The sequence below is a fragment of the Mixophyes fleayi genome, chromosome 7 (assembly GCF_038048845.1).
Source record: "Mixophyes fleayi isolate aMixFle1 chromosome 7, aMixFle1.hap1, whole genome shotgun sequence".
NCBI classification, from domain to species: domain Eukaryota; kingdom Metazoa; phylum Chordata; class Amphibia; order Anura; family Limnodynastidae; genus Mixophyes; species Mixophyes fleayi.
In genome coordinates, this window is record NC_134408.1 from 12,209,710 (window position 1) to 12,353,888 (window position 144,179).

Consider the following 144,179-nt stretch of genomic DNA (forward strand, 5'->3'; position numbering starts at 1 on the left):
CCAGTGCTGTGAATGTACCCTGGATAGGTTGACCTCGCGGACCTCCTCGCATGTAGCCTAAAAGATGAGTGGCCAATTAGACCATTAAGAAGCTATTGGTCTACACCAGACATGGACAACCTGTTGCCCCAGCATGCTTTGCCAGTAGATAGCCAGCTGATAGCTGGCAGACCATGCTGGGACTTGTAGTTTCACCACACCTGGAGAGCCACAGGTTGGCCTGATATACATAGTCACTTGCCCCCATCCATAACATGATTAAAGCGTGGATAGGCAGATGGGATGGGTAGAGGAGACACATCTGCCCACACCTTATTAGCCACCGCTTGACCCTCAAAGGAGGAGAGGTATAGGTTTGGCCAATGTTAGGGATGTGCGACATGTTATAACATTAGACATGTTATAACATTAGATCCCCTTTGTTTCAAATCTTGCAAGGTATTACAGTGTAGGCTATATCATCACTTTACAACACACCACTGGCCTCATACCATTTTACAGTCAAAATAACTACTTGTTAAGCCCCATATGGGCAGTTAATAACTGTGGTGTAAAGTATTTAAACTGGATCCTGTGTGTTAGAGCCCAGAAACTCAATCTGGACCTTACGCCAGTCCACGTCTTGAGGATAGTCACTATCGACCTCTACAACATCACCATTAACAGCTCCGTTAATCAGGTTAGTCTCCATGTCACTCCAGCATCCCGTCTCTCTCATTCACTCTTACAGGCTGCAGGTACACAGATTCTATCTTTACACTCTGGACTTCAGCCTTACTCACTAACAGTGTTGACTCAATAGTCTTGACCTTGGAACAGCGTATCCCAGTATGCCTAGAAATGTACTCAATGTCTCTGCAGCTCCGTATGGCTCTCACTAGTCTACTGCATGAAACTCTGTGAGAGTCACCCTTGACTGTAACTCTCTCACTATCTCCGGTGTGAGCGCTTAGGTCAACCCACTGTAGTCAACCACTAGGCAAACTCAAGTCTATGTTTATTGGCTTGATCCTGAGCTCAGGACAGTAGTCTGAAACAGACTCCCACCTCAGTCAGGGGAAAGTTCTCAGACTCCGTGAATCCTTCTCGAAATTAATTGAGCACCACGCAGGTTTTTGGGAAGGCATTTAAATCCTCCAATGCCATCACTAATTCTCAACCCACCATGGGGAGGCGGTTATTCTTAATTCTTCTATGTACAGTGTTCAGTTCACTAAATAGCTTAGAAAAAATGAGTGTTACAGATGTTTTCACAGGCATTGCGTGTATGAAATTGTCAAATATCATGTCTAAAATGACTTCATTAGCAAACATAGTAACATTTAAAAAACAAATGCCAATCTTTGTTTAATAAGAGTGGGTCTCCCTTACAATCCACTGGCAATTCAAGGATGGTTAGTCGGTGCTGTTCAAAAGTAACCTTTTTTATTTTTGAGTACATATCTAGATGAGCAAAACTTTAAAAACTGTTTGATGGATGACGTATTCCCATCATTACAAATGTGACTGGGAATCTCACCCCTTAGAATTTGGCACTCAGCGGGTAAATGTATCAAACGGAGAGTTTTCTGGCGGGTTTGAAAAGTGGAGATGTTGCCTATAGCAACCAATCAGATTCTAGCTATCATTTTGTAGAATGTACTAAATAAATGATAGCTAGAATGTGATTGGTTTTTTCAAACTCGCCGGAAAACTCTCAGCTTGATACATTTACCTGCTGAAGGTGTTTCTTTATTGTTAGATGGCAATTTAAAAGATTTTATATTGGCGCATATCACAGAGGTAGAAAATCTTCCTGGCGATGTCTACCAGTAATCTTCCCTACGGCAGCTGAGTGATGCGATCGCACCACAGTGATACTGGCTGGTAGCGCTGAGGCCGAACTGACTGCTTTGTCAGGTCACTGAGGGGCCCTATGGAATCAGAGGACCGGACTAGGACTTCCATTGTCACTTTCTATAAAAATAAGAGAAAAAATGTAAAAAATAAATAAAAAAAAACAAATCCCTATAAAGTGAAATTAAGAAAAAATGCTTTAGTTAAATAATAAAGCATTTTATCTTGCTCTGATCCTTGGCCATCACTCTTCTGAGATGGCAATAGCGATGAGAGGACAGTGTCTGTACCTATATCGCCACTGTCCATGGTAAATAGGCTTCACTGAAGGCTCCCCGGCGAAGGCTTAACCTGGTGATACCCGATGATACCAGTAGCTTTGTTAAATAGGGAGATGTCCTACTCACGTTTTTCCCTGGATCTAGGGCTTTTCACCTTATAATATATAGACCACTTAGCATTACCAGTCCTACTCCAGCAACACCACACAGCAGAATGAAACTACCGCCAACGATCTGGGCAAAACTCACTTTGAGCTAGTGTGCCCCGGGCGCCCTGCGATAACGCCATGTAGCGTTCGGCTGTAAGAGAAGGGGCACCCAGACACTGGTGCGATTGCCCCTTTGGCTGCTCTGTCTGTTATTAAGTTTACGCTGTGACACGGCAGTGATTTATACAGTAGAATGTGGTTCGATGGATGCAGCATGAACGGGAGGAGATATTGTGAGAGTGTTCCATGTCATCGGAAGCCAAATCCTTGTGTACGGTGTAAACATTGTTTTTATGAGCGGTGTATGTTGTAAATATTGTTTTTACGAGCGGAGGGCTGAGGGTGTAATTTGGGGAGGTGCACGGGTGGACTCTGATCCTAACTATTGCTCAGCAAACCAGACAGCTGGATCTATGTCCCAGGAACTGAGAAAAAACAGAAGACACACAGAGAGGACGTAGCAAGGAGAAGGGGCCTTGGGGAGGGGGCTTTACTTACTCACTGACCCTCCTTAAAAGGCAAAGGGGTCTTAGACACAGCCCCTTCCCGATTTCTGATGTGTGACAGCTCAGCACTTGTGTCTGAACCCAAAGCTGCCATGCCTTTCCAAATAATGTGACCCCCCTGACCCGTCCCAGAAATCTTCCTTGCTTTAGAACTTTGCCCTCCTTCCATTTCACTAATTTGTCTTGTCTTGGCACCAAGCAGCATTGCATGTAGTGCCTGAACTGTGGAAATCCTGTGTGTGATGAGACGACAGGTGGGTGCATGGTCTTTACTTGTCTCATCCTGTGGTCAGCATTACTGCATCACAACGCTGGGGTCACGAGGTTGATTCCAACCAGGGCCCTATCTGTGTGGAGTTTGTATGTTTGTGTGAGCTGGTAGGGTAAGTAGCTTCTGACAGGATGCACACTGAGGGCATGTGGTTGGGATTTAGAATGTAAGCTTTACTGGGGCAGGGACTGATGTGACTAATCTAATATATTCTCTGTACAGTGATGGGTAAAATAATTGGCGCTATATAAATAAATGATAATAATAATAATAATCCCAGCAGGGGTCTGCAGCAGGAGCCACAAAGGTCATCATAACTAAATGCAAATGTACCTTGATTTTCAATTCATCTCTAATACAATGGAGACTTTTAAAGATGTTTGGTTGTCAGAGGATCATCATCATAATCATCATTTATTTATATAGCGCCACTGATTCCGCAGCGCTGTACAGAAAACTCACTCACATCAGTCCCTGCCCCATTGGAGCTTACAGTCTAAATTCCCTAACAAATACATACACACACAGACACACACACACACAGACAGACAGACACACTAGGGTCAATTTGTTAGCAGCCAATTAACCTACCAGTATGTTTTTGGAGTGTGGCAGGAAACCGGAGCACCCGGAGGAAACCCACGCAACCACAGGGCGAACATACAAACTCCTCACAGGTAAGGCCATGGTTGGGAATTGAACTCGTGACCCCAGTGCTGTAAGGCAGAAGTGCTAACCACTGAGCCACCGTGCTGCCCAGCACGAACACACTTACATAGTACAAGCTGTCATTGGAGAGTATTGAATTGAGTTTATTTCTACTTTACAAGTAGAAATTAATGAAACTAAAGCAAAATCAGGTTGGAGACATGGAAAGTTCCGGTAATACAATCTGCAATACTTGTGATTGTCCATTCTGTGTAACGCCCTTATACACTGTATTTGTAACTCACATCCCACTGAATTTACAGTTCCTGAATAGAGACAAGATAAGGACATTGGTTACGATAGGACCGGTAACAATTCAGACCAAATTCCACCATGGAATCTTGTGCTCAATGACAGAAAATAACTCCTGTTCCTGGAAGAATGTCACTGAGTGTGAATCAATGGGGGATTGTTGTCACTATTGATTCAATAAACAAACACAACAATGACACGTGCCACCATGACAATAAAAGGGTTGAAAAAACACAAACCAAAGGGTTTTCTCAAGGATTGAATAAGTCCACAGTTTCCTATTTCACATGGGTATGTGCTATCACAAGTTCACAACACATGCCAGGAAAAGTCAATTTGTGCGACAGCAACTTAAATTTCACTATAATCAAAGAGGACACCCGTCAAAATACTAGTACTGGTGGGTAGCTAAAAAAACAAAAACAAACCTGTGAAAACCAGAGTCTGCACAAGTCGACTGCAATGAGGTTGGTTGTTTTTGCTGACTGTGAACCTCAATAGTAATGATTACTGAATGATCAATTATTACTAATAATTAATAATTGGTTTATTGGTTAGATTTCCAGTGTAGGGGTCCCATTCATCATCTGCTATTTATAAAGCTCCACTAATTCCACTAATTTAATAGTAGCCAATTAACCCACTAATATGTTTTTGGAATGTGGGAGGAAACCGGAGTACCCGGAGAAAATCCATGCAAACACGGGGAGAACATAAAACTCTACACAGATAAGGCCATGATTGGGAATTGAACTCACCTGTGAGGTAGAAGTGCTAACCACTAGACTGCCCATTTATTAATTAACAGAGTACAGTCATGGCCAAAAGTTTTGAGAATGACACAAAGTTTGCTGCCTCAGTTTTTATGATGGCACTTTACATGTACTCCAGAATGTCATGAAGAGTAATCAGATGAAGTGCAATTAATTGCAAAGTCCCTCTTTGCCGAGACAATGAACTTTATCCCAAAAACAATATTTCCACTGCATTTCAGCCCTGGCACAAAAAAGACCAGCTGCCATCAGGTCAGAGATTCTCATGTTAACACAGATGACAATGTTGATGAGGACCAGGCTGGAGATCACTCTGTCATGCTGATTGAGTTAGAATAACAGACTGGAAGCTTTCAAAGGAGGGTGTTGCTTGAAATCATTGTTCTTCCTCTGTTAACCATGGTTACCTGCACGGAAACACATGCAGTCTTCATTGATTTGCACAGGGGCTTCACAGGCAAGGATATTGCTGCTGGTAAGATTGCATCTAAATCAACCATTTATCGGATCATCAAGAATTTCAAGGAGAGAGGTTCAATAGTTGTTACGAAGGCTTCAGAGCACCCAAGAACATCCGGCAAGTGCCAGGACCTTCTTCTAAAGTTGATTCAGCTGCTGTATCGGGGCACCACCAGTGCAGAGCGTGCTCAGGAATGGCAGCAGGCAGGTGTGAGTGCATCTGCACGCACAGTGAGGTGAAGACTTTTGGAGGATGGCCTGGTGTCAAGAAGGCCAGCAAAGCAGCTCTCTCTCAGTTTTTTTTTGTTTTTTTTTGGGTCGGCGGGTGGAAACCCACCCCCCCCCCCCCCCCCCGACAATCCTCCGTGCGCCGCTGGTATACCATAGCAACATCTGACAAAAGGTCTAAAAACACTGAACCAGCAAGCAGGAGACATTTGTAACTCAGACTGGTCGCACATTAGACTGCCTTGGGCGTGGCCAACCGATGCCACATAGTCTGTGGCCTGGCCTGAGCTGTCCTGAAAGGCAGGCATCCCAGCACCAGTCATAGCCCCACCTGACAGCCAAGGTGTGCTATGAGGCATGGAGAAAAGGCTCTCCAGCCGCAGTGGTTCCTAACAAACACATTTGGAATGGGCGAGGAGCCTTTTCTATCTTACCCATTAGATGACTCTGAGCATGCTGATTCGTGGATAGTGCAGGCCAATAACCAATAAGAGTACTGTAAGGTCCCCACACACTGATTGGTGAATGGCTGGGACTATCCACAAAGTACAATCAGAGAGCTGGTAACTCCAGTGTGTGCAGGAGATATTAATTGTAAGCTGATGTGCCTTATTATATATTCTCTGTACAGAGCTGCTGAATATGTAGGTGCTATGTAATAAATAATAAATAAAGGCAGCGCTAGGGTCCCTTTTCTGTCAGCAGTCAAAATATGAAAACTGAGGGCCTGATTCATCTTCGAATGTAACCTGAACGCAAATTGTGTTTAAAAGCAGGCATGGAGCAGGTTTCCGACCGTATACAAATACAAGCGGATCTCAAAATAAAAATCTGTGTTTTAGAAAAAACTATCTTTCTAATTTTTTATTTACATAAATCAAGTTCAGACTGCGTACTGTACATACATATTTTTATGGTTTCTCTCACTTGCACACACATGTTCTGTGTTATGTAGTGGCATGCATACGTGCAGTTTTTAATACAAAGACGATGCCGTGAGCTGCCTTGCAGCTGGTGCAAATGATACGGCTATAAAAACCACGTACTTACGAGAAAGCCAAAATTTGTCGCCCTTACTGTACATTGACTGTGTTAATCCACCCCTTCCCTCCCCCATTCTGTCCTTCAAGTCTTAGGCAGTGTCATTTACACGTGGACACGAATTGCATGCAATTGCGTTCATTAGCGTAAGTCCCATTCTGGCGCATGTGCAGAGCTATTTCACTCAAGATGCGCCACACAAATGGACTTACTGGTGAATCAGGCTCTGAATGTTTAATGAATGGGGAGAGGGAGGCCAATAATTGGTCTGTGCATTGTGGTGGTGTTTACACCACTGCCAGACATATACGTTGGCCGCACACCTTCAAATAAGTCGGTTTTATTTGTGTAATAAGTGCATTAACTGCTCATAAGCATCCGTTTGTATCCAGGTCTTTGTGCATCTTACACTTTCAACTCCTTATGTTTGGAAGAGGTGGAACATCGAACGTCGGTCAAGTATAGGGCAAGCACGATAATGGCGTCTTGACGTGATTGCAGCTCAGCTATGATGATGATGCATAACAGCAGCACAGTCCAGCCACTTCTGCTCAGCTGATTGCTCCCTCCAGCTGACAATACTTAAATCATTAGCGTGGTGACTATATTATATGACGTCACGGTCGTCTATTTGCATTATTAAACATTTCTATTCGGGCTACTGCCGGAAAAAAGATTCCTTTTGATTTTTAAAGGCGAAAAACAAAAGATTTTTGTATATATAATTTACTTTTACTTTGCGTTGCTCTTTTGTATTTGTGTTTGTACGTAGTTAGTTACATATCACATTGAAACTGCAAATGTCACATTAATTAATAAATGGCAGTATTCTCTCTTGTACAAATGAAACTTCATTATGTTATTATATTGTGTGCAAATAGGACAATGTGACTTTAGCATTTATTACTAACACCGTCAAGTCGGATACTACGTTAACTGCGATATCGGGAGCAAGTATATACATGTGACGTAGATGCTACTATTCTATGATATGTGTTTCCGAATGAACAAATGCATCTTTTCGGATCCAAACGTACATGTGTCTATTGTGTTGTATAGTGTACACATAGGAGCAGTAACTGCTTAATGCGAGCACGCAATTGTGTATGTGAGGACTCGTAAAAGTAGGATAAACTGCACAGATGCACCTAGCTCATCATCAATCACCCTCATTACTTATAGGGGATATTCAGAGACAATGAATATTGATACAGTATGCACAAAAATTCTCTGTCCAGATTAAGTAGGATCCAGGTAAAATTCAGTGTTAAAATTAATTTTCAGCAAGGCAGTATGTGAATATCAATTTTCAATGATTTTCTCAATATATTTGGCCTTTTAAGCAGCAAAACAAACTTTATATTCCTCTAAGGGGGAGATTCAATTATGCGGGAAGTGTCTCCAGGACATCCATGGAAACACCACTCGATGGAGAAAAATGAGCAGAGATTCCTACCGCACTGGGCATCAATGTGCACAGCGGACAACGTGGTGATGTCCGGACACCACACCGACGGCAATTGAATTTCACCCTAAAGGGGAGATTCAGTTTAGCGCGAGGTGTCTCCGGAAGTCCCTGGAGACACCTCGCGTCTGAGGTTTTAAAGGAAACTCCACTAATTTTTTCTCACACCCCATAGTGGTGCGCAGAAAATGAGCAGAGTCCTAGCGTGATGGCCTGCAACATGCACAGCGGACATCGCGGTAATATCCACGTGCCACATCGCCAACAATTGAATTTCCCTCAGAGTGGTGTTTTATTTCTCAAAGGTCTCAAAACCTACCGGTTGGACTTCCGGTAAGACAGCTCAAGTGCTGGAGGATGTAACAAGGTTCGTCTAATTGGTCACTGCACACATACTTGAATTTTCCGCACATCCCATTTTGCAATGGCCCCATTATGTGTATTTATGGGCACGCTGGGACCGATGTGCGCCTAGTCTGAAACTGTCAAACTAGTAGAGTCATGACCACAACGGTGGTAGTCAGCATATCAATGCTGACTACCGGGACAAGACTTACCCTGACGCCTTCACACCGAAGGGCTCCTTCCCGACAAGGCTCCAGGACGACTTATGTGGCAACGGACTGGAAGCAATCGCTATGAATGAAGAAGCTGGCGGGACTTGATGATGTCACTGGCAACCTCAACGCTGTTATCAGTGCTGTTAAGGGGTAATGTAAGTAGGTGGGCATGGACAATGTACAACGCTTTGTAAAGTACATTGTCCATGCCGGTGTGAAGACATTGGGGTAAGTCTTGTCGGAATAGTCACCATCATTATTCCGTACCCCACCCGACCACAGGACCCATTTTCATGGACAGAGTGTGGGACCCATAACACGTGTGTAACATGTATTCAGTAAGGGACAGGGGATAATAAAGTGAAGAATAAGCGATCTGATAGTGGGGAAAACCGAGAGAGAGGAAGTGTTGCCACAGAGGACAATACACGGATTGTCTATCCCCAAGGCATGAAGTGTCAGCTCTTGGCTAACAATATTGACGTACTGTCGAAGTTTATCACAACTGTTTGTGAGGGAGATGTACAAAAAAGTGGATTCTATCAAGAGATAGTCTGACACCGGTGATTATACCAACTAATGTGTACACTTTATTTTAGTACTTATAGGGGGATGCATCAATAAGGAGTGATATGTAGTGTTCACACATTATTTTGCAATTGTTCCCAATTTTGCTACTGATCACGTGATAAAATATGATTAGATATGCAAATGAAGCATAATTTATCATGCAGTCAGTATAAATAGCGAGCAAAGGCAACAATGGACACCTCGCTCCTAATTGAATCGCTCCCACGATGTCCCACTGCCCACTCATACTGTAAAATACCGCAAGAATGCATGTTAAAACTTGCATCTAAAATATAAAATAAACTATTATAAAAACACAATAAAATGCCTTTCTGCCATTAAATTCTATTATTTATTAGGTTCTTTTCTGCCATTAAATTCAATTATCCAATAGTACAGCCATTGTGGGAGTACTGTACAGTACTCATTGTGTTCTCGTCGTACATACAGTATGCGCTATAAGCAGTAACACTGTTTAAGCAGATTATTTGCCAAAAGTCAACCGGCCAATAAAGTGTCACAAAGAGATAACACTAAGAAATGAATCTACACGTACAGTGTCCTTAGTAACCAGTAGGTAAATACACATTGGGTTTCCCAGTATTATCATTCAATTAACACAAAGCTTGTTCCTGAACACTGCAAGCACAGCACAGGGATGTTGTCACAAATGATTCTCTGTACATAACAAGATTACATAGATACAAGATGGCAGCTGATGGCTGTTGTAACTTTAATTTTAAAAAGGTACAAATGTGAAATGCATGCGTTGTGAAACACGTGTGTAGCAGAGATGGGATACATTTTCAAACCTGTTCCTAAATTTGACCTTAACAGTTTATACCACCCCTGCTACACCGGGCAGTGGCTTGCATTGACCAAAGTCGTCGTCAAAATGCGACTTTACGAATTCAAAAGAGGAACTCGAAGTTTGTATTACTGAGACGTCACACTTCTATAAACCGAGCTGTTCTGACATCGACAGTTTATGCACGTGATAATTTGCAAATTTTCTAGTTTATAATAGATGTCATATAATCTTTGGCGATGAGTGATAAAACGTGAAGGCAGAAACAAACGGGCTAAAGCCACATCACTGTTCAATGACCAGAAGTCACACACTATTTACTAATAATGGCGCTAGAGTTCTTCCTAATTTCTCAATGGACAAAGTCATAGCTGGAATTGGTCGTTTGACATGCACAGGGCCTGGTTATCCAAGAGGCTGACTAGGCTGTAGCCTAGGGCGGAAGGCTTTAGGGGGGGAGCAAACATTTTTCGGATGTGAAATTGTGACAGGGAGAGATATAAACTGAAATTAACTTTAAAATATAAGAGAGTATTTGTTCTCCAAAGTACAGAGAAAACATGAAAGATAAATGTAGTAAAATTTTAGTCTTGACGTATTCCCATGGTGAAGACTGAATAAAAATGAGTCATCCGTGGGCGGGCGCTGGAGAATAAGTGTATAGGAGAGACAAAGATGGCGGCAGACGCAGTCGTGACAGCCCCTCCACCCTCTCATCTTCACCTCAATAGTGCTCATTAGGGACTCTGTCCTGCTATACAGTTCTGAATTTAATGAAAACTAAATGAGGGACAAAGATTGTTGTAACCGTTTTAGAAAGCCAAGTGGAGAAGAGTTTCAAAAACACTGGAGCATAAACATTGGTGGGGGGTGAAGGAAGCCATATTTTAAATTTAAGGACAAGTTCATTTTTACCTACCACATATTAGGCTGGCGTGAAAGATGAGGGGGCATTTCGAGTGTATTATCCAAGAGCGGCCTAAACCCTTAATCAGGCCCTGCACATTCATCTCGGGGTTCCAATCTGAAAGTATTGGGAGTAGAGACGTTTGTTCAAAATTGCACACAAACCAAATTTTGCAACAAATTATTTTGTTAAGGTGGAATTTCCATCAATATAATCTTTGAGTTCCGCTCTTTGAAACCCTGCTGATTAGGACTACATATTGCATTTGTATAATCTGTGTTTGCATTTTTTGCAATTTATAGTCTGTAAATAGACGAGAATAGGCATGACGAATGGATATAACAAAGTACAGGAGGGAAACATTCTACAAAGGAAGAGAAGTACTAGAACACGAGGACATGTACTGACACTGGGGGGAAGTAGGTTCAGAGGAAATTTGATGAGGAAAAACTACTTTCCAGAAAGGTTAGTGGATAAGTGGAATAGCCTCCCATCAGAGGTGGTAGAGGCTAATACAGTAGAGCAGTTTAAACATGTTTGGGATAGACATAAGGATATCCTTATAAAGATTAAAGGACCAAATAGGGTTTGAGATTACCATAGGTTAATAAAAAAAAATGGGCAGATTTGATGGACCAAGTGCTTCTTATCTGCCGTCAAATTGTATGTTTCTGTGTTTCTATGACTGCACCAATACATTCTGCTCTGTGTTGTTTTAGGATATAATACATACTTGCCAACTCTACCGGAATATCTGGGAGACTCCCGGAATCTGGGTCAGTCTCCCGGGCTCCAGGGAGAGAGGGCAATTCTCCCGATTCCCGGGCAGCGCTGGTAAGTGATTGGAGGAGGCGTCGCTTAACGGCATCACGGCCGCGTCATTGTGGCCCCGCCTCCTTGGTTTATTGGACAAAAAGGTGGTGACAGCTTTGGGGGCGGGGCTAACAGCGCGATTCTTCGAGCCCCGCCCCCACACACCCACCTGACCCCCGGACCTCCCGGAACTTAACCTGCCAATGTTGGCAACTATGATATAATAAGGAAGAAAATTAAAACATGACGGGTAATTCCACACCGAACACTTAAGCTCATATTGCGCTGGTGAAACATGCATAATGAGACAAATATTCTATAAACCACCCAGGAGTAATTATTAGTACGTTAAAGTTTGGTCCGTAACCATTCAGCAATCATTAAAAACGCTGGAGAAACAGCTTAATCAGGAATAAATAATTTAATCACTCCGCTAAACATTCTATGACTTCTGTCTATTTACATTTATTTAGGAATCAAGTCATGTTTATTCTTCGGACAGGGGTGTCATAACCACGATATAAAGTGGCTTACTGCTATTTGTGTATTTAATTAAAAATTAAGCATATAAACATGTGAAAATAAAATATATATTTCATTTTTCAATGGCTGCAAACCTCCAGTTTTTTTTTTTTATCGTACGTTGTAATGTATTGATATGATGCCTAACCCTAGGTCAGCTTAATAGCACCAGGGTGACGAAAAATATGTTTTTCAAAACTTTTACAAACCGTGACATCAACAAGCGAACGTTTCCAACTGCAGTTATTGCAATGGAAGGAATTTCGTAGATTCTGGCTTCAAACGTGGGAGTGAAATGAGATGTAAACAAAGAGAAGTGAATGATAAAAGTGTAACAGAAATAGTTTTTAAGGAATGGAATCCTGCTGGAACAATCGGTATGTACAAGCGTGATAAAAGAAAGATAAAAGGGGAGACAATTATGTAAGTGATAGACAGCAAGCGTGCAGCTGTGCTGCAGAGTGGACTCTGTCGGAGTACATATATATGTATATATAAATATATATATAAATATATAATATATGATACATAACAATTATGGACAGGTGACAGAAATAACTTGAATGGATTTAGAGGAGGGGGATAGACGAGAGCCTGCCAGGATGGGATATGAGGGAGGAACATCGAAGGGTCTTCTTACAAGCTTGTCCTGGGATTTGAGTGACAGGCTAGTGTGTGTGTGTGTATGTGTGTGTGTGCGCGCGTGTGTGTCTGTGTAACACGCCTACAGAGCTCATATCAAGTCAGCAAAAACCAAAAACCAAAGAGGGTCTCCTTTCTGCAAAGGACTGGACAGGGTGTTAATGCATGGGCTGATATCAAACCTCCCCTTGACCAATCAGAGAACAGGGCGTGGGCGTGGCCTTCCTAACTCCCTTATAAGCACCCCTCCAGCAAAGCTACTCTCTGACAGCTTCTGTGTGGGGTCCAGGGTAAAGGTGATCCAGTCTCCTGCTGAGGACAGAGCGCAGGAGATGAGCTGTTAAGCCACGGGTCGGCTCTTAAGGGAGAAACCACTGCCATACACAGCTGCAGAAAGAGGGGAGACCTTCCCATCAAAGACTCTGTCGACCACAAGAGGTGGAGGGGGAGAAGAGACTTCTTTATCTTAAGGACGAGGCGAGCCCATTGCGGCGGGGCTGAAATACAAGGATGGAGAACGCACACATGAAAACCACAGAGGAATCCCTCGCCTATTTTGGGGTCAACGAAACAACGGGTCTGTCTCCAGATCAAGTCAAGAAGAACTTTGACAAGTATGGACCCAATGGTATGTTGCAATCACATGTTATCACCTTACTGTATGCTCTTTGTGTCAATGGGAATCAGTTTCAAACTGCATCTCTGCAGTGCAACAAAATACACTGATGGCTTCAGAGTTTGGAAAGGGTCTACTTGCCCTCCCTTCCCCCTTCTGTATTGCCATAATTACAATAATGATTAGCAAATTGTCATCAATCTATAGTTTCTGAAGCATCACTTGTCCAGCTAGAGATGATGATATTGATTTACATCATAGTGTGATCTTCCCCAGACCATCCTGATGACAAAAGCCACTGACTTCAAAGTTTGGGTATTGTTTCTGTATTGTTTTGTATTGAATGCAATACTATATATATCTATAGTAGGCTAAGAGTGTATTAGAGATATTGGGGAAATGAGATGTAGAATAATCTGTTGCTGGAAGGTAGATCTTCATCCTTATTTTCCCACTCTGGGTGCAACCTTGAAATGATCAAGGCGATAATACTTAAATACGGTTGCTGCAAGTAGCAAGTACCGCAGTGGTTTGGTACAATGTGATTCGTTTTAATGCTCTGCAGGTTTCTCAATGAAAACGTGAAAGCTTGGGGGGATAGGGATGTGAGAGGTATAGGGTTAAAGTGAGATGTAGTACGATAAACACAGGATAGGTCGCATGAGTGAGTAGGAGAGGACGGAGAAGATGGCATCTAGTGTGGAGGTAAAAGAAAAAGGGGTAAGAAGAAGTAGAGAAAGTAAAAGAACGGCAGAGAACAGTGGTTTTTCCAACCTTAGACGTTAGGCCATATCTAAAGATCTTACATGTTTGACAGTATAAGTGATGTACTTTGCATTGAAAGACTTGTGGAGTGCAGGACATCTGTTCTGCGCCTCTTATCGCCCCGCTGTGAGTGTCTGCAGCAGCAGAGCACTGACAGAGGAGAGGTAGATATCTCTACCTCCTGCCTTGCATGCGTGTGACACACAGTCTGTATATATAGAACACCGTATACTGAACACCAGTCCGGTCACACTCTGCAGAGGGTTAGAGAGTTAATCTGTACACAGACAGGATGGGTCTTTTCCTCACACACACATTACACTGGGTTCCCCGGCTCTGTTATTAGTGGGTTGCTATGATTATCTTTTACTAGTCCCAGGGGGAGAGGAGGGGATCTTTGTAAATGTCACATTCCTGCAGCAAAAGCCATGGGCTGGTAGAACAGCCAGCTGTAGTCTGTGCAGAGTTTGACTCAATAACTGTTGTATGTATCGCAGTACATTATTATATATATATATATATATATATATATATATATATATATATATTAGCTGGGTAGTGATATCTGTAGAAACAAGTGGTGGTTTGTAGATGCTGCCATTGGTGTATATTGATACATAGCGTGCCAGACAGGTGTTAGTAGATATATAGGAGTACTACAGTGATCACATAGTCTTCATACCACGGGTTATGTATAGATCTGCTCCCTGTACATGTTGTACATATTAGGTGACATGTATCGTACAGTGTCACACTAAGCACATACTGTGCAAACCTGGTGGCATCTATGCCTAGTTAAAGAGGACCTACAGGTGCTGAAATACACCTACCTCTATACATTGGAGCCTAGCTGGCTCCTGACATGGCAGCGAGAGATATTTTAGTGCCGGGGTGGGGGGGGGTGGGGGGGGTATTAGATCCAGCCCATGATGTCACTCTCCTTATACAGCCATCTCAGCTGTGTCCTTCAAGAGAGTCCCAGGCTACAATCTGCTGAGAGATGAGATCCTTCCCATAGTCTTCCCAATCTCAATGTCAGCCAGTGTTCCCCAAAATACATTCACAATAAGTCATGCATCTCTATATATAGACATATTGATACCCAGCAAGGCATACTGTAGTTGGAGGTCTAAATTTAGAGTCAGACTTACATTTTGCATTAACAGGTTGCATTTGACGGCACAGTCGCTATCCGGCTATGGTTATTTACCAAATAAATGATCTTTACTAAGGAACTAATGATATATTTTTTTTATTAACAATTGACAATTTGGATGAGAGGGCGCCCTGCGATCATGCAGGGTTGATAAGGCATAACACCGTGGCGAACACAGTCCCTTCCCCTTTAGCAGGGGGGATATCATAGCACGGATCGGCCCACCGTCAACCCCTAACCCCCCCAGTAACAAGTCTGATGATTTTCGCTGTCTTCTGACTATGCATTAGAACTTCCTCTGATAAAATTTGCTCCAGAGACCTTGAAAATCTTCTTTTGCTCGCTGCATCAATCTTCTTTCTGACATGACACTCTGGAGCCGAGGGGGTTAAAGGCCACCCGAGGGCTTGTACATATCAGTCTGTTGGCCGGTATTACACAGTGTGGTGCAAGATCCATGTCCGGGAGCATTCTGTTCCCTCCGCATCGGGATCATACATAGTATCTGCGTGACACAAACTGACAGCAGGATTTATATAACTGTCACATAACCCCCAGGATGCCCTCTTACACACACATCATCAACATTTTCATTTGGCCATGCATTTGCTTCAACGCTAACCCAACCAGCTTCTTACGCGCGTCTCACACTGCAATTTGGTTTGTAACAATTATTCTATAAAAATCGGCATTCCGGCCGCACAAATAATTAGGTGTTCCCTCTTTTACAGTGGAAGTGACCATGTGATTCCACAACAGCCAATTTAGATTGACCTCTAGCTTCTGCTTGCATAGATAACATCTTAATCCAATATTATCAAGGTGTCAGTTTCCTTCTAATATGGAGACAGTGATGGGTTTCAAGACATCCTCCAATGTTTATATGTGAAACCAAGGGATTAGTTCTGAATTGGCTCCACTAAATAGGCGGCACTCTCCCTTCACTGCTCTGGAAAATTGTCCCAAATATCCAGTTTCTGATCTAATTATCCACTAAAGTGTTATGTTCATTAAACTACAACGAAGAGAGGTACAACAGTTTACTCTGCCGGTCCACAACTTGCTCCTGTTTGTGTGGGGTACAAGGATCATTCTCTGGGTTAAACAGGAGTTTTGATTTTGCAGACAATAATATATAGTTAGGAATCTGCTACAAAGAGAGCTCTTTTTCTGCCCATTTGAGAAATATCACAAAAAGGGTCATTAACAAGGTTACGTGGACTTGTGTCATCTCAGGATTACCGTAAGTGGTGACGTCTCTAGATACTGCTCAGGTTTAGTACTGGTGGGAACTGTCATTTCAAAGCACAAGTTAAAATTTAGTCATATTCTAAAGAATACAATGTACAGTCTTTGAATTTGTTATTGATAAAGGTGTCCTGCTACATAAAATTGTTCTATGATTTTGGACATGGTGATAAACCTCTTCTACAAATTAGAGCTGCACTCTCACCCCAGTAGTCAGCTCGGTCTAACATGCGAAATTGAGTGCTTATTAACATATTATTATGCATACATTAAGTGATAGAGCCTTTGATATGAATAAAGACTAATTATCTTTTTTCTGATTTTTTTTCTCTCCCTCTTTCGTGGACCAGAGCTCCCAGCAGAGGAGGGTAAGTTACTTTATATGTGATACTTTAGATGTGATGATAGTAAGTGCTATGGGTCATGCTTGGAGAAAACACCTGTAAGGTGTCCTCCACAGCAGTGACCGATAGGCTATTCTATAGGTGAATCTGTACCTGACAGCCACTGTCCTCTTATCTCACTACAGGTAAATCCCTTTGGGAGTTAGTTGCAGAACAGTTTGAAGATCTGCTGGTCCGAATTCTGCTGCTGGCTGCCGTCATTTCATTCGTAAGTACACAAAAAAAATAAAGAGAGTAATCAGCACACAAAAAGCAAAAGGACTGATTTACTGACTTGGTATAAAAATAACGTAATCCAAGCTTGCTAGCTTATTGTTGGTACTTGTAAGGCTTCCATGCTGCATCTAAAAGACACGTGGGGAAGTTTAATAGTAAATGATAAACATAACGTAGAAGAATTTCAAGTTATGACATACAATGAGTATCCTATGATGAATGTGCCAACTCTAGGAGAAGGTCCTGCTGTGATTAATCATTATGACCAGTGTATTGCCCCTTTTGGAGGGGAACGGAGGGGAAACCATTGATCTCTACGGAGCAACAGAGGGAAAGATGGCAAAGTAGGGACAGCGGAATTTAGAACTTGTTCAGATATCCGCTTCTGTAAGGGTCCGTGTGCGTAGATGGTGGTTTACCCCATAGAGATTAATGATCTCTGTGAGTACGGGTTTGTGGCCCAATACACAAAACAAGTCAAGAGGAAGTAAAATATCAATGATACACTGCATAATCTCACAGAAAACAGTGAGTGGGCAGCTAGGTAAGCCTGGCAACAGGGTTTAAGGCATCGGGAAATGATACTCTCAGCAATGCAAGTACCAGCATTTGTTTACCTATCAAATCATTTTGACTCACTTCATGATGAGAATTCTATAGAGCAGAGTCCTAGTGCACACTATACAAGTGGGCCTCTACTTATAGTAATTGACATTACACAGACAGACTGTATGCTCGATCACCGTGACATATTAAATGTTTACGCGCTGTCTCTTCACAGACATACAACGTGCATTCATGTCATTATTTCTTCCTATTTGCTTGTAAAGTTTAAATTGCAACTACCATCATCATCAACATTTATTAATATAGCGCCAGCAGATTCCGTAGCGCTTTACAATTGGGGACAAACAGTCATAAACAAAACAAAGCAATTATGGTCCCACACTGCAATTGTTTGGATGATACCTTGTGTGTCTTTATTACATATAGTAATACTTTCTTAACACAACAGCATATTGACAAACCAGCAGACTGACTCCAGACAGTCACTGGGATTCAGGGGATATTTGGAGAAATCCACTGTTCGGACACTAATTGACTGTTCTCAGACATTATCCAGGCAGTTCGGAGATTGTGACCCTGTTTCCAGCGATACTGATATTTAAGATACTTTAATCTGTCTGAATGAAGGTGTCCCTGGAATGAGTCATCAGTCAATGTTAGGACGGTGGACAGTGTCAGCTAACACTGCTCCCTATCAGCGGCCCCATTCTTGATCATACACAGGACTATACACATACATATCCTCCTGCGTGTGCAGCCTACAACATGTGAACAGTCAAGGATGACTAGTACACATTAACGTGCATAAGTCATACCAGACAGATCTAGGGGGTATATTTACTAAACTGCGGTTTGAAAAAGTGGAGATGTTGCTTATAGCACCAATCAGATTCTAGCTGTCATTTTGTAGAGTGCACTACATAAATGACAGCTAGAATTTGATTGGTTGCTATAGGCAACATATCTACTTTTTCAAACCCACAGTTTAGTAAATATACCCCCTAGAATGCATCGAACACACAACGATAGGTAATATGGGAACTGCTTTTCCAAGACCATTGTCTTATCCATCCACAAGCCGGTATTACATCAGTTGTACATAGGCAGCACACGTATTTTTCTAGTCAAGTCATGATACCGGCATGCAGGTTATAATAAATATATATATATATATATATATATATATAACTTTTATCTGCAGTAGCAACAATTCATGTAAGGTACCATATAGAAACTAAGTTGGGCACAGACTTGTCTATATATTACAAACCTAAAAGTATCCTCTGGAATAATCCTATATCAAACATAATGCAAACTAACTAACCGCTAATATATGTAACATTAGCCTACGACAGTATCGTTAGGCACAGAGCACCCAATTTTGCAATTTACAGATTTCGTTTTTTTGGCTGTCTCAACTTTTTCTAAAACGTACTTTATGGTACATATTTAAACAGAGCCCTTTGCCAGTTCTAGCTTATATATTGGTAGTAGAATGGGGCTATTAGGATTAGACTTGTTTGGTTCAGGGGATCCATGATGTTCCATTCTATGGCAGAGGCCTCTGCTGAGTTTTTCTCGAATACCTACTATGTGCACACAGCCTGGCGTGTGCACACATGATATTAGCTGTGTGAAAGGGTTAACGGGTCTCCAACCCTGACCTTTTCTTTTCCCAATGAGAGGCACATTCTGCAGGTTAAATTTGTCTTGAAGATAACTCGATCCGACCAGTGGCCAGCTCAAGTGTCAGACAGCTGCTGGGAGACTGCAGGACGAGACTCAGAGCGGGAGAGAGAGAGAGGAGGTCAGGGGAGACAGAGGGTGTTCCTTGTCGCCTCTGAGTGACAGCCCCGGATGGTTGTGTGTTTTGTGAGCGCAACAGCTGCGTGAAGCATGAGAGGGCCCCATAAAATAGCTGTAAATCTACTCCAGTGTAACCCAAGAGGCTGTTTATAATGACAGGGGTCCTGCCGTGACACAGCTCTGTGCAGAACCCCTGGGTAAAGGCCTAGGCAGCTAACACTGTCTAAAAGGACAATAAGTAACAGCAATAAAGCAAATTAAACATTATGATTCAGATTTTAGTATGAAACAATTTACTGGGAACTTCAGTAAAGACAATCTGGCAAAAATGTTTCTGAAGAGATTCCGCAGTAGGTGTAGTGCAGACAGATTCATACTGAGCTGTCTAAAAGCATTTTGTCCATTAACATTTCTGCATTAGTTATATTGAGAGGTTTAGGGTTCCACGCCTGTTTTAGCTATAGCTTAGATAGATACAAACCTGAATATAGTAAGTAGTGCTACTGTGCACCTTAAACAGAGAAATGTGGTGTGTCGCGTAGAACCAAACTAGCACACTGTATGTACTTATTGTACATAGTAAAATGTTACGCTACAAACAAATATCAGAGCTCATTGACCTATAAGTTGATCCGTGACTAAGCAGATCAATTTACTGCAAAATTGCAATTGTTTTCAGATATTTTATCAGTTTCTCTCCCACTTTACCACTACTACACATGTTTCTTTTAAGTTAAGCTGTATATATACAAAATTATAGTATACTGTATTCCTCTCAATTTGCAAAAGTGCTATAACAAGACATAGATTTCTACCTAAGGGTGCTCTCTGCTTTGCAGGTGCTCGCCTGGTTTGAGGAAGGTGAAGAGACAATCACAGCCTTTGTGGAACCATTTGTCATCCTCCTGATTCTCATCGCTAATGCAGTTGTGGGAGTCTGGCAAGTAAGTACACCTTTATCACCAAGTAATAATGACTTCACTCCCTGGTTCTTAGGAGACTTAGTTGTTATTGTTATAGTTACACTAGAATTAATAAACACAAAAATGATTATAATGGATATAAAACATAGTAGCAATAATATCATACAGACTATATTTCTCTGTAAAAAATCAATCAGTTTAAAGATCAGTTTAAAAAGTGTGCTAATGTTTGTTAGCAATCAATCCCTAAATAAGTTCTATTTGTGACCTAGGAAAGAAATGCGGAAGATGCCATTGAGGCTCTTAAGGAATATGAGCCCGAAATGGGAAAAGTTTACCGTAGCGACAGAAAATCGGTACAAAGAATCAAGGCCAGAGAGATTGTTCCAGGAGACATTGTGGAGGTAGCAGGTGAGTTGGGACACCAGACCGCCCACAGCCTATATATTTACAAAGCCCTGGGTCGAATATGATGAAATGTCTCGTTATCCTTCGATTCCTCCCCGTATGTTCGTGATGCGGAGCCAACCACCTTTGTTTTGTACACAAATACTTAAATTGCTTTTAAATGTTGAAGGAAATGGAACTCAGTGCTATCCGTTCACAGCAGCAGATTGTATATTGTCAGTCACCCCCGGTGGCCGTGTCCAGAACTGCATGAGCACAGAAATGTTATATATTCATCTAGAAAGCTGGAAAGGGCTTTTAGGGCTTCAAATAAAAGCTTTGTTGAAGGGAATCTCAGCTTGTTTTAACTCCATGTATAGTACATTATTTAGCTAAAAGATCCCTATTATTTGTGCATATTCTATTTATTAGGAGGCTTTTATTCACATGGCAATGTTACTTGTTTTGCTTATGTACATTGAAATATCTTCCATAGAGGGAGATATGGAGCAGTGTTAAATACAGGCTAAAATAGTAGGGACATAAGTCAGAAGAGGTCAAGACTTCAAATAATAAAGTTGCCGTAAAACTAAGGCCGAGTTTCTTGTACATGGATGTCTGGTGTCCACCTTCAATTTGTCTTTCTTTTCTAGTTGGTGACAAAGTCCCAGCTGATATCAGGCTCATCAGCATTAAATCCACCACTCTGCGTATTGACCAGTCCATCCTGACAGGTACATCGAAAATTGTTCCAGAGGAACGCCTTGTCTACTGTAAGCACTGTGTTTTGTTCCATGGAAGTCTCACCTAAACCTTCTGTCTCCCACAGGAGAGTCTGTCTCTGTCATCAAACACACAGAAACTGTCCCCGACCCCAGAGCTGTCAACCAGGACAAGAAGAACATGCTGTTCTCCGTGAGTACTTGGTGTTTTATCTTCATCGAGGCTTATGTTTGTCCACTTCACTTTGTTTATTTCTCTTATGCCACAATTTTTATCTCCTTCCTTACGCTTCTCAGGGTACCAACGTAGGAGCTGGCAAGGCCATTGGTGTTGCCATTGCCACTGGAGCCAGCACTGAGATTGGTAAGATTCGTGATGAGATGGCAGCCACTGAACAGGAAAAGACCCCTCTGCAGCAGAAGCTTGATGAGTTTGGTGAACAGCTGTCCAAGGTCATTTCTCTCATCTGTGTTGCCGTATGGTTGATCAATATCGGACATTTCAATGACCCCATCCATGGTGGCTCTTGGATCAAAGGAGCTATTTACTACTTCAAGATTGCCGTAGCTCTGGCTGTAGCCGCTATTCCTGAAGGCACGTTCACTTTGTTTACTAGTGCTACTACTTATTAACATTTCATAATAGTATACCTAAATGACACCATATTACACCAAATATCGTACATTATTTCACTACTTGCTTCTTCTCACAAACAGGTCTCCCAGCTGTAATCACCACTTGTCTGGCCCTGGGTACAAGACGTATGGCCAAGAAGAACGCCATTGTGAGGAGCTTGCCCTCCGTAGAAACACTTGGTTGCACATCAGTCATCTGCTCTGACAAGACCGGTACTCTGACCACCAACCAGATGTCTGTCTGCAGGGTACGTTTTCACTAACATGGTGTGGGTTTAATATAAATCAGACATGGTCCGTCACTAGTCCATACTATGTCTAAAATAAACCGTACGAACCATTTTTCTTCCACACAGATGTTTGTCCTTGATAAAGCTGAAGGTGATGTCTGCACCCTGAACGATTTCACCATTACCGGATCCACCTATGCCCCCGAAGGAGATGTGTAAGTCAACATATTGTCAATTGCTAGTTACACTTCTCAGTACTGCCAAATGCACCCCACACCTCCAACAGAATAGGGACACCTGGAGATTCTACACTGTGATTAATCTACTGGCAAACGTGGGATCTACACACACGCTCATATGTTAAGATCCTGAACTCACTGACCCTCCATTTCCACAAGTCATTATTCCTTACAGCATTGCTACTTGTTGCATCCCACTCAATGATTCATTATGCTATATCACTATGTTCTCTTCTACCGATGCCCTCCTTTTGGATCCATCTCAGCTCCTGTTTCCGATTTAATTTTCTTCCCTGTACAATGGCATCTACTGCCTCTCTAAACTCCCATCTCTCGATCCCTAATGTTACCCTCATTTCCGCATGTCAGCATACCTTTCTTTGACATTCCCTTAAACATCTCTACCTCCTATCTCACATACATCTCTTCCTTTCCTGGCTTCCCCTGTCTCTCTGTGGTGCCCTCTCAGTCAGAAGAATGATAAGACTGTGAAGGCCGGCCAGTATGATGGGCTGGTGGAATTAGCCACAATCTGTGCACTTTGCAATGACTCCTCTCTCGACTTTAATGAGGTAAAAACAGAGATCATTAACACCCCCATTTTCACCCCCAACCCCGTTTGGACTGTTCATCTAACACTGACGCATGCACTAATATTTTTTGAGATTTTGATTTAAAATACTAACAAAAAAAATTATTCAGCATTTACTACAATAAATGCAGTATAGCACATGTGTTAAAACAAATAATAAAAGCAAAATAGTTTGTTTGCAGATCAGGTGAGAAACATACAAACTCTGCCGTGGTCCAGACATGACCCCATCGCAGTCCACCACCACACAACACAATATAATGGCGTGAAAGTACATTGAACGGCAGTGCTACTTTGGTATTGCCTGGATATGTCATAAATTTTCTGGGTTTGAGGTTTCCTTGCTTGTATCCGTGACACTTGATGTTGTATGTCAGGGATTTCAGTACAGAGCTGTGCGACTGAAGTAAGCAATCTATGGCCCTCCAGTTGTTGAGGGAAGGATTCACTGCCAGGCAGATGCAGCTAGATCATGCTGGAACTTGTAGTTGATAACAACTGGAGACTGCGAGCTGTGGTTGGACTATAACCATTACACTCAGCGCCATTAGCATTGAACGATCACTGCCATTGCCATCTGACTTCTTTGGCCAGGTATCAGAACCTCTCTATTTACTCATCCAGAAACAGATGATTGGGGTGTTTCCCTAATGATCTAAGTTATTGTCTTGGATGAATAAATATACATCACTCTTAGCAGCAATGTGTCATATCTATAATATAAATGTCTAGTGGCATGTGTTAGTCTGTCTGTGTGTGTGTGTGTAAAAAATAAAACCAAGCTGCAGCGCCACCTGCTGGGCGGAGTTATACACTGACCTACTAAATTCTTAGTGTGTGTGGGAAAAAAAATTCAGAAAGGGCTGAAATTTGGTATACTAAGATGTTTTCAATTTGTTAATTTAATTTAATTGTTAAAAGTGTTTATAAAGATTTTTAAAAAATATATATATATTTCTTGAAGGAGAAGTGACAGTTGGGAGTGGTTGGTGGTTGCCGGGGGTGACAGTGGGGAGTGGTTGGTGGTTGCCGGGGGTGACAGTGGGGAGTGGTTGGTGGTTGAGGCCTGGGCTATGGCCCAAATGCATGACAAGAACCTTGTTAATACCTTAAGTAGCTTGATTTGACTAGAATGCACGGGTTAACTTGTTAGTTATATGTTCCCATCAAATATTTTTTTTAAAAAATAGACAACGATAGCAGACAAGCAAAGGCAGAACTGTAGAGTTACATATGTCAGTATAGCATGCCAATTATCACCTTTAATGATAACAACATGCCTCTAGCATGGGGTTTACATTACAACATATGCAAATGTTTTACAAAGCTCATATTTACAAAATATGCGTCTTTATGCATGTAAGTAGCAATAGATGAGATAAAAGTGAATGCTAGAAAACAGAAATCACCATAGGAATGTATCGTAGAAAGCATGAATATAACACTTTCCCATAGTCATTAACCTAGAGACCCCATAATCAGGGGATCAGATACAATCGTACTAATCGCTTTTGTGTGTCTGCTGTGGAGAGGGTATAAAACTGCGGCTCCGTATCCGATCGCTGGATGTTTCTTTTTGTCCTGCAGTCTAAGGGAGTGTTTGAGAAGGTCGGAGAAGCCACTGAGACTGCATTGACCACCCTTGTTGAGAAGATGAACGTCTTTAACACAGAAGTGAGGAGCCTGACTAAAGTGGAGCGTGCCAACGCCTGCAACTCTGTAAGTTCTAGGAAACACACTCTCCCGGTCGCTGGTATAGAATGGATTATAAATATTAGTAACTCGGAATGCATTACCCTGTTTCCCCAACACTTGAGTAGAAGTAACCTTCTAATTCCCAGAACTACTGCCTATCTTGTGACATACAGTCCCAGCTGCCTGCCTACAATCATTATAGAAAGCTAATTAAGTAACATGCAGCAAGCTGGCTGTTCTGTACCAAGAACTTTGCTATACCAGACACCTGCCCTGCACTTGTCATGTACAAGAAACTTAACTCCCTTCAAGCAATCTATCCCTTAATGATCCCATGTAACAAACTATCCCAAACACCTGCCATTGTGGTATTATGTACAACTTCTCCCGGAACCTTGAGAAACCTTCTCTGCCAATCTGGTTCTATCTCAGAACTTTCTCTGAGTTCTATGACTATTAATAATGACATGGTACTATATTAAGAATTAGACCACGTGGTCTACAATAAAGTCAAATTATGGTTTGTGGTGACCAAATTAATTGTCTTGGATCTTTGGCACCACTTCTATTGGCCACCTTTGATTTAGCTGATCTACTTGTCAGCAACAACTAAATTGTGTTTTTTAAAAAAAAAAACATTTTTTGATGATTACATGCGCCTCACAACAAACCAACGCAAATCTTCCATTCTCACAGGTTATCAAGCAGCTGATGAAGAAAGAGTTCACCCTGGAGTTCTCACGTGACAGAAAGTCCATGTCTGTCTATTGCACACCTGCAAAGGCCTCCCGCGCCGCTGTTGGCAACAAGATGTTCGTGAAGGTGAGATCAGAGCCTGAGTCTTGGCGCATAGTGACGATGAAGAATGTAGCAGTTACATCGAGTTCTAAAATATTCCAACCGTACATTGACAAAAACCTTTAATATGAAGTACAGCCCTAACAGCCCTTACTTTGTTCATCGAGGAGAAGGTGAAAAAGCTTCAAATCATATTCAACTTGCCTCATGTAAGAGGAAAATGATAAACCATTTTCGAAATGTCCATAGTATTCTACTTTTTGATGAACACTCAAATCTACAAATTACATCTTCTCTGGCTGGCATTGGACAGCTTTACTTCTCTTACCGTAAAGAACCCTTTGCTTACTGATCTATGATGACATTCTCCACATTTCCTAGTTCTTCCCTTGCTTAGCTAAACTTTGTATCAGTTTAAACGGTGTATTGATAACTGTTAAATGGCATCTGCAGATCCAGGGTGTAGTTTTTTTCGTGTAATAACCTTTACAGTTTGAGATTACAAAAATGCAAATCCTGGTCTATTGACTAATAACACATAATGCAAATTATTGAATTATTTCAAAGTAGACAAATGTGCAGAAATGTTTCTGTATAAAGTATAATTAACGTTGCAAATGAAGTATTATATCAGCTATGTTCATTTTTAAAGTCTTCAGCTACATTTTTTTTTATACTCTACTCAATATAACAGGGTGCCCCAGAGGGTGTCATTGACCGTTGTAACTACGTACGTGTGGGCACAACCCGTGTACCCTTTACTGCTCCCATCAAGGAAAAGATTTTGTCTGTAATCAAGGAATGGGGAACAGGCAGAGATACACTCCGTTGCCTTGCACTTGCCACAAGGGACACTCCACCCAAGAGAGAAGACATGGTTCTTGAAGATTCCACCAAGTTTGTCGAATATGAGGTAATGTAGAAGACATAACATTATATTGCTAAGAGAGACTGCATCTAGTACTTTACCATATTAGCATTAGCCAAAGACACCACGATTATGAATGAGACCATCACAAACCAATATTAGTGGATGCGTGCTTTATGCAAACCCTCAAGTTTTTATTTGTTAATGTATCCATTTTTTATGTGCCTCTAATTAGTCTATTCCTCCACAGGTTGACCTGACCTTTGTTGGGGTTGTGGGTATGCTGGACCCCCCTCGTAAAGAGGTCATGGGCTCAATCCAGCTCTGCCGTGAAGCCGGAATCCGTGTCATCATGATCACTGGTGATAACAAGGGCACAGCTATTGCCATCTGCCGCCGTATTGGAATCTTTAAAGAGGATGAAGATGTGTCACATCGTGCCTACACCGGTCGGGAGTTTGATGATCTGCCCCCTGCGGAACAGAGAGAGGCCTGCAAAAAAGCTTCCTGCTTCGCCAGAGTTGAGCCATCTCACAAGTCCAAGATTGTAGAGTTCCTGCAGTCCTTCGATGAGATCACAGCTATGGTGCGTAAAAATAATTACATGGGAGACTTTTTTTACCTGCACTACACTGTGTATGTTTTACAATATATGCCAATCTACGATCTTCACAAGCTGATCACTGTCATCCTTCTTTCACATCAGTTCCATTGAATGTATAAACATATGTGCTAAGTTGCTTTGCGGTATAGCAATCTGTTGACCATGTGTAGTCTACTTGTGACCGCATGTTTCACTCTCCTCTGTCAGACTGGTGATGGTGTGAATGACGCCCCTGCTCTGAAGAAGGCTGAGATTGGTATTGCCATGGGCTCTGGTACCGCTGTGGCTAAGACAGCCTCAGAGATGGTGTTGGCTGATGATAACTTCTCCACCATTGTGTCTGCAGTAGAAGAGGGTCGTGCCATTTACAACAACATGAAGCAATTTATCCGCTACCTCATTTCCTCCAACGTAGGAGAGGTTGTCTGGTGAGTTTAATGAATGTATTCATAAGTCTTGCTTTAGTATTAGGTGAAAAAGAAACATAATGTGTACTGGTTATGAGGTTAGACATTGCCTTCATTAATTTATTTCTACCTTCATATGGTCTTCCACTCTAGTCATCTGATCAACCACCGTATCACTAAAGTTCACTCTGTTGTTTCACACAGTATCTTCCTGACTGCTGCTCTGGGTCTTCCCGAGGCTTTGATCCCTGTACAACTGCTCTGGGTTAACCTGGTCACAGATGGTCTGCCCGCCACAGCCCTGGGATTCAACCCCCCTGACTTGGACATCATGGACAGACCACCCCGTAGCCCCAAGGAACCCCTCATCAGTGGATGGCTCTTCTTCCGTTACATGGCTATTGGAGGTGAGTACACTTTATATCAAGGTCCCAGGCTGGTTTGCTTTACCTGGATTCTGTTACCTTACAAGCCGTTAAGCCCACGGTCACATTATTTTCCTTCCTTACAGGCTATGTGGGTGCAGCCACTGTAGGAGCTGCCGCCTGGTGGTTCATGTACGCTGAGGATGGACCAGGTGTTACTTTCTACCAGCTGGTGAGGAAGCTTTTCCTTCTTTGCTCCAATTTCTGTCATTTCCACCGGGCCTGCTGTAGGGATATTTTTCTATGGCCTGTCCGTAATGACAAATATGACAGATAATGCGCACTGTATACTGTTTTGTTTAAAAGGATCATGGCTGCTGGTATTTGTGCGCGATGACTAAGCTTGGCCATTTGCCTTGCAGTAAATCTTCTCTTTGTCTCTTCCTTCTCCCCCAGAGCCATTTCATGCAGTGCACAGAAGATAATCCTGACTTTGAAGGACATGAATGTGAAATCTTTGAGTCTCCAGTCCCTATGACCATGGCTCTGTCAGTGTTGGTCACTATTGAGATGTGCAACGCACTCAACAGGTACGAAGATGTCGAGCCTACTCTACCAGTCACGTCTTTTTCTTGCAACTCTTTGCCTTCATGACTTATTGTCGTCTGAATTTCCGTACTGACATCTATCATTGTCTTCACTTCTTCATACAGTCTTTCAGAGAACCAGTCTCTGATCAGGATGCCCCCATGGGTGAACATTTGGCTTCTGGGCTCCATCTGCCTCTCCATGTCCCTCCACTTCCTTATCCTCTATGTTGACCCCCTGCCTGTGAGTAAAAGTCTCTAACTAGCACTTTATACAGCAGGGTCTGATTTTCTAATAAACAATTCAACAAATTGTTTTTAGTCCTTTAAAGCAAGACTTGGCTATGATGGACTTGTGTAAGAAAGCATGCAAAAAGTTAATAATATAATTAATTCTTCTAGAACAACCACATTAAATGCAATACATGAAGTAAACATAAAAATGTTAGTATTTATGCCTACGGACCTATATCATGTTTTACAATGATACTTCGCTAAGCACTGCTTTCTGTTCATCAGATGATCTTCAAGTTGACACCTCTGGACTTTACTAAGTGGTTTGTTGTCCTGAAGATCTCCTTCCCCGTCATCCTATTGGACGAACTTTTGAAATTCTTTGCCCGTCACTACATTGATGGTAAGCTCAATCCCTCTCTTTAGCGGTGGAAATAGTTTACAAGAGACAAGCATACGTCATTCGTTCAGGTGGAGGTCTACAAATATATGCCTCACAAATAATATAGAAAAATACAAGTCAACTGGAGGGAATACTGGTTGTCAGACACATTCTCCTTTTCATCCACCCTCCTTATCATGATCTTATATTAATATTATAACAATCATTGTCTCGGACACCTTATCCAGACTTGTTCAAAAACAAACGGTGGTCAATATTAATTGTGTTACTATCATAGTGCAATCTGTCTCTGAATACTGTAAGCATTTCTTCATAACACACTGAATAATTTTCTGACCGACGTGTTAACTCAAACAATTGTACCTACGACTGAAGGTCCAATCAGTCTGGCGATTCATGCGTACACACTGACACGATTTACTTTTAGATCTGTGTTCATCTAGTCCTCTTGTCTTCAGAGAATGACAGCACAATATTTATTCATTCGTTCTTGTCACATCGTCACACTGATTAAAACCGCCTTGTTATAGCTATCCACATGTCCTAGCTAATTTCATTACCTTCTGCGACTCTGAAACGAAACGTTGTCTCAGAACGAACAAATGAATTATTCCTTCTACAGCGCTCTTTACATTTATTCACTGGGACATTCATTGCTAGCATCAGCTGAAAAGACCACGGCTCTGTAAACTCTATGGAGATCGTGAGCATGAGGGCATACACACTATATGATCGTTAGGTGATTGGTTTTTCAAAATATTAAACAGTACGACCAACCGTACCTAGTCTAATACTCAACATGACCAGTATCTTAATTGGTATCTAAAACTAATTAAGATACATTTGCGAAAAAAGCAAATAGGAAAAATGAATCACTGTTTGTTACCCAAATCTGGTTAAGCTATATTACTGACTAATTATATTTTTCAATTTGTAATGACTTATTAAACCCATATTTTTTCATCCTTTCCCATAGTATAATCCTTTCCTCACCACTTCCCTGTTCCTGTTTAACAGGTATCCCATCATGTTGCATGCGTTGACGCGTTTCATATCTCCATTGTCTGCATGCAATTCCCCCTCCTTTAAGCCTTTTCCAGAACATTGACAGAGTATTATGTGCAGGACAGATAATTGCTTTATACTGCCACAATGACAATCTGTAACTACTAATCACCAAATACTGTATGTAATACTTTCATCATCAACTACATCATCGCACTAGCAGTTCACTATCCCCTGCATCATTATATATTTCTTGTTCATAATGAACAATAAAGTAAAACACTCAGTATATATATATATATATATGCCCCAGTCCGAAAAAACTGTACAGTGACACACTTCCTGTTCACTGAAAACGTTAATATAGCACACAGGCATTTCCTCGTTTCTCCGTTTCTTGTCGCCTCTGCCATACTGAAGCTCCCTCCAGTGATCTGTCCATGGCTGTTGTCATAGTAACCAAAAAGAATGCTGTGATTGTTTAACAGTGTAGGTTGTTTCCTGTTGGTTACTATAACAGCAACCACACGCTGATCAGTAGAGGAAGCTTCAGTAAGCCAGAGGAGGGGACATTACATCATTTTGCCATGATTGCAATGAAACATTATACAAATATCTTTGACTTCATACTTTATAATTAACAAAGACCTTAAAAAATTAACACGTATCATTAACACGTTCTCCCTATCATCATTATGACTCATTAATTCCTGGATTCCATTTGTTACCTCTCCTGGTTATCCCTATCATGCCATCACTTAACATACACAGCAGGGGGCAGCACTGTATCTACAGTATTTGACAGCTGTGTGTGTGTTTCAAACGCTCACGCAGTGCAGAAAATGCATCTTATGCATTTTTGGTTGGCTTGGTTTTGTGCATCAACAGGCGATTTCTTCATCGCAGGAAGCAAATATCTAAAAGATTGCAGACTTCTCAAAGCAGAAGGCTCAGCAGATCATTTGGATTTTGCTAAATGGTTTATTTCTAGTGATTCAATTGTTTTAGCTTCTGTTGATATGATTGCAGATCTGCATGGTCTAGGCTGGCAATACACAAAGTTGCGCTATTTTAAAATCTGCTGCTGCTTAAAATATTATTAGAACTAGGCTGCTGCTTAAAATGGTGCCTACTGAGAAGCAATGCATGATGGGACAATAAAGTACAGGTAAGGGGAGCACCCTAGTTAATGGATTTATTCATTGTCACTTTGCAGGTAAGTTATCTGATAGGTGGTGATGGAGTTTAAGGCAACCAATCACATTGCACAAAAGATTTATGCACCCTTAAGTTTTCTTAATCGAATTACTATGGGCCCTGATTCATTAAGGATCTTAACTTGAGAAACTTCTTATTTCGGTCTCTTGGACAAAACCATGTTACAATGCAAGGGGTGCAAATTAGTTTTCTGTTTTGCACATAAGTTAAATACTGACTGTTTTTTCATGTAGCACACAAATACTTGACAGCTTATTTATACACTGAAATTTAAAGTTGATATTTGTGTGCTACATGAAAAAACAGTCAGTATAACTTATGTGCAAAACAGAAAACTACTTTGCACCCCTTGCATTGTAACATGGTTTTGTCCAGGAGACTGAAATAAGAAGTTTCTCAAGTTAAGATCCTTAATGAATCAGGCCCTATGTGTTTAAAAATAAATCATCGTATTTTTAATATTATTGCAGTATAGCCTCTGTGCTTTAAACTGATCACCATTACTGTCTGTCTCGTACATTTATAAAGTATATTGTGGTTATTTGTGTGCATCTGCGCTCAGAAGTATATACACAACGGATGTTTGTCTGCAAGTGGTCGTCTATGAAAAGATAGTTAAAAAAATGGCTGTTAGTGTATATGTGTGTGCGTTTTAGAAATAGTGTTCCATTGTCCCATATGTTGATCACCACAAAGGTGCGACAGAAATTCAGACAGTTGGTTTAACAGTGCACATCTCTAATTATTTTTTCTCTCGTTACCTTGACAGAAAAAGAAAAAATACAGTAAAAGGAATTCAGCTTTTTACTGAAATAAATCAGATTTCAGCCCAAATTTCCATTGAGACTTTCTCTTTAACTGTCCCCCTTCCTAACATCTCATCTTGACTCCCCCGCAACACATCACTGCCAAAACTCAACCTGTGTTCCCAAAGCCCTGACTCCTGGTGTATACAAGGTCAGATTGAAAAGGGCTGCGTTAGTGATGGGCTGTTTTTCTGTCTCCAAGTGCCTTCAAAGTTGTGCTTCCAACATTAACCCTTTTTATAGCGCTCCCCTCCCTGTTGCGTCCTGAATTATCCAGCGTACGAACGAAGGAGAGATGTCACGCAGCTGGAGCAATACCAGGATTCAGAATGCGTTTCCCCACAGTGTCTCCAACCATCATCGAACGTTACCAAGTCGGCGTTTTTGTAAAATCGCAGCATCCCGTTATCCTGTTCCCAGCCTTACGAGGGAGTTTGCAGCTTGTAGCAAAGAAACAAACGAAAAATAAAAAAATGGAAGCGAGAAAACAAAATGAAAACTGTTCTAGCTATTTATTAAAGTTAAATAATAAGTTAAACTAACAGTTGCTTTATGTGTGATTTGTTGACATTCCCTGTTAGGGGAATGGAGTATCTGGTTGATAATAACTTTTCTTAACATTTTCATAAAAAATTATTTTTTTGCACATAAAAAGGTGAAAAATAATGCACAAAGTACAAAGGTAATTGAAAAATCAAAATACAAAATACATATGCAGGTGAATGTAAAAAGATATACAACTAAGAAGTACAGTGGTATTTAACACACATCCACCTCCAATAACAAATATAAAGGACTTCACTATTATAAAGGATTTTGGGGCTCAAGATGGGGTCTACCATACTTTGGTAGTTTATTATCCTACAATGGGGTTGTGCCTATAGATAGTACATGAAAGTACATTAATTAGAGCTATGAAAAGGACAGTCTTAGGAGAAAACAAGCTAACCTCATATTGGGTAGATGGAGGCCCAGGAAGTATCGATAAGGTTGGCATCACTTTTAAATGCAACAATTTTCCAATCAATAAGCTCTCTAAAGCTTGGATGGAATCTTGATCTACACCGTCCTCTGTGTCTGATTTGCAGTCTCAGTGTGATCAGAAAGCTGCTGAAAACTCTTGGTTCTCCATTGGCTTCAGTTTAGCCACTATTGATCTCTATGCTAATCAGTTAGGCCAATTACCACTGCATTTGCCAAAGGGTGAATAGAGCTTTATTCAACATACTAGTGTGCTTCAGACTTAAGTTGGTGTCAAATGGCTAAGGAGCAAGACCAGCTCTCAGATTCGCAATATTAAACATGAAACAGATTTAAACTGCTGCCTCAAATATTTCAAGGCTATCTTTATTATTTTTTATTATTGCTATTTTGTCATTTTGACTATCTTTATTTTCTTTTTTATCCTACTTATCTCAATTTACATTATCTATTTTATCTTTATTGTATAATCATCACGATTACTGTTGTAATTGAAAATAAGGCAGCAATTTAAGTCTGTTTAATGTTTAGCATTGCAAATCCGAGCGCTGGTCTTGCTCCTCTAGTGTATTTCCCCAATCTATGCCAAATGCAAGGATCTATTTTACCCATTCACAGCTTAACACCTATACTCCATCGCTTTAACTCCAAGGGGTATATTTACCAAACTGCGGGTTTGAAAAAGCGTTGCCTATAGCAACCAATCAGATTCTAGCTGTCATTTTGTAGAATGTGCTAAATAAATGTTAACTAGAAATTGATTGGTTGCTATAGGCAACATCTCCACTTTTTCAAACCGGCAGTTTAGTAAATATTGCCCCAAATCACTATTGAAATTACATTTCACCTTAATAATTACATCATCACTATTCTCCACCAAGAATAGGATAAGTCAAAGAAGTCTTTTGTGATAACTTATCAGCACCAGATTCCAGTGGTTATACTTTATCCACCTTATTTCTTAGTTGAAAAACTAAATAGGTAAAATACTGGTGGGACACAACAAAATTGGAGAGTTATCTCAAAGAGGACAAAATCACATGAGGATTACATTTATTTTAACCTCTCATACCTAAAACAAAAAACCTTTCATTTCATGACACTTTGGGATGGAGCCCTTGACCAACTTCCGTTTAACCTGATGTAACTATTGGTCACACACCGTAATAAAGAACTAAAAATATTGTATATTGAAATCAGAAATTATCTCAAAAGTAAAAGAAAATAAAGGAATGACCTGATACACAGACCTAAAAACAATCATTGAAAACAGACTAGAAAATGAGATCTTCAAAAGCAAAGATAAATGCACAGACACTAACAAGACAACTCCCTAAACTGTCAACGAACCCGTCCATCAAACACAACAACGTTGACTCAATTTAACATGACCTATCAGGAACACATGACCGTACTACGTGAGGGCACAATGTCCAACCCTGAAACAAACAGAACATTTTCCAATGGCAATACTCACAACCACACAACTCCACTACCTGACACTCAACATTATTAGGAGGAGTTAAAAAGTACACTAGGAATTTTAACAAAAATCTAAAACCATATAAATATACAGCCACATATAGCCACAGAATCCAGAACCCAAATGCCACAGAAGAGGGAGGTTCTCTATGGAAATACATCAAATACAGATGCAAACAAAGCAGAAATACACACACACCCTACCACAATAAGATTTACTAACAAATGTCAGACTCTATAGAAATATTGCCCCCGATTCATGTTGTAGGGGAGGAAAATGAACATGTATTACACCAGACGAGCCAACCGCACCAACAGAGAACATTGTGGGACCCGCAGGCAGGAAAACGGAAGACCCGTCAGATGAGAACAAGGGGGGGGAGACAACCGTGAACTATCCATACACCATCTTACACACATCTATCCCTTCTAATCAAAGGCCTAAAACTTGCACCAACAACAAACTTTAGGAATTAGTTACTAGATCTCCTTAGATCTTACCTTAGATCACCTGACTCTGAAGAAATATTACATTAAATCGGACCTTCCAACACAAGTACAATTATCGCACTCTCAATACAAACACTCTACACTGAAGACCAAATCTACATCCTAACCTAGCTTTGTTAAAGGTAACTTTATCAACCTACTCCAGAGCACGGTAGATGACGATGACAAAATCAATATACATACAATCTTGTTTCTATAATCTTACAAATCCGGAAATGGAAACCCTATGAAAATTAATAGACTGAAAGGAAAACAGTCAGGACCTGGATACAAATAGACTGTAAAAGTATACTGTCTCTTATCTGAAAATCCATTAATCATAGAGGTCCAAGGACCAGGAAGTAGAATCAACAGGAAAAAAAATGCCGCTTGTCATTGATAATGTCATACACTGGTCACTGTACAGCCACTGTCGGGAACACTACTAAAAATATAAAAATGGGAGACCGCCAAGAGAAGTATAGGGAAAGAGTGGTAATTTTTAAATGTGATTTAGCATATTTTTAGCATGATACTTTCTACTATGGAAAGACCCTACCTGGAAATCCCAGAAAATCCCAAGCATAGCAAATACCCATTCCAAACTGCTCACATGTAAACCAATTTTTAACCTCTTACCCTCTTAACAAGTAACTTAGAAAATTTGACACCAGATGTAATTGAGGAAAAATAAAGGAGGTACCAAAAAACTGTATGGTGGAGGAGGAAACATCAGGCAACGCGGCAAGGCCCAAAACCGAATATCCGAACGCGGGTCTACTACCGTTTGGATATCAAACAACGTAGGTAATGTTTTCCCCCGGGCGCACATATCATCCTTCACCGGGGGATCAATTATCCCAGGCCATCCAGAACCTGCAACCTCTCTGGGCTGAAGGACCGCCCTTGTGAATGGGCTTGTGCAACCACAAGCCCACCCACAAGGGCGGTACTTGCACCGAAACTATAGCCAACTCTTTGAAGGGAAACGGGTTCAGAATGCTCAACCAAATTAATGTGAGCCCACCAATCATTGCCCGCCATTGTCAATGTCCCCAATCACGCTATGGACATTGTTAATCTGTTAGCACAATGAAAGTCGGAATTAGGTACCCCATCCATTGCAAGTGCACAACATTTTAGTACACAGAAATATTTTGTTACCTGAATTCTCATACCACCCAACATTTACAGCAGCAAAATCGAGACCCCCCCCAAACCACTGCGGATACACCCACTTGGTATGAAACTTCGCCCACTTTTGTAAAGTACTTACAGTACTTTCAAAGCCAATTTGTGACCCCCATTGCCAGACTGCATGTACCATTGTAATAACATGTATGCCAATCTCCTTTTAAAAAATGTAAAGAGTTACTCTAGAGTTATATCTCATGTCCCTATTTTCGATGTCAGTGTCTCTTTAAGTAACCTAGGTGGTTTTTGCTTATGATGGTGACTCATTAAGGAAGTTCTCTTACTTATCACTTCTCAACAGACAGAATAAACACTCTCCAGCATACAGCCAGCAAGTAGGTCCACTTGTACTCAGCAACCTGTAAGTATTGTGATTAATATATATATATATAATATATATATATATATATATATATATATATAATGTGCAAAGATGTCAGACTGTATAGGGTCAGGGGACAAACTGCAGAGGTCATGTACAGATCTTCTCAAAGGCTGTTTCATTGAAACTGCACTGTTTTGTCAACGTATAACAATAACTAGGAGGATTTAGATGCATGCGGTACATAGGATAGGAGGGAAGAAAGTAGGGATGAGATAAGCCAGTCAAGAAGATACTTCCATGAAACTGGACAATTGGTGATAAAAGCACATATCGTACAGAGTAGTGAAAGTGAAATCAGACCATGTGACACAATGACAGCAGGACGTGTGAGATCACAAGTTTCTTTCGGTTTCTTTTATGATACAGTATTGTCGTTGATCTTCATAGTAACAAAGAGACATAACTGGAGGTAGGTACAGAACAGAGCCCCTGTGGGGACAGCTATCAGAACAGGGTATGGAGGGGACAAGGCAGATTGAGCTTGAAACACTTTTGTTTGAATACTTGACGTTATTTGTTTTTTTTGGGTTGAAAAACAATTAGGCAGATGTATTATGGGAATGTCGCATTTTCCATATATACTGTAAGCATGATCACTGACAAGCCATCATAGTCACATACTGTACATTATAATAACAGGATATAGTGTCACAAGTCCCATAGGGAGGGATATTTGTAATTATTATTATTATTATTATTATTATTAATAATATAGCACTACTGATTTCGCAGCGCTGTACAGAGAACTCACTCACATCAGTCCCTGCCCCATTGGAGCTTACAGTCTAATTTCCCTAACATACACACACACAGACAGAGAGAGGGACTAGGGTAAATTTTTGATAACAGCCAATTAATCTACTAGTATGGTTTTTGGAGTGTGGGAGGAAACCGGAGCACCCAGAGGAAACCCACGCAAACACGGGAAGAACATCCAAACTCCACACAGATAAGGCCATGGTTGGTAATTGAACTCATGATCCCAGTGCTGTGAGGCAGAAGTGCTAACCACTGAGCCACCGTGCTGCCCCAAGATATGTTTAGTCCTCTTATTTTATGTAATTTCAGCTAATGCTGTAAAGCAATCAGCATGAGATGTATTTTATATCCATGTTCCCTTAGTCACCTAAAGTTATTGCATTGCTGTTTTTTTTATTTTAAACCATTTTCTTTTTAATATGCAGCCTCTGTTCCTGCAAGAAGCGATGGATTCCTCATCGTGCAGATTGCTGTATGAGCAGCTGGTCATCCTGTTCCATGATCATCACTGTGAAGAGTGCGATGGAACGGACAATGTGATGAAACACTTTGCTCTGCCCCCGTGCCGCAGCGCGGACACACTGATCAGTCACATGAAGCACTGCCGAGCTGGGATGAGCTGCCGAAGTAAGATCATAGAGCTAAGTTACACTAAACACAGTGCCATATATGTATACAGAGGCAAACGCAGGATTTCTGGAGGGGGGTTTCCGAATGTTTGCACGGGTATGCCTAATTAACAAGTATCACAGCGGTACTCATACCGCCGTAATACCTGCTCTGTTATTGCCATTTACTTATTTAACCCTTTATTTATTTCCACATTAGCGGAACTGAAAGCCCAAATCTAGACTTTCAGTTCCACATCTGCAAAAATGAGTGCTGGCAAACAAAGAAAATCAGTGTGTGCCAAGCACGAGTATTTTAAATTAAACTGTGCACTGCTACAAATTAATCTACTGGTCTTTTACATGTCACAATATCTGAACCCAGAACCCAGACACCACATTCCAAATTGTTCTGGCTGCACAGTCAATTTTATTCATTTACAGCATCCACATTCCACCTACAACTTACTAAGTGGCAGCATAACACTTAGTGCAATTACTCTACAGACAATTAGATTAATGTCAGTACACAACAGTTTGCACTACCCTGGTGCATAGGGCTCTGGTCTGATATTTATGGCTCTTATTTGTATTGTTTATAGTTCTGATGCTGTTTATATGCTCTTGTGTAGTAGGTCTCACACTCTTGCTTTGTTGTATTATTATTGGACCATTTGAAAACTAACTCTTTATTGAGACTCTTTGTTATTTTGGTGTGTGGTAAAGTTTGTTTGTATTCTGTATGCGTGTGTGTGGTGTTAATAGGGTGTTGCGGTACTTTATTTCTGTGTAATTAGTGTGGGTGAATGGAAAAGGTTTGTTGTGCGCTGATAAGAGCAGTTTTCTTACCTGTTTTGCTTCGTTGTTGGGCGCGAAGACGTCTTGTAGACTTTATCCGGTCTTCCTTGTTGTTTGGAACGCACTGTGCGTTGGTATAATATCCACAGTACTGTCAGAGACTCGGACCCCTTTATACTTAGCTGGTGATTACCTGGCACTTGGCGGCCCTCTCACCCACACACCCACACTCTGCACATTCTCGTGCCCACAGCCACACACACTGTACCGGCTAAGAGAATAGAAGCAAAATGACACTTGTGCACATTGCAAACCGACTATACACTAATGAGCCCTGTATAATGGCCGCCATATACAGTATATATCAAGCTTGACACAAACTGCAATAACCTGTTAATCCCCAAAGATAAGCAGTTTAGCAAAGAAAAAATCTCCACTCATATAAATTACTCACTGCAGACACATTTCCTCTAAATGACATCACTTTCATTTTTGTTTTCTGGGAGTTTCCCAGGATGCCCTGTGACCTACAAACTGCTTGATATAGTCATGGATTTATTTGCTCAGGAAAGTCAACAGTACCAACATTCTATGAATGTTTTTCGTTTGTTTTTGCATAGAATGGCATGTAGTGTATTTTTATTAAATGTCCTCATTGTCATTAATAATAGTTCCCAGCTGCCGATCTGCTCGTCTAATCGTCTCTCATTGGAAGGTCTGCCGGAGGGGGGATTGTCCTGTACTTCAGAGCTTGAGGAAAAACCGCTTGGAATGGCCTAAGGTAATGAAATCTTTAGAAATAAGTCGCTTGGTCTTGAGGCCATCACAGTAGGTGTGAGATATTTGGATAGACCTGCTAGGTATAGCCAGTGGCGGATCCAAAGAGGAGTGATCGAGGTGTCTGATTGTCCGACGAGTGTATTGCAAGGTATAAACCAACTTCCCGAGCCTTGAACACATCACCTCAAAACCCTATTACCACTTTAGGATCCCAGAAGCCCCAGAATGCTTTGCTAGCTGGTAGTTGGTAGGGCATGCTGGGTCATGTAGTTTCACAACACCTGGAGAGCCACAGGTTGTCCAGACCTGGTATACAGTCTTATCCATATTTGCCAACTCTTGGCATTAGCTTTCTGGGAGGTCCGAGGGGCAGGTGGGCATGTGGGGGCGGGGCCCGGAGAATCACGTATTTGACCCCGCCCTCTAAATGGTCATAGCCATTTTTAAACTATAACAACAAGTGGCTGGACCATGATGAAGCCCCACCCCTCATTCTATCTTATCGAGTACTCCCAGAAATCCGGGAGTCTCCCGGACATTCCGGGAGAGTAGGCAACTCTAGTCTTATCTGAATTCTGCGTTGATCCAGAAGAAGGCAAAACAAAGCTCCAATGAGACAGCAACCAGAGTAACCTCACAGGGGGGAAATTCCTTTCTTACCCTACTAGTGGAAATGAAATAAAGTCCCTGGATCATTCACCCACATTGTATTATTTGTAGACTTGATATTTATTTACATTTCCCATGGCGGCTTTTTATGGCATTAAATAATCAGTTATCACTGCAGTATTACCAAAATAATATTGCCGGAGCAGCTGAGGAAGATTCAGGTTCATGTGAAATAACATGTGATAAACATATATTTGTTATATTTGAATATGTGATGTCATATTACATGGTTGTATACAAATGTACAGAAACAAGTACAGAATTAACGCTAATTCATAAACAAAGTGATAGAATTGTCAATAAACCGTTAATCTCCAAAATGATCTCTCAAGGGAGGGGGGGGGGGGGGTATTTTGCTTCTTGCTTCAAGCAGAAAAAATAGAGGGGGGGATTGGTATGATCTGTTATAACAAGAGGCAGAAGACAAACCTATGTGTATAAAACTTGTTACTTGTGTCTTTTCAACAGGCTAATATCACATGTGTTTCATGCACCTCTGTATTCTCCTTCTGAAGTCTCTGGTTGCAGACATATAACAGTCACTGAGGGCTAGATTTACTAAACTGCGGGTTTGAAAAAGTGAAGATGTTGCCTATAGCAACCAATCAGATTCTAGTTATCATTTATTTAGTGCATTCTACAAAATGACAGCTAGAATCTGATTGGTTGCTATAGGCAACATCTCCACTTTTTCAAACCCGCAGTTTAGTAAATATACCCCTGAGTTATTGTCCCACCATCGCTGATTTGTGTATGAAAGCTGCCCGTATTGATACTTACAGGGGTATATTTACTAAACGGCGGGTTTGAAAATGTGAAGATGTTGCCTATAGCAACCAATCAGATTCTAGTTGTCATTATTTAGAACATTCTACAAAATGACAGCTAGAATCTGATTGGTTGCTATAAGCAACATCCCCACTTTTTCAAGCCGGCAGTTTAGTAAATATACCCCTATGTGTATTAATCAGAGCCGTAACTAGAAATTGGAACTCATGGAGCGAGAAGCAAAATGGACACCCCCTTGCCCTCATGTTTAACCAAAATTAACCTAAAATATTAATTCATACTTGCCAGCTCTCCGGGAAAGTCCGGGAGACTCCCGGGCGAGCTGGCATTTCTCCCAGATCCTGGATATCACAGAGAATCGCGTCATTTGGGAGGGCGGAAGGAGGCGGGTCGAGGCCAATCGCGTCATTTTGGCCACGTTCTCGGGATGCAAATTACAATTTTGCAGGGGGTGGGACCAAAATGACGCGATCGGCCTCGCCCCTCCCGCCCTCCAGTCACGCCCCTTCTCCCAGAAACTTGTTTCCGGGAGTTGGCAAGTATGTATTAATTTAGACTGCTGTCCCTTCAGCTTTGCACTCTCACGCAGATTTAGATACGGCCCTCACGTTAGTGCTCGTGTGACACATGCTCAAAACTTACACTGCCTGTTATGTGCAGGGTAAACAGAGCGGAAAAGGGTTAATGACGCACAAAAATAAAGACCTATGTGATACTAGTCATATAGTAACAACCTTCTAGGCAGGGCCGTCTTAACAGAATTTTAGGCCCCCGGGCAAAGCAGTGTACTGGGGCTCTACCTAACCAACCACTCACAGGAATAAAAATGAAAATTATCAATAAAATTAAGCTTATACTTGTTTAAACATTAAAATAGAGGCTGTACAGCAAATCCACACAAACATTTGGACAATGAAGTCCAAGGGTTATATCTGTGGGTTTGAAAAAGTGGGGATGTTCCCTATAGCAACCAATCAGATTCTCGCTGTCATTTATTTAATACATTCGGCGGAATGACAGCTAGGATCTGATTGGTTGCTCCACTTATTCAAACCCACAGTTTAGTAAATATATCCCCCAAATGTATTTAAAGTTGAAAAAAAAGAAATTCAACCTAAAAACAGGCCCATGCAGATGTGTATGATTCTGCCACTTACACTACCCTGCTCCGAGGCAGGATGGGGGTGCCCTAACAAAGGTCGAGTGCAGAAAGGATGTGTACGTGCAATTGAGGTTGGGCAAAGAACGCATTTACACCTGGGAAAGCTGTATTATTTCCACTGGATCCGTTACATGTGCGTGGGGTGCATTTTTGCTACTGGTACAGACCCTCACAGATCTTAAGATGCGTCTGACTTTTTTTTTACATAATTTACACCTATTTTGCAGGCAAATCTGCATCAAGCTCAACATGCTCACACATATCTCCCAATTGTCCTGATTTCAATGGCACAGTCTTGAATTTAGGGCTCTATCCCCCTGCCCACTGTTAGTTACCCAATTGGCCAGAGATCTGCTAAGCCTTGGTCCAGTTATAAATGCTTCCTGTATACAGTATATATTGAGCATGTGACAACACCCCTATTATTTGGAATTTATTTATTTATTTATTTATTATTCTGAAACATAAGCAGCTCAATAAAACGTTTGCTCATACAAATTCTTTATTACAGACACATTCCCCCTAAATGACATCACTGGTATAATTATGACATCATCGGTACAATTAGATTCCGGGAGATTCCCAGGGTGATCTAGGAGATTCCTGGTATATTCGTACATGTAATTGTGGACTAGAGTCAACAGTACCATTGATATGAGAATGTTTTTGCTTCTCTCTTACACAGAACGTCACGTAGTGTTTTACTATTAAACGTTCTCAATGTTATTAATAATAGTTCCCAGCTGCCGATCTGCTCGAATAATCGTCTCACATTGGAAGGTCTGCCGGAAGGAAGATTGTCCCTTACTCGGGAGCCTGAGCGATCAGCGCAAAGAATGGACTCAGGTAAAACAGTTTTCCACATTTATTCATAAAATAATTTGCCCCCCCGTAAGATAATTTATAATAATTTTTGCCCCTCCAAACAAGAAATCCTGATTACCCTCATGATTAAAACTTGTATTGTGCCTCCTGTTATGTTAACATCGGCCAAGCTGATGTGTTTACCAATCTCGCCTATTCAAATAAGAGTGTTGATTCTGGTGATTTTCACTGCGATCTCGAGCGAGTTTGACTAAATCGGCGCCAGGATCGGAGTTTTAAAAATTGACACAAATCGCCATAGATTGGATTGGATTGATTGCAGGTTAATACACATGGCGACTTTGCACATAAAATTGCCGGCGATCTTGAGCGATTTGCAGCGATTTGAAATCACTGAAATAAAATTTCACTTTGATACATTTACTTTGATAAATCATCCTCGGCATCATTTTAAAACATTATAGAGTGAGTTCATTTATTTTATAAAAAAATTGTACTATAATACATGTTCTATGTTTGATTTTTGTGTCTGTCATTTCTTGCAGAAGCTGGCAGAGCAGTTCAGCAAGTGCTCATCTATCTCTGAAACTAATAGACAGGCGGTTAAGATCGTTCATCAGAATCTATTTGTGGCGCTTCACGTGCGAACGTGCGCGCGGATGCAGACCGCCAGAGCCGCTGAGTGGGATTGTGCGCTGCCTCAGTGTCAATCAATGCGGAGCTTACTCAAACACTTCCGCACCTGCACAGCTAGAAGGAAATGCCCCTGTAAGATGGTGACAATAACTTCAAAGAAATAAATATAATAAAAATATAATAAAAATAATAATATAAACACAAAGAAAAATATGTTTAGTCCACATTTAACCGGAGAGTCCCGGTGTCCCCTCTGTCCCATGTATTATTTAAGACATAAATGAGATTACAATGAACACTATTTCAGTAGAAAAATTTATGAATCTGTCCCAAAGTGAATAAGGCGGGACTTGGAAGTGGCATTTCTACTTTCTCCACCATATGTGTCCCCATTTCGACCGCAAATAGTTACACAGACTTTGGCACAGGGGCACTGCCCAAAGAGAGTGGGCTTTTTGCTGTATGTTAAGCTTCCAAATAAATGCAGACATGACCATTTTTTGCAACTTTTTACAGATTGGCGCCCCCTAATGGCGAGCTTCTAGAGACACATATTTGTAAACAGTCCAGTTCCTATCCTTCAACCATATGGGCTGTTATAAGACTGAACTTTTATGCTGGTAATATCAGTAACTAGACTAGAAACTAAACTTCCCTGTTACGCTTGAGGCTTCAGCTCAGAAGACATTGTTCATAGCATCATGACACATTATCTATAGACAGCAATAACAACAACATCACAATGCGTGATGAGTTAAAATAAAATTTCCCTGGTGAGAATTAGGGATGTGCACCGGCGACTTTTGAGGTCTCGTGTTTTGTGTTTTGGATCCGGATTTTCGTTATTTTTGAGGTTCGGATTTGTCTCGCAAAACACTTGACGAAAGGTCTCGGTTCGGATTTAAGGTATTGGATTCGGATTTTTTTTGAAAAAAACATAAAAAGTTTAAAAATCAAGTTTTTGGGCTTATTTTCACTCCTAGGCTATTATTAACCTCAATAACATTCAATAACAAGCATTTCCACTAATTTACAGTGTATTCTGAACACCTCACAATATAGTTATTAGTCCAAAACGTTGCAACAAGGTATCTTTCTGGACTGCGTAGAGGAGTGGGTCACCACAATATATATTAAAAACCCTGAACTTTTATGATTCGCACCAATAATTGTACCTGGACTGCGTAGAGGAGTGGGTCACCACAATATATTAAAAACCCTGAACTTTTATGAATCGCACCAATAAATGTACCTGGACTGCGTAGAGGAGTGGGTCACCACAATATATATAATAAGAAAACCATCAACTGGTTTGATTCGCACCAATAAATGTACCTGGACTGCGTAGAGGAGTGGGTCACCACAATATATTAAAAACCCTGAACTTTTATGAATCGCACCAATAAATGTACCTGGACTGCGTAGAGGAGTGGGTCACCACAATATATATAATAAGAAAACCATCAACTTGTTTGATTCGCACCAATAAATGTACCTGGACTGCGTAGAGGAGTGGGTCACCACAATATATATAATAAGAAAACCATCAACTTGTTTGATTCGCACCAATAAATGTACCTGGACTGCGTAGAGGAGTGGGTCACCACAATATATTAAAAACCCTGAACTTTTATGAATCGCACCAATAAATGTACCTGGACTGCGTAGAGGAGTGGGTCACCACAATATCTTAAAAACCCTGAACTTTTATGAATCGCACCAATAAATGTACCTGGACTGCGTAGAGGAGTGGGTCACCACAATATATATAATAAGAAAACCATCAACTTGTTTGATTCGCACCAATAAATGTACCTGGACTGCGTAGAGGAGTGGGTCACCACAATATATATAATAAGAAAACCATCAACTTGTTTGATTCGCACCAATAAATGTACCTGGACTGCGTAGAGGAGTGGGCACTGGGCACCACAATAAAATATATAAAAAACCTTCAACAGGTCTGCATTACACTACACATACGGCTGCTCCTCCATCCTCTCCATCATATACATGTTGGAGTTTTAGCGTGTGACAACCTCTTGTTTTTGATAATGTCAGTGCATTTTGAATATTTTTCAATTTGCCCCACACCACTGAATGTACTTTATCTATGATACGCATCTATCTATCTTGACTGCGTAGTGTGGTGGCCCCGGTACCCAATTTGATACCGGGGCCACAATACCTCCTCAAAACATGCTCCAGACAATTCGTCATTGACAGACCCCAGACAGACAGGGTCGTAGTGTTACTGTTTGACTTTGTAAACCCAAAAAAATGTCCCTGTTGCACTTGCACATAGTCGTGCAATCAAGACTGACTTTTTCATTTAAAGGCACGATCTTTCAAGTGTCAGAAAGAGAGAGAAGACACAGGAGAGGAGAGTTGTAGCTGGGGACCTGGGGTGGAAGCTCCCAGGCTCCCCCAGCATTGCCTGGAAGTCTGAGCGTGGTGACTGAGCCAGGGCAAGGAATGTGTGCCCTGGATGAGGGGGAGAACTCCATGCCACTATAGTGAACCCAAGAGAGAGGGGGACACTGCACATGGAAGAGGCCCTGGAGTGAGGGCTGCTACAAGAGGCATGGTAGCTGTAGTGTCAGATCCTGAGGCTGAGAGTACACAGAGTGACGTGTCAGAGCACAGGAGACATTATCCCCGCAGAGGAGGGATGAGCTGCAGTTGAGAGGTCTGCTGTTGAAATAGGACATGCACACTTTAACAAACCAATCATTTCAGCGACAGGGCCTACCAAACAACTTTGACTGAAATGATTGGTTTGTTTGGGCCCCCACACCAAAAAAGCTATTCATCTCTCCCTGTACAGACTAAACAGGCTTTACTGAGGCAAGATGTCGTCCTCATCCTCAACCTCTGATTCCTCTCCCCCTACAGTGTCTACTTCCTCCTCATCACACATTATCAATTCGTCCCCGCTGGACTCCACAACCACAGGTCCCTCTGTAGTATCTGGAGGGCAGTGCTGTACTTCATTGAGGAATTGATTATTCATTTTTATAAACATCATTTTTTCAACGTTGTGAGGAAGCAACCTCCTTCGCCGCTCACTGACCAGGTTCCCCGCTGCACTAAAAACTCTTTCCGAGTACACACTGGAGGGGGGACAACTCAGTTAAAAAATAGAGCCAGTTTGTACAGGGGCTTCCAAACTGCCTTTTGGAGTTCTACCACGTCACTACCTCTAGTTAATTTAGATTGCAAGGCTTGTAAATATAAATACTTTGAAGATAAAAAAAAGCAGGCTGCACAGACTGTGGAGCTAGAAAGTGAAATTAAATGGACCACGTTACTTTGGTGGCTATCTATGCCCCCCCCCCCCGCCCTACACTTGTAGTTGAATATAAATAAAGCAGCCTGCATAGACTGTAGAACTAGCAATTCAAATATACAAAGAAATGGACAAAGGCAGTTTGGTATCTGTCTGCATCAGATCCCCTCTCCACTAGGAGTAAAACAGAAAACTTTTCAGCCGTTATATAATCTAGAATATAAATAGAAATTGAGAAATGCAATTTGGTATCTGTCTGCATCATAATCATCAACATCCTCCTCAGCGCCAGCTACATCAATATCCTCCTCCCAGTGCACAACATTCACACCTTCATTAGCCAAATCTGTAACTGGACTGTGGGTGATCCTTCCAGCATATGCAGAGGGCGTGCTGCAAATGCTGGATGGAGTCACCTCTTCCCGTACAGTGATGGGAAGGTCAGGGTTCACAACCAACAACACCCTTGGACTCGCCTTGGGGATTTGTGATGTCATCTGTTTAGAAGGCAGAGTTCTTTGCTGTTTTGTTGTTGTTGCTGACAGCATAACTCTCTTAAATTTTTTGTAGGGGGGGGGAGGAGGGCTTTGATCCTTGGGTGAAGTTGGACCACTAGTCATGAACACGGGACAGGGCCTAAGCCGTTCCTTGCCACTACTTGTCGTAATTGGCATATTGCCAACTTTACGTTTCTCCTCAGATGATTTTAAGTTTCTTTTTTTGCTGTTTTTTGAGAACTTGGGCTTTTTGGATTTTACATGCCCTGTACTAGGAGATTGGGCATCGTGCTTGCCAGACGACGTTGATGGCATTTCATCGTCTATGTCATGACTAGTGGCAGCAGCTTCAGCATTAGGAGGAAGTGGGTCTTGATCTTTCCCTACTTTATCCTCCAAATTTTTGCTCTCCATTATATGTAGCACAAGATACTGCAGAATGTGTGAACTTGGTAATATTGCAGTACCAATGGACTTATAATGCTGGATTGGTTTTGCAAATTTGGTTATAATTATTATATATTTTTTTTTTTTTTTAATTTTTTATTTTTTTTTACTTTTTTTTTATTTTTTACAAACTTGGGAATAATGGGGAAATAACTATGCCCTTAGAAGCACAGAGCACAGGACACAGCACCACTGGACTGAACAGGACACGGCACAGGACCCAGCAGCACTACGGAACTCAGCAGGACAGAGCACAGGACACAGCACCACTGGACTGATACTGCAGAATGTGTAAACTTTGTAATATTGCAGTACCACTGGACTTTTACTGCTGAATGTGTGAACTTGGTAATATTGCAGTACCAATGGACTTATAATGCTGGATTGGTTTTGCAAATTTGGTTATAATTATTATATTTTTTTTTTTTTTTTTAATTTTTTATTTTTTTTTACTTTTTTTTTATTTTTTACAAACTTGGGAATAATGGGGAAATAACTATGCCCTTAGAAGCACAGAGCACAGGACACAGCACCACTGGACTGAACAGGACACGGCACAGGACCCAGCAGCACTACGGAACTCAGCAGGACAGAGCACAGGACACAGCACCACTGGACTGATACTGCAGAATGTGTAAACTTTGTAATATTGCAGTACCACTGGACTTTTACTGCTGAATGTGTGAACTTGGTAATATTGCAGTACCAATGGGCTTATACTGCAGGATTGGTTGTGAAAATTTTGTGGTAATTAAAAAATATTAAAGTAGTTTTTGGTATTTTATAAAAAAAAAAATTTTTTATTTTTTTAAACACAGGGGAATATTGGGGAAATAACTATGCCCTTAGAAGCACAGAGCACAGGACACAGCACCACTGGACTGAACAGGACACAGCACAGGACCCAGCAGCACCACTGACCTCAGAAGGACAGAGCACAGCACACAGCACCACTGGACTGATACTGCAGAACACAGCACAGCACAGCACAGCACAGCACAGCACAGCACAGCACAGCACAGAACTAAACAGCACAGAACTAAACAGCACAGAACTAAACAGCACAGAACTAAACAGCACAGAGGACCACCTAACACACCCTCCCTCTACCCTGATCAATGCCCGAGTGAAGATGGCGGCGACTAGCGGGGAATTTATAGGATCCGAGTATCGCGAGATCCGACAACGGGATTATGAGTCAGAGCCTCAGTTTCACTTTTGAATTTGGCGCCAATACCCGGATCTGTCTCTGATCCGACTCGGATCCGCAACGTTCGGGTGGGCTCGGATTTCAGAAATCCGAGCGCGCTCATCCCTAGTGAGAATAACTGGTAATGTATAATAAAGGTTATTATGTAGAACCGATTTCAGTATAAATTATTTGTTCATCACTTATTCACATTTATATAGATATCCATTCCATTGAGTTTTTTGTACTATCAGTTATTTTATTTTGGGGGGGGGGGGGGGGCTTAATTTCTCTTTAATGCATTAACAATAGCCACCATGTGAATTTAATATTAAATCTGCAGGAGAATGACCTATATGTACATTACAGATCCCATGTGTACGTCTACCAGACTCATCTTCCTGCACAGCATTTCCTGCATGCAGTACAACTGTATCCTATGTACACCTTTCAGAACCGTAGTGAAACAGCTCGGTAAGTTGCTCAATGTTAAGCGGACTGTAATCTTGTACATTGTTCGATATCTATATTCCCAAATATTTGAATTTATGTGTCCATCACAAGGGGGTTTGCATATTATTATTTTTGGATATCCATTGGCGGATTGGGAATATAGTAGATTTGGGCCAGTTGATTCTGAGTCCAGAGAACTTGCCAAAGTCAACAACAAGATGCAGCAGGTAAGTGAGAGAATCATGAGGATCCCTCCGTATCCCATGATGAGCTCTAACCAAGAATACCAGTAGTTCGGTGGTAATGGCAAAGAGAGACGGTGAGAGAGAGGACAGCCCTTTCTTTTTCCTCTACCCAAGGCAAAGGGGGCAGTGATTTGCCTGTTTACACATACCCTAGCTGCAGGGGAAGAATATAACAATTGCACTCATTCTATAAATTTGGCCCCAATACCAAATCACGACCTCCCATAGAAAGAACATTGCCTCATTCCCAGGAGCCAACGGCATCTGTAGGTGAGTAACCAAACACCACAGGTCTGGTCCAGATGAATTTATTTGGGATATTACACTATCCAATCTTGTAGCCAACACTTTAGCAAGAATTTTAACATATTTGCTAAGTGAAGAACTGGGTCGATAGGCTTCAGGAAGCAATGGATTCTTGCTTGTTTTGGAATGAGGCCTCAGACATAGAGGGCAGGAGAGAGGCTACGGTGAATAAATGATTAAAACTTTCAATGAGCGTTGGGAGAAAGAAGTCCCCAAATTTTTTGTATGACTCCATGGGCTACCCATACACACTGGGGGGCCTTATTATTGGAGAATGACTAAATCATTGCATCTGTTTCCTCCATTGTACTGGGAGTATCGAGATATTGAAGTAAATCGAAATCTAATTTTGGATGTTGCACATGATCGAGATAATCTGTCAATTGTTGATGAGACTAGTGAGCCTGTAAGTAGTTTCAGGACTATGTAACTGTCCAGGAGGTGTCTCCACTCTTACCGCAGTATGAAACTGCAAATTGATGTTCAGGAAAATTTGCACCATGAAGAAGGCACCAAGTACATACATACATAATATAGCAGGTAACCAGAGGATTGCTTTCTTCCCAAATCGAGACCACAAGCCAACCGATAGGTTGTAGATGTAGCTGATCGGAAAGATGTGAGTCTAATGTTACGGAGAAGGGCCCTCCCTACAGCACTGTTTGCTGGTGTATTGTGTTATAATTTGCATTATTCCTGCCACAAGTGGCAGCCTATGTTACAGATGGTCCAACAAGTTCACATTTCATAAAGTCTAATTGTGTTGATCCAGAAAAAGGCCAAGCACAAACCCCTGTGTCACAGTTGCCGATTTAGCCTCACACAGGGAAAAATTACTTATTGACCACAACATTGGCAAACAACCGAACTACCACCCCCCATAATGTCTTATCGGGCGATAAGAATATCATAGTTTAACCACTATACAGCCCTTGTTTGTACTTATAGACCAACATGCAGACTGGGACAATGGATGGGGTACGGAATACTGGCTGCCATTATTCCGACAATACTTACCGCAACGTGGCGACCCCGAACGGCTACTTCACGACCTGGTTCCAGGACGACTGCTGTGACCGGCGACTGCCAGGGATCGCGACCAATGAACAATCCGGCCACTCTGCATGACGTCACTGCGACCGCGACGCTCTTCTCCTTGCTGTAAAGGTGAAAATGTAAGTATGTGGCCATAGACAATGTACAACGCTAAGCAAAGTACATTGAGCCAGGTCGTGAAGTAGCCGTTCGGGGTCGCCGCGTTGGGGTAAGTATTATCGTGGTAGTCAGCATCCCGTTGAAGCCAGCTTCATGATACCTACCGTGTTATACTAATAAACATTGCATCTTTCATCACTAGAAATGATCAGGACTTGGCAAAGTGCTTTAACCAATCACCAACAATGAAAGAACAAGGCTCCACCACAGTGAGATAAAGAGTCTAATAGTCATTTCAGCCACCATGGAAATAAAATCAATCAAAAATATCTCCTAAAGCTCATGATAATCCCATCGCAGTTACTAACTGAAATAACATGATTAGTGGGAACAACATTCAAAAAGTTGCTTAAATTAAAAACAAAACAAAAAACAAACATATTAAAAAAAATGGATGCTGGTCGGCCAAAATGAAGATTTAAGTGACTTACTACCCCAACTGGGGGAGATGTATAAAAACTCCACGGACAGCTTATCCCGCAACAGATCTGCCGGGATTCTGGATAATAGATCTAATACTTGTAATATTCAAATATTTATCTTTATTTTGAGTATTTCTTCTCTGACATCACTTTCCTATCATATAGATAAAGAACCGTCTATGTTTGATTTTTCAGGTGGAAAACAGGTTAATAATGTGTCTGCCAGACTGAAAGAAAACGAGGTCTCTGAATCACCTGTTTCCTTCGTCCCAATCTTTACTGGGTAAGATAAAGAGATTGCTGGGATTCCAGTAGTTTCAGAATATCAACTGGGTAGAATCTGGGTGACAAACCAAAGAATTGTAAATCCTTTAAATTCCAAAGTTTACAGCTGCTATAGAAAAGCATCATACCTTGTCCAAATCATTCCCTTATGGCACATTACACCATGGAAATAGAAATTCACACACACACAGGTCCATGTTAGTTAGCGGCCACTTAACTTACACGTATGTCTTTGGAGTGTGGGAGGAAATCAGAGTATATATATATATACTGTTTTAGTCCATACAAAAGTTTACTATAAGATTCATTGGTGGGCGGGCTGCACAAGACGATAATGTAACATATTAATTTGTTTTCTGTCTCAGCCCATTGCCTGATGACATGAACACCCAGGCCACCATACCTGCAGTACCCCAGGATTCCTCCAGGGGTTTAAGGTAAATGTAAGGCACATCTGGATTTCACCTTTGCATTTGGTAAAAATGATATAACGTCAGTCATTTCTCTATATAATATATTGCATAGCATGTGGCCACGTGATGTTAGACTTGTGTGACATTTTAAAGAAACCATTTTAAGTTTCTACTGCAGAACTTCAAAGAACCTTGATGCCTCTTATGCTACAACTCCAGATTCTACCCCACTGAAATGTATGGGTTAAAGTCGGAGGAGGGAGGTTGCCAATAATAGGATTAGGTCTTCTAATTTTCAACTGGAACACAGTTAAAGTATGTGTCAGCCTCCCCCCTTGATATATCCTGCTCCACCCTGTTTAGATAATTGCAGCAAATAAGTGGATTCTCACGTGAAACCCATATTACTTGAAGCCAGATTGCACCACAGTTCATGGCATTGAAGGACTCTGACCATCGTTCGTCCAGTTCTCTTTAATAGAGCTCTACTCAAGAAGACTGGACAACCAGTAATACTGTGTTGTGACCTGCAGAGTCGCTGGGAAGACAGTGGTCTGACGTGTGATCTATTTCATGGCTTTGGGTATATACAGTATGGCCTATGCAAGTGGACAGGCTATATTAATAGGACAACCCCTTTAGGTTTTATAAGTCCATCCTTCCCTGTACTTCCTTCCAGGAACCATGGGCCTGATTCATTAAGGATCTTAACTTAAGAAACTTCTTATTTAAGTCTCCTGGACAAAACCATGTTACAATGCAAGGGGTGCAAATTAGTATTCTGTTGTGCACATAAGTTAAATACTGACGGTTTTTTCATGTAGCACACAAATATCAACTTTAAATTTCAGTGTACAAATAAGCTGTCAAGTATCTGTGTGCTACATAAGAAAACAGGCAGTATTTAAATTATGTGCAAAACAGAATACTAATTTGCACCCCTTGCATTGTAACATGGTTTTGTCCAGGAGACTTAAATAAGAAGTTTTTCAAGTTAAGATCCTTAATGAATCAGGCCCCAGATGAGGTTCCACAGATATATCATCATGTTACCTCTAATTCTGCTGAAGGGAAAGCGTCTAGCAAAATAATTTTCAGAATAGCAGATATCTGTAGTATTTAAACATGGAATTGCTAGAAACTTCAAGCGCTCTTAGTGTTGTAACATGGGTTGAAATAAAAAATATAAAAAACTTATATATAGGAAAAGTATAATTATATTCATTGGAGATCAGATTCTTCTTAAATAAAATTCATTCTCCATGTAGAAATCATTTCATCTATATTTGTTATATTCCTCATATCAAACAGTATTACGCTATGTTGTCTCTTTCATTTGTTTTCTATATGATTCCAACATGGATAATTCATTTTATTTAAGAAGAATCTGATCTCCAATGAATATAATTATACTTTTCCTATATATATGTTTTTTATATTTTTTATTTCAACCCATGTCAGAACACTATGGGCTAGATTTACTAAACTGCGGGTTTGAAAAAGTGGAGATGTTGCCTATAGCAACCAATCAGATTCTAGCTGTCATTTATTTAGTGCACTCTACAAAATGACAGCTAGAATCTGATTGGTTGCTATAGGCAACATCTCCACTTTTTCAAACCCACAGTTTAGTAAATATACCCCTAAGAGCCGCTTGAAGTTTCTAGCAATTGTATGTTTAAATATTCTCTATAGGAAGTGTATATCCTGTTTTAGAATAGTAAAGCTGCACTTAGAGGGAGAGCAGTTATATCTCAGCCTTTTTTTTATAGATATCTGTAGTGACTGGTTCAGTACTGAGAAAACCTGTTGTGTCAGATCATAGCTGGGACCTTTTCACTTGTAGACTGTAGTTCACGATTCAATTTTGTGCCCTAATGCAGAAGACTTGTGTCTGAACAATGGATGAGAAAAAGTTGGAAGAGCTGGAAGAGATGTGAGGGTTTCTGGATTAGAAGACATCCATACAGGCACTTGGGATGTAAATCCCTCCCTGCCCGTCTGCAGCACCAGAGAAGAGGTATCAACCCCACCGAGGTCCCATCCACCCTATAGTAGATGTACATCTTATATGCCAGCACACAACATTGCCCAGTCTCATCAAAACTACAGAAGAAGTCACAGACCAACATAAGGGAATGGAATCATATTTGTCCTTCATCATAAAGATGGTCAATAACACTTCACTTTGAACATGTAGCAAATTCTTAATTATAGCAAGGAGACAATGCTCGATGTGCACTTTACTTGTCCTTTTTAAATTAAGTTGTGCTCAGTAAGTAAATTAATTAGGTTTCATACATTAATAGTGTTTACCCAGGTAAATTTCATAACATTTGGCCTCCTTGACTAAACTTCCCTTTGACCACTGCTCCAGGTCCACCGATGTGAGCTATTTTATATACTGCGATATTGTTTCCTGATTTATATCTTGTTAGGGTCCTGTTTTGACTTAGATTGGAAGAGCGCTGTTGGCGTCTATGGTGTTAATGTCCTTTTTTTTTTAAATTGTTTTATTGCATTTCCCAGTCTGTTCTGAAATATATGAACAAATATAATAAATAATCTCAACGGCTGGTACCTCTATGGGGGGGAGCCACTAAAACAGCATGCCCACCCACTCTGATAAGATAGCAATGCAATATTGAATATCATTGGGGCTGTTCACAAACTCTCTGGGCTGAGAGAGTAATTAACAAGGTTGGTAGCACAGAAGTGCAAAGTTGCCATCTCATTGGTCCCAGTATAATGTGCAGGGGTCCTTAAAACACCTGCACAAAAAAAACAAAAAGAATTTAAAAAACAAACAAAACATATTACACATAATTTTCAAATATACTTAATTTAATAAAAGGCTTGTTTCCTCAAACCCTCATTCCCCACTTCATTGAACATTGGAAAAAGCTCTTTTATCTTCATTCTTAATTGGAAACAGTCCAAACTAAAAAAAATATCCCTTAGGATATGAACCAGTCACTGGCTGGCACTAAATGACTAAAGTCTATTGTCCCTAGGCTTCACCTTTCATTGGCCAACCAATCCTAAGCAGCCCCCATGGGCATAGGCATGTGATTGGCTAGCTAGTCAAGTGTAGTCCAGGAGACGTATGGTTTTGAGCATTTTATGGTGGTCAACGATAGTATCCAGGTCTGTTTCTTTGGATGACATGTCCAACATCGGCTGAGGTGGAGGTGCATGCAGACTCACAGCAGAGAAGTTAATATACGTTAATTCAGTGTGAAGACATGGAAGGTAAAGTGCAATTTAACTGTGTGCATGATATGTATTTTTTTTTTACCTTAAACTGTGCACTCTGCATGGGGTCTTAGTGACAGATGACGACTTTGTGTGTGAAGTTTGGTATAATACTACGGAGCACAGTTGGTCCAAAGATGTATTTACGCTGCAGAGCCACGATTTTTGCTCAAGACCAGTGTAGGTAATTTCACAAACAGTCCGCTGCGCAGTGCAAAATACAGACTCAGACCTGCTGTGCATCTTGACTGGCAAAAGTGAGCCTAAATTTCTGAGTCCAAAGAGATCCGCTCACCATAAAGATGAATAGCTCTGCATGGAATATATAAAGTGGGTTTTCATTGAAATCACATTTGGCTGTTGTTATGTAGGCTGTATGTGTCCACATCTTAGATTTGAGAACTTTAGAGAATAATAAACTGCAACCTGTTAGTCATATATCGTGGGCAGCATGGTGACTTAGATACAGAGGATACATGTTTAGAATTCCTTATAACATTGCCCACAGCCAGATCACGTGGAATGAAAAAACGGCAGCCATCTTGTAATGACATCATGTGACATGTCTGTATGCAAATTAACCTGATGTATTTTCTCTTCTGGAGCAGCACGGTGGCTTAGTGGTTAGCACTTCTGCCTCACAGCACTGGGGTCATAAGTTAAATTCCCGACCATGGCCTTATCTGTGTGGAGTTTGTATGTTCTCCTCGTGTTTGCGTGGGTTTCCTCCGGGTGCTCTGGTTTCCTCCCACACTCCAAAAACATACTGGTAGGTTAATTGGCTGCTATCAAATTGACCCTAGTCTGTGTGTGTGTGTGTGTGTGTGTGTGTGTGTGTGTGTGTTAGGGAATTTAGACTGTAAGCCCCAATGGGGCAGGGACTGATGTGAATGAGTTCTCTGTACACTGCTGCGGAATTAGTGGCGCTATATAAATAAATGGTAATAATAATATAGGCATTACAGTGCTTCAACATAAATTATACAGCTAGTAAGTTGGGCACTCAAATTTTATGATATTGTGTATATTTCTTACAATAGAAATATGTAAATTGGTGTCATTTAACTCAAATGAATCATTTAGGACGGCCCATATCAGCCAGGAACACTTTTATGCCTCTCTCACTTATCATTTCATAAAAGACATTTATGTTTGGGAGGATCAGAAGTAGAGATCATTAAAATAAAATGTGTTATTTAAGAATTGATTTGTTTTTCTTTATGCTTTTCATGCTATTAAATTGTTCTCTAAGTATATTGAGATTATTAAATTAACCAATCAACACAGCGCGTACCTAATTAATTAACCAACACGTGACTTGAAAAAAGTGTATGAACGATACAATTGCGGATGGAAATTCCACATATTAGCACCTTGGTAAAAGTCACCTCTATGTGACAAAATGCGTTAGCTGGAAAGAACTATAAGGAGAGACCTTTTGTCTTATCTTATTGGAAGCTGAAACTGCTGATTGAGAAGCACTTAAACTTGTGGTACTAGCTGAAACTTATAACTGTATGCTGACCAAGTAAGATGCCCACTTATTAATAATTACCACCAAGGATCCTTACAGACTTGCACAGTTACCCTGGCACTTGATACCCAGCTATAGACCATTGCCAGCGATAGGCAACCTGATATAATTCAGGGGCCCATTGGTGGCCCTCTAAACTTCTAAGGGGCCCTACCTTATCCTAAATCTCAGTAATAAGTTAAACAAACACATATATAACGAAAGAAGGAGACACATATCTGCAATAACATATCAGAAGGCGTTTTAAACAAATGTTACGAGCTGGGGGCATCAGGTGACGGCTCGGAGGTCTGGCTGTTGCCCGTTAGTCACGCAGTTTGCTTTAGTATCGTCGACCCATCGTACTTAAATAAAACTCTGCCTCTACTTAATTGGTTGGAACTTTTCTCTAAGGAGGGCTGCTTTGGATAAAGCAGTGTGTGTTACTAACATAGAGACTGCCTAATCCTCTTAGTACGGTCAGCTCTACTTTACTATAAAAGGGTCCTTTACCATTCGAGTCTCTCAATTTAAACTAAATTATTATTGTTTTGCATATGGGTTACTATGTATGATGATTGAATTGTGCTTTTATTTATTAAAGCAATAATTTGTGAAGATTATAGCGCTGATGTGCCAGCGTTAATTTTTATCTAACATTACGGCGGTATCTGATTCTAATCAATAAACAGCAATAATTAAAAATAAAAAAACATCCTTATCACCGCGATCTGGGCTCTATGGAGATCCCTTACTCTCACTTTAACTACATCATTCCTCACTCAGTCGCTTGCTGCAGAAGGCCGACAACCTTTGTAAGTAGTACTGCCAATATCTCTCGTAGCCAGCTCTTGTCCCTTGGGAGAGTCAAACCGAAAAATTCTCCTGCATCGAGAGGATAAAAGGGTGTAACACAAGTGTGTGTGGACCCAACACCCGCATATTAAAATTGCTCCCTGGATTTGTGGAAATGAGACATAGGACTGGGCCACAATGCACAGCGTTGTTTTTATTAGTGCATCAATAATACTTTATTTGCATGTATTTCTTTCACACACATAGCATGCAGTGAGGGGAGGCACAGAATAAGCACTTTACCAAGCTATTAGTTAATTGAACAGAAAGCCAAGAAGTCAAGAAATAAAAAAAAGTTAAACTGATAGATGACTCAACCGGTCCGATAGAAAAGAATACAATATAATTGAACCAACATCTATAGTTTCTATTTATATACCTGAAAGGCCCTACTATGTAATTTTCAGAAGCAGATACAGAGGATACATGTTTAGAATTCCTTATAACATTGCCCACAGCCAGATCACGTGGAATAAAAAAAAAACGGCAGCTATCTTGTAATGACATCATGTGACATGTCTGTATGCAAATTAACCTGATATATTTTCTCTGCTGGAGCAGCACGGTGGCTTAGTGGTTAGCACTTCTGCCTCACAGCGCTGGAGTCATGACTTCAATTCCCGACCATGGCCTTATCTGTGTGGAGTTTGTATGTAATCCCCGTGTATGTGTGGGTTTCCTCCGGGTGCTCCGGTTTCCTCCCACACTCCAAAAACATACTGGTAGGTTAATTGGCTGCTATCAAATTGACCCTAGTGTCTGTGTGTGTGTGTGTGTGTGTCTGTGTTAGGAAATTTAGCCTGTAAGCTCCAATGGGGCAGGGACTGATGTGAGTGAGTTCTCTGTACAGCGCTGTGGAATTAGTGGCGCTATATAAATAAATGGTGATGATGATGATGAGTAACCCTGACAGCCCTATCAATTCCCCTCTTCTTGAGCGGCAACTGGTCCCACCAATTCACTAGGAATCAGTGATATCCCTGTGGCATAAGGCACATCACCGCAAAAAAGTGCCTCTTGCCTCAAAATGAATATTGGATCGGTCTCCACCGCATGAAGCTATCTGGTACAGGCTGTGGGGTGCGGGTTATTTACAGTTTGCTAAAAGGGATGTGATTGCATCATACTGATGTAGAGCAAGAGAAAAAAAAAAGAGAGGAAAGAATGAATTTTACATCACATGTTCTCACATGTTTCTATATGCCCTTCTTAGTTATCTAAACTACCTATAATAAGACATCTTTAGTTTGCGGTCAAGGTCTTCCAGATCACTATTCAAACGTGAAATCTGTCTTTTCTTGGCTTCTAGATCCTGTTCTTTCTCAATGAGCTCGTTGTCTTTCTTCCTGATCACATCCATTTTCTCGTTAATGCTGCGACTCAGTGCCTCCTCCTTCATCTCTTTCTGTCTCAACATCTCCGCTTTAATCTGATTTACAGACTTCTTTATAAACTCCAGCTGTGGGTCCAGGTTCTGCTTCTTTTGGATGCCCCTGTCCGCCTCTTGCAGGCAGACGTTCAGCAATCTCAGCACTTTACTGTCGGTGTCCAGATTCCGGGCAGAATTAGTGGTGGTGTAATTATCTAGATCAATGATGTGCTGGGCTCCGAGCTCTTCGAACAGCTGGCATGTATCAGTAATATTTTGGTCTTTATGGTTAGTGAGGACCACAATGGGAACAATTCCTAGAAGAAGAAGATAGAGATAGGAAATGCATTTATTTAGTTTTTTTGTTTTTTTTATTAATACTAGAGATGGTCACTGACCCCCGTGTTTTGGTTTTGGATTCGGTTTTGGATCTGGATTACCGTCGTGTTTTGGTTTTGGTTTTGGTTTTGCAAAACCTCCAATGCGTGTTTTGGTTTTGGTTTTGGTTTTGTTTGGTTTTGTTTTGCTATTTTTTGGGAAAATCCATGTTTTTGGGCCTAAATTAACCCAATTTAGTGCTCCAACTGTTTTAGAGACAAGTAATCTAATTGTTGAGGTAATAAATCATCCCAAAAAACAGTTTAATTCTTCGTTGGTAGGCCTATTCTACACACAAAACAGATTGTCTTCCTCTCCATCTATGCATATTGGCAATGCAGCCATCGTCTTTGAATGTATATTACACCCTACACTTATAGTTAAATATGTAAAGAAATGGAAAAAGCCAGTTTGGTTTCTGTCTCTCAAGGCCCCCCTCCACTTGTATAAAATACCAAAAAATTCAGCCATTATAGACTGTACAATATTAATTGACATGGAGAAAGCCAGTTTGGTTTCTGTCTCTCAAGGCCCCCCTCCACTTGTATAAAATACCCAAAAATTCAGCCATTATAGACTGTACAATATTAATTGACATGGAGAAAGCCAGTTTGGTTTCTGTCTCTCTAGGCCCCCCTCCACTTGTATAAAATACTAAAAAATTCAGCCATTATAGACTGTACAATATTAATTGACATGGAGAAAGCCAGTTTGGTTTCTGTCTCTCTAGGCCCCCCTCCACTTGTATAAAATACTAAAAAATTCAGCCATTATAGACTGTACAATATTAATTGACATGGAGAAAGCCAGTTTGGTTTCTGTCTCTCTAGGCCCCCCTCCACTTGTATAAAATACTAAAAAATTCAGCCATTATAGACTGTACAATATTATGAAAAATGGACAAAGCCAGTTTAGGGTCACTCTGTCTATGACACCCTACCCTTAAGGATAAATTGCCCTAACAGCAGCCTTTCAAGATGGTATGTGATATGGAAATGCCACAAGTCCCTTTCCTCTTTGGGGTAGATTGCACCCTACACTTACATAGAAAGTTTTAAAAAGATGTTATCGGCATCATCTTCAGCTTCATCCTCACCCTCATCAGTGTTATCGTCATCATCACAGACTATCAATTCATCGCCGCTTGAATCCGCCATTAGAGAACAGTCAGTGCTTGCATGTCTTGGATGGTGAAGGCCTTCCTCGTGGAAGATGTAGTTCATTTTTATAAACATCATTTTCTCCACATTTTTGGGAAGTAACCTTCTACGGCGATCACTGACTAAGTTCCCTGCTGTGCTGAACACTCGTTCAGAGTACACACTGGAGGGTGGGCAGCTTAGGTATTGCAAAGCAAGTTTGTACATGGGTTTCCAAATAGCTTGCTTTTCTTCCCAGTAAGGAAAGGGACTGTCTGACATTTCCATATCAACTACCTCTTGAAAGTAATCCTCCACCATCCTTTGCATGTTTATACTCATATTGGATGGACTTATGGGCAAAGTGACACTTTTTTTTGAAAAATCCTTCAAACCAGCCCAGATGTTAAATTGTTCTCGTCTGCCCCCTGTGTCTTCCCTGCTTCTTTTTTGGAAATTTAATTTTTTACGAGCAACAGCTTGAGAAAGTGAAGGAGGACACGTCGTCAAGCCGAGGCCCAGTTCAGCGGCCAACTTGCTGAGCAATAGCTCCTTGCAAAAGTTCACATCTCGCTCATTTACAAGTAAAGACTCAATGTAGGTTTTAAACCTTGGATCAAGCACAGTGGCCAAAACGTACTGATCCGAGTTCAAGATCTTAATAACTCGAGGATCATTGTGAAGCGAATTAAGTACTTGATCGACAAGGCCAACATACTTTGCTGAATTGCTTGCTTTCAGCTCCTCCTTCATTTTCTCAAGCTGCTTTTCCAATAGTCTAATTAAAGGAATGACTTGGCTCAAACTAGCAGAGTCTGCACTGACCTCACATGTCACAACTTCAAATGGTTTCAGCACCTTGCACAGCACTGAAAGGATTCCCCACTGTGCAAGAGTGAAATACATCCCCCCTCCTTTCCCAATGTCATGACTTGTGCAATATGCTTGGATGGCTTTGCGCTGTTCCTCCATCCTCTGAAGCATGTACAGGGTGGAATTCCACCGAGTTACCACCTCTTGCTTAAGTTGGTGGCAGGGCAAGTTAAACTGCTCTTGGAGCTGCTGTAATCTCCTACATGCTGTGGCTGAATGCCTGAAATGGCCTGAAATTTTACGGGCCACCGAAAGCATCTCCTGCACCTCACGGTTATTTCGTAGGAAGCTCTGCACCACCAAGTTGATGGTGTGAGCAAAACAGGGAATATGTTGGAAATCACCCAGCTGTAATGCTCGCACTATATTGTTGGCGTTATCTGAAATGACATACCCTGGGGAGAGTCCGAGTGGTATAAGCCATGCATCAATCACATCTCTCAGTTTGCGTAACAAATTGTCAGCCGTATGCCTGTTAGTGAAGCCGGTGATACAAAGAGTGGCCTGCCTGTGACAAATGTTACGTAGTGGTGTACATGCTGCTGCTGTTCCTGCTGGTGAAGGTGAATGACCAACCCAGTGGGCTGTCACAGTCATATAGTCTTTGGTTTGGCCACTTCCACTTGTCCACATATCTGTGGTTAAGTGAACAGTGGGCAGAATGGCATTTTTCAGCGCAATCTCTACATTTTTACACACTTTTTGGTATAGTTGTGGAATAGCTTTACGGGAGAAATGGTGTCGCGATGGAATTCTGTAACGCGGACACAAAACCTCAATTAACTGTGAAAAACCAGCTGCGTTTATGGTGGAGATTGGACGCAGATCTAACACTAACATTGCAGCCATGGCGTCTGTGATTCGCTTGGCGACTGGGTGACTGCTGTCATATTTGCTTCCCCTCGCAAAGGATTGTTTCACAGTTAATTGCTGAAATGTAGGACTGCTCATTTTATTCACCTGCCTCTGGGATGACGATTCACCCCCAGCAGCAGCAACAGCAGCAGCAGGACTAACGCTTTCTTCAGAGGAATCAATAATAGTGCCGGAGTCATCCAGCCTTAAGTGGGATGCCGGGCTAACTCCGAGCGCTACTGAGGATATTGATGAGGATGGTGTGGTGGGTGTATTTTGTGGCCGTCGGTATGTCGGTGAGCGGAGGGTCTTAGCTGATGAGGGAGTGCTTGTATTCTTTTGGGAAGAACTTTCAGCTTTTCCCAACACTTTGCCATGAACTCTCGTTAAATGGCGTAACATAGACGAGGTTCCAAGATGGTTAAGGTCCCTCCCTCGACTGACTGTGGCTTCACATACACTACAAATGGCTATACAATTGTTGTCTGGATTTGGGTAGAAATAATTCCACACATAAGAAGTGGATTTTTTTGTTTTATGCCCAGGCATGACAATGGCCTTTTTCTTGTCACGTGCCAGAACTGCTGCCACTGGTGCAGGACTTACACAAACAACCTCATCCTCATCAACATCCTCATTAGCGCCCTCGTCGCCTACACAAATCTCCCCCTCATCCTCTTCTAATTCCAAAGTGGCATCCTCAATTTGGGTATCACCGGCTACACTCGGGCTATTAAGGCACACATCAGCAGAATGCTCACGATTAGACATCCCACTGTTGGATGGACTCTCCACAGGGATTGTTGTCATTTGTGAATCAGAGCAAATATTCTCCTGTAATGCCTCACTGGTATCTTGCAGCTCAGCTTTGACGCGTAACAGTAGTTGTGCACCAATTGTAGGCTGGGTAACTTTTTGGGATCTGCCACTAATAGCCAAAGGTGAAGGCCTCATTCTCTCTTTGCCACTGCGTGTGTAGAATGGCATGCTTGCAATTTTTTTTTTATCGTCACTTAACTTTTGCTCAGTTACACTTCTTTTTCGCTTCAATACAGTAAATTTTTTTTTGGTTTTTGTTTTTTGCACTAATTTGAAAACACTCTGTTGTTTGACATCGCCTTGGCCAGATGACGTACTGGGAACACTAACATCAGGACTGGTGACAGAACCTGGTTGCTCATTTAGATCATATGTGGACTGCTTTGAATCCATTGCGTAGATACTGCTGACAGATATGACTTTTGACAGCCAGAAATATTAATGCACAATTAGGGAGGACACCCCAAAAACACTGAGGAGTGCTAAAATTTATTGAGTAGATACTGCTGACAGATATGACTTTTGACAGCCAGAAATATTAATGCACAATTAGAGAGGACACCCCAAAAACACTGAGGAGTGCTTAAAATTATTGAGTAGATACTGCTGACAGATATGACTTTTGACAGCCAGAAATATTAATGCACAATTAGAGAGGACACCCCAAAAACACTGAGGAGTGCTAACATTTATTGAGTAGATACTGCTGACAGATATGACTTTTGACAGCCAGAAATATTAATGCACAATTAGGGAGGACACCCCAAAAACACTGAGGAGTGCTAAAATTTATTGAGTAGATACTGCTGACAGATATGACTTTTGACAGCCAGAAATATTAATGCACAATTAGAGAGGACACCCCAAAAACACTGAGGAGTGCTAACATTTATTGAGTAGATACTGCTGACAGATATGACTTTTGACAGCCAGAAATATTAATGCACAATTAGAGAGGACACCCCAAAAACACTGAGGAGTGCTAACATTTATTGAGTAGATACTGCTGACAGATATGACTTTTGACAGCCAGAAATATTAATGCACAATTAGGGAGGACACCCCAAAAACACAGAGGAGTGCTAAAATTTATTGAGTAGATACTGCTGACAGATATGACTTTTGACAGCCAGAAATATTAATGCACAATTAGAGAGGACACCCCAAAAACACTGAGGAGTGCTTAAAATTATTGAGTAGATACTGCTGACAGATATGACTTTTGACAGCCAGAAATATTAATGCACAATTAGAGAGGACACCCCAAAAACACTGAGGAGTGCTTAAAATTATTGAGTAGATACTGCTGACAGATATGACTTTTGACAGCCAGAAATATTAATGCACAATTAGAGAGGACACCCCAAAAACACTGAGGAGTGCTAACATTTATTGAGTAGATACTGCTGACAGATATGACTTTTGACAGCCAGAAATATTAATGCACAATTAGGGAGGACACCCCAAAAACACAGAGGAGTGCTAAAATTTATTGAGTAGATACTGCTGACAGATATGACTTTTGACAGCCAGAAATATTAATGCACAATTAGAGAGGACACCCCAAAAACACTGAGGAGTGCTTAAAATTATTGAGTAGATACTGCTGACAGATATGACTTTTGACAGCCAGAAATATTAATGCACAATTAGAGAGGACACCCCAAAAACACTGAGGAGTGCTTAAAATTATTGAGTAGATACTGCTGACAGATATGACTTTTGACAGCCAGAAATATTAATGCACAATTAGAGAGGACACCCCAAAAACACTGAGGAGTGCTAACATTTATTGAGTAGATACTGCTGACAGATATGACTTTTGACAGCCAGAAATATTAATGCACAATTATGGGGGACAACCCAAAAGCGCTGGGGAGTGCCAAATATGAAGAAAAAATAATAAACCTCTATCCTCCTCTCTGCACTAGCGATTTTGGTTAGAGCAATTGCAAGAACAATATTGTATTCTTTCTCTGTCCCTGCTCTAATTAGCCTATGACTACACCCTGCTCTCTCCCTCTGTCAAATGGCGATGGATTGCTGTGGAGGCGTGTATTTATAAAGTTGAAGTATCGCGAGAACCGAGTCCCGAGATCCGACGACGTCACAATGACGTTCGGCCTCGATTTGGATTCGGAATTGGCGGGAGAGTACCGAGCTGCTCAGCTCGGTACTCGGATACCCAAAGTTCGGGTGGGTTCGGTTCTCGGAGAACCGGACCCGCCCATCTCTAATTAATACACAATTTATTTTTTGAAAAAGGAATAAAGTTAAAAACAGACTTCCCGATAAAATCCAATATAAAAAGCATACAGTCATACAATTCCTTTTAAAGTGCTAAAATGAATAGGAACTTACACCAGGGGGTAAATGTATGAACATGCGTGTTCTTCAACACCCGCGTGTTCGGCGATTAAATTTCAATCGGCGCTGCATTGTAAAGGGAAACTTCCCTTTACAATGCAGCGCCGCTTGAAATTTAATCGCCGAACACGCTGAACACGCGGGTGTTGAAGAACCCGCATGTTCATACATTTACCCCCAGGTATATAGAAGTACACATAAGAGGATGGCATTTTACAGTAACTGATATCTTATCATTGACCTGGATGATGTTTGAGCCATGGGCACATACGCCCAATATTTAGTTTGTCTCACCAAATGAAGCACTCGTAATTGCATAATACTCACTTCAAACCCTTTTTGAGTTTAAATATTTTTAAAAACACACCTCTCACCCAAAGTGTATTAATACAGTGTATAAGGCAAGCCTCAAAAGACCTAGGGCCTGAGTCATTAAGGAAAGTAAGGCAAAAAAAAAATATGAGTAAGTTTTCTCCTGGACAAAACCATGTTGCATGGCAAGGGGTACAAATTAGTTTATTATTTTGCACATAAGATATATACTGGCTGTTTTTTCACCTAGCACACAAATACTTGATAGCTTTATTTGTACACTGAAATTTAAAGTTGATCTAGGACATGCCCTACCCCAACTATAAATCTGCCATCACAATTTACATTTGTCTCCCCCCTCCAATGCAACATGGTTTTGCTCAGGTGCAAAGTTACTCCTTTTTTTATGCTTTGCTCTCCTTAATGACTCAGGCCCCTAGGATCTGGTGCAGAGTGGAATGAAAGCGTAACTTGTAATTGAAAAACAATTGCACGCACCCCCCTCGGACACTAGCGTCCAACTTGCTGAACATGTACCTTTTATTTTATAGGTTAGAAACGCGACGGCTATTTAGTGTCATTTAGACTTGAATAAGTTAGCTAATACAACTTGAACAACTCTCCGATATGCAAATAAAAAATATAAAAAGATCTATGCTACAACACGCTCATCTAATTCTAATCTATAGCCATGCAGGAGCAAACGCAGGATTTGTAGAGGGGGGTTTCCACACCACGCCACCAGTGGGCGTGACCAGCATGCATGGGGGCGTGGCTATAATTTTAGACAGTGCTTGGCTGCTCTCCAACTCTTCCTATCCCCATAATATACATGGGCAATGCTGCATGCACTACTGTTAGGTGCACGCAGCTCTCCCTTTTCAAGCAGAGCTGTGTGAATCGGGAGCAGGGTCCAGCCACCTCAATTATACAGTGCCCCAGACTTGAAAGGGGTTTCCAGGCACTAGGAATCCCCCCTCGTTTTGTCTAGGCCAAGCAAATACTAAAGTCCCGATAAGTGCCTGCAAATCATTTGCAAACACCTAATTGCAAGCGAATCACTAGTTCGGGTATTTGTCATCATCATCGATCATCCGCTATTTACACCTGCCCCTGACCACCCGTAAATAAATGTGCTTATCCAGACGTATCTGCCACTACATTCCAGTCTGGACTCGTACACCATTGCTCAAACACGCCCTAACTGTACATTTCTATGTTAGAACACACCCTTCCCTCCCCCGCCACGACTCGAAGGTCTGAATAGCCGCATTTATGTAAGTTCATTTTCTGAACATGCACAGGTGCCCAGGTACAGTAGAATATAGGACAGAGCAAGCCGCTTTACCCCAATGCTACTTTATTGCTTGTCAAAGACATACTTGCAGCAGTGACGTTGGCTGGGGAAAATTTTGGCAAACTTACAGCACTAGGAAGTGAACTACCGCTCCACATGCCCATATTATAACCTGCTGCTGTTTATTATAGTTAGATAGTTATAATGTAAAATATCAGGTCCAACCTAAATTGTGTGTTGATCAAGAGAAAGTCAATTCAAAACCTCTATCATTAAACCCATGGCAGAATAGGTTAATTCCCCAAGTTCCCTGGACTCTGATGACAGATTGGCTGCCTGAGGCATCATTACATGGTTTCAGTATTGCAGTAATCTGCTACCCCAGGTGCTGTGAAGAAACCGTTTTATCATCAGTCTGCAGCATCTATGATTTCATTGGCTGTGGTTTCCTTAGCTGAAATTCCTGCAACTTTTTTTGGTTTCTGCAATTACAACAGCCCATGAAATCCTGAAGGTTCCAACCAATGAAGAATCAAGCTTTTTAATTTGCGTCTTTGATTTCAGAGACCTTACCCAAAGGAAGCCCTGAGATTTCAGCAGCCGATGAAATTGCAGAGACTGCAGACTAAGGATGAATCGGCTTCTCATTGTGAAATGGATTCCTGGGCAAGCAGACCGATAACGACTTCAATACTGGTGTCCCAGTCAGACCACCGGCGTTAGGTGTTACGGTCACCAATTTGTTCTTGTTTGTTTGTTTTTTATGTGACTACCTCTGTTACAAGGTCTTCCCATGAGGTCATTCTGGAAACTTGCATTTGCTAACTGTATACAGCGACCCGTTTTGATATGTCCTGATTGGAGGTTCGTACTGGAATATATATATATAAATATAAAAAATGTGCGAATTTTGTCTGTATGCAGATATAACTCCCTTACCTGTTATCTCAAATGCATCTATGAGAAAGGCACCGATATTATTAGAGACGTTTGAAAACGTGTGTTTAACGCTGCAACAGACAAAAGATAATATTGTGATGAAAAAAAACATTTAAAGTTTATTTTAAAAAAAAAACGTTCCTTTTTGCTACTTATTGTAGCAATAATAATAATAATAATAATGCTACAATAATTTATACAATATCTGAGCCCCAATAAATTTACATTTTTCTCATTCCTTTGCATGTGTTCTTAATCCCTTTTCTTTTATGACCAAATCTCCCTCTTCTGTGACCTCACTGAAAGCGGTGTGCTGGCAGGCTGCTCTTTATTATGGCCCGTTCTGTCTCAGAATATTTCTATTCATTGCCCCAAAATTTACCGTACATCCTATCTGGACCATAACAGAAATACGTAAATGGTATTGATGTAATGGTTATCGGTTTAAACAGATAAGTTATTTGGATAGCCAATAAACTCCTGCTGCTATATGTGGCTGCCTTTGATAGATCATACTTGCCAACTTTTCCTCGTTGGCTTCAGTTATATCCCGTGGAGGTGGGCGTGCTGGGGTGGGGCTTGACGAATCGCATCATTTTGGCCTCGCCCCTAAATGATTGTCTCAATTTTGGCCAATTACAACAGGGGGCGGAGCTAAGATGAGGCAATATGTGCGTCATTAAGCACCGCCAATTATTTATTGAGAGGACGAGAATCAGGAAGTTGCCCTGCTCGCCCAGGAGGTCTCCCAGAAATGCAGAAGTCTCTCGGACATTCCGGGAGAGTAGGCAACTATGTGTTAAAGAAAAGCAGCTAATGCATCTCTAGAGACTGAAGTGTCTTTTACATTTCTGTCTCCATTACTGAAGTCATGTTGTCTTACCTGTCAGTCTTTGATTAAATCTTGGTCTCCTTGAAAATGGCCACCTCCATAGGCATCAATACATGGACATAGGACCAAATTTCTGAACTGTGACATCATGCCACAGATGGAGAAGCCAACCACGTCTTGTACTGGCTCAGCATCAGGGAGAATGCCAGACTCTTCAGGGAGTGAGGGAGATCACCCCTATTTCAGGGAGTCTCCCTGACATTCAGGGAGAGTTGGCAAGTATGTGATAGATGTCATGAAGCACGATTATCTGACTATAAATATACACAGTGTCTTCCCAAACACGTATGTATAGGGTTATTTTTTCAGTTATGTTTCTCATAAGGAGTGCAGGCTGAACTTTGATTGACTCAAAGTCTTGAGTGGTCTAAGAGGTCTGACACTAAGGGTGAATCCTCTTCCACCTGATCACATGACTTTGGAGAGATCAGCAACGAGACATTTTGGACTTCCACACAAATAAATATCCAAGTTCAGTGGCTTTCTAAGTATTTGCATATACTGGTCATTAAAGTACTTTATCAGCAAGATTCAGCGTCAAAGCTGCTGCACAAAAATGTTCAGCTACAAAATGCACAATAAAAAGGATTTGTCCTAATCACATTTTTTCCCCCCAAATCTTGTGCCCTTTTTAAAACCTGGTTGTTATTCACGCAGTATTATGTATCTTATTAAGTCATGATTGTAAAATAAAAATGTTTCAATTAACAAGTGATGCTTTAATTTAAAGTTGCAAACATAAGCCCCTTAAGTAATAGTATTTGAATCCAGAAAGCGTTAAAAAAAACTCCCAAAATATAATTATAAATATATGACACAGTGACGGTGTTTATCTGCGCTCTGTTAGAAGTGTCTCTGGCTGTGAACAGCATGCATTACAATGGACAGCAGAAAGGTAAATACCTGTACACAAGCACTGGTACTATGAAATCCATACACTGATTTTTATATCTGTCTTCAAGTTGATTGACAGTTCTTTCCAGTTCAAACTCCCATTCCACCTCACCCATCGTCCGCAGCTTCCCTTTGAATTAAAAAAAAAAAGTGCTTATTTATTTTATCAACCTCAAACTGTGACCCTGTCTAACTGTCAATCACTCACCTATGCTATTAAATTACTTATACAAGACCTGTCACTGAGTTGCTTCCTTAGATAATAATGCTACAAATTCCTAAGTAACAAATATATCTGGCCTTAAACATAACTTGTAAACACTCTGGGCCTGATTCATTAAGGAACTTCAATTAAGAAGTTTCTTATTTAAGTCTACTGGACAAAACCATATTACAATGCAAGGGGTGCAAATTAGTATTCTGTTTTGCACATAAGTTAAATACTGACAGTTTTTTCATGTAGCACACAAATATCAACTTTAAATTTCAGTGTACAAATAAGCTATCAAGTATTTGTGTGCTACATGAAAAAACTGTCAGTATTTAACTTATGTGCAAAACAGAAAAGTAATTTTCACCCCTTGCATTGTACCATGGTTTTGTCCAGGAGACTGAAATAAGAAACTTCTTAATTTAAGATCCTTAATGAATCAGGGCCTCTGTAATCTTTAAATGGGGCGATCCATCGTGATCTCTGCTACAAGTCACCAATTTGAATGTGCAATTGCTGAGTGGGCACTAACAATTCTGTGAGTATGTATCATACAGGAGGAAGCAGTACTCAGTCTCACAAATGATGCTGTTCCCTCTGTAGAACAGCAGTAAATACTAAACCCAATCCAGCAGTGTCAGTCACTATGACACTGCTGGACTGGGTCCAAAACAAAAGCTGTCTCTGTTATTGGTGATTATTGATTACATTTCTAACAATGGAGGGGGAGGAAGTACATGGGTATGTTTAGTCAACAACACTAAAATAAAGGGATTATTTATACACACACACATACACAAAAATAAGTAAGGTGAGAATGTTTTATCCCTGCAAAAATTAGAAACCCGTTTGGTTGATAATATCGGATTAAATTATTTTTCAGTCTACTGGCAAACGGTGATGGTTTCCACTAGCGGTGGTAGAACAGTAGTTTCCGTAAGAAATGCAGTACGATGAATTTATAACTAGGATATATGGGATTAAACAGTTTCCTAAGAACGGAATGACAAGCATGTAAATTTTTCATGACCAAAAAAATGGACAGAGAAGTGCTCTGCGGATGCCCAGAGAGGTTAGCGATGGCTAACAGGAGTCTGAGGCCACATCTGAGGCCGGGGCAAGGGTCCCAGAGACACTCAAACCACGGCCACTGTATGCATCCATGGTGACCAGGTACCAAATCCACCCAAACTCCCTCTTCACTGCCCATACCTCCTCGGACTACCCACAAAATGCCTTTGGCTCCATCTGACCGTTGTCTGTGTGAATTTCAAGTGATGGCCTCACATAGATCAACTAATAATAGAACATAGGAGCACATGCATGTGGCTTTTGATCAAGACACCAAATTAAGGGGTGACTTCTAGTATCCTTACACTACAGCGTGTGGTAAGCCTTCCCTAATACAACAGAGCCTCACTTACTGAACTGAGCTGCCACCTCCAATTTCTCATCTTTTGTCATTTGGTTTAGTCCGCGGTTATCAATGATATACACCGAGTCGGTCAGCTTGTACTCCTTTCTTGCCATGGTAAAGGGCTTCCCGGTTCGTCCTGAGCCAGCTTCATTGCTAAAGTGACAGTCCTGGACCACACACAGACACGAGTTAATGAGCGATGATTTTCCATGACCGACCAGACCAAAGAGTTGAAGACACACTCTCCTAAAGTTGTGGTCCCGGAGATCTCTGGTGGACCCTGGTTTGTACTGGGACAAAGTGTGCCGTATTAGACAAACATCCTCATTATCGACAGCTGGGGACTGCATGGTTCAACGTCGGTGGGGATTATCAAAACCTCTGTAAAAATACAGAAATAAATTATATTAGTTATATCCACATAATAATGAAATACAGAACAGGATTGTGAAACATGAATCCTACCAATTATAGACAGAGCTGAGATTATGAGTGTTATGGCAAACATACTAAAAACTATAAACAGATTACATGAAAAGCAAGTTTTTGTTTATTAAATTAAATAAATATATATGTGGACATAACATTTTATAAACACATAATGTTGTTATATTATACATCACAGGGAAAAAGATAAGGGTAATAAGCACAATTAGTTAAGGTGGAAGGGGTCAGAGACAGAGCAGGAGGTGAGCAGATGGGTGGAAGGGGTCAGAGACAGAGCAGGAGGTGAGCAGATGGGTGGAAGGGGTCAGAGACAGAGCAGGAGGTGAGCAGATGGGTGGAAGGGGTCAGAGACAGAGCAGGAGGTGAGCCGCTGGGTGGAAGGGGTCAGAGACAGAGCAGGAGCTGAGCCGCTGGGCGGAAGGGGTCAGAGACAGAGCAGGAGGGGAGCCGCTGGGCGGAAAGGGTCAGAGACAGAGCAGGAGGGGAGCCGCTGGGTGGAAGGGGTCAGAGACAGAGCAGGAGGTGAGCCGCTGAGTGGAAGGGGTCAAAGACATAGCAGGAGGGGAGCCGCTGGGTGGAAGGGGTCAGAGACAGAGCAGGAGGTGAGCCGCTGGATGGAAGGGGTCAGAGACAGAGCAGGAGGTGAGTCGCTGGGTGGAAGGGGTCAAAGACAGAGCAGGAGGTGAGCCGCTAGGTGGAAGGGGTCAAAGACATAGCAGGAGGTGAGCCGCTGGGTGGAAGGGGTCAGAGACAGAGCAGGAGGTGAGCCGCTGGATGGAAGGGGTCAGAGACAGAGCAGGAGGTGAGTCGCTGGGTGGAAGGGGTCAAAGACAGAGCAGGAGGTGAGCCGCTAGGTGGAAGGGGTCAGAGACAGAGCAGGAGCTGAGCCGATGGGTGGAAGGGGTCAGAGACAGAGCAGGGGGTGAGCAGATGGGTGGAAGGGGTCAGAGACAGAGCAGGAGGGGAGCCGCTGAGTGGAAGGGGTCAGAAACAGAGCAGGAGTGGAGCCGCTGGGTGGAAGGGGTCAGAGACAGAGCAGGAGGTGAGCCGCTGGGTGGAAGGGGTCAGAGACAGAGCAGGAGGTGAGCCACTGGGTGGAAGGGGTCAGAGACCGAGCAGGAGGTGAGTCGCTGGGTGGAAGGGGTCAGAGACAGAGCAGGAGGTGAGCCGCTGGGTGGAAGGGGTCAGAGACAGAGACAGGAGGTGAGCCGCTGGGTGGAAGGGGTCAGAGACAGAGCAGGAGGTGAGCCGCTGGGTGGAAGGGGTCAGAGACAGAGCAGGAGGTGAGCCGCTGGGTGGAAGGGGTCAGAGACAGAGCAGGAGATGAGCCGATGGGTGGAAGGGGTCAGAGACAGAGCAGGAGGTGAGCAGATGGGTGGAAGGGGTCAGAGACAGAGCAGGAGGTGAGCCGCTGGGTAGAAGGGGTCAGAGACAGAGCAGGAGGTGAGTCGCTGGGTGGAAGGGGTCAGAGACAGAGCAGGAGCTGAGCCGATGGGTGGAAAGGGTCAGAGACAGAGCAGGAGGTGAGCAGATGGGTGGAAGGGGTCAGAGACAGAGCAGGAGGTGAGCAGATGGGTGGAAGGGGTCAGAGACAGAGCAGGAGGTGAGCAGATGGGTAGAAGGGGTCAGAGACAGAGCAGGAGGTGAGCAGATGGGTAGAAGGGGTCAGAGACAGAGCAGGGAAATAAAAATCTGCTTTAGATCACAAGAAATGTTTTGTATCCCATAAATACTGAATGTTCCAATAAACTCTGCACTGATCGCCCCACCCTAATCCATCTTCACAGCAATGTAGATATTCCTCATATTTCCTATTATGTTATCGGCTAACAGCACATCCCTGAACACAATACAATCATGTACTATTCTAACATTAAACAGAGAGGAGATAAGTATCACTTTATGTGGATCAGACCTTAAATCACCATCCAGAGTGAGAGCTGCTTCTCTCTTCCTGGAATAGGATATGGGTGGAGCTTTCTGTATCAGTACATTAACTATGTGTGGGTCTTATCGTAGGGGAAGCTATACAAGGGAAATTAATAATAATAATATGTTTTGGGAGAGTCGGAGTAAAGCAGAGCACCCGGAGGTAACCTATGCCAACACGGGAAGAACATACAAACTTCACATAGAAAGGGCCCTGGTTGGGAATCATACTCACGACGCAGTTTGTCACCGATAAATATACACATAATTTTAATAAAACGGTACAAAAAGAACATTAATATGTGTTTAAGTTACAACATCTACTATAAGAGATGATGCACCAGCTGGTCTCACTTCTTCACATACTAAGTATATCGGGCAGATTTAGCTCCTGCTCTTTAAGTAGATCAATACACAAGTTGCTATCCAGAATCTTAACAAGGCAAGAAAGGGTGATTCAAGCTCTTCTGTTGACTATGGCTACATACGGACTGTCATCCTCCATCCGCCAACTTTTAACACTACAAAAAACTTGCAGGTTGTTAAACGTCCCATGATTAATCTGAGGGAGTGTTGAGGAATTAGAGTGCTGTACCATACCTACCGACTTTCTTCAGCTCTCTTCCGGGAGCCAGCCAGTGGAGGTGGGCGTGAGGGGGCGAGGCAGCCAAAAATTGCGTAATTTAGGCCCCGCCCCCTGTGACGTCATGAAGCAAACGGGTCATTTGACAGCGGGGCCAAACGCCGAGATTCACCGGGAATCACTGCGTTTGGGATCTAATTCTGCCCACTTCACTAGGAAGTGGGGCACTTTCTAGTGAAGTGGGCAGAATTCGGGAGATTGCCACAGTCGCCCGGGAGTCCGGGAGAGTCTCGCAAAAAGCGGGAGTCTCCCGGACATTCCGGGAGAGTTGACAAGTATGTGCTATACTGCAGGACTTTTCGGAGCTCTTCAGTGACTAATGACAGTCAGTGGTGACACTACCAGTACTGCAAGGAGTGTGACCGCTGGAGGACCCAGCAATATAGATTGGGGGCTTCTTCTGAGCACTGGTCTCAACTAGGGCTTCACTGCAAATGCATGGTCAGAAGAGCCTCCCCCACTATCCGATGACAGCCACATGGTTATTTCTGGGTATTTAGTGTGTAACTGTAATTCTGCACTGCAGGACCCCATCAGCCTATATCTGTAGTCCAAGCAAGGACCCACATTATGAGTAAACATTTACTTGCACACAAACATTTTATTTTTTTAGGAGCGAGTTGGTTAAATTTGCTGGCAGCTGAAGTGTTTTCCACTCTTCCCCACTGGGTGGCAGACTAAGACCACAAGTCAGCTGAGAGCAATGTACAGCAGGAATGTGGAAGACACATAGCTTCTTGGTTCTTACAGTGATCCCATGACCAGGCTTTCTAGAAGCACTTATCACACACATTGTACGTCACTGTAATTTACCCTGAATCTCCAAGGTCAACTCTAAAGAACCACTCAGACTATTGTTATATTATTATTTTTTATTAGCAAGGCATTATGCATTATATAAACTTAATGCCAATCAAGAGCATGGGAATTTTGTAAAGAAGATGGTCGTATAGGAAACACCTTTCTAATTTACCATTGTTTTCATAAAATATCATTGTAATAACACCATGAAAGATCCTTTTGTTTCTTGTCCATCACAATGTAAACCAATCCCCATATGATCTTACGCCACACCTCATAGTAAAGGGTTTGGGTATCTTTCAAAATGCCCCTGTTGATTGGGCAGTATTTATATGTATTGACACAATTGGCCTGATGCACAGTTAGGAACAAAGCAAAACAAAGAAGCACATTTGCACCTCGGCAAAACCATGATTCACCGGAAGGGGGGGGGGGGCAAATTTATAATGGGAGGGCAGATTTAGAGTTAGGAGGGGACCTGTTTTGGCAAATGCTAAATCACAGTGTTAAAATAAAGTGGTCCAGTAATTGTGTGCAAAAGCAGGCAGTATTTTCCCTGTATGCATAAAAAGAAAAATTATTATTTTGCACCCCTTGCATTGCAACATGATTCGTTTGCTTTGCTCCAACTCAGCATCTTGCCCTATGTATCCCAATGATGTTGGCACATACTGAAGGAGGTGAGACTACCATCCTGTTGAGGGAAACAAAAAGACAGTTGTCAGCACTTATCCTTCACACTGCATATCTGTGTGTGTCTAGCAAAATGAAAACATGAGTTATTAGTTCATATTTTGATCAAAACATTTAAGCCTGCATCCCAGCGTCAAGAAGCACCTCATTATATGCAGGTACCTACACTGACCTATATGCTTTAAACACCATTAAAATGCAGTTAAAATCAGATGCACTCACCTCCCAGGTAAAGGGGTTTACATCTAGCAAGGTCTGGCTTGTGAGCCACACCCAAATGTGCCTTAAATAGGCTTGATGGACAGCTGCTAGGACAATAAGGCAATATTTTGAAACAAAACCAGAGAAAAAACAAGCCCGCGCTCCGTATATTCCACATTATCTATTGTACCAGCTGCTTGGCAATAAGCCCACGCTTGGTATATCCCATATTGTATATGGTACCAGCTGCGTGGCAATATAAATGCCCATATATGTATACAAAGCAAAAAAAAAAAGACAGTTGTCAGCGCTTTCCTTTAAACTGCATATCTGTGTGTGTCTAGCAAAATGAAAACATGAGGTATTAGTTCATATTTTGATCAAAACATTTAAGACGATTTACTCAGAAGGGAAGCATTTTGGATAGATAGATTAGACATATTACATCCAAAGGGATTTAGTAAAGAATTTAATCTCAAGTGATTTTATATATAAGTTTCCTGTGTAGTCATTGACTTTTATGCCAAGCCATTTTACTTTTGTCGGCACATTGTATCTAAAGGGACTGAATGATGTATCTAATCTTATAATTTTGTACTCATGCAATTAGTTATTTACCACAATAAAGCATTTTGCATTCATCTATATCTTAGCACTGTATCAGTGGAATGTATTATTTTGTAAACGTCTCCGTAATTTTGTGCCACTTGAATATCGAATCACATGTCAGTACACTCTGGTAAAATTAGTGACTAATGTTTGTGTATGTTAGATAGCCAAAATAATGGCTCATATGGAATATTATTCTATTGCGCATTAAATAGAATATAGTTTGGTTAGGAAATAGTTAACTGAGTGTATGATCAAGGACACAGTGATGTAATGATCATGCGGTAACCAGTAATCTTTGTGATTGGGTAAGCCATATGCAAATATGTCCATTATGATGTCGTTCAAAATTTGTATCTGACGAAGAGATTTGTGACCTTGAAGAGTAAATTTAGTCTGTAACCTCAATAGAAATGGATCTCAAGAAACTTGCATAAAAATTGAATTGTGCTATTGTATCCTGTTTGATTACAAATGAACAAACACACAAAATTTTCCAAAAGCACACTGCTATAGCCAGCAGATGACCTGCCATTAATGCTGTAGATAAAAATGCAAAAGTCATAGTTGCACACATTTGCAAATGTATGTTAAAGCCACCCGCCACTCCAAGGCGCTTTTGCTAATAGGGTGGTTCTAATTTTAAATAGTGAGAGTCCCATATATTTGGGCCATACATATGTGTTTTTAAATTGAGAGCTAACTTACCAAAGAGGTACCCCAGAATGAGCAGCTTCCACTTCTGTATTTGATTACAAATGAACAAGAAGATGGAGATAGAATCTTTAGAATACATAGGATTCTACAGGGCTTATGCAGCTGTGTCCTCAGGTGACTTTTATCGTCTCATGATCATCATCATTTATTTATATAGCGCCACTAATACCACAGCGCTGTACAGAGAACTCATTCACATCAGGCCCTGCCCCATTGGAGCTTACAATCTAACTCCTCTAACTTACACACACACAAACCAAGAGAGACTAGAGGCAATTTTAATAGCATCCAATTAATCTACCAGTATGTTTTTGGAGTGTGGGAGGAAACCGGAGCACCTGGAGGAAACCCAGACACGGGAGAACATACAAACTCCTCACAGATAAAGCCATGGTCGGGAATCGAACTCATGACCCCAGAGCTGTGAGGCAGAAGTGCTAACCTCTAAGCCACTATTCTTAGTGGCTTAGTGGGCATCATATGCTTATCCTCTGCTTATCCTCTGCTCCCACCAACAACATTGAATCATTTAGAACCTACATTGATACTAATATGTGGGTGTGTAAATTAACGTTCACAAATATTAATGTAATGATGAATCAGTCCTTCGGAACTATGGAGATAAAAATTCTAATAAATACCTCTAAAAATATTTCTCAAGATACCAATCAAATTCAACACACAGATCTTAAGAGGTAGATTTACTAAGGGTTCTAAACAGGAAAGGTAGAGGTGTTACTCATAGCAACAAGTAAGCTTTAACAATCATTTTATAGAATGCACAAGATAAATCTTATCTTGAATCGGATTGGTTGACTTGGGAAACACCACTAATTTTCCTTTTTAGAAGCTTTAGACAATATAGCCATAATTAATTTTTAATCCCACTTTTACCAAAAGAAATTTTATTGAAACTTGTCTAAGATAATATTTTATATAATTCAATCGTATGATACTACTGGCGATGCAAGCTAAAAGTTAACCGTAAGCTTATTATGTAGTTGTTTTTAAATGGATGGGGCATAATTGCACAATATATTATTGTACTAAACAATATTCAGATGATCAAGATACATATTATTCTCCTATTTATGTTGTGAGTACCAAAATGATAAATTTAAGGAACAGTGTTCAGACACCCCAGGTGAGAAGGAATAAGGGATAAGAACAAGGGGCCTGATTCATTAAGTATCTTAACTTGAGAAACTTCTTATTTCAGTCTCCTGGACAAAACCATGTTACAATGCAAGGGGTGCAAATTAGTATTCTGTTTTGCACATAAATTAAAAACTGACTGTTTTTTCATGTAGCACACAAATACTTGATAGCTTATTTGTACACTGAAATTTAAAGTTGATATTTGTGTCATGTTGTCAACAGAAATAGAAATGTCAGGTATGCTCTTGTTGGTGGGTGGGAATATTATTAACTCTGTTTTTGAAAGATTGAGTTTGAGTTGACAAGAGGACATCCAAGACGAAATGACAGAAAGACAGTCAGTTACACGGGATAACACAGATGCCGAGAGATCAGGAGAGGATAGATAAATTTGAGTATTATCTGCATAGAGATTATATTGAAATCCAAAGGAGCTTATTAGTTTTCCAAGAGAAGTGGTGTAGATAGAGAATAGCAGAGGACCTAGGACTGAGCCTTGTGGTACTCCAACTGATAAAGGAAGCGGAGCAGAGGTGGATCCAGGGAAATTAACAATTTAAAAGCGATTAGATGGGTAGGATGAGAACCAGGATAGAACAGTGTACTGAAGACCTAGGGATTGTAACGTTTGTATGAGGAGAGAGTGGTCAACAGTGTAAATGTAGCAGAGAGATCCAGGAGAATTAGAAGAGAGTAATGCCCTTTAGTTTGAGCTGTGATCAGATCATTGACAACCTTGGTCAACGCAGTCTCTGGGGAGTGTTAAGAGCGAAAGCCTGATTGAAAAGGATCCAATAGGTTGTTTGCAGTAAGAAAGTGTGTGAGGCGAGTGTAGGCAATTCTCTCGAGAAGCTTGGAGGGGCACCGGAGCTTGGAGATGGGGCGGTAATTTGAGCTAGAGCGTGGGTCAGAATTTTGTGACTTGTGAGTTGAACATTGGACTGACTATATAATTACTAGTGGGGCAAGTGATCCCCACAGCAGAGATATGATCTCCATTCTGACAGTAGGTGGAAGAAAAAAAAATTATATCTGGTGTCAAAATGCAGTTTATTTACCAGGTTACATGTTAGTGAGATAAGGAAATATTCTGCCACAATTTTCTCAGGACATTAAACATTTCTTTTTTTCTTCCTTTTCACTCTCTGGCTCTTCACATTTATTTTTTCCTTTTAGGAGTTCAACAGTCTCTTGTTGAATCTATTTAGGAATCTGGGTAACAAATCTTGCCTGAGGGTCCTCGCCCTGCTTTGTCTTAATTCCCCTTTCAGCCTCCTCAATGCAGACGTTGAGAAAATCCAAAATCATTCTGTCTTGTTCTATAGAGCGATCGTGGTCGTTCTCAGTGTAATTTTCCACGCAGACTCTTTTCATCACACCAAGGTCTCCAAACTTCCTCTTTATTTCATTGCTGTCCTCAGCGGTACAGTTGGTGATCACAACGATGGGATGGATTCCTGTACAATCAGTACGAAAAACCATTAATACATGAAGGTAGAACATGGTCTGAACTTTAAATGGTTTCTAGACTTTGCTCACACTGAGAGCAGATCCCTGTTTTGCACAGTGGCAGGCACAGAGAAGGTGGGGTGCTAAAGGGGGAGGGGGGGGGCGAGAATGCACAGAGCTAGTGCTTTATTTTTTGGGCCCATCATTGTCAATAGCAGCAGATGACATTTAATGCAGACGGGTATGTATCACCCTTTAAGATATTAAATGGCATTTCAATGCGAAGTTGAAAACAGTTTGGAAAGTGGACAAACAAATTCACAAATTGTAAAATTGTAAAAAAAAATAATCTTAGCTTAATATCTCACTAATATAGAATGATTTTTGAATTATGCATGAATAAAATGAATGACCTCACCCATTGTTGCAAATCATCTCTTTTTTACTTATTGATTTTGAGAGAGAGAGAGACTCTGGGCTAGATTTACTAACTGCAGGCTTGTAAAAGTGGAAATGTTGCCTATATCAACCAATCAGATTCTGGCTTTCATTTAGTTAGTGCATTCTACAAAATGACAGCTAGAATCTGGTTGCTATAGGCAACATCTCCACTTTTGCAAACTCGCAGTTTAGTAAAAATAACCTTCTGTCCCCTTAGGAAAAGGGAAAATGATTGTATCTTGGATCCCAATTAATCCATCAAGTGTCAAGCCCTATGTTGGACTGGACAAAGAGCCAGTAACTTCCACCCTTATTGAAAGTACTGGTCCATCCAGGTGTCCTACGTCGCCCCTTTTCCAACCACCACAAGAGTGAGTGGAGGGACATAGTTGTACAGATTAGGCCTAGTGACAGCACCCGGCTGTGCATCCTCATCACCAACACCCCTTCAAATTATACTGTAAGTTTTACGTGAGTGGGAAACGGAATACAGTGCAAAATCATTGGGCCTATTTTTTCTTTGCATGTACAGTATCTGAAATGTATCCATACTATAGGCAAATTCTGCCTTTGTAGGTGACAAACCTGTTATTTGGAAGGCATTTGTGATCAGTGGTTGTATAGCTTTACCATCTTCTGCGCTCCAGGATTGTGTGGCACTGAAACAAAAATGGCAAAACTTGCATTACACTGACCGATAACAAGAATATTGTTTGTATAAATAGTTCCCACATGGTTTTGTACATTTTGTCATTATTTAATATCACAAATGAAAAATCTACAAATCAGTCTGTGCTCAAAACACACAGGATACCAGTCCAGAATTCTAACAAGACAGCTGGTGGTTTAGAAAAATAGAAAAACTGATATAGTATATATATATATATATATATATATATATATATATATATATATAATATTGCAACCTCCTGCCATCTTAAATTCCCCTCCCCAAATGCTGTACTGCTCTCTCTTTCTCACCGCTCCACATCTGCAGCACCACTTTGCAAATTCCTACACTGGCTCCTTCACCCTTACCTACAACTCTACCACTTCATACATCTCAAAACTCGATCAAAATACTCTCCCTCCCGCCCCCTTACATCTACCTCTGACCTGCGATTTGTCTCGTCTCTGGTAACCACCTCTCTGTCCTGCCTACAAGACTTCTCCCGTGCTGCTCCCCACTTATGGAATTCTCTACTACGCCCATACAGAATGTCTGTCCCACAGCCATCAAATCTTTAGACGCTCTCTGAAAACCCATCTCCTATTTAAAGCTTACTTTATCCATGATAATACTATTCCCACTAATGCACCCTCACAACTGTCCCAATCTCCACTCTGAGTCACATTTGCTCCTCTTGTTCCAGCTGTGCCCTCTTCCACTTAGGCTCTCTAATGAGCAGGGTCCTCCATACCCTTTGTTTTCATGTCTGCCTTTATATTGTCTGCCTTGTATGTCCCTGTTTCATGTATGCCTGATTTTGCCTACTGTACAGCACCGCAGAGAACTGTGGCACCTTACACATCTATGATAACAATCATAATAACAAGAGGTCCGTGACATGTGTACACGTTAATACTTTTTGTACCTGTACACCAACACGGGCACAAAGAAATCATCTGGACGTTTTGAGAACTTGTCTGGAATCTGTTTCAATGTCTCCGCCAAATTATCTTTTTCCCAGGTCACGTCCCCAATGCCCCGCAAGGATCCTATGAGAAAAAAGACACAGGAAGTGAGGTGTTATCTTCATATGGAAGAACTCTGCACAGATGAATGATAGAACTTGCAGTGTACAAATAACATCTATGCCCTTTTCTAGAGCATTATTTACTATGTGGTTATTATGTCTATCAGTAAAGACATTTAGTGATGTCAAAGTAGAAAAACATTTCAGTTTAACTACTAGTTTTTTCATTCCAAATATAAAGGAGTTTGATACTAACATAGAAAGAAGTGTGTACAGTGCAATAACCTAAAGCAACTGGAAATTAACTTCACTGGGGAAAAGCAAGGTAGATGAAAGTGTTTTATGGTTATTTTCGGGGCAGCACGGTGACTTAGTGTTTAGCACTTCTGCCTCACAGCACTGGGGTGTATAAGTTATTTTCTTTCCGTCTCTTTAAATAATAAATGAGATGAGCAGGTTTCCAAAATATAATATTTCTAGAATTTATTAAAAAGATACAATACATAGATACAGCCATACTGGACGAAGCAGACATACGCCCAGGGTCTCAAATGCCAATTGACACCCTATATTTAATTAACTTATTCTTTTATAGAATATGAAACTCGTTCTTACTTCAAAACACACCTTCCCAACTTACATCACTGCTGGCACTCTATCATTAAAATAACATGTTCTGTTGGATGGTCAGCATGACCTTTAACGGTGCCAATATTTCTTTTGGATATATCCGGTGATATTGCTACATACAATCATATGACCATGATCTAATCTGTTTTTCTCATGAATTGTGCAGTAATGAAAAATTACTAACATGTCTCTTGTTATGCAATATGTGTTTTTCTCCGTTCTCTTAAAAACACAGAAACAAATTCAAGTTTATTGGTTCATTCTATTGAAATAATTAATAATATAGGGTTTTTGTTAATTATTGACACTTGTCATGAGTTCAATTCCCGACCATGGCCTTATCTGTGTGGAGTTTGTATGTTCTCCCCGTGTTTGCGTGGGTTTCTTCTGGGTGCTCCGGTCTCCTCCCACACTCCAAAAACATACTGGTAGGTTAATTGGCTGATATTAAATTGACCCTAGTCTGTGTGTGTGTGTGTGTGTGTGTGTGTGTGTGTGTGTGTGTATGTTAGGGGAATTAGATTGTAAGCTCCAATGGGGCAGGGACTGATGTAAGTGAGTTCTCTGTACAGCGCTGTGGAATTAGTGGTGCTATATAAATAAATGGTGATGATGATGATTATAATAGGAACTTTGTTTACTCTCATTCTGCAGCTTCCAAATAACATGGCTGCTGCGTACTAAAATATCTATGAAATGTAGGTAAATTCTACCTAATATGTTGTTTTACCCCAAAAAGGGAGGTTCTGCTTAGATGTCCAGTATTATACATAGCTGTTTTTCATGCTCAGTACCACATTTACCATAATATTATTTTACTTCTTTCCATTACTTCTATTGTTCCCACAGTTTGACTTGGTAGATAAGATAAATCACAAATCACCTCTCCCTTCTTATTCCTAACACTTAGGTTTGATGCCACCAATCTCCTCCTGAGTCTCATGATACTTACTGAGTTGGGCACAGGCCTCCAGGATCTCCTGAGAGTTCAGATTTTTAAATCCTCTGTTGTCGATCATGACTAGTCTGTTTGTCAGCTCATATTCCTGTCTACTTGTTGTCAAGCCTCCATCAGTTTGCCCAGCCCCAGCCAGGTTCAGATAGTCCTCATCCTTCACGACGCACACACAGGAGTTAATGAGCGAGGACTTCCCATGTCCCGTCATCCCGAACAGCTGCAGAGATACTCTCTGATATCTGTGTGTAGAGTTCAGCAGGGTACCACCAGGGATGTAGCGATTAATTCTCTCTCGCGGGTCTTCATCCTCAGTCATTGTGCAACAGAGACACAATAACAAAGCTTCTGATAGGTTTATAGAATACAGAGGATACAGAGAAATGTACCACGAAGGTAGCCAACCCCATGAGAGACTCGAAAGGAGTCTGAACGAGAGCAAATAATTTATAGAGAAAATGAATGTAAACTAGACAGGGCGTATCACTGAAGTAAGACAAGGGGGAAATCCACAGCTGGTTCAGCAGATTCTGGTCCTTATTCCTGTATTGACAAATGCATAGTTTCACTTCTCTCTATGCTGGGATATGTTATAATTTTATGTAATTTAAACTATAAACATTTTAATTTGTTATAATACCAGCCTCACTCTTATATAAACCACACCCACTATTTAGCAGAACAACATGCAATATATTACTTCATTGCTCGGGTGGCACAGTGGTCCCTCATTATGCCATAAAGAGGGTATTTGCTGATCTGGGGAACTCAGCACCTAGACTGTGAGCAGAGGTGAGCAAAAGTTTAAAAATTTCCTCTAAATATCCACCTCGTTCTGCATTCAGATACAAAACTTTGCACGTTTGGCCAGTGGAGCTTGGACTATCCAGGGCGTATCACGAAAATAAGATACAGGGTAAACCCACAATTTGTGAATCGGGTGCTGGTTCTTATTCTAGTATTGATTAATGCATAGTTTCACTTGTCTTGTTCTGTATGCTGGGGTATGTTATAATTCTGCTAGTTAAACTGTGAACATTTTGCACATGTTCTTTATAATACCAGCCCCACTCTCAGATAAACCACACCTACTAATTAGCATAACCAAATACACTATTTTACATCATTACATGGGTAGTATGGTGCCACAATGGTTAGCGCTGGGGTCATTGGTTTGATTCCAACCAGGGCCCAAGCTGTGTGGAGTTTGTATGTTCTCCCCCCTGTATGCCTACATTTCCTCTTGGTGCTCTCCACCAATCTACTCTTACTGGTAGATTAATTATCTTCTGACAAAATGGTGTGTATGGTCTGGATGATGGTCTGAGGATAATACGAAGATGAATACTCCACAATCATGAAAAAGAAGAACGTAAAGAGGGTCTTGTGCATTAACTTTAATAAATGGTAAAAAATGCAATACTCAATCCACTCACAATAGCAGGTTTAAAAATGCAATTAAATCACTCATCACACTATATGTTTTTTTTTTGCTTTGTGAGTTCTGTTACAGAATTAAGACGTTCCACACAGCTGCACATGCACAGAGTGCTGGGTTGTTGGATCCTTTCCTCAGTTACCTGTGCCACAGAATAAACGCCTGATGTACGTCTAAATTTACACAGTGTATAAGTTGGTTGGAATAACAGATACCCAGCAGGTTAATCTTTATTATGTGCCTGATGTACCCTGCGTTCCTCACAATCAGTAGAAGAGAGGTTTGTGAATAAAAGGCTTATGTCTGATATCTTAACCCCTTTACCTTCTTCTTCGTCATAATCAACTATCACCTTAAAGTAACGACACGAGACATTGATTGTGACAAAATTAAATTAATTTGTTAACTATGGTGGAGGAGAATAAAGCAGTCAGTCCGACGTGTGCCAGGCCAAACCCAACTGTCCTAGCCTCTCCTTAGGACTACCATCCGGGGCGCCAACACCCCCTGGGTTCACATGGGGGACAACCAATCAACCCCAGGCGCACATATCTACCTGGACGGGGCACTACGTCCGGATTCTACCAAATCCGCCCATCCTCTAGGCTATACGAAAAGCAACCACAGGGCAACCCACAGGGGCGGTACCTGAACCGAGACTAATAGCTGATTCACTCGAAGAGAGGCGGGTTCAACGTGCCCTAATACCATAAATGTGCGACCACACAACCACTGGCTGTCAACTGAACTGCGTTTTCCGGCAAACTCCATCCATCTTCGCGGATCACTATGACCGCCACCAGCACTGACATCCATCTTGCAAATAACCTTCGATTCTCCAAGTTCTTATGAACTACCGAAACCAGGGAGGGTGGGTGGGCAACATCCAGATCTGCAAGACTGACTCCAACTACGCCCATCCAACTTATAACCTCTGAACCCCTTCCCTATGACCCCGGATGGGCATACCCAAATAGTTAACCATTAACACTCCAGAGAATAGTTCAGTTAAAGATACAGCAAAGCTTTTATTATCCTTCGTTCCTATGCAGATCTCAGTTCTTATTCTCAAACCCCGAGGAATACAGATATTTATATATTGTAGAAAGACTAAACATTATCATTTACATTATATAACACATTCCTCTCTACATGGTCATTTACAGGAAATTGAATCAATGCAAAAGTGAAAGTAATGTGTCCAGTGACGTAATGTGTGCACAGTGTGATAGATAGTTAATAGTTTTCCTACAGCCAATTTCAGTTACTTATCTTCCACATGTGAACTTTACATTCGGTCTGTTGAGTTATATAGTGTGTGCTCAGGGCAGAAATGAGGCAAATTATGCACCAACACAAAATCTAAATAAACCAAACACCTTATTTTACTAATCATTTCATTAAAAATACAAAACCCCAGTAACATTTATGTTTTTCCTTGGTTCCAGCATAGCCAGTATTATTTTAGAGACTATTTCCTTTCATCCAGCCACACCCGGATTGTGTTTTTTATTACCTGTACTACATGTTGTTTATTTTATGCATTCTTGAGTTATAGATTGTTTTGCTATTAGTGTTTGTCCTGCAATAAATTACATTCTTCGCCGGCTACTGACTCATTGTGCTATCTTTGCAAACACCGAGGTAATCATAACAGTTAGCTGCAATAATTTTTTGTCTATACTGTGCAGTTTCAAAGGGGAACCAAAAATCTACAATGCATAAGTAAAAAAAAATTAGGTGCAGAACCAAACCCCCCCCCCCCCCACTGTACATGTTCATCAACAAAATTAAATGAAAACAAAAGCAAATTAAAAAATATCTGAAGTTAATTTTAAAAACTATTTAGAATTTTATTTTTATTACTTTTATTATTGTTTTTACTTGACTGATAGAAAAAGTTTGTTGTTTATATAACCTTTAATGTTTTATTTTAGCTTAGCAAATCTAGAATAATAAGACATATTTGTTAGTAAAGTATGTCATGAAGGGGTTATTGTTATCATGGAATTGTGCAGGTTGCTGAGATAATGCAGTGAACGGGTTAATATGCTTTCAATTGTGAATTAGGAGTAGATACGCATGTAGTATAAAAAGATGCAATTGCACCAAGGTCACTTAGAAGAACAAAAACCCTGCAGATACTCTTACGTGCAATTTACGTCACATGGGTTACTACCATACTCACATCAGAATGTATACCTCAGAAACGCATTGATTTCAATACAGGTATACATATGCACAAGATATATGCTTTTTTATAACATGGAAGTTGCGTGCAAAGATGAACCAGGCCCTTTGTATCCAAGGTTTGTGATATTGCAGTAATATAATAATATATAAAAAAGTATTTGTATCTAACTGTTTCCGATATATTTTAGTGCAGATCTTCGTATCAGATGTGAAAGAAAGGATGATATCCTAGAAATGTATTTAGCATTAATTATAATAATAAATAAATTCATGTTATTAAGATATTTCAAAAGAGAATCAGTGTCTCTCAAATAAACAAAGAATAATTAATGTAATAGCCATAGAAAATAAAATTCACCACAGTATGCCATTCCACACAAAGATCTTCTCAATGTGATCCATGTAATGGTTGGCAAAACTAGGGACAAACCTGGTCCCCATGGTAGTACCATCTGTTTGTAAATAGAAACAGTGATTAAATTAATTAATTGTGTTTCTATATATATTCTATAAAATCTGTAATAGAGTCACAGTGCCTCTCTGAGTTTCCACAGTCCCATAGTAAATAATACTTAATTTCTTCAATACTTAAATTATGAGGGATGTTTGTGTACAAGATCTTAATGTCACAAGGGAGCCAGTAATAATGTTCTTTCCATTCTATTTAAAACACTGATCACAATAATTTAGTTGTATGTTTGATGTGATATTTTAGAGAGGTAGTGTTACTCTGAAGGTGATAATCTACCTACTGAATTAAGATTAGAAGAATGTATACTTATTCCCTATATCATAGGTCCCACTGCTGGTTTGGATATGCATTTGTGCATTTTTATAACTGATAAAAGGTAGTTGTGATGGGAAATGGGATAGATAAAACATAGTCTAGCCTTTTTACACATCACCCTCCCAAGTACAGCTTTATCACAATATTTGTTGATATTTAATTGTATGATCTTTTTCAATGTATTGTAAAATTAGCATCCCCCAGCAATCTATTTGCTTTTTTCGAGGTAATCTTCAAAGCTCTGTATAACTATACTGCCTACTTTATCATTTCCCTTTATAATAATTTCGTTATCTTCCATTGGTTCTTTAAGTGCTTTTCATTCATCTTTAGTTAATTAGAAGTGATTATACTTATGGCAGGTTTTTAAACAAATATTATGAAATTCTTCCTTAACTGATTGGTAAAAATGCAATGCAAGCTGAAATAAGGGAAAGTTTGTATTCTCTGTTATTTATAAATGTATTAAAATTATATAATAATAATTATAAAATTATTTATTTATGTTATTAATATCAAATACCATAATTTCCTGCAGATCAGGGGGTGTTTCTTTAACATCATTGAGAGTGAGATGCAGGGGTGTGGACAGAGCTGCTGTTTAACTGTCATATTTTGTCTGGAGAGAGAGAGACAGGAGGTGCAGGAATGTAACGCTGTTAGGAAGATCTGTTCTCTGAGACTCTCACCTGACAGGCTTATACAGGAGCCAGGAAAGACAGAAAAATATGGAGATATAGACACTGGGGAAAAAAAAAAAAAAGATCCTAAGAGCAAGAAAAGAGTACATGTTTGAGGGGAAGACAGAGAGAATATGGGTAAAATAGTATGATGAGAACTAGGTAGAGAAAATAGAAATAAAAAAAAAAGGAGCAAAGCAATTAATGAAATAGGAATAAAATAGGGTTTAATAAGAGATATAGTGAAGTAAAAAAAAAAAAAGAACCAAATAGGTCAAAGGCTGTTAGAGAGACAGAAGAAACAGTTAGAGACAGTTTAGTTTGATGGTCAGTACAAGAATAATAACTCTTAGTTACCTAATTAATATTGAGTCAAATAGCCAAGTAATTAATCATTTCTGTCAAGTAATCAGTAAGTTAAAATGCACATAGAGATCACCTCTAGTTACCAAAATTGCAACTGAATCCCGGTCAGGTGAACATGTACCAGCAAAGACTCTGCATTACAGACAAATTAAAACTACAGTGACTGAAGCAAAAAACATTTACATAGCTTACAAAGAACCCTGATTGACGATAACAATGGTTGTACACAGAGAACTCATATTGAGTAGACATAATAGAAAATAGAGACACATTCTGAAGTACAAAGAGTCTAAGGTCCAATAATCTGTTATAATATCTGTTTATTAGATAATATTTGATTGCTTAGTGGTAAGACTTGTTGTGAAGAAACCTAGAGCACGATTAGCATTATTAACCCTTTCTTTTAAAATGAATTTGTATTTGTCAGAACTCGGACAAAAGAAGAAAACAGGGGAACAAAAAAATAAATAAAACATAGTAGATTGTGCAAAACAAAGGGAAGTTGGAACAAACTTCGAAAGGGTGGGAAGGATGGGCGTGCCACCGGGGTGAATATGTTTATTAACTCTTTTTAAAGTAATTTACTTTAAAAAGATGATGATGATGATAATTACAAGAAACTTATTGCAGTTCAAATCACAACATACATTGCAATAAGAGATATTAAATAACTAGAAAAGGGAATGAAGAGAGGTGGGGGAATGAATCACAGCAAGCTGAATCTATACCAGGAGCGTGGGCACGATTAACAGGATCAGAGCCAGTGATAGAGGTATGAAGACAAGGAAGAGACCAAGAGCATAGAGCCCAGGGAGGTGGTGCAAGATATAGTTGGATTGCAGAAGGCACAGGTAATGAGAGGAGGAGGAGGAGGAGGAGGAGGAGGAGGAGGACAGGAGAGAAGAGAACCCTGCTCGTGAGAGCTTACAACCTAAAGAGAAGGAGTAGACAAACGGGGTGACACACAGAAGTGAGTCAGTATAAGGGAACTAGAAATCAGATGGAAGGGATGGGTGTCACGAAGAGGGGAGGATGAATGAGGGTGAGGATTACTTTGTGTTTGTGAAAATGCACACGAAGATAAGAAGGACAGGTGGGTGGTTAGATAGTGGAATGGTAGGGTTTACTGACCAGGTGGTATGAGTTACATCATTGGGGCAGTCGTGATGTCATTGGGGATGTGGCCATGCCTGAAAATAAAATTGCTGAAAATATGACATAGAGCAAGCAAAGAGGTACCTGACAAGCACCTGTAGCTACTTAAAAAGCAAAAGATATTCATATTCAGGAATGTAATTACCATACTGTAGCTAAATAATAACAATAAACTCAAGGTCATAGTTTCTTTCCCTTCAAACTAATTTGCTTTCTTCACATTCCTTTTCAATTCTTCTTGTTTCTTTCTCAGCATTTCTGTCTCTTGTTCAACTTGCTTAATCATCTGATCATTTAATCTCGTCGTAGGATCCTGTTCCACCATTCTCCCAATTCCAGGCTCCGCTTCCTCAATGCAGATTTTTAGAAAATCCAGGATTCTGCCGTCGGCTTCTGGGGTCCGTGTCTGGTTCTCTTTAGTGTAATTTTCCAGAGAGACAATGCGGGTTGACCCAAAGTCTCTAAACTTTTGCATAATCTTCTCATAGTCCCCAGAGAATTGTTTGGTGATCACAATGATGGGATTAATTCCTGTTAATCAAGATTAGAATCTCATTACTAATGAACTCACGCTCATATTGACATCCCAAGAAACTGTGATGTGCCTAAAGTCACATCCATGAAAGCTCCTATTACTGACTCTTTATTATTACTACTATTTTTGACACGTTTACCTTCTATGGAGTAGCCAGCTATAGAGGCTGAGGCTAAGGAACAGACACATCAGATATAATGGTGCTTTGAACGCTTCTTGCTTGTTTCATAATAATCACTGACCAGAAGACCTCTTCATTGGTAAAGTACATTTAATAAGAAAATATTATTATATATTAGGGACAGACTTTGCAATCAGACACCTGCTTTTATTGTCTAACTTGCTGTAGACCAGTGTTGGCTAACCTGTGACACTCCACTTGCTAGTCACAGGTTAGCCAACACTGCTCTGGACCACATAAAGATGATTGTGTTCTGGGGTTCAGTGAAACTTTGCACCTAAAGGTCTGAAGGCTTTCAGTCTCTCAAATGGCATTGTCCACCATCATTATGGACATTGGAGAAGGAGTGGATCTATATCGGAATAAATCATCAGTAACAATCCCAAAAATACAAAGAGTGGGGAGTTTTAGAACTGAGTGATGGATAAAGCCCAAGGGAGATTAAAAGCTGAGGTTTATGTACATAACTAGTTGGCCTCACTAAGGGTTAACAAAGCAAGGGAAGGTGTGACACCTATGTAATTGCCATAAGGGGTAGGATCAGGGGAACAGGCTATAAAATCTCAGGGAGGAGTCATTCAGTCCTCTTGGATCCCTAAATATAGGTGATCTGTGTTCACTCTGAAGCTCTATTTTATTTTTCCAGGCATGGAATGCATCTGAATATCAAAAGCAACATTGAAATTGATACAATGCAAAGCAAGCGGATGTGTGTGTACAGGTCCGCTTCCTTACATGATTTATTGGAGCCTAAGCATTAGAACGTATTTAATAGGCTTCAAGAACACATTAAAGCACTTGAAAATTAACACCTATGTGTTTGATGCCTTATTTGAACAATCAGTGGATGATACCTTTATACACAAAACAGCTCCCTCTGTTAACACACTGAGCATCATCTACAAAGAACAAAATGACCAAGGAACTGTGCACCTCGATTTGCACACATGTGCCAAAGAGCACAGCTGTATGGAGCAAAATGGCGGCATATCTGGAAAAGGAAAAATTTGCATCAGCCAAAAGGAATGCAAAACCCAGATTTTAGTTGCAGAGTGAAATTATTGAACCTTGCAAAGGGGTGGAGAAGGCACATTTATATGGGCATTGCTTGCACTTAGGAGGGGTGTATGGCCATTTCCACAGTGTAAAAGGGCTTAATTTGCGCGCCGGCTCTGAGCTGATGGAGATGAGGTCTCGTGTAATACTTTTAATGGGAATCATTTAAAAAACATTTCTAGGAGCACTTTAAAACCTTACTTGTGTAAACGCACAAAAGTGACAAATGTAATGAAAAAGGTCCTGATGTCGCCTTAATTTGAGCAAATTAAACATACAAATTGAATTATTTAATTAAAGGGCAAAGTGCTTGGTCTCTGGATTACGCTATTTGCACATTGTTCTTCTTCAAAGTGCGATACGTAAGTGATTCCCACTCCGTTACTGTATTATAAGACACAAAGTCGGTCACACATCACCAACATAACACAGATGCAGTTCTGGGATAGAGGGCTTACCTGTGATACGGTGAGTTTCTTTGAGGACTTTTATAGTTTCATTCCACTCATCAGTACATGTACAGCTGAAGCAAAAGAAAATATACATTGAGGGTCTGCGTCATTTAGAAAAATAGTGTAAAAAAAGGAGTAAATGTTCTCCAGGACAAACCATGTTACAATGCAGGGGATGCAAATTGATTTATTATCTTGCACATAACTTAAATACTGGCTATTTTTTCATCTAGCACACAAATACTTGATAGCTTTATTTTTACACTGAAATTTAAAGCAGATCTAGGACATGTCCTACCCCAACTATAAATCTGTCCCCTCCAATGCAACATGGTTTTGCCCAAGTGCAAATTTACTCATTTTTTTATGCTTTGCTCTCCTAGATGACTCAGACCCTGAGTATCTAATACTGCAGAAATAGCGCATCTACAAAAAAATCTGTGTGTTACAGAACTCTAATAATAATAAAACTTTGAATATTTATATATGTTACCTCTGTCCCTTATTCTCTCCTCTAAGCTGGCCATGTTCAGCTCCTGGAGTCTTTCTTGATAAGTTTTGTTATGCGGCACACGCACCATTTTATTGTTCAATTCATTAATTGTTTCTATTCTATTAATGTATTTTTGCAAACAGTCTCTAGATTATTATTATTATTATTATCATTTATTTGTTAGGTACCACAAGGTTTCCGCAGCACCGTATACTGTACACAGAGTAGACTATACAGGGTGAAACAGTACAGAACAATAAACACAAAGTTCCAATACTTCAGAAACTCCGGGCAGGCAAATACAGTACAGACGGAGCAGAAGAACAGGTATGGAGACAGGAGGGAAGAGGGGCCCTGCTCATATAAGCTTACATGCTACGGGAGGGTAAACAAAATCAGGCACAAGAGGAGCCAGTGAAGCAAAGGGGAGAAAAAAGAAGGACCAGGGGAGAACGTGCAGAAGAGATGAGAGGTTAAGTGAATGGTTGGTAGGCCTTAAGGAACAGGTGAGTTTTAAGTGCCCGTTTGAAGGAGCACAGATTGGGTGAGAGACGGATGGAGCGAGGGAGGTCCTTCCAGTGAAGGGGGGCAGCACGGGAGAAGTCTTGGATTCTAGAGTGGGAAGAGGTGATCAGGGTGGAGGAGAGGCGGCGGTCATTGGCCACCCAGATGTATATGAATCTTGAGATGCATATTTTTTTACCCCTTCAGGGGAACTAGCAGTAGGACAATGCCACCCAGTGGGCAGACTGAGGGCAATGATGAATCATTTATTTAGTATAACCTTTGTACAAGGTAGACAAGGCTGCACACCTGTTATACTAAGCATTGCATAATGTTTACTATAGGTAATATCTGCAGTGTCCCGTTATCCCTCTGTGTAATGTTATATAATTACATGCACTGTTACCTGTATACAAACACGGGAACCATGAAATCTACAGGTCGACTTTTACGCTGTTCCATAAAAAGTCTTAATGGCTCAGACAGGGTTTTCCCAGTCCAGGTCACTTCCCCCAAACTTCGTAGGCTCCCTATTGTGAGAAAAGACACAGACAGACATGGTCGGAATTAGAGACTTATTCAATCATTTCCTCGCGGTGTAAAAATACATATAGCATCATCATCATCATCATTTATTTATATAGCGCCAACATATTCCGTAGCGCTTTACAATTGGGGACAAACATAGTAAACTAATAAACAAACTGGGTAAAACAGACAAAGAGGTGAGAAGGCCCTGCTCGCAAGCTTACAATCTAATGGGATAGTATGGACAAAGGGCAATCTGGCCACTCGTTACAAACACCAAGTTGCCAGATCTCCATCAGATATGACCATACACATCTGAAAGGTCGGTTTGTTCAATGCTAATCAACAGTACACTATGATAGAGGTCAGACAATGACCACATGCTGCTCAGATGCCGCCATCAATCAGCTGCATTTACCAACCCTCCAGACCAACATCTGGTGGATCCAGATAAGGAGCGGTGGTCATTTTGTGGTCATATATGCTGCAATTTTCACCAATTATGTCTAAACGGCCCTAATTAGCCATCAAAACTGTGCATTGTGACTGATTTATGATTCAAAATGTAGGACACTTACATTTGAACAAAACCTCACTAAGATGTAGGAACAGTTTTATTGTCTTCTATAACAATATTGCCTATGTTATTATTATCTATATATTATCTATATATAAGCAGCAATATATACCATAGCGCTGTACAGATAGAGAGGTTATAGGTGGGTGTGGTGGCTCCACACATTCTGGGTTATAAGGTGAAAAAAATATATGTACACCTCCCCAGACTAGCTCTCTAAGAATTAATTCCAATATTTATATTTTATGGATAGACTCTAGAAACTGCCAAAAATCAAGACATTATAAAATAAATTTCAATAGCCTTATAAAAAAGTTATAATGTTTCATCTGAATGTAACACATGTTAAAAATTTTGTAACCCCTAATGCATAAAATGCCATTAGTCAAGAAGGGGTTAAACACCCCCGTGGAGGGCTTCCAGAAAACAAGTAGGGAGATAATCATTTTAACTCATTAAAATGCTTATTGAGGCCTTAAACATATCAGAGACCAAGACAACTGCCTCAGCTGCCTTGCCTGAAGATGTCTCTGATTATAAACAGAAGCATAACTAAATATATTAACTTGCATTCAAATCTCAAGGTGGGCCTTGGCCACGAGAGCTTACAATCTAAAAAAACAAGACAAAGGTTACTTGTGATAGATGTACTCACTGAACTGAGCATTGCTCTCCAAGATCTCTTCTGCATTCAGCTTGTTAAGACCTCTGTTGTCAATGATAACTAATTTATTGGTCAGTTCATAATCCTTTCTTGCCATTGTCATTCCTCTTTCTTTGATTCCAGATTCTGCCAGGTTCTCATACCCCACGTCCTTCACTACACACAGACATGAGTTAATGAGCGAAGACTTTCCATGCCCCAGCCTTCCAAACACCTGTAGTAGAACTCTCTGGATTCCATGATCAATGTTCCGCAGTGAGCAGCCCGGGACATACTCAGTGATAATCTCTCGACTGGATTCAGATGCCTGAGCCATTACAGAACACTGCTGAACACTAAAAACTAAAATAAAAATTATAGGTATAAAGGAGGGAGAAAAGCAGCAGACACACTGAAAACACGTCTACTTTACAGCAAATGTGAAACTGATTGTAAACGTCTCTCTTTTAAAAATGAAAGTAAGATTTGTGTAGAAAACAAGGAGGTGACAGATAAGACAACATCTGACTACAGGATTATTGCTGTACATTGGACTCATTTGTGCAGCATTGCCATTTTATTAGTACATAGTCCAGCATCCAATTTTCCAATTAAAACTGACTCACCTAATTCAATCCATGATTCCCAAGAGGCATCTTTGTGCACTGCAGCTGCTGCTGGAGGTAATACATCTATATAGAAGGGAATAAAGTAGAGTAAGCATAGTTTACATAATTGTCTGTGTAACATGCATTTGATAGAGGAACCAAGTATGGCAGCCATCCTGTTGCACAGCGGATCAGTAAAGCCATGACTGTTATGTTAGCATTGGAGGTGCGTTCAATTTTTGTCATCAATCCATCACAATTTAGCCAATTAGTTGAGGTCATGTGTCCACGCTGCCAAATTCCATCTTGATTCCATTTCTCCCGAACAGTAAATCCTCAGCTATATGGGAGGTTAAACAAAAAGTAATTCAGTCCTAGATGATGCCATTTTACCGACTGTCCATTTTACTACAGATATGTGGACAAGCGGTGTTGGTCAAACAATAGGCTACATGACTATGACAGCCAGCTGACTAGGTGTATCGCCATCAGCAGCCGCAGCGGTGGTAGCTTCACCATACTAATCATCCTTTCAGCAGAGTAGTGGTAGCACACAATCATCATCATCAACATTGATTTATATAGTGCCAGCAGATTCCGTAGCGCTTTACAATTGGGAACAATGCCAGGTCACTCACAGGCAAGTTACTCTCTGTATCGCTGGTTTCACTAAGAAACATACCATGGTCCATTTGTTGGAAAAACTCAGGAATGTAATAGCAAAATGGCTCACCTTTCTAGGTCTCCTCAGTATTCGGGACAAAAGTGGAGCTAATGATAAAATAAAATGAATGAAACATCACAAAAGAAAATAATAGCATATAATAATTGCTTCAAACAATGTATATTCAGAAAAAAAAAGAACCACAGTTCCACAAGTGACCTCAGCAAAACAAATTAAAATGAAAGTACTTGATACCAATAATGTTCCTCAAATTGTTGTTTCTTCTTTGCTGAGCTCTTGATAATTTAAGTTTATTCACGCAAAAATCACAAAAAACATGTGGTTCAAGAATGTGTTCTTTCAAATTTCCTCCCGGAAATATATTTAAAAAAATACAAGAACATATCATAACGCATAAATAGATTCACTAATGTGTTTTACTAACAAACAAATTTAGTGTGAATAGATGAATGCAACATAGGTGTAATCCACACTCAACACCCGACAGAATGGAGAGATCTGCACCGCACCCCTCAGTGAATGCACTTACATGATATCTTTCCAAAAAAGGCATATATCTTTAGTAGACTTCTCCCTGCTTTTTTCTCCTTATCATAATGTATATATCTTCTTTTCCAGATAGCTATTAATCAGCTCCGTTTAAACAAACAAACTAGAAACAATAAAACTAATAGTGCATTATCCTTTATTAAAATTCAAACTAAACATCACATGGAGATATCTTGCAAAAAACAGCGATATCAAAAATACTCCAGCATGCATATGGATGGACTCTTCCCACAGAATAGACGATATACACTTAGTTGTTTTAGTAGATTGTCTGCACTTTTACTCCACAGATTTCAGGAAAAGAAGACCACTCTCAAACGTGTATTGTCCCAACCCCCCAACGCATTTTGATTTAAAGATCTTACTCAAGGCCTGTGGGACTATGCACTCACAACAAATTTCTCAATGGGATTAAGGTCTGGGGAGTTTCCTGGCCATGGACCCAAAATTTTGATGTTATGATCCCCTAGCAACTTAATTATCACTTTTGCCTTATTGTAAGGTGATCCATCATGCTGGAAAAGGCATTGTTCATTACCAAACTGTCCTTGGATGGTTGGTAAAAGTTGCTCTCGGAGGATGTTCTGGTACCATTCTTTATTCATGGCTATGTTCTTAGGCAAAATTGTGAGTGAGCCCACTCCCACCAGTGCAGAGCTTGCTCAGGAATGGCAGCAGGCAGGTGTGAGTGCATCTGTATGCACAGTGAGGTGAAGACTTTTGGAGGATGGCCTGGTGTCAAGAAAGCCAGCAAAGAAGCCACTTCTCTCCTGGAAAAACATCAGGAACAGAATGATATTCTGCAAAAGGTACAGGGAATGCTGAGGACTGGGGTAAAGCCATTGTCTCTAATGAATCCCTTTTCAGATTGTTTGGGGCATCTGGAAAAATGGTTGTCCGGAAAAGGAAAGGTGAGTGCTAACATCAGTCCTGTGTTAAACCAACAGTAAAGCATCCTGAGACCATTCATGTGTAGGGTTGCTTTTAGCCAAGGGAGTGGGCTCACTCACAATTTTCCCTAAGAACACAGCCATGAATAGAAGAATGGTACCAAAACATCCTCTAAGAGCAACTCACACATTCTTGTGAGCACTACTAACTCATCTATCTGGGCAGAATGTAGGGGTCCTAGAGCCTTCACTTCACCAATACCATCATCTGTTACCACTGCATATCTTATACATAATTCCCACTCTCAGTTTTCCTATGGCAACTACTATCTATATAGAATGTGAGGTCTGCTTCTGGTAAGGGTGAATCCGTAATGCCCTTTTCCTTCTTAACAATCTGATCTGTTTTCCTATATGTTTGTCCTGTTACAAGATCATACAATTGAACTGGTTGCACATACTCTCACATTTTACCTGTTTCTGATATACTAGGGGCATATTGTGCTTCCCCCACAGCACACTGCTCTATTGTAGCCGGTGCGCCATCTACTGGTACTGCTGGTATTGCAGCCACTCCTTAATCAACTATTTGACTCGGCAAAATCCTCTGAATTGCTAGTGCCACTTGATTATCTATAATTAATTCATTAGGCTCACTGTCAATTTTAGAATAATTTTCCATCTATTCTAACTCTTTTAGGAGATACAAACTTACAGGCTGCCCTGCAATTTGAGACTTAAATCGGAAATAGTTAATGCTGCAGCAGTTAACTATGTGTGCAACTTAATGACTTCTAGATGTTTTTTCTTTTCTTCTTCTCTTTTGTTTTCATTTCATCCCTTCACCATGCAAAATAATACGCTTCTTTGTTTTCGGACTTTTTAAATTTATCAGTTTCTGCATACCCATTAGCCAAAATCACATTATTAAAAGACCCAGCAGTTGTAAAATGTTTACTATAATGATTAGTCACATTCACCCAGTCAGCACAAATTGCTCAGAACAAATTTTGTAGCCACACAGTTCTACAAACACATAACAACAGTTCCATCTTGAAATGATATTTAAACCTCTGGACATTCTGTTTCACCTGTTTCCCATTATTCAACATGAGATTTTTTTTGCATCAGCTCAGTCTGAATCATGGTCCCTCAGTCCCTTAATTTCATGAAATCCAACAGAGGCACCACATCTGGTAAAATAGCTCACAACTCTTCTATTACTTTTAACTTCTTGCTATTATTAGATCATTTATTATTCTACAATTCATACAAGCATAAACCAATAAACACTTCAGCCCAGGTTTGTCCGACTCAGGCAAATACATTTTGATGCCTGTATTCTACTAAGGAAAATCTATATGACATATTATTTAGCAAAAGTGGCTGACAGAAATAGTTATTGTAGCAATTATTATAAAAGGTTCATTTTTAAAGATTTCAGTGGGAAAAAAACAGCAACCAGCTAGAAATATAAGATGCACTTTTGTTTTAAAAAGAAAAGCCAACATTTTAGCTTACCTTTTCCAAAGAAACGCCCATTCCATTTCCATTAAATATTTCAAAGCCAGCAGCTAAACCTTTCTTCCTCAAGAACTGTAATAGGAAATCCCGGACGAGCCCCCACTTATAGCAATAATTGAATGTTCATGCCAACAGAACCAGGAACATTAAAAAGATATAAAATGATTTATTTACATAAATAAAAGCATGCACAAATAACATGTTATACAAGCTTCAGATAAAGAACTCACTCACTAAAAGCTTTTCTATTCGTCAGACATTTTTAACAGAATGCAGATGAAGGAGTGGTTTAAAACAATGACAAGGCAATCATTCTGAAATCCATGTATTTCATTCATTCGAAGTGTTATTTGGGCTTGTCCTTTAAGTATAGCTCACGAGATGGCATTCTGGGAGATCTGTTGCCCTGGTAGTCCTTTGTTCAACAGCTTGAAAACTGGGCAGTTTATATTGATAATACATGGTCTTTTTCCTTTAAGTCATTACATTTGTAGACATCTAGTGCCCTCTAGTGTCCTCTTAATAAAACACATACTTTAAACATTTTTACAATAATGATAATTATAGTCATTCTATAGTATAGTTTTACATATATACTTGATTATCTTCATTCAAATATAATTCTCTTTAATAACCCTAACTCTGTCCACACTTCTGAGTATGTTGATAAGGATAAAGAGTTGCCTTTAGCCTAGTGCTTGTGGCTCTACTGATCTTCTCTGGTGATAGGTCTAGGTAGCAGTATCTTACTAGTAAGCATGGAGATACATTGACTGCCACCTCCGAACTCCTCCTTGTCCCTCAGGCTGTAGTAATGGGGTAACAAAAATACTTGGCTCATTACTCATCAATCCTCATACTACGGATCAGCAAGGTGGCTCAGTGGTTAGCACTTCGGTCTCAGAGAACTGGGGTCATGAGTTCAATTCCTGACCATGGCCTTATTGTGTGGAGTTTGTATATTCTCCCCGCGTTTGCATCGTTTTCCTCCAGGTGCTTCGGTTTTCTCCTACACTCCAAAAACATACTGGTAGGTTAATTGGCTGCTAATTGACCTTAGTCTTTCTCGGTCTGTGTGTGTGTGTGTGTGTGTGTGTATGTGTGTGTGTGTGTATGTGTGTATGTGTGTGTGTGTGTGTGTGTGTAAATATGTTAGGGAAATTAGACTGTAAGCTCCAATGTGGAAGGAACTGATGTGAGTGGGTTCTCCGTAGAGTGCTAGTACACTATATATATAAATAGATGATGATGATCATAATTCTATACAAATCAGTAATAAGGGAGAGTCTGTTATATAGACTCTTCTCCAAACTCTGAATGGTTGAAAGAGAGCAGTGGGTAAAATGCAAATATTTCCCATCATGTTTCATGGACAGTTCTTATGAATTTGACATTACAAATAAATGGAAGTTTCCCTTTACAAGGCAGCGCCACTTTAAATTTAAGCTGCGAAGATGCCGAACTCGCGGGACTTGACAAAACTGGGGTATGATACATTTACCCCCTGGTGTTAATGTCTCTTGGATTGATCAGGTTATTTGCGAGTGATATAAGGAAATATTCTGCCACAAATAATTTTCTCAGGAGGGAGAACATCTGTTCTTACTGGGTACCGACTCTTTTAGTTTTCTAATTTCTTCTCTCAGTACGTCAGACTCTTGTTTAATCTGCTCAGCAGCCTGGGTAACAAATTTTGTCTGATGATCCTGGTTCTGACTCATCCTGATTCCCCGTTCAGCCTCCTCGATGCAGGCATGGAGAAATTCCAAAATCTTTTTGTCTTTTTGTGGTGAGCGTTGGGGCTCGTTCTCTGTGTAATTCTCCAAACAGAGTCTTCTCATTACACCAAGGTCTCCAAACTTCCTTACAATTTCATCTACGTTTTCAGCTGCACATCTGGTGATCACAACAATGGGGTGAATTCCTGTAAAATTGGTTGTAAATCATTAATAAATGAAGGTATAAATGAAGGTAGTGCATGGTCTGAAATTTAAACGGCTTCTATACTTTGCCTGCATTGAACGCAGATCCCTGTTTTTGACAGTGACTGGACAGGGAGCATGAAAGAAGGAGGTGCTCATTATTATAAAGGACCTTATATGAGGTGTAAGCAAAATTAGGTGCTGCTTTTTCTGGCTAACAGCCAACACTGAACGTCCAAGTCTTGCAATCAGTGTCAATAGCAGCAATTGCCAATATGGGGAGGCGGGGTAGTATGTAACCCCTTTTAATATTACATGACAATTTAAATGGGACATTGAAAACATTCTGGAAATAGAACAACTGAATTCACAAAAAAAAAAAGGATTTAGAAATCAGCTCAGCTTCCTATGAGGAAAATGAAGAAATGGGTTTATGTGAAAATAGGAGGGCAAAGCAAGTTTGTTGGAGCTGCTGCAAACGGGCCCAGTGGCTGAGGCAATGTTTCAGATCTGTCATGTGCCTTTATGTTAACCTTGTGGGTCCAGTACCCAACAGCCTTCATGGTATTACTGTTGTAGCAGCAACATCTATTGAGTGAAGGTGGTTGGATGAGGGCATGGGCGTGGGTTCCTGAGCAACATGTTAAAAGATTCACCCGTTGTCATTTCTACACCTTAGAGTTAAAGTACTAGTAGTGTGTCCAGTAGGTAATAGGACGTAATTGGCCATGTGTCCTTATGTGATTAGAGAAGAAATGGTAGAGAGAATGAACTCACCAACTGCAGCTTCAGAGGAGCCTAAGGCAGAACCCCCAGGTGCACTAATTGCTGCTGCAGTAGCTGAGGTTCCAGGTAAAAAGTAGTAAAGGAAAGAGTGTTCTATCCTGATCTATCCATCAACTGTCATCCCCAGATGTGGACATCTGAATCCTTTAAAGAACAAGAGCTGATAGTATCCACAAGTGTAAAAACTGATGGTCCATCCAGGAGGTCTGTGTAACCCCTGATCCCACCAACACTGGAGCCAGATTGTGCGAAGGGCCAGAGTAAGTCATTGAACAGATTGGGCCCACAGACAAACTGACACATCCTAGTTGTGTGCCCACAACATCTGTACAAGCGGAGCTACATCACCATGAGAGTTTCTTTGCCCCACATTTAATTCCCAGTAAACAGCAGCTATGTTTGGTTTCAAATAACACTGTTAGTTTGGTGGACAGCAGGTAATAAAACCCAAGTTCATTGGACTCCTGATCGCCTTTGCATGTAGGGTATTAGAAATGTATCCGTGCTAAGGCAAATCATGCTTTTGTAGAAGACAAACCTGTTATTCTGAAGGCATTTGTGATCAGTTTTTCTATAACACTTCCATCATTTCGGTTCCAGGTGAGTGTGGCACTAAAACAAAGAAATGCAAAACATGTGTTACACTGTTACACTAACCATTAGACCCCCTGAGTGCCTGAATTCATCAAATTAGTGAGAATAGAGTCCAGCATTTGGTAGTAAGGAGGCAAAGACAGAGAAAATATTATGTGTTGTGTCCTGTTTTCACCCCCAAATTGATGAGTACTCATTAGGGTTGACAGCTTTTACACAGCTGGAAATCAAACTCAATCTTTTAAAATCTAAGCTAATAATATTCCTCCCAGTTAAACAGGATTCACTGTGACAGTCGCAATTCACACAGAAACATAACCCACAAGGCTACTACAGAACCTCGTGGGTAATTGAATGGATACCATCATTTCCTGCATTGATTATTGCTATTCCCTACTTAGTGGTCCTCCCCTGACCAGACTCTCACCCCTACAATCTACTTTCCTTGTAAACCAATGCAAAATACTTCTACTAACATATAAGGCCATAAACAACATTGCACCAACATACATCTCTTCACTTGCCTGAAAATATCTTTCACCCCAACACCTCCACCATGCACAAGATCTGCAGCTCTCGTCCACACTCATTCCCTGCTCCCATTTCCATTTTGCTACTTTGAAATTGATTAGTTTGCCTTTTGTATAGAATTATTTCACTTTAAGTGTTATCTTTAGTCTATAAAGAGCCATTTTGTGGACTGTACCAAAATTCTTATCCTATCAATTTAATAGTAATTATCGCCTATATGCTTCATGTCTCAGTGATCTCACAGGTTCCTAACTCTGTCAAGCCCACATCCTCTTCCTGGAATGCTTTGTCCCTGTAATTGCCAAAATTTGAGGATTTAGGGAGTTATGCATCTTCCTGAATTTTGGTTCAGTCTATAAAATGGCTGCCTTCACTGTGGATATATCCATGTGGACCCTATCCGTAGCTATGTGCTACACCTATTACTACTATGGAGCTGCCCACAATGGCAAGATCAGGGATTTGAGGATAGAAATCTTCTTCCCTAGGGTGTTGAGACCAATCTAAAGGGGACAGCTACCTGCTATAGAGATTGAGAAACTTATATGAGAGGGATCTGACTGTAGATTGCCTATTTACCAATCTACCACAAGAGGTCCCTGACAACATTATGAAAAGTGCAAGCACGTTACTACTTATTGTACCTGTACACCAACACGGGCACAATGAAATCGGCAGGACGGTTTGAGTACTTCAGTGGAAGCTGTCTCAAGGTCTCAGCCAGATTAGTGTTCTCTTCCCAGGTCACTTCCTCAAAGTCCCTTAAGGACCCTATAAGAAAAGAGACACAGGAAATGAAGCGCCCAGTGTAGCATTATCTTGTAATGGAGAAACTCAGTACAGTTCAACAATGACACAACTATTACACAGTGTATAAATGACCTCTATTTTTAGAGGAGTCGCTGCTAAATACTTAAAATGTCTATCCGTAAAACCATTTAGTGATGTTATAGTAGGAACAATTAGATTTTCTAATTTCAAATATAAAGGTGGCTATGTACTAACATAGAATAAAGTGTGTACAGTGCAGTAACCGATAGCAATTAGTAATATGATTGTATCGGTGTAAAGCAAAGTAGATGAAAACAAGTGACTGGTTACTGTGGTTATAAATGTCATTGTGCAGATTGATCATTCTTATTCTGCAGCTTCCAAATAAGGTGGCAGCTGTGTATTACAATGTTGAGATTCAATGATAATTCCATCTAAAATGTAGTTTTAACCCAAAGCCCAGCGATGTTACAAACTAACACAGCAATGTTTGAATTTGAACTGCTTCCACTTGTTAACATTAAAGCAAACAGGTTTTCCAGAGCACTAGGGTCACCTGCATGGAACCTTCACAGTTCTGATAACTGGGAAGTTAGATAAAAATGACATTGGATTTTGGGTCGATCTGACCTTTAACCTTTATGCGGCACTTTTTTTATGTCAACATAATTATGGTGCTTAGGTTTGGCCGTCCATGTTTACAGTTTTCTCTTCAGCTTATGAATGTATGAAGGCGCTGCTAGCGGGGTGAACACACTCAGGCACTTCCTATGTTTGTTTAATGCCAAAGGAGTCAATCTCTGACTCATGATGTCAGGGAAGAGTTAAACCTATATAAGGACATTGAGCAAGAGCTGTTCTAGTCCTTTGGTTCTTTTGTAGCCACCCTGCTGATTTAACTTGGACTGATAAATGAAGAAATTAGAGGCATTCGGGTGTAGCTTTATGTCAGCCGACCAGACATAATTCTCTTTGGAGGTAATCTGGGAGCCATCACTCGTACTCCCTTCAGATTTATAATCTATTCAGTATTGCAAAACTATAAAGTTCCTGGCACCCGGCCTTTGTTTAGCACATCACACAGTAGCCAAAAACACTAAAAACTTCCTCAGAAGCCAAACTCTTGCCTGACTGCCCACCTCCCAGAACCTTACTAACATCAAAGGACCTCTCAAGCTGTGTGCGCCTGATACCCTAACACTCTCAGCTGGGCTCCCTCACTGCTAATAAAGGTGAGTTTTCTTACTCCACAGTGACATCACACCCTGCCACAGAATCAAGTGCTTGAGATGGGCTGTCATTGAAGGTTCTAAGCTAAGTACCAGGAGGTGAGGATGAAATAGTCCACTGTTGTCCTGCAGGGCCCGATTCATCTTCGAACGCAATGTGAACTCAATTTGCGTTTTTAAAGCCCACATGTAACTTGTAGGCACATACGTCTATTTTCATATACAAGCGGATGTCAAGATACGTTTCCATTTGTATCTGGGTTTAAGTACACTCTGTCTATACATTACTTGCCTCACGCAGACAGACCAAGCACTGTGTAGGATATGCACATACATGCTGCAACATTGTGAGGGAACGGTGTCTACCAAGGCTGAACAGCCTACCGAGTTCCCCTGTACGTGGGTAAATACTTACACCCAGGCAGATATCCAACTTAACCAATGGTAGCTTTTATTAATGGAATAACAACAGGTACAAAACCAACATATGTACAGGAGTAATATTTAAAGGTATACACAATGGACACAAGGGTAGTACATACAATACAATACCGGTCCTATTATGGCCACTTTGGGAAATCCGACTACAGGCTTACGCTTTCTTATCAGCTTCTTCTACACTCCTTAGCTCCATTCCTGTGAGTGCGAAGCCCCAGTGACTGTCAGCGGGGCAGTGGTCCAGCATCACTGTCAGCTCTCTGCTGAGTCGTAGGATATTAAGACATAGGAATACAATACACATTTCCTCATGAAGGTGATTGAATCAGACACAGAAAGCCGCCCTGTCTGGCTTGTGAATACACTACTAAACATTATCTAGTTTCCCTACAGATAAAGCTAAAGGCACAATCTTACAGTTTCTCATTTTTAGCCTGTAATAGGGTTAAATATCAAAGTAAATAGCAGGGCAGAATATTTACAATCTATAATGTAATGATGACTATTCACTCCATTGTGCTTTAAACATAACACTTGCCTGATTAGATTTTGGAACTGAAGGGAGGGGGGGGGGGGGGGGGGCACTACCCCTAGTTAGATCTCTTCAAGTTTAGGTAAACAAGGATAGCTTCTGTTAAACAATAATATTGTCTACCTGATAATATAATTATATGTATTGTTTCTAAAGACCTAGAATACACATAGACGTACTCTTTTTGCGTATGTAAACAATAGGAAGTCCTAGGAATAGCATGAATACCTCACCTACAGTGTAATAGATAATATGGCACAATCTCATATATTAACAATCTTAAGGCTGATATTCAAACACTTTTAATATATAGTTGCAATCTTTCATTCTTTATCATTTGCATTAAAGAATGAAAATGATTGTGCCAAAAAAACCTGTTATTGTTAAATGTGCCCCAAGTTATGATGCCACAGAGAGTCAGCATATAATGGGCTACTTACTGAGCTGGGCACATGCCTCCAGGTTCTCTTGTAACTTCAGCTTATTAAATCCTCGGTTGTCGATCATGACCAGTGTGTTTGTCAGGTTATGTTCCTTTCTAATTCTTGTCATAGCTCCATCACTTTGCCCAGCACCTGACAGGTTCTGGTACCCCTCATTTTTCACCACACACAAACAGGAGTTAATGAGCGAGGACTTTCCATGTCCGGTGTAGCCGAACATCTGCAGAGCTACTCTCTGATATCCGTGTGTAGAGTTCTGCAGGGTAGTACCAGGGGTATGACGAAGAATCCTCTCTAGTAGGTTTTCAAGCTCAGTCATTGTGCAACGGGAGATACGATAACAAAACCCCAGATAGGATTATAGAATATAGATAATATAGATATGCAGAGATATGTGCAAGAAATGCAGCCTACTTCATGAGAGCCTTGAGATGAGAATGCATGAGAACAAAATGGAAAATGAAAGTAAACTAGCCAGGGCGTATCACTAAAGTAAGACAAAAACACACAGTTTGTTAAGCAGAAACTGGTTCTTATTCTGGTATTGACAAACGGAATGTTCCAATTCTCTTGTTCTGTATGCTGGCATATGTTAGGATTTTATGTTATTTAAATATGATTATTTTGCACATGTTCTTTATAATGCCAGCCCCACTCTCAATTACACCACATCGACTATTTAGTATAATCACATATACTATTCTCATCATTACATGGGTAGCAGAGTGGCACATAAGTTAGAATTGCTGTCATGGGTTCAATTCTAACCAGGGACCTTTCTGTGGGTTTCCTCCTAGTGCTCTGCTTCCCTCCTACAATCCAAAAACATAATTGTAGGTTAATCGACTTCTGACAAATATTGACCCAGGTGTGTGTGTGTGTGTGTGTGTGTGTGTGTGTGTGTATGTGTGTGTGTGTGTGGTAGAGATTTTAGACCGTAAGCGTCAATGGGTCAGGGACTGTGAGTGATTATATAGGACAGCAACTGAGAGGACCCAAGATGGCTGCCTCGCCTTCTGCAAAATATGTAAAGTGCAGAAGGCGATGCATTCATCTTAGTTTGAAGAATATATTTTTTTAGTGTATCCTGTAGATTATAAAGTCTTCAGCCCATTCTGTGGACAATAACTTCATCTTATTCCATGTGGATTGATGTCTTCTCATGTCTATCGTTTGTGCATTACAAATTATTGATATTGAGTCTAGAATGGTCATATGTAACTTTCCTGCAAGTTACCCATATGATGTTCGACAAGTCAACTAAAGTAAGATTGTATTTTATCTATATACATGTCTACTTAGGGCTGACCAACCTCCTTAGCATTGTCATTTTTTAATGTTTAAACCATACTTGCCAACCTTTGCATAGTTAATTCCTGGAGATCCCGGGCAGGGGGCGTGGTTGGAGGGCGGCAGGGTGCGGTGAATCGTGTCGTTGTGGCCCAACCCCATGACAAAAACATTGTTTTGTCGCTGGGTGCGGGGCCACAATGATGTCATTATGGCAAATAAATTCCTACCCGGATTTCAGGAGTCAGTTGGCAAGTATGGTTTAAACCTCATACTTGATTATTGTTATTGTTTTTAAATAACAAAGGGTGTTATAACTGCAGAGCATTCTGGTGTAACAACGCACCTGTGGGGGGGGGCTTTATCCTATACATGCAGTGATCACTGTGCCAATCAATTGTCTATTGGATATTGACATAGGCTGGTTCTGTAAAGTGCATCATAAAGTAGATAAGGAGTTAAATGTCCTCCTGATTATTTTTGACCTCAAACCTTAGAGAAGAAATGCCAAGCATTATTTACAGTGTATATAACATCCAACCACATTTCTCCCTACATGATTATTTACAGGAAACTGCATCAATGTAGAAGTGAAACAGATTTGCTCTCATGTTGGGTTACATAGAACGTGGTGATGGCAGAGAGGAGACAAATTTCATCCCATTTTGCCATTTTTAAAGACTGCAAAATTTGTGCCAAGTGTGGATTCACCAGCTCAATGCTGAATAAAAAAACTTCAAAATATCAAAGACTTTCAATTCATAGTAGTCAACGGTCCCTAATTTCTAGGTACAGTCCAAAAATTTAAAGATTTGGCCTTGGAATTTTTTATAACTATTGTTCAGTTTTATTTGCCGACCACATAATAATACTCTCTATTTTTTTCACTGCTATCATCTGTTTTTATTTCTTGGGATTTGCAACCTTCTTTTTTGTTGAAGGGGAGTATTTGCAATGCAAAAAAAATATGAAGGGGGAGGTAAATTTAAAATGGGGGATATGTTTATAGTTGGGGTAGGGCATGTCCTAGATCAATCTTAAATTTCAATGTAAAAATAAAGCCATCAAGTATTTGAGCATTATATGACTAAACAGCCAGTATTTAACTTATGTGCAAAATATTAAACTAATTTGCACGCCTTGCATTGTAACATGGTTTGTCCAGGAGAAAACTTACTCTTTTTTTTTACTTACTTTCCTTAATGAATCAGGCCCAATGTGTTTAGATTCATCAACTCAGCATCAAGCGTTCCTGGATTTTTAAAATGTTGACAACTAAGCCATTTTCAACCAAAATAATAGCTCAGGGCTTCAATCACAATATTTAACTGTATACCCTATAAGTAGAAATGCTTGGGCTCGGTTTTCTGAAAACCGAGCACACCCGAACTTAGGGGATCCAAGTAGGCTTGCGAGTCGGTTCGCTACTTTTGCGCATCCTCAGATCTGAGTCGAGGCAAAACATCATTGTTGCGTTGTCGTATGTAGCGGGTTTTGGATTCCACAAATACCTCCCTCCCCAGGAGATCCAGTGACATTGCTCAGTGCCATTGCTCATACAGAAACAGGGGTAGCAGTGTTCTTGTCACTCTCCAGTCTCCAGTGACATTGCTCAGTGCCATTGCTCATACAGAAACAGGAGGGGTAGCAGTGTTCTTGTCACTCTCCAGTCTCCAGTGACATTGCTCAGTGCCATTGCTCATACAGAAACAGGGGTAGCAGTGTTCTTGTCACTCTCCAGTCTCCAGTGACATTGCTCAGTGCCATTGCTCATACAGAAACAGGAGGGGTAGCAGTGTTCTTGTCAGTTGACAAAAATTGACACAAATTGACAAAAAAAGATATACTTATTAATATAAATTCTTTATAAATGTGTATATAAAATGAACCATATATATATATAATACCTAGTTGATTAAATGATATTAACAAAGTTAAAATCCATCTGTACTTATAATAACTCTGATAGAAAGGCATACATACATTAAATTAATATCTATATCCCTAAGTCATACAGCTGTAACATTTAATAATATACTCTTGGGTATTTTCTCTTATATTGTCCTAATACGCAGCAATAAACTGTATGTAATGCCTTATTACACTCTATGGTACACTCAGTCTAGATTTGTACAGGCCTAGCAGGGCGTGGAGTCTAACAGCCCCCTGGTTTTCACCAAGAACCACCACAAAGTTGCAAGGTGACTGCAGGTAGCGGCCCCTGGTTCAGCCCCTAGACAGGTGAATATAACAACACAATGAGAGTAGTAATCGGGTACCTTGAGGGGTGCGGTGTAAATATTCCGGTCAGGTAGCAGACGGCACACTGGGCTGGGCAGTAGAGTAGCCTGGTCACAAGCCGGTTCGGTACACAAGTCAGATGGCCGCTGTACACAGGACTGATCAGGAGAGTAATCTGGTCACAAGCCGGTTCGGTACACAAGTCAGATTGCCGCAACTCACAGGGAATTCCCCAGAAGTAACTTAACCAAGAAGCCAAGTCTGGAACACAGGAGAAACAGCCAAGGGAGACACACAAGAACACACAAGTGCAGAGTCAGGAGAAATAACCTGTTGATCTGACACAGCTATAACGCCAGATCCTCCTTTTATTTCAAAATCCCCGCCAAGAGGTCACATGATGATTTCCGACGAGGAGTCACATGACCTCCTCGCCAGTAACCCGGAAGTGCGGCTGACAGCGCTGGATCACGGACAGGTAAGAGATCATTAATCATTCAACAAACAGTTGCTTAATTCATAAAAAGTCCTAAAGTAAAACAGGAGAAAACTCGTTGAGGCCGTCGTTCAGGTCTTATTTGGAACGTATTAGTGTTCATTCATAGTCATACCAAATGATATTGGTACAATTAACAATGTGAATGTATTCCAGTAATGTAAGACGTATAACCAGATGAGGTTTGATATAACTGCCTTTTGCTGATATAGGACCTATTGTGGCCCCAGTGAGATATATTAGTTCCATCTTACCAGGATTCCTGGAACTTTATTTGGATTTTTCTGAATTGGCTGAGCTGCTAGGACTCTTCTTTTCCAAGATACACAATGTCCTGACTCTAGGCATTTAATCTCCTCTCCTTGTTTTGTCCATTTTACAATATAATTAACAACCTGGCAACAATGTATACAGAATGTAATAGCCAATCATATCAAACACTTTTTAATTAAGGGCTAACATCCTTAATTCTTAAGGATGTTAGCCCTTTATATCTGAGATTAGTTTGTTTGAATTGTATTTACATAAGAGGATTTAATATATTTCACCAATTAAATACTAGAAATTAAAAAATAAACTAGGTAGATTTATATACAGCCAACATGGCACAATATTCTAAATTTACATTTATGAATATATAATTCCCTTTTTGCTATGACATTCAACAATCAATTAATGATGCTATATAACTAAAGATAAAAATAAAAATGTTAAATAATATTAAAAAGGCAAAAATAATAATATATAGAAAATTATAATAATATAGAATATATGAAAGGAAATATGGAAATATAAAAATAATAATAAATAATATAACCACACATTTTTATAAAATAATGAAACAATAAAAAATTAATATATGAATATATATATATATATATATATATATATATAGATTACTAATTTATTTTTATATATTGAGCTAATTAAACAAAATATAACTTATCTAGATTATAATGGAATGTATATAATATAAATATAGATTTCATGATCCAGAAAAACATTATTTAAATTAGGGATGTGCACCGGCGACTTTTGAGGTCTCGTGTTTTGTGTTTTGGATCCGGATTTTCGTTATTTTTGAGGTTCGGATTTGTCTCGCAAAACACTTGACGAAAGGTCTCGGTTCGGATTTAAGGTATTGGATTCGGATTTTTTTTGAAAAAAACATAAAAAGTTTAAAAATCAAGTTTTTGGGCTTATTTTCACTCCTAGGCTATTATTAACCTCAATAACATTCAATAACAAGCATTTCCACTAATTTACAGTGTATTCTGAACACCTCACAATATAGTTATTAGTCCAAAACGTTGCAACAAGGTATCTTTCTGGACTGCGTAGAGGAGTGGGTCACCACAATATATATTAAAAACCCTGAACTTTTATGATTCGCACCAATAATTGTACCTGGACTGCGTAGAGGAGTGGGTCACCACAATATATTAAAAACCCTGAACTTTTATGAATCGCACCAATAAATGTACCTGGACTGCGTAGAGGAGTGGGTCACCACAATATATATAATAAGAAAACCATCAACTGGTTTGATTCGCACCAATAAATGTACCTGGACTGCGTAGAGGAGTGGGTCACCACAATATATTAAAAACCCTGAACTTTTATGAATCGCACCAATAAATGTACCTGGACTGCGTAGAGGAGTGGGTCACCACAATATATATAATAAGAAAACCATCAACTTGTTTGATTCGCACCAATAAATGTACCTGGACTGCGTAGAGGAGTGGGTCACCACAATATCTTAAAAACCCTGAACTTTTATGAATCGCACCAATAAATGTACCTGGACTGCGTAGAGGAGTGGGTCACCACAATATATATAATAAGAAAACCATCAACTTGTTTGATTCGCACCAATAAATGTACCTGGACTGCGTAGAGGAGTGGGTCACCACAATATATTAAAAACCCTGAACTTTTATGAATCGCACCAATAAATGTACCTGGACTGCGTAGAGGAGTGGGTCACCACAATATCTTAAAAACCCTGAACTTTTATGAATCGCACCAATAAATGTACCTGGACTGCGTAGAGGAGTGGGTCACCACAATATATATAATAAGAAAACCATCAACTTGTTTGATTCGCACCAATAAATGTACCTGGACTGCGTAGAGGAGTGGGTCACCACAATATATATAATAAGAAAACCATCAACTTGTTTGATTCGCACCAATAAATGTACCTGGACTGCGTAGAGGAGTGGGCACTGGGCACCACAATAAAATATATAAAAAACCTTCAACAGGTCTGCATTACACTACACATACGGCTGCTCCTCCATCCTCTCCATCATATACATGTTGGAGTTTTAGCGTGTGACAACCTCTTGTTTTTGATAATGTCAGTGCATTTTGAATATTTTTCAATTTGCCCCACACCACTGAATGTACTTTATCTATGATACGCATCTATCTATCTTGACTGCGTAGTGTGGTGGCCCCGGTACACAATTTGGTACCGGGGCCACAATAAAATAAATACACCCTCCACGTGTCAGAATTCCACCAAACAAGTATCTGGACTGCGTAGTGGGGTGGCCCCGGTACCCAACTTGATACCGGGGCCACAATAAAATAAATACACCCTCCACGTGTCAGAATTCCACCAAACAAGTATCTGGACTGCGTAGTGGGGTGGCCCCGGTACCCAACTTGATACCGGGGCCACAATACCTCCTCCAAACATGCTACAGACAATTCGTCATTGAGATCCCATTAAGTATGTTAAAGACAGACAGGGTCCAAGTGTTATTAGTTGACTTTGTAAAGAAAAAAACTGTCCCTGTTGCACATAGTCGTGCAATGAAGACTTACTTTTTCATTTAAAGGCACGATCTTTCAAGTGTAGTGTTTGTAAGTCTAAGTCATATTATACTTTTGGTAAAATTGGTTTTTTTGGTTCCTCTTTATGTTAATTAATTAGTAATAGAATTAAAGTAGGAAATAGAATTAAATAGAATTAAAGTAGGAAATAGAGTGGTATAGAGTTGTAGTGTGGTATAGATAGAGTGGTCCACACAATATAATAATAAAACCCTCAACTGGTCTGAATTCCACCAAACAAGTATCTTGACTGCGTAGTGTGGTGGCCCCGGTACACAATTTGGTACCGAGGCCACAATATAATTAAAAAACCCTCCACGTGTCGGAATTCCACCAAACAAGTATCTGGACTGCATAGTGGGGTGGCCCCGGTACCCAATTTGATACCGGGGCCACAATACCTCCTCAAAACATGCTCCAGACAATTCGTCATTGACAGACCCCAGACAGACAGGGTCGTAGTGTTATTGTTTGACTTTGTAAACCCAAAAAAATGTCCCTGTTGCACTTGCACATAGTCGTGCAATCAAGACTGACTTTTTCATTTAAAGGCACGATCTTTCAAGTGTAGTGTTTGTAAGTCTAAGTCATATTATACTTTTGGTAAAATTGGTTTTTTTGGTTCCTCTTTATGGTAATTAATTAGTAATAGAATTAAAGTAGGAAATAGAATTAAATAGAATTAAAGTAGGAAATAGAGTGGTATAGAGTTGTAGTGTGGTATAGATAGAGTGGTCCACACAATATAATAATAAAACCCTCAACTGGTCTGAATTCCACCAAACAAGTATCTTGACTGCGTAGTGTGGTGGCCCCGGTACACAATTTGGTACCGAGGCCACAATATAATTAAAAAACCCTCCACGTGTCGGAATTCCACCAAACAAGTATCTGGACTGCATAGTGGGGTGGCCCCGGTACCCAATTTGATACCGGGGCCACAATACCTCCTCAAAACATGCTCCAGACAATTCGTCATTGACAGACCCCAGACAGACAGGGTCGTAGTGTTACTGTTTGACTTTGTAAACCCAAAAAAATGTCCCTGTTGCACTTGCACATAGTCGTGCAATCAAGACTGACTTTTTCATTTAAAGGCACGATCTTTCAAGTGTCAGAAAGAGAGAGAAGACACAGGAGAGGAGAGTTGTAGCTGGGGACCTGGGGTGGAAGCTCCCAGGCTCCCCCAGCATTGCCTGGAAGTCTGAGCGTGGTGACTGAGCCAGGGCAAGGAATGTGTGCCCTGGATGAGGGGGAGAACTCCATGCCACTATAGTGAACCCAAGAGAGAGGGGGACACTGCACATGGAAGAGGCCCTGGAGTGAGGGCTGCTACAAGAGGCATGGTAGCTGTAGTGTCAGATCCTGAGGCTGAGAGTACACAGAGTGACGTGTCAGAGCACAGGAGACATTATCCCCGCAGAGGAGGGATGAGCTGCAGTTGAGAGGTCTGCTGTTGAAATAGGACATGCACACTTTAACAAACCAATCATTTCAGCGACAGGGCCTACCAAACAACTTTGACTGAAATGATTGGTTTGTTTGGGCCCCCACACCAAAAAAGCTATTCATCTCTCCCTGTACAGACTAAACAGGCTTTACTGAGGCAAGATGTCGTCCTCATCCTCAACCTCTGATTCCTCTCCCCCTACAGTGTCTACTTCCTCCTCATCACACATTATCAATTCGTCCCCGCTGGACTCCACAACCACAGGTCCCTCTGTAGTATCTGGAGGGCAGTGCTGTACTTCATTGAGGAATTGATTATTCATTTTTATAAACATCATTTTTTCAACGTTGTGAGGAAGCAACCTCCTTCGCCGCTCACTGACCAGGTTCCCCGCTGCACTAAAAACTCTTTCCGAGTACACACTGGAGGGGGGACAACTCAGTTAAAAAATAGAGCCAGTTTGTACAGGGGCTTCCAAACTGCCTTTTGGAGTTCTACCACGTCACTACCTCTAGTTAATTTAGATTGCAAGGCTTGTAAATATAAATACTTTGAAGATAAAAAAAAGCAGGCTGCACAGACTGTGGAGCTAGAAAGTGAAATTAAATGGACCACGTTACTTTGGTGGCTATCTATGCCCCCCCCCCCGCCCTACACTTGTAGTTGAATATAAATAAAGCAGCCTGCATAGACTGTAGAACTAGCAATTCAAATATACAAAGAAATGGACAAAGGCAGTTTGGTATCTGTCTGCATCAGATCCCCTCTCCACTAGGAGTAAAACAGAAAACTTTTCAGCCGTTATATAATCTAGAATATAAATAGAAATTGAGAAATGCAATTTGGTATCTGTCTGCATCATAATCATCAACATCCTCCTCAGCGCCAGCTACATCAATATCCTCCTCCCAGTGCACAACATTCACACCTTCATTAGCCAAATCTGTAACTGGACTGTGGGTGATCCTTCCAGCATATGCAGAGGGCGTGCTGCAAATGCTGGATGGAGTCACCTCTTCCCGTACAGTGATGGGAAGGTCAGGGTTCACAACCAACAACACCCTTGGACTCGCCTTGGGGATTTGTGATGTCATCTGTTTAGAAGGCAGAGTTCTTTGCTGTTTTGTTGTTGTTGCTGACAGCATAACTCTCTTAAATTTTTTGTAGGGGGGGGGAGGAGGGCTTTGATCCTTGGGTGAAGTTGGACCACTAGTCATGAACACGGGACAGGGCCTAAGCCGTTCCTTGCCACTACTTGTCGTAATTGGCATATTGCCAACTTTACGTTTCTCCTCAGATGATTTTAAGTTTCTTTTTTTGCTGTTTTTTGAGAACTTGGGCTTTTTGGATTTTACATGCCCTGTACTAGGAGATTGGGCATCGTGCTTGCCAGACGACGTTGATGGCATTTCATCGTCTATGTCATGACTAGTGGCAGCAGCTTCAGCATTAGGAGGAAGTGGGTCTTGATCTTTCCCTACTTTATCCTCAAAATTTTTGCTCTCCATTATATGTAGCACAAGATACTGCAGAATGTGTGAACTTGGTAATATTGCAGTACCAATGGACTTATAATGCTGGATTGGTTTTGCAAATTTGGTTATAATTATTATATATTTTTTTATTTTTTTTTAATTTTTTATTTTTTTTTACTTTTTTTTTATTTTTTACAAACTTGGGAATAATGGGGAAATAACTATGCCCTTAGAAGCACAGAGCACAGGACACAGCACCACTGGACTGAACAGGACACGGCACAGGACCCAGCAGCACTACGGAACTCAGCAGGACAGAGCACAGGACACAGCACCACTGGACTGATACTGCAGAATGTGTAAACTTTGTAATATTGCAGTACCACTGGACTTTTACTGCTGAATGTGTGAACTTGGTAATATTGCAGTACCAATGGACTTATAATGCTGGATTGGTTTTGCAAATTTGGTTATAATTATTATATTTTTATTTATTTTTTTAATTTTTTATTTTTTTTTACTTTTTTTTTATTTTTTACAAACTTGGGAATAATGGGGAAATAACTATGCCCTTAGAAGCACAGAGCACAGGACACAGCACCACTGGACTGAACAGGACACGGCACAGGACCCAGCAGCACTACGGAACTCAGCAGGACAGAGCACAGGACACAGCACCACTGGACTGATACTGCAGAATGTGTAAACTTTGTAATATTGCAGTACCACTGGACTTTTACTGCTGAATGTGTGAACTTGGTAATATTGCAGTACCAATGGACTTATAATGCTGGATTGGTTTTGCAAATTTGGTTATAATTATTATATTTTTATTTTTTTTTTTAATTTTTTATTTTTTTTTACTTTTTTTTTATTTTTTACAAACTTGGGAATAATGGGGAAATAACTATGCCCTTAGAAGCACAGAGCACAGGACACAGCACCACTGGACTGAACAGGACACGGCACAGGACCCAGCAGCACTACGGAACTCAGCAGGACAGAGCACAGGACACAGCACCACTGGACTGATACTGCAGAATGTGTAAACTTTGTAATATTGCAGTACCACTGGACTTTTACTGCTGAATGTGTGAACTTGGTAATATTGCAGTACCAATGGGCTTATACTGCAGGATTGGTTGTGAAAATTTTGTGGTAATTAAAAAATATTAAAGTAGTTTTTGGTATTTTATAAAAAAAAATTTTTTTTATTTTTTTAAACACAGGGGAATATTGGGGAAATAACTATGCCCTTAGAAGCACAGAGCACAGGACACAGCACCACTGGACTGAACAGGACACAGCACAGGACCCAGCAGCACCACTGACCTCAGAAGGACAGAGCACAGCACACAGCACCACTGGACTGATACTGCAGAACACAGCACAGCACAGCACAGCACAGCACAGCACAGCACAGCACAGCACAGCACTAAACAGCACAGAACTAAACAGCACAGAACTAAACAGCACAGAACTAAACAGCACAGAGGACCACCTAACACACCCTCCCTCTACCCTGATCAATGCCCGAGTGAAGATGGCGGCGACTAGCGGGGAATTTATAGGATCCGAGTATCGCGAGATCCGACAACGGGATTATGAGTCAGAGCCTCAGTTTCACTTTTGAATTTGGCGCCAATACCCGGATCTGTCTCGGATCCGACTCGGATCCGCAACGTTCGGGTGGGCTCGGATTTCAGAAATCCGAGCGCGCTCATCCCTAATTTAAATCAATAATGTTGTTACCTTAAAAATTCAAGGGGTACCCAATTACCACCCTTCACACAGTTCACACAAGACAACAACCCTCTGAGCTACGGAATTTGCTGACGCTATATAAATAAATGTTGATAATGATGATGATCTCCATAAACCAATATAACCTGCTTATCAATACATTTTATTTCATTAAAAGTCTCCCTGAGTAGTTTCTCTGGATAACTTTGTTGGTTCAAAGATGATAACAGAAATGTATTATCCTCAACGTTCAAAAAATCATCTGACTTCCAATAGTCATTCTGATATAATTGTCTCCTCTTTATTTTATCTATGTAACAAGTTTTACAGCATTGCATGCAGTACATTACATACTTTACATACATTACATACTTGTCGTGGGAGAGGAGTTTTGTGTTCTTTGTGTTTGTTCTGGTTGCCATTTCATCTAAAATATCCTCAATTGTAGAAGAAATTCCAAGCATTATTATTTAAACGTATAACTCAGCTACATTCCTCTGATTATTTACAGGAACGTGCAATAATGTTAAAGTGAAAGTAATTTCTTGCTGGTGTTATAATTATCACTACTATGATTAATAATAAGATTTATTTTTAAGTGTTGACATATTACGCAGAACTGTACATTAATGTGCCCATGCCTCTGCCCAAATGATCTTACAGTCTAAGAGGTGTGAGGAACACATGATACATAAGGTAGCGGAGTAATAATTGGTAGGGAAAGTGGGGGTGGTTAATGTCAGTCTGTAATAAATAATAATGCAGTCATAGGCGACTGGCAGGTGTGGGCAGCTACCGGCGGTGTGCTATGGTTGGAACGAGCCAGGTCATGTGTGCTTAGTATAATAGTTAACCTTTACCTACCAGCCCGTCCCTGCCCCTCATCTCAACATGTGAACCTCATTTTGGGTCTGTTGAGTTATATATAATATGATTATTAGCAAAATGAGGAAAATGTCCTCTTGGTTTGTCATTTTGAAAGACGGCAAAACTTGTACCGAGTGTGGATTGTCATAGTTGGCAATTATCCCTAGTTTCCAGGAACAGTCCGAAGTTTTAAAGATTCGCCCTTGGAAAATTTTTGTCCCTATTGTTCAGCTTTTTTGACCAACTTCACAATAATATTCCTAATTTTTGAATGTTGAATGCAATTCTTAACATCCATTCAATAAAAATTGTTGAAGAGGAGAATTTACCATTCAAAAAAGAACGAAGAATGTAATTCATTAAAGTTGTCATAATGGCGACTGTAGTGATCCATGGTCTGTTGAGAGAGAATCGCGCATGATGTGCTTACATTTTCCACATCATCTTCAAGCGTCCCTGGATTATATTTGGCAATTAAGTCAACTAGCAATAAGTAAAATGTATATTTGGCAACGGGTTGGGTACGCTTAAACGATATTGTAAATTCCGACACAGAGGAGACCTACAAATAATATCCGAATTGAAGAAAAAACGATTTTAATATAAACAGACTTACCTGAAAACCGACGCTGCAGATCACCGATGGGACCAGCAGGCTGACCGCAACTTATAACAACTGGACAGCTCTCCATCACTACAATTTGACATCATCGCGACCTGTATGAATGTTAATTTAAAGCAGCTTTAAATTAACATTCATACGGATTTGTGGTAATCGCTTTAACGATTACCACCATTGACAACGATTCTACCTTGGCTATAGCATTCACTATTGCAGACACTTACTCAGCTTTCTGACACTGGTCATGGTCAATAGTAATGGTGCTTCACATCTCAGCTTTTCAAACCTCAGGGGTCCCAGCCTAGCATTAACCAAATCATTCTAAATCCTATCACTGAGTAATCTGTCTACATTGGAGGTCATTTATTGAGTGGCAAACTGCCAAAATATAGTACAAATTCTTTTTTTGGTGACATCATGAGCCTACTTTTGTGCAAGTGCGCCCCGATTTGTGTAAAAGTGCATGGGTTTAAGAGTTAAAAAGAGGTTTTGGGAAGGGTTCAGTGGAGTGAAAGCGTTCCTAGCTAAGTGTGACTGTGTACGGGTTACCATAGCCAAATAAAAATGAGTTTTCATTTTATAGAGCGAGATCATTAAAATGTGATAAAGTGGTGAACGGGAGGGGATTTTAAGGGGAATCCTTTCTGTGCAGAAGGGCTTACAGTGATTTCCATTTCCTTGAATTTCCTTGAATTTTGCACTAGGTCTGAGCTAGTGGAGATCGACTCTCATTGCTTTACTTATAACCATCCATTTGCACTTCTGTAGAGAACACAATTTAAGGAGCACTTTGCCCAATGTAATAACAATCTTCCAGCACATAGTTGCCACATACTGTACAATAGACAGTCTTGCTGTCCTCTCACAATTAATTTACGTCATAAATGAAGCTGAACCAAGCAGTATATAAGAATAAAAATAGGAAAATATATTTAATTAAATGTTTGGTAGGAGGGCGGATTTTGATGTCATGTTCATGCTTTTGCACAGTTGGCTTTTTTAGATTATACTCCCTGCCCGCAAACCTCAGCGCACTTCTAGTTTGAGGATGGAAACCCTACGCCCACAATATTTATTAGAATTGGCCATGATGGTCATCAGCTGTAGGGAGCGCCTGGTCTAAGTTTGCATCACAGACTACGTGTTACTTCTGGGCCATTATGTCCTGTGGCCACCGAGTCTCTTAGCCAATTAGAATAAAGATTGAGACGCAGCCAGAGAATTCCATCAGCTTTCATACACAAACATTGCACTAACAAGTCTAACAATGGCACTGTCATTGCAACACCGCACTCCTGTCCAAACTCTTAAGATTGTCTTTACATTTTCGGCCCCAGTTAGTGATTCACTGGCGTTATTTTGGAAAATGGCCATCTTTTTTTTATGAATTTCTGATGCAATCTGTCAACAACTTTCTTTTCTTACATGTAAACAGCACTTTTATAAATTCACTGATTCCGTGAAGTTATGGAAGGAAAATATTAGTTACTGAATGTGTCTATAGTAAATACTTTATTTTCCCTTTGTGTCGAATTTAATATCCATGGATGAATGTATTATAATATTCTCATTAAATCAATGATCTTACTTTGTGTGACCTGCAGTGCTCCGAATGAAGTAGAGATGTCATTGTTTTTGTTCTATTTCCTGTAGTCTCTCTCTCCTTCCAGAGCTCTCCTGTTAATCTTATGAGAAATGTGTAATCCTCCTATAATGTAATAGCCTGGGGCATGGACTACTGTTAAGGTGTATGTGTGACATCAGTGGGATGGGAGTGATGTCATTGGGGGTGTGGTCAGGTATGAAAATAAAAGGACTGAAAATATGTCAGAGAGCAGAGAGGTACCTGACCCAAGCACCTAAAGTTACTTATAAAACACAAGATATGCGCATTCAGGAGTATAACTGCCATACTGTATCTAAATAATAACAATAAACTCAAGGTCAATGTTTATTTCCCTTCAAAACTAATTCAGTTTCTTTGTATTCCTCCTCAACTCTTGTTTTTTCTTTCTCAGCATTTCTGTCTTTTGTTCAACTTGCTTAATCATCTGATTATCTAATCTTGCCATAGGATCCTGTTCCGCCATTCTCCCAATTCCAAGCTCGGCTTCCACAATGCAGATATTTAGAAACTCCAGGATTCTGCCATCGGCTTCCGGGGTCCGTGTCTGGTTCTCCGTGGTGTAATTTTCCAGAGTGACAATGCGGGTCGACCCAAAGCCTCTAAACTTGCTCATAATATCCACAGAGTCCCCAGAGAAGCGATTGGTGATCACAATGATGGGATTAATTCCTGTTAATCAAGATTAGAATCTCATTACTAATGATGTTGTATTGACAATCCAAGAAACAGCGATAATGTGAATGCATCAATTCTGTCTAAAGTCACATCCTATTCCTGACTCTTTATTATTACTACTATTATTGAGTCATCTAATGGATGTAGAGATCAAGGAGGAAAGAAATTAAAGTCTGGGCCTACTGCTAGTCAACACTCGGTTGATAACATAACGTATATTCTTATTGAGGAATAATTCAATATTTAAATAATATAAGTTATAAAACTAAAGTGTTGGATTGTTTAGATAGTATTTTATTAAATCTATGGTAAACAAATATATCACGTCATCACTGCACGAGCAATCTGGGATCAGAAGTCCTGTGGGTTTGTTGTATTAGTCGTATTTGCTACACTCCTGGAATTTCTCGGAGTCCTTCCAGGCTCCCGGGAGAGCAGGGCAATCGCCCGGATCCTGTCCACTGCATTTAGTTAAGTGGTGGGGCGGGGGCCTATGATGCAATTCATGCATCAACGTGGTCCCGTCCCCTGTCTTTATAGGCTAGAATTTATTGTCAGTTTAAGGGGAGCAAATGACGCGATTCGTCGAGCCCCCACACGCCCACCTCCCCCCGGATGCCAACTTGCCAAACTTGCCAAGAATGGTATTAGTTACTGTTATGTTTACTACTCTACTGTTTATTTGTTCCATAATTTTATTTCTGTCTTTGTAGTGAGAGGTTAGTTAGGATTAACTCCAGATCACATGTTATTCTACTTGTTCAGTCTTGTTAGGCTGTTTTAGTCAGTGTTAGGTTATTGCTTTTGTGTGGATTTGTTATAAGTGTTGTTTGTTACAATGGTTTATGCAAATTTATAAAGCATAGTAAGAGTTACACAGGAGTTCAACATGAGGGGGATGGGGTGGTGGATTCGCCTGGAAACACTACTAAAGGAGGACAACATTCAACACTCTCCTGTAAGTTCCAGTTCCATCCACCTCATGTGTCTGCTTTGTGCACGGCCTGGACACTCCCTACTGAATTATTCGCAACACTTGCATTCAGGGCCATCTTTTCCATTGGGCACGATGGGCAGCTGCCTGGGGGCCCCACAGGCAAGGGGGCCCCATAGGCACAGCTCTTATTGAGAATAAATAATCCTGCAAAAGAAAAAAACCTGCAAAAAAAACCTACTGAGCAAGTCTATCATTCTATCTATCTCTATCTCTATATATCTATATTTGTATCTGTATACATCTATATATCTAAATCTATATCTAGGGGCCCCGGTGCACTGCTTTGCCCGGGGGCCCATAATGTTGTTAAGATGGCCCTGTGCATTTACAAATGTTTTCTCAGTATAATTTTATACCTCTTAATTTTACTGCTGTTTGTTTTCTCACATCCAAACCACACATGTTACTTTCTTCTCCCTCCCGCTCATTTGTTTGTTTGTTTTTACCAAGATTTACCAATAACCTTTACCGCTCTCACCCATTCCCAGTTACCAGTTGCTCCCTCTGTCACTGCTGTTTTACCAACTATTGCATTGGGACACAGCCCCCTTTCCTCTCTCAGCTCACAAGGAGCTATCTCTCTGCTGGCAGTGTCCTCAATCCTGGGACTTCATTGTAATCTATCTGCCAAAGCTCCTGTGACTGTGTGGGCTTCCAGCATTGTGCCTGTACGGTGCTATAGTGGACCATGACGGGGAACTGAGTGGCAGCTGATGTTAGAGAGGGTGGAAGCAGGCAGTGGTCCTGTGACAGACAGCCTGGGATTCCTGTCATAAATATTCGCCTGGGTACTGCCTGGATGTGGGGCTCTATTCTGGCAGAATATGGAATGACCCACCAACCCCAGGGAGGTAAATTCTCTTACCATTTACAGTGTCGGCTAACGATCCCTAGTGAATACAGTGAGACTATTTGACCTCTAACTTTTTCCACCCATAGAAAAAAAATGGAGGTTGTTTGCCCTTCATATGTAAGCATAAAACATCACAACATGTAGGCTTCTCCGCACACTTAATGCATCTGAATCCTGCAAACAATATTGAAAATGATACAAAGTGAAACAAGAGGATGTGTGTACAGGTCGCAAAGAACTTGAAATTAACAACCATGTGTACAATCAGTGCATGAAACACAAAAAAGCTCCCTCTATTATCACATTGATTCTCACCTACAAAACACAAAATGGCCAAGGATCAGTGCAAAGACCTCTGACGGTGCCGTAAACCTCGATTTGCACAAATGTGCCAAAGTGCAAAAGTAAGTAAGTTCCCCATTTTGCTCCATAACGGACAATTGTTCCTCTATATATCCCCCCCCGCGCACAACAAGGCACTTGGTTTTACCCTGTGCATCAAGTGCGATTCGTAAGTGAGTCCCACTCTGTTATTGTAGTATAAAACACACAGCCGGTCACACATCACCAGCACGGAGACGCAGTGCCATCATGTTCTGGGATAGAGGGCTTACCTGTGCTACGGTGAGCTTCTCTGAGGACTTTTTCAACTTCCTTCCCGTCATCATTATTCCACGGACGTGCACAACTGAAGCAAAAGAAAATATACATTGAGAATCTAATAGTGCAGTAATAGTGTTTTGCTCATTTTATTGGCCGTTCCATTAATTTTTTCTATTGTATTAATGTTTATTTTGTAAATAGAGTCTCCAGAACTATAGCCGGATCTTGAGATGAGGTCTATACATAATTTTACCCCTTCAGGGGAACTAGAAGCACAACATTGTCACCCAGTGGGTAGACTGAGGGCGATGGTGAATCACTTATTTAGCATAATCTTTGTAAAAGGTAGACAAGGCAGCACTTTACTAAGTATTGTATAATGTTTACTATAGGTCATATCTGCAGTGTTCCTTTATCCTTCTGTGTATTGTTAGATAATTATATGTACTGTTACCTGTATACAAACACAGGAACCATGAAATCCACAAGTCGATGTTTACGCTGTTCCATAAAACGTCCTAACTCCTCAGTTAGAGGCTTCTCAGTCCAGGTCACTTCCCCCAATCTCCGTAGGCTCCCTATTGTGAGAAAAGACACAGGCAGACATGGTCAGAATTAGAAACCTATTCAATCATTTCCTCGTGGTGTAAAGATACATATAGTATGGACAAAGGGCAATCTGGCCACTCGTTACAAGCACCAAGTTGCCAGATCTCCGTCAGATATGACCATACACATCAGAAAGGTCGGTCTGTTCAGTGCTAATCAACAGGACACCATGATAATGGTCAGACAATGACCATATGCTACTCAGATGTCGCATCATCCAATTGCATTTCCCAACCCTCCAGACCAACATCTGGTGGATCCAGATAGGGACCGGTGGTCTTTTTGCTGTCATATATGCTGCGATTTTCGGCCAATTAGGTCTAAACTGCCCTAATAAGCCATCAAAACTGTGCATTGTGCCTACATTATGATGGATAATGGTAGGACACTTACTTTTGAACAAAACCTAACTAAGACTTAGGAAAAGCTTTCTTGTCTTCGGTAACAATATTGTCTACGTCATTATTATTTATATTTAAAACAGCAATATATACCATAGCGCTGCACTGGTGGGGAGGTTATAAGAAGAGGTGGCACAGCGATTTATTGGGACTTAGGTGAATAGAACATGTGGACCCCTCCCCAGACTAGCTCTCTACACTCTTCCAAGCCATGAATTCCAACATTTAAATTTTAAGAATAGACTCTAGTATCTACCAAGAATCAAGAGAATATAAAGTGAATTTCAATAGCCCTATTAGAAAAAGTTGTGTGTTTCATCTTAATGTAACAAATGTTAAAAAATTAGGCTGACCCCTATTGCATAAATACCATTAGTCTAGAAGGGATTAAACACCCTGTGGAGGGCTTCACGTAAACAAGTATGGACATAATCATTTTAAGTCATTAAAATGCTAATTGAGACCTTAAACATATCAGGGCCTTCAGACATGCCTGGTTCTAAACAGCGGCATAACTATAAATATTAACTTGCATTTTAAAACTCAAAAGAGGGAGGGCCATGGCCACAAGAGCTTGCAATCTAAAAAACAATGTTATTTGTGATAGCATGATGTACTCACTGAACTGAGCATTGCACTCCATGATCTCTGTTGCACTCAACTTGCTAAAACCTCTGTTGTCAATGAGGACTAATTTACTGGTCAGTTCAAACTCCTCTCTTGTCATTGTTATTCCTCCAAAACTGGGTCCAGATACTGCCAGGTTCTTGTACCCCACGTTCTTCACCACACACAGACATGAGTTAATGAGCGAAGACTTTCCATGCCCCAACATTCCAAACACCTGTAGTAGAACTCTCTGGATTCCATGATCACTGTTCTGCAGTGAGTAGCCCGGGACATACTCAGTGACAATCTCTCGCCTGGATTCAGGTGCCTGAGCCATTACAGAACACTGCTGGGAAGAGTCACTAAAAACTAAAATAAAAATTATAGTTATAAAGGAGTGAGAAAAGCAGCAGACACACTGAAAACACGTCTACTTTACAGTAAATGTGAAACTGATTGTAAACGTCTCTCTTTTAAAAATGAAAGTAAGATTTGTGTAGAAAACAAGGAGGTGACAGACAAGACAACATCTGACCTACATGATTATTGCTGTACATTGGACTCATTTGTGCAGCATTGTCATTTTTAAAGGGCAAATAAACCCTAATGAAAACATTTTTTGTTTTGTTGTTGATGAGGGTGAACTATACTCAGAAACCCCCTCTACAAATACTGCGTTTGCCTCTGTGTAGTGATGCATATTTAGTTGTACTGCATCAAATTGATGCAAAGACCCCTTAGTATTTTGCTTATATGTATTTTTTTCCATTTCTGTTAAGTTCCAGGCTTTATTGTTCTGCAACCTCTCCCAGTATTGGTTCCACAACCATTTCCAGTAATAGTTTCACAAGCACTTCTAGAATTAGTTCCACAACCACTTCCAGTAATAGTTTCACAACCACTTCCAGAATTAGTTCCACAACCACTTCCAGAATTAGTTCCACAACCAGTCGCAGTACTGGTTCCATAACTACTCCCAGTACTGGTTCCACACTCACTCACTGTATAGGTTCTGCAACCACTTCCAGTATTAGCTCCACAGCAACTTCTAGTATTAATACCACAACCAATCCCAGTACTGGTTCCATAACTACTCCCAGTATTGGTTCGAAACCCACTCGCTGGTTCTGCAACCACTTCCAGTATTGGTTCTGTAACTACTTCCAGTACAGATTCTCCAAACCTTTCACACGATTGGATTCACAACCACTCCTACAATTTGTTCCACAACCCCTCTCAGGATTAGTTCCGCAACCACTCCCAGGATTGGTTCTGCAGCCAATCCCAGCATTGGTTGTGCAGCCACTACCAGTATTGGGTCTGAAACCACTTCCACTATAAGTTTCTTGAAAAACTTGGAATTAAACACTGACTTAAACAAGGAGCAGTGGAACATTCTAGGAATTTTCATAGTCCTAAGTAATTCTAACTGGAGGGATACCATGTTCAGTTTCCATACAATCTGAAGAGTCCTAATATACATAGGGCCGATCTTGACAGAAGGTTGTTGTTGTTTAATGTTTTTGGTTGACAACCAGACCCTATTGACTACTTTAAATGTACAAGGTCTCCAGTGTCTTCTGAAAAATACTTGAAGCTAGAGGCAGCATGGGTCAATGTGGCTCAAAATTTCCTCCAAATAGACTTTAATCATAATAAAGCTAGACTAATCTCATGGACTTCAAAGGTTTAGGAGCCTGGGAAAGAACAGTTCTTAGAGTTTAATCCAAACACAAAATAAAAAAGGAGAGGTTCCCATTGAGGCATAATAAGAGTTAATGTAGACACATTTCGCACAAGGTAAGAATTATGCCCAGTCAATGGATAATTCTGAGATTTAGCACCTCAGGCACTGTTCTGATACCTAGTTAAACCTTTGAGCTTGACCATTGGTCTGTGGGTGGTAGGCTGAGGAAAGAGGCCAATACAAAAATTAGAACAGAAGACCTTTAAGAAACTAGAAAAAAATGAGAACTTCTATCTGAGACAATGCATTCGGGTATAAGATTCAACTTGATAACATGGGGAACAATGAACAGAGCCATGGTCTGTGACCATGACCACTTGGGTACTGTTAAGGATGTGAGTTACCCCAGGGGTAATGACGGTAATCGTGCGTGGACCGCGAGATTTTCGCCGTTTCCAACGAGAATTGAATATGCCCCATGAATCCCCACTTTTCTTTCCACTGAGTGGCAGCAAATCCCATTTACACATAGGAAGCTCAGATTACCAAATCTATTTTCATTCCTCTCTATGTTACATGCTGCATATTATAAGTCAGAACTTATGTCCCCAGCTCACTTAATCAAGGAATCTGAGTGATCATGTATGTAGTTAAGTTAAACAGTAGGGGATGATTTAAAGGACAATGAGGCTGGTATTATCAAGAACATGTGCAAAATGGTCACAGTTTAACTAACAATGAATTATAGCATATCCCAGGACACACAAACAAAAGTGGTACTATGCATTTGTAAATACCAGTATAAGACCCAGCCCCTGTATCTTACCTCAGTTATACGCCCTGGTCAGTTTACTTTCAATTTCTATATAAAACTACTTATTTCCAGTTTCTCACAAGGTCGGCTGCCTCTCCTGTACATTTTCTGTATATCTCTCTACATTCTATAAACCTATCTGTGGTTTGTCACTGTGTCTCTTTAATGTTGCACAATGGCTGAATGTGATAACATACGAGAGAGGATTAATCGCTACACCCCTCAGTGGCGCACGCAGGGGGGGTTTCTGGGTCTCCAGAAACCCCCCCCCCTCTGCTAAAAAAGTGCCCTACATATCGGCACTGTACTATACCGCAGCCGCGGCGCTGTCTAAGAAGCGTTCACGGCGGTGCTGTATTGTATACAGCACCGCCGCGGACGCTTCTTTGACAGCGCCGCAGCTGCCGTATAGTACAGTGCAGCCGAAACGGAGCTGCCGCACATGCGCAGCAGCTCTCTAGAGTTGTTATTTATTTTTTCTGGGGGTGGAGGAAACCCCCCCCCCCTGAAAAATCCTCCGTGCGCCTCTGCCCCTGGTAATTCACAACTGCTCCCTGCACATGGATATCAGAGAGTAGCTCTGCAGCTGTTCGGGTTTATTGGAAATGGGAAGTCCTCGCTCATTAACTCCTGCGTGTGTGTGGTGCAAGATGAGAAATATCATTACCTTGCAAGTGTTGGGCAAATAAATGGACCTATGACTATGAGCAGATTTGAACATAAGCTGACAAACACACTGGTCATGATTGACAATAGAGGATTTCATCGTCTGAGTTCAGAAGAGATCCTGGAAGCATGCGGCCAGCTCAGTAAGTAGCCATAATTACATTACACCAAACCTCAGAGATAAGAATAAAGGGCCTGATTCATTAAGGATATTAAATGAAGAGGATCCTTATTTCAGTCTCCTGGACAAAACCATGTTACAATGCAAGGGGTGCAAAGTAGTTTTCTGTTTTGCACATAAGTTATACTGACTGTTTTTTCATGTAGCACACAAATATTAACTTTAAATTTCAGTGTACAAATAAGCTGTCAAGTATTTGTGTGCTACATGAAAAAAACAGAACACTAATTTGTAACATGGTTTTGTCCAGGAGACTGAAATAAGGATCCTCTCATTTAATATCCTTAATGAATCAGGCCCAAAGAGACGATAATCTGTGATGTCTCCTGTCTAGCAAGAAAAAATAAGGAAGAATAGCACAAAAATAAAGGGACAGTAATGAGGTAGGGAAAGGGTGTTAGAAGCAGTAGGTTTCCTACTGATAGTCGATTTTCTCATAATCTTGTATAACCCAAAACCTCCAAGCCCTTATTGTTGCAGAGGATACCCTATACTGCTTTTGCCACTAATTTGTTAATTTGCAGTTTATTACTCAGCTCTGAGAGGTGACGGTCAATCACAGTAGTCTGGCAAATTCACGGCCAAGATTGAAGCTGCAGAACTTTTGTTAAGATCCCAGTATAATAACTAAACTAACAACGAAAGCATTTAGACAAGTTTCTCTCTCACAAGCAGAATATTGTCAGAAGCTGAGGAACTGAAAACACACAATGTTTTGCAAAATGCTACATAATTGAAACTGTAACACAGTCTGCCCTTGGTGACATGTTAGTATAAGATTGGTTCTTAGGGGCATATTTAAGAAATAGTGATAGTACACTATCGTGCACTTACCATGTAATCCAGGTCCCAGAGTGTGTCCTGCATTTTGCGAGAGTCTCACGGACTCCCAGGAGAGTGTGGCAATCTCCCGCATCCGAATAATTCTGCCCACTTCCTAGTGAAGTGGGCAGAAATAAGTCCCAAACGCCGCGATTCCCAGTGAATCTTGCCTTTAAACACATTGTCAATTTAAAATTAACTGTCAAGCTCGCTGAATATCAGCGAGTTACAAAAAGCACTGTTTATTACATTTACCCCCTGGATTCCAATGATATGCCCTGCTGCCCCGCCAAAGCAAAACAAGTATGATAACTTGGGGGATTTGTTCCAAACATGGGACAAAAAAATAGATGATTTGTATTAATCTTCTGAGTAACCCTCATACAGGACTCATGCAGCCAAGATCAAAACAATTTGCTAAAAACTAAACTTATTTTCTTCGAACATTTGAATAGGTGATTCATTTCAGCTAGTTCGTCACAAAATAGATGATTTGCCTTGTATTCCAGATTAATGCAAAGAACATGCTATGTAGGAATATTTTTCAAGATTTGTGATTTGATTTATCCACTTTCTAAAATGTTTTCAACCTCCCATTTAAAGTGTCATATAATATTTAAAAGTGTTAGATACACCCCTTGTATTAAAGGTCAGTTGCCGATAATGACACTGATTGGCACAGAAAGTATGAAATCGGGGGAGTTCATTGCCGGTTGTTAGCCAGAAAGGCAGCATCTGATTGGTTGTGAGCTGTACGCACCAATCATATGAAGCCTTCGCTACCACTAATCACCGCCTTCTTTTCATGCTCCTGGGCCAGACACTGTCAAAAACAGGAGTCTGTATTTAATCTAAGCAAAGTAAAGAAACCCTTTAAAGGTCACACCATGCACTAACTTCCTTTATCAATGATTTTTTTACCGATTGAACAGGAATTCACCCCATTGTTGTGATCAACAAATCTGACTCTGAAAACAGAAATGAAATTCAGACGAAATTTGGGGACCTCGGGGTGAAACGCACAATCTTTCTGGAGAATTACACTGAGGACGACTTTGAGCGCTCAATGGAAAAAGACATAAAGATTTTGGAATTTCTGAACATTTGCATTGAGGAGGCCGAACAAGGGATTAGAATGATGCAGAACCAGGATCCTCAAACTAAATTTGTTACCCAGGCTGTTAAACAGATTCAGCAAGAGACCGACCTATTGAGAGAAAAGTTTAATAGAGACAACTGTCTATCTTCCTGAGAAAATGGTTTGTGGCAGAATATTTTCTTGACTTTGGCTCAATGACATGTAACCTGGTAAATCAAAGAGACATTAACAAATACAGATATTCTTTCTGTACAGAGCTGTGTGATATGGTGGTACAATATAAGTAAACAATACTACTACTACTACTACTAATAATAATAATAATCATAGTAACCTACCCTCCCAGAATGTCTAGGAGACTCACTAAATCCAGGGAGAACAGTCAATCCTCCCGGTTACTGGCCATGTCTTTAGTTGAGCGGTGGGGGCGGGGGCTTATGACACGATTTGCGCGTCATCATGGCCCCGCCCCCTGCTGTTATAGGCTTAGAAAGGTTATATCAATATGAAGCATAAGAGAGTCTTACCCAGGTTTTCTCTTGTGCTCATCAAGGGGAGGAGGAGGGGACATAAAAGCCACCACAAAATATTAATAATAAATTCACTACCTCTCACTCACCACAACAGAGATTGCTGGTTATTACTTCCATGTTATTTCCTGTCTGTATTCAGCAAGTTTAATACAGTGATGACCTGTCTAGATCCAATGTTCCCACCTCTGCTCAGACATTATAGAGACAGAAAGTCCCCTTGGGAATCCCTATGTGTGATACATTGGCGTAGTAGAGTAAAGGTGTGTTAGCGCTCCTTACGTACTGCGTAGAGTAGAAAGAAGCTGCGGAAACCTCTCTAGGAGGTCTATCTGTAGCGGCTGCCTCCCCCCGCTACAAGAGCCCGGCTTACGATAATCAAGCGCTTCGGAATTTGCTGACGCTATAAAATTAATGTTGCTGATCACAGAACTTAACCATATTTGTATTTAAATCTGGGTGTAAGTTCACTTAAAAGGTACTTACCTTACATATAGAAACAGAATATACTGCAGTATATGCACAAGCCTATGTGCAATATAAGGACACATCAGGACACTTACAATAAATGTTATATTATAATAAAACAAGTATTAACAGTATAATTATTAATATACATATGGATTTTCAAAGACATAGTTTTTTTTCATTTACATTAAATACACAAATGAAGAAGCGTTTAATGAATACTGTGCATATAATATGTCTTTACAGTCTTATCTTACTGGCAGTCACATGTTCTGTGTTTGCAAAGCTGAAACTATCGCAAGGAGCATGTGGGTGGGCACCATTGACATATACGTTCAGTTTATGCCAAGCGTGTGTCACAGACACTTACACCAACTCTCCATCTCTTGTGCGAAAAACAAATTCCTACAACATGTTCACAAAACCATAACATGTGCAGGAGCAATGGAGATAGCACTTATCAGCATCTATGGATCATTCTCAATCAGCCAATAGCAACAGGTTCGCTAGTCATCATCATCATCATGTGTTTGCTCCTGCCCCCAGACTCACGCAGTACTAAGAGTGTTAAGAGTCCTCCAGGTTTCCAGCACTGGTTTGTGTGCACACGGCAAGTGTGAATAACACACTGTATACTGCACAGCACCATACACGGGGCTAATCATGAGCAGACTTCTTTAACAAGAGTCTTGGCCTTGACCTGCATACACTGCGAGAACTACTACTCCCATCAACCTTTGCACTCATGTGTATTTATTCTTATTCAAGGGGTTACTTTCCTCATTATTGTATTCCTACCAAGTATTAAACATGCAGAGAATACTACCCACATTATTGTTTTCATGCTCATATATGTTATTATTGGGACTTCAAATTCCATTATAATAATCAGCATTAAAGTCACAGTTATTTACTTTATTGTCTTCAATACCAAGGGACTAATTATTTTTCTCTATTATTATATTTCTCATCATAGTTGTTGCAAGGACTTCCAAAAATATATGCTGCTACCTCATCGTTATAATCTAGAGAGAGAGTTTGTGCTTAGAGTTCTCATTCAGCAGACTCTTCATCCATGTCACCTGTGTGAGACATTATTCTTTCAGGGTGTGCTCACAGGTTTAACTGAGAGTATTGGCTCTCTTAAGCCAATGCCCCAACCAGTAAACTAAACCAAAAATATGACTTTTAATAGTGTACTGCTAAACAGCCACATTCTACGAGGTTAGACAGCTGGAAGTATTGACATTGTGAGCCCGTCAATTCACAAATGCCACTAGTGATTTCTTACTGTAATCTGATGTATTTACAGATTGTCTCTGTTCAGTGCAATTATTTAATGCCATTGTTATGTTAATCTTTTCTTGAATTGATATTGAATCATTGCCATCGCATGTCTTTCCATTTCATGGTTGTATATAAACCACTACATCCTTACCATAGATCAGTGGCGGATCCAGGGGGGGCGATCGGGGCGATCGCCCCCCCTAGCAGGGGCTTGCTGCTGACGGCTGCACACTGTGCAGTTCAGCAGTGACAGTATGCTGCCCGGCTGCTCTGATTGTGTTTTAAACACAATCAGAGCAGCGGGACAGCACACTTTCCCTGCTGAACGGACCTGCACATACTGTGCAGCCGCCGGCAGCCTTAGAACACAGAAAGGGGGTGGGGCCTAAATCGCCCCCCCCCCCCCTAAAATCGCCCCGGGTAGGACAAATGTCTGGGTCCGCCCCTGCCAGAGATTGTCCATTTATAGCTTACTACTAATTAGGTTATGGGTCTTTTAGTTACATGGCCTTTTACTGAATATTCTATGTGGTTTATCCCCATTTACTGTGTGAAATATCACCAGAAAATTATAAAGAGCAAGGGTAAGAGTTTACAAGTCAACCCCTGGGACTCTGCAACTCTGAAGAGAGAACAGGACTGAATGGGGGCATTGCATTTGAGAAATTGAGAAAGAGATAATAATACCTTAACTGTAATATTTACCACCTCTCCCCCCTGGTGTATTGAGATACCCAGGGCTATGCACATAGTCTACACATGCATACAATTGCCTTCAGCTAAAATAGGGCCTATTTTTATCTTCATCGGAATATATAAGTTCGATCTCATCAAGATTACCTAATCTTTATCTGGATCTCTCAGAAGTAGGCACAGCCATACAAGTCTATTAGGAATCTTCTCATGTATGTGGTAAATTGCCTCCCATACTAGGCCTTGGTTTGTCTGTACAATATCATATACCTCAGAGCAAAACTTTCTGGGTGAAACATTCTTCCTATAATTTGCATTAGTAGATACTGACGCATTTCCTCTCTCAGTCAATCGTATCAAACACTTATTTTTTTGAGAGTTAACACTTCAGATTCAATATTAGATCATTTAATTTATTATTTACATGACAGGATTCAATATATTTTATCCATTAAATACTAGAAATTGAATAATAAACTTTTGTAATTTATAAAATAGCCAACATGGCTCTACATTTATTGCCAATGACGCGTTTTACTTTTCAAAAAATCCTCTAATTTATTGAAATACCTCAAAAGCAATGTATTATCCTTAATATTCAAATCTTACAATAGTCGTTCTGATACAATTGCCTCTTTATTTTGTAAGAAGTGTTTCGGCTTAGTAAGGAATACATTACATACGTGTTGAGGGAGAGGTGTTTTGTTTTCTTCGTGCTTACTCTAGTTACCAGTCAAAACAGCCTTATAGCATAAATGCCAGACATTATTATTTACAGTTTATAGCACACTCAACTACATTCATCTCTACATGATTATTTAATCACAGGAAAGTGCATCAATGTAAAAGTCAGCTTTATTAAAGATTTGTCAAGGTGCCCTTCAATATTATCTGATTGTTAGTGATGGTAGTTTTATCATTCTTTTTGCATTGCAGTGAAAGTAATTTTCTGTTATTGCTATTATTTTTATTATATTTTTGTTTATATACATTGAGGGGATCAAGACCTGACACAAACACATTATTGATGACATGAAACAATTATTAAACCGTAAAAACCTACCAGCCCAAATAAGCTTACAATCTAAATTAGTAGAATAATGATTGGTGGGGACAGTGCCGTTGGCTAAAATCAGCCTTCGATAATAAAGCAGTAATTGACGACTAACATTTCCATGCAGCTATCGGTAGAGTGCTATGGTTGGAACCAGGAGAGACAGCAAGGACATGTACACATCGTGTAATAGTTAACCCTATTCATACCAGCCGGTTCCAGTCACACATTTGACCCTAATATTGGGTCTGTTGAGCTACAAAGAATATAGGATTGCCATTTAATCTACAACTAGCCTTGCTTATAGCAGGAAAAACAAGAATTATTATTTACAATGACTAACACACTCCGCCACATTCCTGTCTACTTGTGTATTTATAGAACCTGCATCAATATAAAAGAGAAAATAATTTGATCTCTGTTGCTGTCACATCCAGCAAGGGCGTATGTGTATGGTGCGATAGGGAATCTGTTCTATCACCTCCACTTTCTGTCACTCATTTTCTGTTGTTGAGCAGCACAGTGGCCTAGTGGTTAGTACTTCTGCCTCACAACTGGGGTCATGAGTTCAATTCCCGACCATGGCCTTATATGTGAGGAGTTTGTATGTTCTTCCTATGATTGCGTGGGTTTCCTCCGGGGGCTCCGGTTTCCTCCCACAATCCAAAAACATACTGGTAGGTTAATTGGCTGCTATCAACCTAGTCCCTGTCTGTCTCCCTCCCTGTCTGTATCTGCGTGTGAGTGTCTATATTAGGGCATTTAGACTGTAAGCTCCAATGGGGCAGGGACTGATGTGAATGAGTTTTCTGTACAGCGCTGCGGAATTAGAAGAGGATGGAGCCAAAAAATAACACAAATCGTATCATTTAGGATTTCATTAGAATCCGGGAGAAGGCCTGCTCTCCCGGAGGTCCAGAAAATCTACCTAAAATTTGTTTCCCAAATGTTCCGTAAGAGTGGGCAAGTATGATACAAACGCCACACATACGGTCCTGTTTGGAAAAGTATCCATGGCCCCAGCACTGTGACACAACAATGCAAACCACTGCACCATTGATAACAGAATGTGTGGATCTCTGTAACGTAACTGTAATGTAAATATGGAGTACCTGCCTTACTCTAAATTAGCGCTGGCTGGCCGGTGGTGCAGAGTCTAACGAACCCCCTGGTGTTCACCAAAAACCACCAGAAGGCGGGATGGGCTTAACTGCGAAGGCTCGCAGGTCGCGGTCCACTGGTCTGCCTCTAGAGGTAAGTATGCGGGAGGTAAACAAAGGCAATTCTGGAGCCGGGAAACTGGATGTAGACAATATTGTGGTCAGGCAAGAAGATTTGGTAAACGGATAGAGACAGCAGAGCATGGTCAGGAAAGCCAGGTTCGGGGCACAGGAATAGGCAACAGAGCATGGTCAGGAAAGTCGGGTTCAGTACACAGGAGTAGCTGAGATATACGTGGCCAGGAGAGCCGGTTCGGTACACAAGGATAGTAGAGAGATTCTTGGTCAGAAAGCCTGGGTCTGGTACACTCGGGTTTAAGAGCCGGAATAGTCACAAGCAGGTCTGTTACACAGGAGAAGCAACACTGAAACACAACTGAGTCAGGAATGGAGGAAGTTGCTCTGACGCTCCACAGGTGTCAGAGCGAAGTTTAGTTTTAGCCGCAGATTTGAATTCCCCGCCCCGCCGTGATCATGTGACTGCCGAGCCGAACCTGGAAGAGAGAGAGGAGATGCGGTGATCGCGGCCCAGGAACGGGGAAAGGTGAGTGTAACAGTACCCCCCACCAAAAAAGGTGGACTCTGGACACCTAAAAGGGCTTAGTGGGGGATTTCCCATGGAAGGTTCGCAGGAGACGTGGGGCGTGTACAAGTTTTTTCTCTTCCCTCCTCCCCTCTGCCTGTTACCCCTCCCGTGCTCAAAATCATGCCCACCCTTGCAATCCAGCAACCCCAACAGCCTACAGTGGCTCCTTGCAGCCTACAGAATTAAATATAAACTTCTCATCTACAAAGATTTTACATATCCAACCTCATCTCTACCCACACTCATTCCCCCACCTACACTCTGCTAATGACCGCCACCTCACTACTGCACCGATTACTTACTTCTTCCCACTCCAACCTCCAGTACTTTGCCCGGTCTGCTCCTAACCTGTGAAATGCTCTCCCATGCCTACCAGACTAGCCTCAACTCTTCAAGTGTGATCTTAACACTCATTTCTTTATTCAAGTATAACAGCCCTTCTCTTATCTCCTCTGTCTCTTCTATCACCTCCAGTACCCCACCAGGTTTGTGTCTTCCCCAAACCTTTAGGATGTGAGCATTCATGAGCTGGGCTCTCTTTCCTTGTGTTCACCTTCTAATATCCCATCACCCTCTTTACCTCTAGGCTGCTCCCCTAGCCCTGTTTTCTTGCGCCCAGAACTACTTCATGTTGGACATTACCTCCACTCTTGCTCACTTTCTTGTAAATAACTTGATCTGCATTACCATGTTATCTGTGTGTATTCTGGTAACTAATAGATGTCTGGTCTTTTTATAATTATGTTTAGTTTAATAATGTATTTTGTAATGTATTATGGATCATTGCTGTCTATTATATATTACTTTAAATTTCATGTAGGGACTGCGGACCCTTTGTGGCACCTTATAAATAAAAAATAATAATAATCGACATTGTTTGAAACTTATATGTAAGTGTATATTTCACACATCTAAGTGTTAATAAAGCATGTTCTAACACAAAACACATTTCCTGCTTCATTCCAAAACTGAAGGAGCACTGCTTGAGAAATCGATTCTACCAGACAGATGATCCTCAACTAATGCAATTACAACCTTTGCATAAGAACTTTGGTTTTACCACTTTGTTACACTCTCTATATTCCACTCTTTATTTATATATATTTTATATTCCATTGTTTATTTCTAATTATTATTTCTACACCCACTTTTATTATTATAATTTTTATTTTATTTTGTTCTATTATATATTTTACCTTTCTAATTTATATCTATGCTCAGTAGTTAGCTCATATTGATTTATTTATATTTATGCATTCTATTCTATATATGCTTATATTCAATCTTTTTTTAAAAAAAAAAAAAAATTTTTTTATTGTATTGTCTTCTGGAACAAGTAAAACAGGAGGAAAAGGATGGGGTCAATGTAGTGGGGGGGATAAAACGTTGCATTGTTTTTGGGGAAAAGACGCAAATTAAAGTATGTTCCTAATCTATCACAATCTATCTATGGGCAGGATGTTTCCCAGGAGGTCCGGGGTGTAGGTGGGTATGTGGGGCTCAAAGAATCGCGTCATTACCCCCGCCCCAAAAAGGACATCACTACAATGGACCAATAAAAACGGGGTGGGGCGACGAGGATGTGTCTATGACGTCAGTAAGCCCCACCCCCCTCGTTTAGTTTATACAGCCGGCCAGGATCAGGGAGAATTGCCTGCTCTCCCGGGAGTCCCAGTAATTCGGGAGTCTCCGAGAGAGTAGGCAACTACGATCTATCAACAGTGCATCGCATCAGATATACATAGCAGTCCCCATAAATGTCTACAGAGAGATCTATGCACCGCAAGTTAACAAGTATTGGAGATGCTTTTACACATACGGTAATGTACGCCAGCTCAGGTACATACAGCTCAGGCCGGTGTACATTACTGGATGCGTAATTTTTTAATTCGGCTCTATGGGGAGAGCATTATGGTAGAAAGATCTTCGGATCCCTCACCGCATCTATCTGATCTTCCCTCCGGTCACCATCGCAAATGTGGTCACTGTGCGGTAGTGACCATAGAGGAGATAGGAGAGGGGTCTCCGCAGGAGCAGCGGTCATACATGACCGCGTTCCAATTGAAGTTTTATAATAAATACATACAATCTTTCAATCCTTATCTTTGCAATAAGGATTGAAAGGGATTTTGTTAAAAATGCTGTCTTTAATAAATTAGCCCCAAAGATTGTCATACAGGAGCATATGATCGTATTTTCTGTATGCGTTTATTTATTGACAACCATGCTCACTACCACTATATAATACTGACAACAACACTGCCCTTAAGCCTGTGATACGCCCTGGCTAGATTACTTTAATTTTCTATAGAAACTATTGTTTTCATAGGAACATTTCCAGTCTCTCGAGGTCGGCTGCCTTTCCTGTACACTTCTCTATATAGCTCTATATTCTATATAATATTTTCTATATTCTATATCTGCAGTTTGCATTGTGTCTCTCTCCCGTTGCACAATGGCTGAATGTGATAACTTACGAGAGAAGATTACTCAGTACACCCCTGGTAGTACCCAGAAGAAGTCTACACACGGATATCAAAGAGTAACTTTGCAGCTGTTTGGATTTATGGGACATGGGAAGTCCTCACTTATTAACTCCTGTGTGTGTGTTGGGAGAGATGAGGACTATCAGAACCTGGCAGGAGCTGGGCCTGCTTATGGAACTGTGACTATAAGGAGAAATGAATATGAGCTGACAAAAACACTGGTCATAATTGACAACAGAGGATTTTCTCAACCTACTTCAGAACCGATCCTGGAGGTCTGCGGCCAGCTCAGTAAGTAGCACATTGTATTATTAGACTCATGAGGAGGTCTCTGTGGTACCAGACCTCAGAGATAAGAATACGATGATTTGTGATGTATCTTGTGTACCAAGAAAATTTAGTGGAAGAATAGACGGAGAATAAAAGAATGGGAAATGTGGAATGGAAAGTACCCCAAGCAGTAGATTTATATAGTAGATTTTCTTATAAACTTGTATAATCCAGAATCTCTTTGCTGTTCTTTTGCAGAGTGTCCCTTTAACTCGTTATGCCAGTAATTTGGAGTTTATTATCATTATTCATCTGTGCTGGTCGCCTCATCTCCTGTGTCTCTTTTCCTGATAGGTTCCTTGCGGGACATTGGGGAAGTGAAATGGGATAATATTCTTCTGACTGAGACCTTAAAACAATTTCCGGCCAAGTACTCAAACCGTCCCGCTGATTACATTGTGCCCGTGTTGGTGTACAGGTATGTCAGAGAACTCTTGTGATGGTAGATTGGTGAATAAGTCCTCTACAGTCAGATCCCTCACATATGCAGAGTAATCTGTTTGGTCTCTAGAGCAAGTACTTTCCACATTCTATTGGTCCAAATACCCGGTTGAGGTTCTGTTTTTTCTTGAATCCTTGACCGAGCCATTGTGGGCACCTCCATAGTAGGAATGGCTGTACCATGTAGAAGACATCTGGCATTTGAGTATTAAAGGGGGCTGCTCTGTACAACACCAATCAGTTGTCCCAATCGATCCAATGGTCCAAATTCTTCTAATGGCTTTAAGGAAGCTTGTATAATGGTGGTGGTGGAGAGGCCAATAAAAAGTGGTTACAAGATCACAGGACTTAATAGGTCATTGCAACAAAATGCCCAGTTAAGAGACAATTAACAATAAAAATAGCAAAAAAAATTGTACTGAAAAACAGTGTATAAAATAGACAACATAAAATATATAATTTATGTAAAACATATACATACTACAAAAACATATTTCAATGATTACGTTAAGTAACTTTAGTTTATTTACTCACATCTCTGTTAACACATAGTCATGTTTTACACGAATGCAGACCTGCAGAAACATGCATATACGCCTGTAGTAGGCATAGCTTTGCACCTGCTATAGGGTAGGTGTAAATACTCACTGATGATGATGACTTGCTGTGCACCAGATGCGCATGCTGCTGATGCGGAGGCGAATGCATCTGGAGATGTGTACATTGCTGCACATGGGCGGAAATACATCATTTTCTGTGCTCTCTTTTATAGAGCAATCTACTGCCATTTTTCGACCAAATCTGCTTCTTTATGTGGTCTATTTGTATATGTTGTTTTTAAACAGTATTTCACTTGATATTTTTTATTGTCATTTTTTTTCATTTTTTAGTACTTACCTATAATATCATGTGAGATTGTAACCAATATTTGTTGGCCTCTGCACCCCATGTATCTTTGCACCAGAGGGCCAGCACCTGCAAGACATACACCTGGTTACAGCGAGTGTACATCACTTGCTGACTGGTTACTCTCGGGTACAACTATTAACTCCTCCAGTGCCTCACCTTTACGAGAAACTATCATGACACTGAAGAAAAATAGAGATTGATTTCCATAAAGTAATACATATTTTAATGTGAACATTTTACCCATTTTAAAATTCTCTTTAGGCAGCTGCTGGTGTCAGATTTTTGAGTGGCTGTGCCAATTATAAACTCTGACACCAGCAGCTGCCTCATCAGAATCCTATAGACAGGTATACTGCGTCCTGATCACTGACTGAGTTATAGAGTATTTCATTAGTGATATTAAATAATGACTAAATTTGCAACACCAAATGGTGCTATAAAAATAAACCATACTGGAGCTACTGGTTAGTGTAACACATGTTTTCAACTTTTTTTTTCAGTGCCAAAGTGGAATTGATTAAAGATTATGTTCGTTTTATGGAAGGACTGGTCACACATATCTTCAGTGTAACAGGTCTGTCTCCTACAATACCAGAATTTGCTTTTAGCATATATACATTTTTAATACTGTGAGGGCAATTTATCAATTTCTAGGATTTTCTTTAGTTACTTACCGTCCTATGCTCCTTGTTTTAGGAGATTTTAAACATTCTCATCCACTGCTCTGGTCTGGCAAATCTTACATTTTCTATGTATAACTTTTGTCAAATTTTAGTAAGACAATCTAACACCTTCAGTAATCTTTCATTGTGTTCTTTCAAACTTCGACCAAATATGACAATATTGTCTAAATATACTAATACTTCATGGTAGTTCATGTCTCCAATCACATGGCCCAGAAGCTCCTTTAACCCCTTGGGGCAATCGTTTGTATTGAAAAAAAAACCTGCTGGGTAGAAAAAAACATGGTCTGTTTGTTGGGGATTCAGTAGTCAATGCACATCCTTATTTTTTCATTTTTCTTTTGTGCTACTACAATTGGTGAGCCGTACGTATTTCTGATTCGGTTATTACATCATTATTTAACATGTCTTTGAGATGTCTTCTCACATCGTTAGGTCAGCAGGAGCCAGTCTACTGGATCATTCTCTAAATGGTCAAGTGTCAGTGAGTCTTATGTGTTTCTCTACTCCCTCAGCTAGTCCCAAATCCCATTCTATTAGGAAAAGATATTCTCTCTTTCTTCATTAGTTCCTGTATTAAACATGTTTTTTTCATCTGCAGAAGCATAACTCTCTTCAAATACCAGATAGAAATTATGAATTTGCAATTGGGCTTTTGTCTCAATCACTTCCTTTTCTTTTCTTTGACATACTACCAGACAATACAGATGAATTGTTAAAGTAGATGTTCCTCCGACTTTCTGACACCATCTTGCCAATGTGCCAAACAGATTAGCTTTGGTTCCAATAATAATATATATGTCTCTGGACATACTAATCAACAATGGGTATCTCCTTGTCAATTCTTGCAACTTCTTTTGGCAATTGTAGAGTGGTTGATACATAACCTAAGTAAGGATAGCACAGTTCGCTCAATCCCCATATTATTAGTCCAGATGAAGCCTGTAGTTTTACTTCCGGCAAATTGCCTAAATACCACCCCTCATACATGATGGATACCAGGGAACCACTATCCAAGAACGCCAACACCTTTGGAGTTGGTCCCATCAATCGTTGCAGGAATCTCGACCACTCCAAACAAGGGCTCCCCTTTGTATTCGGCAAACGTTTCTTTAGGAGGCCAGTGGAGAGAGTCCTGGTCTCCTTCATCGTTTCTTGACAATTGAGTTGGTCTTGAAGTTGAAGTTGATGACTGTAATATTCTAGGGTCCCACCTAGTTGAGCACTGTTGGGCGATATGTTTAGATTGGTTACAGTTAAAGCATCTTCTTTATTTCCAACTTACATCTCTGTTCTCATTGCTTTGT

The 144,179-nt window shown here is 40.6% G+C and overlaps 8 protein-coding genes and 1 long non-coding RNA gene across 15 annotated transcripts in view; 3 read left to right on the plus strand and 6 right to left on the minus strand.

Annotated features, from left to right (window-relative positions):
- The first annotated feature begins 13,103 nt into the window (after positions 1-13,103).
- On the plus strand, positions 13,104-32,890 carry ATP2A1 (ATPase sarcoplasmic/endoplasmic reticulum Ca2+ transporting 1). 2 transcript variants are annotated; one of them, XM_075179057.1, is made up of 23 exons: positions 13,104-13,479; positions 16,987-17,004; positions 17,166-17,248; positions 20,469-20,573; positions 20,825-20,963; positions 21,593-21,673; positions 21,769-21,854; positions 21,959-22,256; positions 22,379-22,545; positions 22,654-22,742; positions 23,236-23,338; positions 24,946-25,077; positions 25,750-25,875; positions 26,546-26,764; positions 26,970-27,305; positions 27,531-27,751; positions 27,935-28,137; positions 28,242-28,327; positions 28,552-28,685; positions 28,809-28,926; positions 29,202-29,319; positions 30,296-30,336; positions 32,312-32,890. In XM_075179057.1, exons 1-22 carry the CDS (start codon positions 13,362-13,364, stop codon positions 30,298-30,300), a joined length of 2,985 nt encoding a protein of 994 aa, XP_075035158.1. In that variant the 5' UTR covers positions 13,104-13,361; the 3' UTR covers positions 30,301-30,336; positions 32,312-32,890. The 2 variants fall into 2 exon arrangements, with proteins under 2 accessions (XP_075035158.1, XP_075035157.1); XM_075179056.1 differs by lacking the exon at positions 30,296-30,336.
- Positions 15,469-20,530, minus strand: LOC142097326 (uncharacterized). Its single transcript, XR_012678170.1, has 2 exons — positions 20,445-20,530; positions 15,469-17,384 (listed from the first exon to the last, which is right to left on the minus strand). It is a non-coding gene; the product is annotated as an uncharacterized LOC142097326 (long non-coding RNA).
- Positions 32,891-36,775: 3,885 nt separating the features above from the next.
- Positions 36,776-57,873, plus strand: LOC142097325 (uncharacterized). 4 transcript variants are annotated; one of them, XM_075179058.1, is made up of 8 exons: positions 36,776-36,855; positions 38,064-38,265; positions 43,181-43,290; positions 43,815-44,037; positions 49,697-49,801; positions 52,164-52,251; positions 52,619-52,690; positions 54,550-57,871. In XM_075179058.1, the coding sequence occupies exons 2-8, from the start codon at positions 38,085-38,087 to the stop codon at positions 54,719-54,721; spliced, it is 951 nt and encodes a 316-aa protein (XP_075035159.1). In that variant the 5' UTR covers positions 36,776-36,855; positions 38,064-38,084; the 3' UTR covers positions 54,722-57,871. The 4 variants fall into 4 exon arrangements, with proteins under 4 accessions (XP_075035159.1, XP_075035163.1, XP_075035161.1 ...); XM_075179062.1 differs by having other exon boundaries at positions 54,439-54,636; XM_075179059.1 differs by lacking the exon at positions 36,776-36,855 and adding an exon at positions 37,235-37,288.
- A 550-nt stretch (positions 57,874-58,423) lies between these two features.
- Positions 58,424-75,052, minus strand: LOC142097327 (uncharacterized). 3 transcript variants are annotated; one of them, XM_075179064.1, is made up of 5 exons: positions 75,032-75,052; positions 72,059-72,432; positions 70,433-70,553; positions 68,638-68,708; positions 58,424-59,975 (listed from the first exon to the last, which is right to left on the minus strand). In XM_075179064.1, exons 2-5 carry the CDS (start codon positions 72,399-72,401, stop codon positions 59,512-59,514), a joined length of 999 nt encoding a protein of 332 aa, XP_075035165.1. In that variant the 5' UTR covers positions 72,402-72,432; positions 75,032-75,052; the 3' UTR covers positions 58,424-59,511. The 3 variants fall into 3 exon arrangements, with proteins under 3 accessions (XP_075035165.1, XP_075035164.1, XP_075035166.1); XM_075179063.1 differs by lacking the exon at positions 75,032-75,052 and adding an exon at positions 74,414-74,469; XM_075179065.1 differs by lacking the exons at positions 68,638-68,708; positions 70,433-70,553; positions 75,032-75,052 and adding an exon at positions 74,414-74,469.
- A 5,260-nt stretch (positions 75,053-80,312) lies between these two features.
- LOC142098617 (uncharacterized) lies at positions 80,313-84,842 on the minus strand. Its single transcript, XM_075181452.1, has 4 exons — positions 84,419-84,842; positions 82,735-82,858; positions 81,725-81,798; positions 80,313-80,706 (listed from the first exon to the last, which is right to left on the minus strand). The coding sequence occupies exons 1-4, from the start codon at positions 84,738-84,740 to the stop codon at positions 80,450-80,452; spliced, it is 777 nt and encodes a 258-aa protein (XP_075037553.1). The 5' UTR covers positions 84,741-84,842; the 3' UTR covers positions 80,313-80,449.
- A 5,348-nt stretch (positions 84,843-90,190) lies between these two features.
- Positions 90,191-97,279, minus strand: LOC142097328 (uncharacterized). The gene is made up of 5 exons (XM_075179066.1): positions 96,636-97,279; positions 96,022-96,372; positions 94,668-94,791; positions 93,271-93,335; positions 90,191-91,571 (listed from the first exon to the last, which is right to left on the minus strand). The coding sequence occupies exons 1-5, from the start codon at positions 96,790-96,792 to the stop codon at positions 91,243-91,245; spliced, it is 1,026 nt and encodes a 341-aa protein (XP_075035167.1). The 5' UTR covers positions 96,793-97,279; the 3' UTR covers positions 90,191-91,242.
- Positions 97,280-101,775: 4,496 nt separating this feature from the next.
- LOC142098618 (uncharacterized) lies at positions 101,776-107,952 on the minus strand. Its single transcript, XM_075181453.1, has 4 exons — positions 107,509-107,952; positions 104,743-104,869; positions 103,512-103,585; positions 101,776-102,189 (listed from the first exon to the last, which is right to left on the minus strand). The coding sequence occupies exons 1-4, from the start codon at positions 107,828-107,830 to the stop codon at positions 101,846-101,848; spliced, it is 867 nt and encodes a 288-aa protein (XP_075037554.1). The 5' UTR covers positions 107,831-107,952; the 3' UTR covers positions 101,776-101,845.
- A 13,826-nt stretch (positions 107,953-121,778) lies between these two features.
- Positions 121,779-127,359, minus strand: LOC142098619 (uncharacterized). Its single transcript, XM_075181454.1, has 4 exons — positions 126,929-127,359; positions 125,752-125,875; positions 125,309-125,382; positions 121,779-122,838 (listed from the first exon to the last, which is right to left on the minus strand). The coding sequence occupies exons 1-4, from the start codon at positions 127,251-127,253 to the stop codon at positions 122,510-122,512; spliced, it is 852 nt and encodes a 283-aa protein (XP_075037555.1). The 5' UTR covers positions 127,254-127,359; the 3' UTR covers positions 121,779-122,509.
- Positions 127,360-140,357: 12,998 nt separating this feature from the next.
- The window catches only part of LOC142098620 (uncharacterized), a 6,939-nt gene continuing 3,117 nt past the window's right edge, over positions 140,358-144,179 (plus strand). The window contains exons 1-3 of the mRNA XM_075181455.1: positions 140,358-140,800; positions 141,134-141,257; positions 142,690-142,763. Coding sequence (XP_075037556.1) covers positions 140,479-140,800; positions 141,134-141,257; positions 142,690-142,763 — 520 coding nt within the window. The 5' untranslated portion in view covers positions 140,358-140,478. The remainder of the gene's footprint in view (positions 140,801-141,133; positions 141,258-142,689; positions 142,764-144,179) is intronic.

What these genes read in the sequence shown, in the direction of transcription:
- ATP2A1 (XM_075179056.1), top strand. Translation starts at nt 13,362, where the DNA reads ATGGAGAACGCACACATGAAAACCACAGAGGAATCCCTCGCCTATTTT. An exon ending in AACGTAGGAGAGGTTGTCTG is followed by an intron (nt 27,752 to 27,934) that starts GTGAGTTTAATG and finishes TGTTTCACACAG; the next exon opens with TATCTTCCTGACTGCTGCTC. An exon ending in TCTATGTTGACCCCCTGCCT is followed by an intron (nt 28,927 to 29,201) that starts GTGAGTAAAAGT and finishes TCTGTTCATCAG; the next exon opens with ATGATCTTCAAGTTGACACC.
- LOC142097325 (XM_075179058.1), top strand. Translation starts at nt 38,085, where the DNA reads ATGGATTCCTCATCGTGCAGATTGCTGTATGAGCAGCTGGTCATCCTG. An exon ending in AGCTGGGATGAGCTGCCGAA is followed by an intron (nt 38,266 to 43,180) that starts GTAAGATCATAG and finishes TATTAATAATAG; the next exon opens with TTCCCAGCTGCCGATCTGCT. An exon ending in AGCTAGAAGGAAATGCCCCT is followed by an intron (nt 44,038 to 49,696) that starts GTAAGATGGTGA and finishes TGTACATTACAG; the next exon opens with ATCCCATGTGTACGTCTACC.
- LOC142097327 (XM_075179064.1), bottom strand. Translation starts at nt 72,401, where the DNA reads ATGCAGTCCCCAGCTGTCGATAATGAGGATGTTTGTCTAATACGGCAC. An exon ending in GTACCAGTGCTTGTGTACAG is followed by an intron (nt 68,709 to 70,432) that starts GTATTTACCTTT and finishes TGTCTGTTGCAG; the next exon opens with CGTTAAACACACGTTTTCAA. An exon ending in AGATGCATTTGAGATAACAG is followed by an intron (nt 59,976 to 68,637) that starts GTAAGGGAGTTA and finishes TTCTTCTTCTAG; the next exon opens with GAATTGTTCCCATTGTGGTC.
- LOC142098617 (XM_075181452.1), bottom strand. Translation starts at nt 84,740, where the DNA reads ATGACTGAGGATGAAGACCCGCGAGAGAGAATTAATCGCTACATCCCT. An exon ending in GGAGGCCTGTGCCCAACTCA is followed by an intron (nt 82,859 to 84,418) that starts GTAAGTATCATG and finishes TTTTTCTCATAG; the next exon opens with GATCCTTGCGGGGCATTGGG. An exon ending in AAATGCCTTCCAAATAACAG is followed by an intron (nt 80,707 to 81,724) that starts GTTTGTCACCTA and finishes CTGATTGTACAG; the next exon opens with GAATCCATCCCATCGTTGTG.
- LOC142097328 (XM_075179066.1), bottom strand. Translation starts at nt 96,792, where the DNA reads ATGGCTGCCATACTTGGTTCCTCTATCAAATGCATGTTACACAGACAA. An exon ending in GGAATCATGGATTGAATTAG is followed by an intron (nt 96,373 to 96,635) that starts GTGAGTCAGTTT and finishes TTTTTATTTTAG; the next exon opens with TTTTTAGTGTTCAGCAGTGT. An exon ending in GGAGAGCAATGCTCAGTTCA is followed by an intron (nt 94,792 to 96,021) that starts GTGAGTACATCT and finishes TTCTCACAATAG; the next exon opens with GGAGCCTACGAAGTTTGGGG.
- LOC142098618 (XM_075181453.1), bottom strand. Translation starts at nt 107,830, where the DNA reads ATGACTGAGCTTGAAAACCTACTAGAGAGGATTCTTCGTCATACCCCT. An exon ending in GTGCCCGTGTTGGTGTACAG is followed by an intron (nt 103,586 to 104,742) that starts GTACAATAAGTA and finishes TCTTTGTTTTAG; the next exon opens with TGCCACACTCACCTGGAACC. An exon ending in AAATGCCTTCAGAATAACAG is followed by an intron (nt 102,190 to 103,511) that starts GTTTGTCTTCTA and finishes CCAATTTTACAG; the next exon opens with GAATTCACCCCATTGTTGTG.
- LOC142098619 (XM_075181454.1), bottom strand. Translation starts at nt 127,253, where the DNA reads ATGGCTCAGGCACCTGAATCCAGGCGAGAGATTGTCACTGAGTATGTC. An exon ending in GGAGTGCAATGCTCAGTTCA is followed by an intron (nt 125,876 to 126,928) that starts GTGAGTACATCA and finishes TTCTCACAATAG; the next exon opens with GGAGCCTACGGAGATTGGGG. An exon ending in AGAAGCTCACCGTAGCACAG is followed by an intron (nt 122,839 to 125,308) that starts GTAAGCCCTCTA and finishes CTTGATTAACAG; the next exon opens with GAATTAATCCCATCATTGTG.